A 135,161-nucleotide genomic window follows, 5' to 3' on the forward strand; every position below is an offset into this window, starting at 1 on the left:
ACCCACAGTTCATCATATGGCTCTGATTGTTCGCGACTCGTTTACGCATAAGCGATGTGAGAATACGACGTTGTTGCAGAGGCGGTCTCAAAGGCGGGGATAAGAGGCTGCTAAGGGCAACGTGAATGCGACGGTGTGGTAGCAGCGCAGGACACCAGCACGGCCATGAACCATGTTGTAGCCGGCCGATCGCAGGACGGATACGTCTCAAGCACAGTGAACATCAGTCTTGAAAGTCTTCGATTCTGTCAGCCAAACAGACACCTACATTGAGACACCATAGGGCGGCCGTATGGCAATTACAGCATAGATGATAGACGTTCGCCCAAGGTCGTCAAAGCCGTTATTGTCTGAGCCTTGGGTCGATCGTATAGCTCCAGTTGACTCAAATTCTTCCAATAAATTGGCCAAAGCAATCTGCCCCATCTCCATACAGCAGCGCGATATTGACATCATTTAGAACCCACGATCCCCGTTCTCATAGGAAAACCCACCAAACTCAGATATTGTTCTGCCACCGTTCGGAAAGTGACGAAACCCCTGCATTAATTGCCAGCTGGAGCAATGTGCTCCAGGCAGCCAGTACCGAGACAGTTTGCCAACAGGGGAGCTTCGTTGGGAGGTCAAAACCAGGACCACCCTGGTTGCTGTTAGGAATAGGGGAGCGACTGGGAGCGGAGACGGCAACCTATTCCAGACGTTCTCGCTGCAAGCGCAAGGATGTCGGAGAGAACTGGATAACGGTCCAAAAATGTATAGCAAAGCTTTCACCCCAGGCGAGGAATGTGATTTATCGACTTGCTGGCCCTAGGTTGTGCATGTGACATGTAATGCATTCTGCATTACGGGAGTTTTATCCCTCAAGAAACTAATGTCAGATTGCTTTTCCTGCCGACTTGTGGAACATGGTGAAGAATTGGGACGAAACATTTTGTGGGGGCTTCACGACAACTGATCGAGGGGGTAAGGTATGTTCTGAAAGTGTCGACTTACTATGTAGTCTTTCGCCAACACAGACTTATTGTCCGAAATTCAAACTGAAAGAAGACTGTTCTTGGTAATCAGTGTCCAAGAATGGTTAGACGACTCCAATGGGTAGTACAAATAGCGGCTCTGAGATTACAGCGTTAAGGTAGAAATGACGTGCTGAGAAAAAGCCTAAAGCTCCCCACGGCCAGAAACCCTTACACAGAACGAACGGCTCGATCGATTGATTAATTGATTACGTGCCCAGTATTCGTATCAACGTAGCCATACATGGTAAGTTGGTAGCACGTGGTTCCCGAAACGGGATTGCGGCTGCACGTTCTCGAGTCAAGTTCGACCTCACTTGACTCTTGCATTCTTACGAGACCCATCAGTATTCTCACAGCAGAGATTGATATTGGGGCCACAGCACGAAAGCAGCAGCGTGGGAAGGACGATGATCTTAAGAACAAGGTTACTGATGGGTCTCGGCATGGGGCCCTTGCTCCCCGGGTCAGAATCCGGTAAACGGGCCTCAAACAAGCCCTCCCGGTTCAAAAACAGAGAGCGAAATGGTGTACGGAGTATTGGTGGTCGGGAAACCGATATGAATGACCCTCATGGTCTTTATTTTTTTTTTTCTCGATAGCAGCCGCTCTGCACTAGCGGTGTGATGGAAAAAGAGCAATATCCATGTCAGTCAATCACCGGAACCGAAGTTGCCAACCGGAGTTTGGTGGAGGCCGAAGCGAACAAGTTGAGCACCTCGAAAGCCCGGGCGCTTTGTCCCTCAAGGCGTGGGTATGGCGGAGAGGCCAAGTTGCGCATTGACGCTGCATGGCCGGCTGAAATATCGCTTCGAGTTTGGTGCACTTTGTCTTTCTCTCAAGGGCAGAAGTGCGTATCCCATAAGGGAGTGAAATAGTTGTTATCACAATTATCAGTGTTTTATTGTTATCATAATTTTTTGGCGGTCCAGGTGCATCCTGGGCATGTCAGACGTTGAGACTGCGCCGCTGTTGCTTTGCGTGGCTTTTGCTGATACAACCGACGTCAAGTGCGTGGGGAGGGGAACGTTTTTTTGCTGGGCCTTGGTAGTGGATGATTAGTGCTGGGCCGGAAAGCTTGGCAGCAGGAATTCGGCGGGTGTTCCGAGTGAGATTTGGGAGAAGATTAACCTGAACCAGTTTTTTTGTTCATGGATGATTCAAAGTGCCGAGAGCGCGTAGCCGGCGTTGGAATGGATGAACTTGGTCATATCTTTGCACTGCCGTTGTACCATCAAAAGATGGAGGACTGCGTCGATGCTGAGAAGTCTGAAAATGCGACGGGTGAACTGGTGGCATATAGATAAAATTACATGCTGCTGACAGAAGGCCAACTGATAAGAAATCAAGGCAATCGGCTGGATCTAGAAGGATTTGAAACAAGTTGTCAAAGAGCGCCACATCTGAGCCTGTTCAAACCCTAAACCGCCCGTGCTGAGATGGTCTTCGGGTGGGATGTGAGACTTCGCGCCCGTGTAAAAGCCCATTGCTCCCGACTTTGGTGTCTTGTTAGTGCCATCGGAACCGAAATCTTAGTTTTGACTCGTGTCTTCCCGAGCCTCCGAAGGAACAGACAAGCTTTGCTTGCGTTGGCGTTAGGCGCTATCCCGCTCGTGCAGTCCTTAAAAAAACAACTTGAACACCAGTAACGCCGATCCACCAAGTTGGCAAGGTGCTGGAACCGATGAAGGGCTTTGCTATCAACGACGTGAATATTGTAAGGAACTGCTTGGATGCCACCGTCTCATAAAGCCAAAAGATGTTGTCATATTGACCTGGCTTGTCCAATCCACAGGGACATTGTTCATGCAAGATAATGCGCGGTGTGCGCCTGTGCGAGTCTCTAAGCGTTGAGCCAATAACGCAAAAATTCCCCGGATCGCTGGGCTGCCAGGAAGTTCCCTTCAAATCAAGCGGAAGCGTCTAGAGAGCTTGAGCGCCGAGACGGTCTGGGTCGATCACCACTTCGCGGCCGGAGAACCAATAGGGTGCAAATATTACTGGGGGCTCTTTAAGTGATGCTGTTTGTATTCAATGCTGTGACACACTTGCAGGTGGTCGCCGCCCGTGGGTGAGTCGTGAAGGTGGTATTGGACAACATCAGCGCCTAACATGATAAGATTACCGTGGGATTCCCAAGTGCTGCTATGATCCGATGCCTGCCGCAAAGGTGAGCTTTGCTAGGATCAAGTGATTTATCAAGACTACATGCTTGTGCGGGGTGATTTTGGATTCAACTTCGGGTCGTGTCGCCCCACTTCCAGTGACTGGCGGAGTACGTGATAGCTTATAGGAGGAGAGTGTAAGTTGACAGAACCAGAACGAAATTGATGAGACACTGACTGGAGCTGCATACTGTTGCCAATTGCTGTCCGAGCGGCGAGCGTGGCAACCACCATGTCAAGATGTCTTTGTGTCCGTACGGAGCTGTAGAAGCTGTCGTTTATCAGATATTCCCCCGCAAAGACAACATCTAGATGACACCCAAAATATTATCCGATGTGATGGCGTCCCTTGGCTAGCGGAGTCAGCGAAACAGGATGGCCAGCAGCCTTTTGGGTCTGGCCCGCCTGCTGCAAGTGAGAGGACGTGCGAACCAAAAACTGGTGGTGGTGAGCGAGGGGCTGTGGCGGGATGGCCTGGCTGGTTCGACGGATGGCTGTTTGACAGGGAATATGTGAGGATGTTGGTGTAATAGAGAATGAGGGGTCTGGACATGCAGTTTATCATCCGAGCACCCGTATCTTCGTGCCTTGCATTGATTGCCATCCTTGACTTGAAGTAGACTATAGAGTGGAAATCCCACGCCGTTGTACCAGAATTGAAGGAACTACAGTAGGCGGTTTGGGGGTGACGCCTGTGTTGTAGGCTTGCTGGATGATGAGAAGCCCCTCAATTGTCAGAAATGGATGGCGTCAATCAGGGAAATCAACATGGCGTGGTGGGTTTCACTACAAGCGAATGCTGCTGGAGCGTTGGGGCTCGTGATGGCGATGATCGGCTAGTCACCCACATGGGCGATGGAGAGAGTCATGAATGAGAGTCAGGAGAGCCAATTGCTAACGCATTGAAGCCGATTATGGGAGCAACGAGACAGTTGCAAGGCCGTGAGTCGTTGTTTAGTGCCTTTCTTGCCTCTCGTGTTGAAGTTGGTGCCGCCAGTTGCCCAAAGCAGATGGAGGGGCAAGGAGGTCGACTACAGGGATTGGGAGGGAAGTGAAGAAAATGCCACTTGACCCCTCATTTTTGCGGCCAAGTGAAAGGTAATTAATTGGCAGGCGCAGAGGTAGATAGGCCTCTACCTAACTACGCGTAATCGCAGAGGCAACACAGGGACGAGTCGGGTCTTGCTTTCAGTCTTGGGCAAGTCGCGCCTGCCGTTCACCACCCGTCAGGCACTGGTTCAACCAGGCAAGTGTCAATGGCAAGTGCAAGTGCAAGTGCAAATGCGACTGCAAGTTCAACAAAGAAACACTCTAAGACTTTCCTACCTTGGACTAAGCAGATCTCTCCCTATCTCAATTTTCATTGCTTATTCGGGGGTTCGGAGAAGAATGGAGAAAGACCTTGACCCGCATGACTGAAGGCAAACCTCGTCGAATTCTCATTGGGCTGTTACAACTGGATGTCGACACAAAGTGTCTGTGTGTGCGCTTATTCCGGTAACTCTCAACAACCAAGTACCTAGTAAGGTGGGATAAAGACAACTTGCTTGCCCCCCCATTTCAGTATATTACAGAAACCGTCAGGTTACATTTACGAGTGCAATTCCTTCTGTGGCAAGTGGTGGCTCAAACCCACTGCAGTGGCTACCCTACCTGACTTGGTCTGGAGCCATTCCGTTCCAGTTGCAGCTGTTGATGTTGCAGAGACATACCACCCGACTCATTGAAACAATCATTTTTTATATATATCTATAAAATAAAATAATAAAGAATAGAAAAAAAGCTATCAGGATGTCGATGTCGATCAGCATGATGCTCATCGGTTATTCGGAGAATGAGGGCATGGAAGGAAGGGGAAGCTTGCCATGTGCACTGGTGCATTGTTGCTGAGGTCACCCTGCCGAAGAGAGGGCAACTAAGCGGGCCAGGCCCAACAGACATTGATGTCAGGGGTACTAGATGGATGGGAGCGGGGCTACCTCACATACTACGTAGGGATGTAATGTTATGGCACCGACCCCCTTGCTAAGGGTACGTACCTGCAGTAGACGTTCTCCCAGACGTTGGAATCGACCCGCTGGTTTTTTTTTGTTTTTTACACAGAGCGGACCCCGGAGCCCATGAGTGGGGCTCTGCTTTTAGGGTCCTTTCCTCTCTAGTTCTCTTCCACCCCTGCTTCCTTAAGCCCCAGGCACCCATGACACTTTAGCTCCAGCTCTGGTTCAGTGTGCTCGAGCCGTTTCAACTTGTTCTCCTCCCCATGCAGAGCGACGCAGATATGCATGCACATTTGCACATCTTTCCTCTCCTGCATACCTCATCCACGCCTCGACTATTACGCTTTATACCTAGTCCATTATGAACAGACACGCAATTGTACACCATCTCTCTCTATATTCCTTAGGTTCTTACCAATGCGTAGCCTGCGCCGCCCGTTGCGGCCTCTCCTTCTCACACCCACTTTCTCTTCTTCTCTTTCCCATCCACGCGTGGCCCTTGCCCGCTTCTGGTATACCACCCATTATGCCCTATGCCCGATTCTGATTTTACCTCCGGCAGTCGGACAGTGCATCTCTCGTGTTTCGCCCAGCTTGGCCAGGTATTTCGAAGCAATTTCGGTCCAGGCTTCTCTTGAGAAGCCCAAGGAAGCATGTTGGAAGCAAGACCTTGCGACTCGGATGAAGAGTGAGAACCTCGTCGGTTCGGCCTCCACCGCGAGCATATCGTTTGTCGTTGTCATGACCCGCAGTCCCAACTTGCAGCTATGTACGGATACTCTAAGACGCTGCTGCAACCGCAGTGCAGACATCAAGTCTAACTACGTATTACCTTACCTTAGCTCGCTCGTGGCATACGTGCTAGCTGGCTGCGTGCCATATCTCTGGCCTCTCCCAGAAACCAGAGGTCCCACTGCTTTCTGCTTCGCAAGGGACATCCCCGGCTACCCGATACATGCACCCACTCATCCTTTCCTTTCTGTGGTCACTTGTAGTACCCTTTCTCGTCCCGGCAAGAAACCGACAGACAACCTTCACACTTGGAAACTAAGCTAAAAGGAGTACCTTAGCTTATTCAAACCCAAGTCGTCACTTCTCTTGTTTCTCTCCCCCGTTCGCCCCAACTCGAGCCGTCCCCCCACACCCCCCCAGTCGTCTCTGACCCTCCGTTTCTCCCTTTCCCATGCTGCATGCTTGTCCAGGGCCCATAGCCTCCCGGTCGTGACAGAGTCAAGGCTCCCTGTCAGAAAAACAGACTGGCCTGCATGTAGAAGCGGCCGAGGGGGCCCATGTCAAGCGCAACTCGAGCTTTTCCCTTTTCTCCAGTCTTTCTCCAGTCTGGTTCCTCTCCACTGCATAGACATATATAGCCTCACTGCTCGACGTCTTCATCAGTCAGCGTGTCACCGTTTTACTAGAGCGTGGGACCGGACCTATAGCCTGCCTTTCCTTGGCTATAGCTGTGCCAAATCTTCTCCTGACCTGTACCAGCTTGTCATTTATCTCTCACTTCCCCAACCCTGCAGCCGCATCCTAATCCTTCCTCTCCAATGGCTCACATCGCAAGCTGTATGCTCGACGTCGAAGGCGAGTCTGCGAGCTCTTCGTATATAGCAAAGTCGCCCTCCCTACTCCCTCCCAGCGAAATGGTATGGCATTCACTCTTTTACCTCATCACCCTAAACCCTATATTCTCTACAATCGATTTGCTTCTTTATCTAACCCAATCGTCTCGGTGAATATTAGACACAACCGCCAACAGAACACAAACCTTTCGTCTGGAGGATGCATCATCCGGAGACACGAAAGTATCAGCTTTTCCCCAAAGATCGCCAACAACGACAGGCGGGCAAGAGTCTCGACCCTGAACAAGCCTTTGCACTGGCCATGGGACAGAACGAGAAGACGGAAAAGCCCTGCAGTAGCAGCGGCTCGCTCCGCCTACGTATCAAGGAGCACAACCTCATTAGGCGACGGAAAGTCAGCATCCCCGAGTTGGGCCCAATGACGACGGTACAGGAAGTTCCTATGGATTCGCGTGAGTATACCAGCGTCTATCCTGTGAATTTGTAGTTGACAGCCTTCCAGCCACAATTCCGGGACGGCCGCCTCTCCATGAGAGGTCTATTAGCGCTCCTGGTCACCACGTGAAGCAGCACAAATCATCTGGTTCCACTTCATCCGTGACTGGACCTGACGCCGACGGCAACATCAACGGCAGCGCGGCGCCTGCTCGATCTCCCGAGCGGCATCAAAGATCCGCCTCAGAGAATCAAACTCCTCGACAACCGATCTCGCCGAAGCAACTGGCTCCTCTCGTCATACCAACTCACATCGGTAACGTTCCTCGCCTAGCTAGGCAAATGTCACACAGCCGCATGCGTTCTGGAAGCAACGGTCAGGATGGTGGCCAGCTGTCTGCCCGCGCCGACGACTCGCCCAGATCACTATCCCGAACCCCGTATACACCCCTCACTGCCTCGACGGCGCTCACCACACCCCTGTCCGCCTGCCCAAGCGTTCAATCTGCCACTACCCCTGTCTCGGCTCCCATTATGGAAAACCGCCCTTCGCCCAACATGTGGGACAATAGTACACCGACCGCGACGACGCCCAATTTATCTAAGGATAGTTCGACATCACCAGATGCTGACGGTGGCCAGAGACCCTATCTTCACGGACACAGGAGGGGTCAGTCCGAGTCTGGTAGCATCATGGATCGGGGAAGGCCGAGGAAACGTAGCGATGCGCGCAACAACAACGGTCCAATGCTCAAGCGAAGCTGCTCAACCCAGAACAAGAGTGCCGAACGTAGGGCCTTTGAAGAGCTGCCGACTGGCTGGAAAGTTAGCGAGGCGTCGAAACACATCGAGCAAGATGAGTTGATGGCTCTTCAGATGCAGGCGTTTGGTCAAGCCTCGAGGTTCGAGGTTTTGAGGAAGGAGGATGTTGAGCTTCTCTCAAGGGTAACTACAAATCGTTCCATCTCCAAGTCGCTCATCCCTAACATTATCATGTAGGAGCTTCGTCAGCTTGATGAACGAACTGAATATCTGCGCCGCACATATAATTCGCTTCGTGCTGGTCGCCGTAACCTTCACTCCCGTATCTGCCAATATCTACGCTCGCCGCGCATGGCCAAATTCAGCACCGATTCGATGCTCAAGCAAGAGGAAGCTCTCGCTGAGCTGGACACATCCATCGACGATTGGGTCAGCAAGCTAGAGCAAGCCGAGAACCGCCGCACACGAGTGCGCCAAAAGCTTCTGGAACACGTTGCTGCTGCAGCTACACTCCCTGCCCCAACGACAGCGGCTGCGAGCGAGTCATTGCAGCTTGCCTTGGGCGTCCATCCGACCCCACAAGTGGGTGTTGGAAATATCTCCACTCCTCCCCGGAGCCCCACCAAGAACGGATTTCCTCCGCATACAAGCAGCTCTCCCTCACCTCAGCGCGTTGTTGCCCAGGTGCCCAGTACCATTGTAGAGCAGCCGGTGATGGAAGAGTCTGCTGCCAGCAAGCGCGCCTCTACCTTTAGCCAGAGACGCGCCGATGTTGAAAGCATTCGTATCTACGCCGACAGCGATGTGTACGCCCTGCTGGCCGACGTGGAGAACGAAATCACCAAGATGAGCGCTGCCGCCAATCAGACCGAGACTCCGGCAAATATGTCCGACGACGAGCGCAAGGAAATTCATCGAGCTCGCAGCCACGAGGCCCTAAGCGGACTGTCAGCCGCGGACGCCAAGAGTCCCGTCCCTTCTCCGCAAGCATCTTCTCCTACAATCAAGGATAGCCCGGTGGAGGGCGAGGCCATCTTCCTCACCAGTGCCGTGTTCCGAGGCTAAGAAGCCAACCACGACTGCTCCATATTCATTCCATCCTGTTTCTCTGACACTTCCCCTTCGTCCCAATTTTCATTTTGTTTCCTGTTTACGAAACTGTTGTCCATTTGACGCTTACGTTCCCTACGTCTCAAACGACTTCACGGCTGACCCTCTACCTTCCTTTCCGAGAAGCAACTTTGATTGTTACACCAAACTTGATACCCGTCCGCGACGCTCCCTTCTACCTATATACTTGTTCATTTACCCTACTACTTACATCGCCTTTCCCTTCTTTTCATCGTCGTACTCTGTCTTTCATGTACATCATCCAAGGTGCGGGGTGGCGTTATTGTTTGCACTCTGGGAAACAAAACAGTCTCGGCCCCGGTATGGGCGGGCATAGCCTCGGCGCCCTCATTTTCTTTGTCACAATACCACATGTTTTAAATTCTTCACCCCAGCCTTGCAAAGTCAATGGCTGCAATGTATTATCATAGCATAAAGCACTCTTCCATGAGGGGAACTAGAGGCAACAATCAAAACTTTTAGATGACATCATTCCCGCCACTCGATGGACTTTTACTGTGAAGACGATTTATTCTTATGCCAGTCGCAAGATTAAAACTGACAATCTACAAGCGCCCCGGTGATTGGAGGTTTCTAAATTTTATTTTTATTTTTTCTGTTTCTCCGTCGACCGTTACCATGACCATTGCCTGACATACGTAGGGCCCCTGCCAAAAGCAAAATTGACAATTCATGCATGCTGCTCGTGGAAAGTAAGTACGATGTCTTACATTGCTCCGAAGTCTTGGTAGTTAGTTTAGTAGATGGGAATTCTCCGCGAGGCCCTGACGTGGTGGATGAACATGGGTGTGCATCTACTACTGAGTTTGACTTATTACGCACGACTGACGCACATTGGCGGCCGTGGGGTGGGATGAGAGCGAGAGGGTGCTGGAAAGTGAAATAGAGTTGGGTTTACTAGCCGGTCAGGCCGTGCTCCGAGAGGCGGTGTTCACGACTATCTGAACAGATGATGCAGCAGGCGACATTGTTGGAGGGGAATCCCTTGCTGATCCTGGCATCGGGGATTGAGTCCGACCCGGGTTCATAGCAATATGTCTCGGTTTTGTTTCCCCCCCTTCTCCAATTGCGAAATCCCAACTAATTCGAGGCGTAAGGCGTTTGCCTCCTGTTATGCGCTTCTCCCGGGGAGAAATCCGGATCTGGGCGCCTGGAGCGCGGCTGATACGAGAGGTTGGAGAAGCGGCCAAAGGCCAGGAGCCAGACCCCTAGCGACGCGGTACGGCACGACCTCGACGGTTGACTGTAGCATCCATCATTGGGCGTCATTTAGCGGCCTACCGGTTTCTAGATTTAACGTCGCGCACTTAAAAAAATTGAATCGCGGCTAATGGATCGGTAGCGCTTCGCATGGCAATTAGTTTATTTGTTGGAGGAGGAGGAGGGGGAGTGTGTGAAAATCAAAGCAAATACCGCCAAGAGCGGTAGCCGCATGTAACGATTTAGTTCAGAGCTAACGACAATCTTGGTATAGATGATATATATGAGAATCCGCCAAGCACGCGAGATAACGTGCAGAGTTGCAAAAGGCGACGATCGGTGAGTCCGCTTAGCGCCCCCCAGCATACTGCGACGTTGCCACGAGATTGGATCACGGTCCGTTGGGAAAGGTTGCGAGGTCATCGTATGACAGGGTTGTTGGGGACTGGTGCAGTGCATAGCCGGTAGAGTTTTGGGGCAACGTGGGCGCTACTGCGCGAGGTGGTTTTTTTTTCTTTTCTTTTTTTTTTCTTTTTTTTTTCTTTTCTTTTAAACTTCGTACATTTTTTTTAGGGGACGGGAAGGGACGGACGGGATGGCAGGGTCTGATTATGCTTGGAGGGCATTAAAGTTGACGGTGATCATAATCCTAAGCTTTCGGTTGTATACTAACTATACTATAATTCAGGTTTTTTTCTTCTTCTCTTTCTCTGGTTCCCTTCCCGCCCGCCCCTAATTTGGGTCGTGTTGTGTTGCTTGTGGTTCCCGCCACTCTTTGGCCAATCCCTCTAGACGGGAGGGTAGGTACACTGCTACCACACCAATCCGTAGCGGATATGAAGGTTGGAGGGCAGACGTCATTTCTGACAACGTGGGAGCGGATTCAAGCTAACGGGGATTCTTGCAACACACTACTTCTGCAGGATGGGGGGCATAGTTAGTGGCTCGGGATTTTTCTTATTTTCCCACAAGTTTGACAAGAGCAAGAAGAAAATGGGTGAAGATGGAGCGGCGTCGTTCCCGGATCCGGCACGGGTCAACCGGTCGTTGGGTGTGTTTGAGAAACACCGGGACCCCTGTCGTACTTGAAGAGTACCGTTTGGGGGGCTGCTTACTTGCATCTTATCGGCCAGGATAAGGACGGTCGATCGCCGTTTTGTTTGGTTAGGAGGAAAATCTCGCCGAGAGTATTGGTATGTTTGAGAGATGGTCCTAAATCTCCTAGAACGAGTCCACTCCGGAGGCACGGCACAACGAAACGCTAGCGTATGCGACGGTATACTTGATTTTCTTCCTTTTTCTTTTCTTTCTCTTTTCTTTTCCCTATCCACTATGTTTCTTGTTCAATGGTGACATGTGCACGCGCACCCTCTGACAAAGCGCTGCCAAGGCGATGGGCCTTCGGCGTGTCTACGGAGATGGCTATTCAAGCAGCTGTCAAACCTATTGGCATCCGTTACCTAAGAGCTTGTTTGGAAAAAGGTAACGGGGTTCCGCCCTCCCGCGCAGGGTGCCAGAGGGGATGGGGTCCGTCGCGTTCCAGGCGGGGTGGGACATCCGTGAGCATCGGGGGGTGGTTGGAGGGTCGGATTTCCTGTCGTAGTGGGGGAATATTTCCCGACAAGCTTGTTCTGGAACACTGGAGGCGTTTCTCATGAACGGGACTATAGACGTGCGAACCGCTCAGCGGTCGTGTGCGAGGGCGGACGTGAGCAGAAAGGAGGTTCAAAGAACCAGTTGCTATTGCCATCACGACGTTCCATCCATTGTGGCGGTTGAGTGGCGCCTTCTGAGACGAAGGCGACCCGGACAACGAACAAGCAGGGGTTGTTGATTCCAGAAGGTCTTCGTGAGAAAATTAGTGGAGAAGGGGTTGATTTGCCGTAGGCATTTGGGTACTATGTAGTTGATGTATTATGTTGCAGGCTGGTGGAGGAGGAGACATTCGCAAGACGTCAACGCCCCCGTCACCGAGGGTGACCAACCCAACTAACCCAACGCTGGGCGTCCGATGGCTGGCTTGCAGCTCCCTGCGGTTTGGTGGCCAGCCGGGGCTCCTTGATGACCGCGGATGGTCTTCTTGAATGGTCACCGGGGAACTGTCGCCGTATCTGCAAGTGCAGGCATCGTGTCCCGGGGGGGCCACTTTGAGGGGGCGGAAGACTTGTCGAGAAGGTTATCTTCGGAAGTTTTGTTTGAGACCTGGGGGAAAAGAGACTGCCCCACGGCAAGCGACGTTTGACTGTCGCAGATAAAAACTGAGGGACTTCGCTCAAGGGTGCCAGTGTCAGTAGCCTGCCTAACGTGGGAATGACTTCGTAATGCTCAGCACTGGCAAGTACCAAGTTATGCCAGTTTATGCAAATTAGATGGAGCTTGCATTCCAAAGTCGAGGGATTATTCAACAGCTGGCGTTAGCCATTGGGATTTATAAGACGTAACCGTATAGTCGTAATGATTTGGTGGACCAGGTAGTTCTTTGCAACCTCAACAATGGTTGTTTTCATGCCGATGCAAGGGTTTCGTTAGTTTGAACTTGGTTGCAAATAATTACTCGCGTCGAGCGTTGAGATGGAGCGAGTTACCATCCAGGTTACAAACTGCAATGCAAATATGTCCATTGAGCTTCTGGTCATGTGTTGCTTGCAAAAAGGGGCCTTTTGGGAACCAACGTGATTTCCTATTCAGGGTCAAGGCCTCTCAGATTTACATCAAGAACTTTACCTTCAGCTGTTATGGGTTGAAGCAAGAGAACATAATTGTAAGAGAGAAAGAAAACGGCGCTAATGACGTAGAAACAACTTGACACCAAGAGCGGTTCACAGAAGGTCAGGGTTGAGATAAGTGTTCGCTGGATTACTCAAGACGGCGTTCGTTAGTTAGTGTCTTTTGACATGGGAATTTGAACATCGCAAAAATCTCTGCTGGTGATTGATTGCCTGTCCGTTCAACAGGGGCGGAGGCCTCGGACGATAACAAGCTGCTGGTGAGACAAAGCCATTGGCCAACGTCATGATGGTCGTAATTTTGTGACCAAGGATACCCGCTGCGCTTTTTCTCAGTTCAGTTGACAGGAAGAACTACGAAGCGCCTACACGCGTCCGGTTCGCGACCCGACAGGGATGGACCAAGAAACGATTTGACAAGATTAAGATGAACTCTTTCGAGCCGTATGAAAACAGTTAAAGAGGGACGACGGCAACACTGAAGCGCGATAGGAGATCTGGAATGCAAGCTTTGTAATAGCACATGATTGTGGTCGTTGGCATCTTGAGAAAGAGAGACCTAAATGGAAGCGATGAGTCAATGTTTAAGGCACATACGTTCTTGAGCTGCTTTCAGCAACAGTTTCAGATGGGAGCTTGCAGTAAACCAAGGTTTATGAGAAGAGCATTGGTTCTGATGGTCATTCCAATGGGGCCATATTCGATTGCATCTTGTAATTGAAGTCTTCATTTCGGAGATCATTGGTCTTGTTTTTCCCACTCTCAATTTAGGGTGAAGAGGTAAGAAAACCAGGATAGGTCGTCTTATCAAGTCGAGACCAAGTATTTACAACCGTGGGTTGTTGTGTACCAGCGCTGAGAAAACAATCAACAACGGCGCCAAAACCAGTTGATTCGCGCTGCTTAGTCACACAAACACCAATCAGAGCTGGTGACGACACCCCGCTGAGCGGATTGGCACGTGAAATGACCCTGAGCATAGCTAATTTCCGACCCAATCAAACAACGTACTTTCCCTGCACAGGGCCGTCATGCGGTGCGCGAGCGACCGCGTCCTCCTTCCGAGATTTTGTTGACACCGATGTACTCCGTACCGTAATTTCGCATTCTGCTCAACGACATATCCCCTTTGTGTTACGCGACCACGACCACGACCATACGACCCCGAAACGATATCGATTCTGTGTACGAAGACGCTCTATCAACGACCGAAAGCGTAGTGTGTTCTTCTGCGGGAGCGGCCATATTGTTTGCGGGGCCCGTGCCTGCGTCATTCCAGCAAGCGCCTAGGGAAATACTTGGCCACCGAAATCGACATAATCCCGCCTAACGATCCGCGGCTGCCCACCGAGACAGCCCACTACAATTCCAACCCTTGGATAATGATACCGGCCAGCTGCTGAGAGGGCTGTCGGCATCACAAGTAGACGATACCCGCTCGACTCGAGTCTTGCTGTCATCCAGTCGCAGACGGTGCCCACCTCCTTACCGGACGGTATCAGCGTTGGTCTGCCGAAGAGAACCTGCCATCCGCACAACCGGCACGGTTTGCCGTGAAGTCGGGCGGCAGGTGCCCCCAAAACAATCGCAAAGATGCCTCCGGCCGGCGGTGGAAACATTAAGGTGGTGGTGAGAGTTAGACCGTTCAACAGTCGAGGTATGCCGAGCTCTACTACGTCTCCGCTGCGATATGAGGGGGCAACAAAGTCTGTGGACTGGTACGCTTTACTGACAGATGGGAAAAAGAAATCGACCGGGGTTCAAAATGTATCATTGAAATGAAAGAGAACCAGACGATTCTAACCTCACCACCCGATGCTCACACAAAAGGCCAAAAGGATACTGGTCAGAAAGTGTTTGCATTCGATAGGTCGTACTGGTCTTTCGATCGAAAAGACAGCCATTACGCTGGACAAGATAACCTCTTCGATGATCTTGGTCAACCACTTCTCGACAATGCCTTTGAGGGTTACAACAACTGTATTTTCGCCTATGGACAAACCGGTTCAGGAAAGTCGTACTCCATGATGGGCTACGGCAAGGAAGTTGGTATCATCCCAAACATTTGTCAAGACATGTTTAGGAGAATCTCGGCCTTGCAGGAAGACAAGAACTTGCGCTGTACTGTCGAAGTGTCTTATCTCGAAATCTACAACGAGCGTGTCAGGGATCTGCTCAACCCGTCAACCAAAGGCAACCTCAAAGTGCGCGAACATCCGTCCACCGGTCCTTATGTCGAAGACTTGGCGAAACTGGTGGTCGGTAGCTTTCAGGAGATTGAGCACTTGATGGACGAGGGAAACAAGGCCAGAACAGTTGCTGCAACAAACATGAACGAGACATCCAGTCGAAGTCACGCCGTCTTCACCTTGATGCTCACACAAAAGAAGTTTGACCCAGAAACCAAGATGGAAATGGAGAAAGTTGCAAAGATCAGTCTGGTCGATTTGGCTGGTTCAGAAAGAGCCACATCGACAGGTGCAACGGGTGCCCGTCTGAAGGAAGGTGCAGAGATCAACAGATCATTGTCCTCACTGGGTCGTGTCATTTCAGCCCTAGCAGATATTTCAACCGGAAAGAAAAAGAAGGGAGCAGGTGGACAAGTCCCCTACAGAGACAGTGTCCTAACGTGGCTACTCAAAGATTCGTTAGGTGGAAACAGTATGACGGCTATGATTGCCGCCATCAGTCCAGCCGACATCAACTACGACGAAACCCTCAGTACTCTACGATATGCCGATTCCGCCAAGAGAATCAAGAACCATGCCGTGGTCAACGAGGATGCCAATGCACGCATGATCAGAGAACTGAAAGAAGAGCTGGCGCTGCTACGGACTCAATTAGGTGGTGGCGGCGGATCACCTGGTGCTGTTGGAGGAGCCGGCGCTGGCGGTACCATCACGTCTGAAGAGGTCTACCCTGAAGGTACGCCACTGGAGAAACAATTTGTGTCAATCACATCCAGCGATGGAGCGGTCAAAAAAGTCTCCAAGGCCGAGATTGCCGAGCAGCTTAACCAGAGCGAGAAGCTGCTATCAGATCTAAACCAAACTTGGGAGCAAAAGTTGGCCAAGACCGAAGAAATCCAAAAAGAGCGTGAGGCCGCCCTCGAGGAACTCGGCATCAGCATCGAGAAGGGCTTTATTGGGCTTTCTACGCCGAAGAAGATGCCCCATTTGGTTAATCTTTCAGACGACCCGTTACTTGCAGAATGTTTGGTTTACAATCTCAAGCCCGGATTAACGACGGTTGGCAACATGGACACGAACGCCGACAATCAAGCTAACATTCGCCTTAACGGGACGCGTATCTTGCATGATCACTGCGCCTTCGAGAACCAGTCAGACGGCACCGTCATGGTCATCCCAAGTGAAGGAGCGTCTGTTATGGTCAACGGAAAACGCATCGAAGAGCCTAAGCAGCTGCATTCTGGTTATCGTGTTATCCTAGGCGACTTCCATATCTTCCGTTTCAATCATCCTATGGAGGCACAGAAGGAGCGGGCTGACAAAAGTCTTCTGCGTCAGTCCGTCACAGCTAGCCAACTGCAAAATTTCGAAGGGAAAGTGCCAACTCCGGCTGCTAGCCCTCGTCCGGGACATGAGCGCAGTTGGAGCAAGGCTGGATCGGAATTTGGTGATAGCCGGCCGGACTCACCCATCCCGTTCCGTACCGGTCGTGATAATGATTGGAGTTTTGCACGTCGCGAGGCAGCTGAGGCCATTCTCGGCACTAATCAAAACCTGGCAAGTCTGACTGATGAAGAGCTTAACGCTCTGTTCGAAGGCATTCAACGAGCTCGTGCTGAGCGTGTCAATGGTCGGGACGGAGACGATGACACGGAATCAGTTACTTCCTACCCAATTCGGGAAAAGTACATGTCAACCGGCACCATTGACAACTTCTCATTAGACACTGCCCTTACCATGCCGTCGACCCCAAAGCCAGGTGAAATTGATGACAAGATGAGAGAAGTACGGGAAGAGATGCAATCTCAGCTTGATCGTCAAAAGGAGGAGTATCAAGAACAACTCAAGACTGCGGAAGCCGCAAATGTTGAGGTGGAAGAGATCAAGAAGGAGAAGACTAGAATGGAAGAGACGTTGAAAACTATCAAGGAAGATATGCAGCAGCAGTTGGAGGTTCAACGTCGCCAATTTGAGGAAAAGCTCGAGAAGATGGATCCACTCAAGAGACCGAAAGCGAACCCAAAGCTGTCAGACGAAGAAATCGAAATTGGCCGACAGGTCATCAACCACTGGAAAACCAGACGCTTCGTGCGGATGGCCGAAGCAGTACTCCAGCATGCATCAGCATTAAAGGAGGCACAAATCATGAGTAACGAACTTGATGAGGGAGTTGTATTTCAGTTTACAGTCATCGACGTCGGCCATTCTCTGTGCTCTTCGTACGATATGGTTCTCAACGGCCTGACTGGTGAAGGCGACGACATAGCGCTTGATGAGGCTCAAAAGCCATGTGTTGGCGTGCGCGTTATTGACTACAAGAACAGTGTTGTTCACCTCTGGAGCTTGGAGAAACTCCACGACAGAGTCCGGCAAATGAGACAGATGCATCAGTATCTTGACCAACCAGAGTACGCTCAGCACCTCAGTCTTGACAACCCCTTTGTCGAGACTTGCATGCCGCAGTACACTCTTGTTGGAGAAGTAGACGTGCCATTGAAGGCAGTCTTCCAAAGTAGGGTTCAGGACTTTAACCTCGATGTCCTCTCGCCCCATACTTCCCATGCAATTGGCATGATCAAGCTTTCATTGGAGCCGTCTCATGCTAGAGCACCTTCAAATACGCTCAAGTTTAACGTTGTTATGCATGAGATGGTGGGCTTCGCCGAACGAGAGGGCACTGAGGTACACGCGCAACTGTTCATCCCTGGCGTCTCCGAAGAAGACGGCATTACGACCACTCAGATGATTAAAGACTTCGACGAAGGACCCATCCGATTTGAGAGTGTGCACAGCATGAGCGTTCCACTCTTTAGCTCGCAAACGGTGACTCTCAGAGCAGCTATCTTCGCCAAGGTCTCAGCTATGCATTTAGACAAGCTCTTGAGTTGGGACGATATGAGAGATGCTGTGCCCTTATCTCGAGGTAAAGGTAAAAACGCGCGGATTGCCGAGTCCCAGTTCTATACTGAGGAGAAACATGATATGCTTGCGAGGATACAAATTCTAGAGCTCAATGAAGAAGGAGAATACGCTCCTGTGGAGGTCGCCCAGACAAGTGAGATGGATGGAGGCACTTTCCACCTCCATCAAGGTCTACAACGTCGGATTGCAATTAACATAACTCACAGCTCTGGCGATGCCCTACCCTGGGACGACGCCATGAACCTCAGAGTTGGCAAGATTCGACTGTTGGATCAGGCAGGAAAGTCACCCGACATGGGTTCCTCATCCCCAGCCATCACCCTCAAGCTTGCCAACAAGCCTGCTTTTCGCGACAACGCAAACGGTACCCGTAGCATCACGCTGACTGGGCAGTGGGACTCAAGCTTGCACAACTCGCTACTGCTAGACAGAGTTACAGCGGAGAAGTACCGTGTCCAGATGACGGTGGCCTGGGAGGTCAGTTCCAGCAAATTTGCAGAGCCAATGAAGTTCGCAATGAACATCTGCTGCCAGATCATGTCCAGATCTTACATACGGCAGACATCGATGTTCTCCGCGCTGTGGCAGAGTGTCCGGTTTGTTCATGCAACCAGCGCGATTTTCACACTCTCAATGCGTCCGGCGCCGATCAAGAGGATCGGCGATCTTTGGAGGATGAGTAGCCAGCACGATTACGTCAAGGGGGAGGAACAGCTCACCACTTGGACTCCTCGTGGTGTATCTCTTGTCAGTGACTTCATCCTCTCTCGCAAGAAGAGAAGTCGCATCGCAGAAATAGGAGCTGTGCAGACGCTGTTGAAGAAGATTGGTCTCCCTGAGCCAAAATCGAAGCCAGCGGTAGAAGAACCCCAAGAAGAGGACTTGCCTCCTCAGCCAACCTTCGACCACAACGATGACGACCTTCTGAACGACACACCAGAGAGTTCGCAAATACCAGAGGACGATCTATTGAGCGGTGACGGTCAAGAAACCCCTCAGCAGGGTGAGGAGACTGTACCGCTACAGGGGCCAAACGAAGCGGAAATGCCAGAGCGGGAAAAGCATCTTCTTGAACGATGCCTCAAGCTTTGGAGCAAATATCCTGATCCGCTCCTGCAAATTCTAAGTCCGGCCAATACTGACCCACCAGCGGACGGCTCTGCGCCTGAATCTGCCCCACCGAGTCTGATTCCTACGATCATCCGAGTACCTAAAAACCCAAAGGTACTGAAGGGAGGTTACCTGCTGGTTCCTAATAGCAGCTCAACAAGATGGGTCAAGAGATTTGTGGAGCTCCGACGGCCATACCTTCACATACATTCCGTCACGGATGGCGATGAAGTGGCCATTGTGAGCCTACGGAACTCGCGCGTTGACAGCCAGCCTGGTGTGATCGGCCTCCTATCGGGTGATGACGATGATGTGAGTTCTCAAGCCAACGGTAGCGTCGAGGAGTTCCGTCCAAGCCACCGCCGGACTGCTTCCGGGCGCGTCATCTCAACCATTTGGACAGGCACCGGCACAGGCGGTGCCGCGAACGGGTCCAATGGGGGTCTACAGCGATTGAGCGAAAGACTGCAGGCCGGCGTGTTCGCTATCTACGGGACGGACAACACGTGGCTCTTTGCCGCACGCAGCGAGCGTGACAAGATGGACTGGATTTTCCGTATCGACCAGAGCTACTTCTCGAGCAGCGATAGCGCCAACGGCAGCGGTGCCGGCAGTCCCGACAGATATGACGACTCGCTCCTCAGAGGCTACTGAATAGCCATCATTAAAAACAAAATAATATAAGACAAACGATGAGAGTTTTGACAAACTTTTTTTTTTCCTATTTTGAGTCCAGAATGAGCCATGCCGCCGCTTAATGACGACATCGTATGGGCAGTAGGGGTCCTGCTTACATTGACATTTTCTCTTTGTTCCGTTTGTATAACGCACGAGACGAATTGCATTATACCCTCTATGACTTGGGAAAGGGAGAAAGAAACATACAAGGGGTTGACAATCTATCTTACTGAAGATATTACAGAGAGGGTCGAGGAGGAGGAATTGAGGTCCGATCAATGATTTAAAATCTAGACAGAACTGCCCTGGGAATGGGAAGGCAAACGGGGGCCAGAGAACGCGCGCTTTTGCTTCCAACGAGTTGGATACGCTGCGGCAGGGCTTGCAACATAATATTCTCCAGTCACTGACCCGCAGCGACTGTACATAGTTCACGGGCAAAGACTTATCTAATGATTAAACGTTTTTGAAAAGGTGTCACAGTAGTTAGCTGTTTAATGTATTTGCAAACAATCCCGAAATGCTCTCTTGAGGCCCGAGACTCTTTTGAGGTGTCTCCAGCATCTATCTATTCGGAACTTGGTCCTGGGGAGGGGGCTGTCTAAAATGTATCTACTGTTTCCCACCAAAGCATAACAGTTTTTGATGCATGCAGAACTCGCCAGAACCCCCCAGGTAATTTCTCCTGCCACTCCTCAAAGGGGGAGGGGGTTGCCCACCATAGACCTCACGCCCGACCCCCGGACGCTGGCGCCCGAGAAGACAATGGATTTTCGCACTTTTACCAGAACATGATTCTTCTGAAAAGAAGACAGACCCTGAGCTCGAAGGAGAGCGCCGTTTCTTCCCCATACGCGGCCAACCAAAAGAGGTCGTCCCTAGGAGTTGGCGTCATCTTACGATGCGGATTCTCCCACCCCAGATGTGTATAATAATAAAAAAAAAAAAAAAAGTCGTATATCCCAGTCCGCTAAATCGCAATGCTTAAATCATACAAATAGCTCCAGCACAATAACCATCAAGTACAGCCGCGTCCTAGTTGCGAGGGCACGCAACAGACGCGGGTATCTTTACGGGGCAAAGATAAAGCGAGCAGCCGAGCAGCGAGAGACAGGGGTGTGCCACCTCACAGTTTGGCGCTCTCGCCGACGGTGCCGATCTTGAGCTTGCCGCCGTACTTCTCGAGGACCTTCTCGTTGTGGTACTTCCAGAAGACCTTGGTGGCGTCCTTGCCTCCGAAGCGCTTGAGGATCTTCTCACCACCGGGGTGCTCTGATTGGAAGGCTGAAGGCGGACGGGGTCAGTTTTGGGGCTCTGGAGGGGGGGGGGGGGGGGGGGGGGGGGGGGGGGGAGGACGGAGTTGTGGCTGCAGAGCCCATGGTAAATGGTGATTCAAAACTTACCAGTAATGTCGTAGACACCGTTCTCGACAATGATCCACATGTCCTTCTCGGTCTTGTGCTTGGCGACCTCGGCGGTGGTGAAGGACTTGGACATTTTGGTGGCTGGGGGGATTGATGGCTGAGGGGTACACGTGGTTCGGGAAAAGCAATGTTTGGAGGCTGAGAGCAGTGTCTTGCGATTCGACAACAGCACTTATAACGCGTGAAAATGGCGAAGCCTTGGGGAGGACTGTGTGAGTTTTTCGGTGTTGAATGAGAGGAAGTTGATAAATTTTTGGAAAAAGGGACGCGGCGAATTAGGAAGGGGTCGTCTGGGGGGCATTTGTTGGCGTTGTTCTAGCGCATCAGGCGTGCCTACTGCAACGCACCAGCGTGTGCTGAGGGATTGCACGAGTCAACTTACCTCGGCTCATCTCTGCGCGAGCAGGGATCAGCGGCCGACGTCATTCGTCCGTCGGTTGGGGGTGCTCCGCCTTGGACCTGGAGTAAATGCGGGAGCAAATCACGAGACCCCAATTTCTCAGCTTGTGAGATCCGGGGGTATAGTCTAGATCCGAGGCTCCGCTACCTGCCTTTCACACGCTTATTTATCTTCCTAAGCCGTGGTAGTTTGTTCATTTCCAGTGGTATGTCATCGCCAAGGATCCTGGGGTGCCGCACGAGTTCGCGGCTTAAAAAGGAGGGGATGTTGGGTGAGTAGCCGAGGCGAAACACAGGACCTCCAACAGGTGAAATGATGTCGTTGGTATCTAGTCTAAGAAAGTTTGCTAGGATATATGATATAATGATAAGACTGATAGTGATACATGGGACACCAGTAGATGTTGCCCATATTCGTCGTACCGCAAAACTGAAAAAAAAAAAAACTCCCCCTCCCGGGCGCCAGACACCGGCCATGTTATGCCGCTGTGCTCTGATAATGCAAGTGTGGAAATCATCTAGAACTCCACAATCATGTTTCCCCTGTCCAATGCTCGTCTGAACATGTTTGCGAAGCTTGCAGTTCCCTTACAGTCGCTGGCTTCCCACTTTTCAATAGCTTTTGGCATCCACTCTCTGCATTTCTCAATGCGATGTTCGTTCTGCAAGCTTCAGTGTTAGCAATTTACTCTTCAACAGGGAATACACACCCAGAAGAGACGAGGCTTCTCCAACGTACCGAGGGATGCGTGCTTAGAAACTCTGGAATCTCCTCCGCCTGGCCCCTCTTGGCCGCCCAATCCATCCTTTGCCAAAAAGACACGGCCTCGCGCGGATCGTAGCAGGCCTCGGCCATGAGCATCAGCCCGATGTAATCCGCCTCGCTCTCCTGCAACCGTCCCATCGGGCGCGTGAACAGCAGGTCCATCAGGCCCGAGCCCAGATACTGCACCAGGATGATAGCCGGCGGGAACATTCCCGACAACAGCACCAAGCTTCCCAGCAGGATATTAGGCCCAATGGACGAACTCATACGCTCTCCGACGTGCTCGGCGAGGTTATGCGCAATCTCGTGCCCCAGCACGGCAGCCAAACCGTGCTCGTTCTTCGTCACTCTCAGAATGCCGCTGTGAACGAATACCTTGCCTCCAGGCAGCACAAACGCGTTGAGCGTGTGCGGGTCGTCAATTACCCGGACCTCCCACTCCTGTCCCTCCATGCCAGACACTGGTATCAGCCGGCGCATGACCCGCGCGACCATCTGCGCGCGCGGGTCCCATGACGGCAGGAAACGTCCGCCCTGCGACTCGACCTCGTGGACAATTCGCCGCACTTGCTCGGCCGAGACCTTCTCGACGTAGTGCTCCGGGTAGCAATTGAAGCGCCTGCGGCCGGATACGGGTACGGTTTGCACATTGTAGAAGTAGAACGCAATGGCGGCGATGAAGGCGGCGACGATGACGGAATGAGTGCCTCGAGATTTTGCGAGGCGCCAGAGACCCGCGTTCGTGACGAGGGGCCTCGCTGATTGAAGGCGGTTCTGGTGGTATTGTTGTTGAAGGTAGTGCTGGTCTATTTGGTGACGGGGGTCATGGGAGGGTACAGGACGGTGTGGAGTTTGTGAGAAGAGGCGGCTGTAGGTAGGCGATCGGATCGTCGCATTATGGCCGTAGGCGGTTCGCCGGAGGAGGTCGGGCTGGAAGAAGACGCCGCGAGTGGTCGGTGGGCGGCATATTACTGCCCGGACGGCGGGCTGTCGGAGGAGAGCGCGGAGGGGTAACATGGCCGGGCGCGCGGGCGAGCGCTGGCTGGAACGAGCGGCTGTATTTCGTCTCTGGGAGGCAAGTGAGCTGGCTCGAGTAGCCTGTCGGCAATCGTGGAGCTCACCGGGAGGTTCGGCTAGTAAATTTAAGACGTCTTTGGCAGATGTTGAGCTCCATTGATGCTGTCATTCTTGGAGCTGGTGGCCTGGCTGGCGATAACGATAAGAGATGTGGAGCTTCGGTGTGTGCCAGCCACAATCCAGGGTAAGCTTTGATAGCGTCTGTGGCGCCTGTGGCGGGTGGGGTTCATGTCTTCCATCTTCAACAGCCCCCTGGCTGGGATTCTTCAATCCCACGTCAGATCTCCATTGCTGCATGTCTTCCAGGATCTCCGTCATGTTGACACCACGTCTTGTTCCGATCCAGCCCATTGTTTCTCCACTAGTTTTTGGCATGTTCCTTTCCGGGAGGCCGGAAGCTGGTTTCCCAGGCGTGGTTCTCTTACTCAGATCTTAGCGTTCTCGCTGGACATTGGAGCATTGGAGCTCTTGATTCTCTGCTTTGAAAATTAACCAGGTTACTATGCTCCTAACCAAATAAAGATATCGCCGAACAAATACATCTAACCAATGACTATCACTGGCGGGGTTAAGCTGACCACCCACCACGATATCGTCATTACTCCTAAGGAGCCGGCATAGATGGGAACTTTGTGCCTTTGGAAACGCTATCCCGGCGTCTTATCTCAAGATGATAAATCACACATGGGTCTTGGGGGGGGGCAGTCTTGACAGCTGTGGCCATAAGCCGATGAGGTGACCCATCTGCCTCACATATAGATAGCATTGCACAACGGTAATCCTTCACCAAAAGGATCAGCCGCCATCCTTGAAATCATCAGCGTTCGTCCCAACAATATCCCCTCTCATCGTTAACCAACAACATCTCAGCCTTGAAGCATAACCACGATGGGTTCAATTGCCACACCAGACGAACACATAACCCCTTCCTCCCTTCCCCCACCCCAAGATCCGCAGTCTGTTCAAGAAACCATCACCGCCCTCTCCCTTCTCCAACACTTTGAAGGCGGCTACTTCGCCGAAACAGACCGCGCCGTAACTTCCATCCCCTCCCCCTTCCCCTCGACGCCCGCGAACCCAAAAACTCTCGCCATGATAGGCGGCCACGACCGTCCAGGTTTCGATCCCGGCCGCCGTGATATCTCCTCCAGCATCTTCTACTACCTCGCACCGTCCTCGCCCGTGGGTCATTTCCACCGAAACCGCTGCCGCATCACACACTCCTTGCACAGCGGGCGCGGCCGCTACGTTCTGATCCACGAGGACGGCAGTGTCGAGAGTTTCGTAGTGGGGAAGAACGTGGCCGCGGGCGAGAGGCTGCAGTGGGTCGTCGAAGGAGGCGATTACAAGGCCAGCTTCCTGCTGCCGGACAAGGACGAGAGCAAGGAGGCGAGCGACGGATTGCTAATCACCGAGGTTGCGGTACCAGGGTTCGAGTTCTGCGATCATGATTTCCTGACGAAAGAAAGACTGAGTGAGGTGGTGGGTGGGGAGAAAGCCAAGAGGCTGGAGTGGCTGGTACTCAAAGTATGAACACAGAAGCGATGACAGCGATCAGGGAAGCGGGTGTAGATGATGAAAAGCAGGAATGGTATCTTTTATTGTGAAGCATGTAATCATCATTCATACAAGCCTCTAATATGGCTTTGAATGTTCGTTTGCAAGCAAGCATCTTGCAACCCCGGTACTCCTCCTGATGCCAATGCTGTTCTTCCCGGTCGTATGTATTGTATATGTTGCCGGTAAAAATGCCGAGCCCACAAGCAAGTAGCTGCTATATAAACGTATGCTTTTCTGCTGAAATGAAGCAAGTGAACACCTAGACTCCCGCTGCCCGTGGTCCAAGGACGCCAATGCAAGTAAAAAAAGCCATCATAAGATCGATCATTTCATCATCCTGTCATCTCACTGTTCTCCGACGAAGCCGCAGGAACTGTCTCTCCTGGATATGGTTTGCGACCCCAGACAACCCAGATGTGTTGATATGCGTGAATGTGCACGTTACTAATGTCTTTCCGCACACCTACTAACGAAACCTGCCGAGATTGGTCAGCTCACCACCGGGGAGAGTCAAGGAAGCGGGTACTCACTTCCACCTCCTCTTGTTTGCGATCCAGAACCTGTGTAAATAACGCCAAACTGAAGCCACTGAGACCGTCCAGGAAATTTTGTTCCCAGAGCTTGCCGATGTGCTTATGCCTGGGGTTCTTGGCCCATCCGTTCAGCGGTATCTTGAACACGCGCTCGTGCACGTCTACGAACCCGACCTCCTCATACCACTGTTTCAAATATTGCGCTCTGGACAACGGCCGGCCGATCATTTCGCTTGCGTAGTTCATGTCCCTGACCCAGAGAGATAACGAGCTTTCCGGGGATAAGGTATCGTCGTCAGAGGCCGCCTCAACGTTGAAATCCTGGGACTCGAGCCAGCCGCCAGGGCGTAGGGAGTCGAATGCTTGCTGAATAACTTCGTTCTTGAAGTCGGCGAAGGAACCGAGGAGAACGCGGGTGTGTATATAATCAAAAGGGTCCGGCCATGCCCATGATTGGGAACTATAAGACATGTCAGGTTGAGTTGCAGCATCTGAAAAGTCAAACTCACGCGTCCTCGACGTAGAAATGAACGTTCGGCGGGACAGCATTGCCTTGAATTGGCGACAAGTCAACTCCGATAACGCGGGCTTCCGGATAGCTGTCACCCATGTCCATCGCCCACGCCCCCGTCCCCGTGCCGACATCGAGAATGCGTTTTGGGGGGTGGTCCTCGGTGATAGGGGCGAAATGCAGTCTTTCACTGAAGAGGTGTGTGAGAGCTAGCGATTGGAGGTCTAACCGCTCCTGCTCCGCAGCGTCATTGGGGAAGACGTAAGCTACGCTTCGTGTCAGCAATCCAGCGGTTCGTCGATGCGATGTAGAACTATGACACTTACAACCGGCCTGATACGCGTGATAAGTCCTACCAAAATGTCGAGGAAAACATTCAACGCTATCCGGCAACGATTCCGTTTCTCTGGAATTTTTATGGTGTCAGTTAGCGTTCGCATGTGCACATTGATGCTAGGTGACAGGCATACCCCTCATAGGGATCAGACTAATAGAGTTATTAGTGACATCAGATGAACGGGAGGGCTGGGAGCTCACGCACATCGGGCTCCAAACTGCTGTCGTGCAAGGATGATTTGTCGGGGATGGCCTCAAAGGTGAATTCGAAACCATGAAGGCGGCCGTTGACGGCGCCAGGCGGATAGAAGGACATGACTTTGGTGCGTGACATGGAATGAATTGAGAAATAGCGAGCGCCGACGGGGAGCTTGGTGCGCAAGTGCTGCGACGGGAGCTTTTATGAGCCAAGATGACGGGTTCGGAACGCCAGGACGATTGCGGTCAAATCCAGGGCCGTGGAAGACCTCAGCGAACAAGTGGAGACGCAAACTCAATCGTGGAAGCTCGTGGGTGATTCTTTGAACAAAAGAAAGTTTCTTAAGTGCTAGTCGTGGGGGGGGGGGGGGGGGGGGGGTTGTCTTGCAGTATGTATTATAGTTCGATAGCCGAATCCCTGGGTTTAGTCTCCTTTTGGCTGTAAGACAATTAGATCAAGCCAGGGGAGGGAATTAGATATTGAGAGATGAGGAAATCGAACGACCGAGGGTGTCACGGATCGGATTAAGGGGATGACAGAAGGCTGCGGGTCCCAATTCTTCGTGAGAAAGTAATGCGAGCAAGGACGAGAAGAACAAATGAAACTGGACCGAGACAGAGCTTGAGATGAGAGATTGGGGCGTAGGTGATGGGGGGCGGGAGGGGAGAACCGTGGCCTTTCTGACCCAGAGACCTGGGTCAGACTGAGTCGGTCTGAATCCGCGAAGGCGGGAAAGGCGGGAACGAAAACACGGGGGAGGACCCAATAGGTCGGTTGCTGGTGTTGGTGTTGGAACTTTGCTGTCGACTAATACAATTCCACAACCCTGGGGGACGGACCCTGGACCCTGGGACCTGGTATTTTTTTTATTTTATTCAGGTACCCCCCGGCTCTCCTCTCCTCCCTACCCTCTCCTATCCTCTGTTGTGTGTACGGAGTATGCAAGAGGTAGTTGTTGGAACCAAGCCAGAACTAACGGGATGCCCAAGCTTGTGCGTTTGAGCGGAACTGGTAAATGAAGCCCCCCCTCAAGCCTCAAGCGCCATCTTCCCCGATTTGCTGCCGGAAGTTGGGGCAGGTCGTTATGAGCAAACAACAAGGGGGCATCGGCCGAGGGAACGAACGAGCTGGAGACTGGAAACTGGATTGTATTGGGTGGTTTCCGGCCAGTATTGGACTTAGCTGCAGTCGTTCAGGGTGGGCTTGGGTTGGATGTATCCGATGTGGGTTTCTGCACGAAAAAGAGAAGGAGGCAAAGAAGGTGCATAAAAGCGTATGATATAGAACCAACAAGTCTGTCAATCCTGTGGGCCCCAGAAGCAAACCACAAATGAGGGCGAAAAAACTGCCAAATTGAATTCTGAAAAGCCTGGTGTACAAGTACTGATACTGGTACTGGTATTGATACAGATGTGGTACGGCCCGCGAAACCACAAACACACAGGCACATGCTCCGGACACTTTCTCGCAAAGTTGGATATGGATCGCGATCATTAGGAGAAAAGTTGCCGGAGCTTTGCTGACAAGCTAGGCACTTCAACCAACTCTTCGCTGCTCCAAGTCCACCCAACCGGAACAACAGGAACGAACCATGGTTAACATACAGAAATCTGACATCTGACAAAAGAGAGGGGGGGAAAGCTCCTCCTCAACCCTCGGAAGCGATGAGCTAGGCCCATCTTCAAACCCATTTGCGAAAGACCGGCCATGCGAGCACCCTTGTGGGATGCTGCGTAAGTGGTGCCAGGCCAAAAGCGCTAATAGAATGACAGGGCATGATTTGCAAAGCCAGCTGCAATGGCCTGGTCAGTGGGGAGAGTTGGGGTAACATCCGCTCTGAGAGAGCTGCATTGGCCTGGCGTCAGTGCCATTGCTGATCCTTGCTGGACCAATGTCCGTCTGGCCCAGACTCTCCCCCCCCCCCCCCGGAAGAGTCGAAGGGGAAAAAAAAAAAAAAAAAAAAAAAAAAAAGGTCATGTTTTGGTTCCAACACGAAGGATTCACTGCATCTACTGCGTTGCAAGCTTGCATTCTTTCAAAGACCGTGTTGGAGCTGCCGACCATTGTCGAAAGACGGTGTGACGGCTGAAGGGAAAACGGCGTTATGCATGCAGGAAACGTGACGTCTACGCATAAGAGCTACATGCTGTCCGCCCTTGCAATTCAGATGGTTGCCCGCTGCTTTAGAATTTGATACTGCGCCGCAGAAGAAAATGCTCATCCCAGGTTCTCGGGCCCTTCGCGCCCAGTACCCAGCATGTTGGTGTTGGAAAGACGTACAATAAGTCCCGCTGTTCACAGACAGCCACACATCCCAGGGCTTGCAACCAACATCCCGTCTCGGCCGCAAGATCGGTAGATCTTCTTGTTTGTTTCAAATGCCAAGTTCGTGATTCGTTTAGCGTTCACACACTGCCATTCCCGCAAAACGAGCCGGTCTCAGTGGTCCTCGCTAAGGGGAAAAAAAAAAGAAGGAAAAAAAAAACCAAAAAAAAACCAAAAAAAAACCAAAAAAAAACCATGTCGTCCCAAAGGCCCGGTTCGTGTTGTGCGGCGTGGAATGCGTGGCATGAGAGCTCATGTGTCACAAGCTCGCTTGGTTACACAAACAATAGTAACCCGTCAGCAGCTTGCCCAAACTAGAAATCTCTCACTTTATTTGTCGAGGCGCATGGGCCTTTGTGACACCGTCACATTCATCTTATCGCCGGCGCCGTGAGAACTGGAAAGCCATAGTCTAGCAATCGCAGCGTCTGTTCCATAAACCCCGTACACCCGGCTGTTGGTTACCTGATCGTGGTTCATTGTTCAGAGGCTCTGAAAATCGAAACAAACACCCAACGGCCGAATGCTAGTCCGCGGAAACAACTCTACTCGACTGTCTTAGCTGAGCTACGCTACCCCCTGGTCTTCAACTCCAAACATTCGGCATTCTTCCTTGGGTTATCTGTTGTACCTCAACCAGGAGCGGAATCAGGCCATGCTTGCTCAGCCCTCACAGCCCCAAAACTCGTCTCGAACATATCTTCCAAAGCAGCCCCACGGTAGGAGATGAACAAATATATCGTATGAACGAGCGAGAAATCGACAGATAAAGGAACCGTGTGGAAACAATCCCACGTCGTGTCCCGGGACATTGCTTGAACCTAAGTTCAGTTTTATGAGAAAGTCGCAGACACCTGCCGTGAGATGCCCCTTACACACCGTCAATGAGCGCAACTTGGTACTGCTGCTCCTTTTTACCCTAGGAAGCAACTTCTTTTCGGCCTCTTTGGTGGATGCTTGATCACGATAAGCCTTGAGCTCACCAAGAAAAACTGCATGGCCTCTGACCAAGTTCTTTCAGACAATCTTAACGGCACAGCTTCCGTAGCGACAGTGTCCTCGGGAAAACTGCCAATGGGGTTCTTGGAGAGCCATAATGATCAGGCTTGATATTCACCCGCCCTTACAAAGCCACCACAGCAATTAAAGCACCGCGACGCGAGCCAGCCCAGGAGTCTGTCAGAAGGAGCGATCTCACGGTCTTTTCTGAGTGCTATCGGGTCTTACGCTGAACTCTTCCCAGCTGACCGCCTCGGCGTTCTCCCAAATAGCCTTATCGGCGCGTGTCACCTGGCTCCATCCTCTAATGAGCGCCCGCCAGTAGCACACTTCCGCGGCCGGGCTCAGGTAGCCGCGTCCGACAAATAGCGCCCGTTGCCGCTGCGCAATACCACGAGCAACTTCCTGGTGGTCTTCCAACCAGCTGATCGTAGCATCCAAATCCGACCAGTCTGGATTGACAAAGACCATGTTTGCCTCCTCTGGACGAACCGTTGCCGGCCACGTCTCTTGGGTTCTTGCGGAAGGGTATTGGCTTTGCTTCTTGGTCAAGTCATGTTGGATGGGATGCTCCTTACCCCCACTAAGCAACACGCTCGAGTATACCGGTTTAACGAGGTGTGTCGTGTGCTGTAACCACTCGATCGGTGGGCTTATGATCACGCTTTCGCACAGTTGGTGGAATTGCAGCCGACCCGAGTAAGACACCCCTTCAGTGTGGATGATGTACTTGTGGCGGCAGAAGTCTTCGATCCTGAGGGCATTCGTTGCGTTTTCTCCGTTATTTGTCCATTCTAATGCCTGTACGTCGGCCCATTTCGCATCCTTGGTCATCCTAATGAGATCCTGTCGTGATCTTGGATTTGCACTAGCACCATTGTTGAACCAAGCCGTTCCACGCCATACCGCTCGACGATCCTTCTTGGCAAACGACAAAGCTGCCTCTATATCATCAGTTGCCGCAGCTGCTTGTGGGATGGAGCGAATAAAAGGCTGATCCCAGGCCCAGAAGGCGAAGTGTGGAATAGGGAAGATGTGTCTCGGAGAAGAGGAGATGGCGGGTCGGCTATGAGACCATGAGTTAGATACGGGCGTATCCTGGATATACAGATTGAAGACGGTGTCAGGAAGGCGGGAGGGTGACGTCAAAATGGCTCGGTGGATTTGGTGAAGCGCTGCTCGTTGTCGCTGTCGAAGTATTAGCCGCTCTGGACTGATGGCTGAGATCCTACCCAGTAGCTCATGGGCTTCGAGCAAGGCATACAAACCTCTTTCCATTGGTCGGACATATCTACTGGTCTCGGGGCGCGGATGATCAGTATCTTATTGTCCTTGATCTGTCCCAGCAGGGATACAGAGGCATCGGCAACGCTAAGCTGGAATGAACCTTGAGCCACGGCCGAATCTATCTCCTTGGTCAATCCTGGAAACGCCGCCTGACACTGTTCTACAGTGAGATGAAGATTATCGAAACCTGCTTTGTTGTCCGTCGTCTCGGAAGCAAAGACCATGGGTATTTCAGATGAATGTCCTCCTAGCCGAACCTTCGATGGGCACAGAGCCCCGTAGGCGATCAACCCAAGTGTCGAAGCCACAAGAACGGGCCAGAGGCGGCGCGCAGCATGTTTTTGGCGCATCTTGACCTTTTGCAGCACTCACGGCAGGCTGTTGGTTTTTGGGGATGAGGGAAAGTTGTCATCTTGAAGAGAGTCTAAGCGATGCGGTTTCAAAGAGATATGGGGAGTCAACGGGTAACTCGGAACGGGAAGTGCCCTGTTGCGGTCATGAATGTTGCCGGGCTGGCCCCAGGATGTCTGTACATGCAACAAGCTGTGCGGGGCTTGGGAAAAGAGAGTTTCGTTTAAAAAAAAAAAACGACGTTCTAAGCTGACAGCAAAAATCACCAAAACTACCTCCGGAGATTTCAACGCCGTCTTGACAGCGCCATGCCAAGGATCATTGGCTGCGCCGGGTGGGGCCGGATTCTCGGCACGCTAGGTGATTCGAGGGTCGATTCCGACCTGAGGACTTCCGAATGCTGCACCATGACCAAAAGATCAAGTGATATTTCCGTACGAGGAAGTCAACATCTTAGGGGTGTCCACGACCATGATCTGATTCATCTGATAAGCGGGGTGACGCTTGGCGAAGGATGCCGTTGTAGGGAGTGTGAGACCAGATGGTCGAGCGGGGATTCTCGGTGCGTATTGGCTTGGAGTTAATTACCCCTAAACTGGCCATATCGGTCCACCAATCATCTTATACGTGAGTATTGTATTGTTGCAGCCCGCGGTGTTATATTCAACTGCCGAATGCAGTTGTGGTATGTTTTACCCGTGAGATTTCCTCAGAAAATTGAACCCTATAAGACTATTGTCTTTTAAAGGGTCGGTGTCTTCAAGTGCATTTTTTTTTTAGGGACCGTTAACTGAGCTAGTGTATTTTGTCGTGGGGGTAAGGTGAGCTCGCTGAGGTTTGGTATCGACGACTAAAATCTGAAGTCGTTGAAGGAATAAAAAGAAGTAGAAAAAGTGAGGCAGGGCAAGGATAAACAAGAAAGGAAAAGCCCAACCTGAATGCATGACTTCTTCGGTCCGATGGCAATCTCTAAGAAGATCTTTACACGGATTAACCGGGTTTGAGCCACTTACGCTTCTAGGACAAATGAAGAAAAAGGGTGAAATGGCCAACTGGAGAAACATATCCCGTCCCTACCCTGCCGCCAGCTACCTGCTGTAGGTTGTACTCACAACCAGCGGTGACCATCCTGTTGAAACTTCTCGATAGTGATCGGAAGAGAGGTAGACAGGCTCCTGCTCCGGTCACCACCAAGCTGCGCTGAATCGAATCGGTCGCAAAATTGGAATCGTTGACGATTACTACACGTAGTCACCATTAGCGACCCTACCGCGGGAGAAGGGCTACCCACCATTGCCTGCTGCGATACTACGTTCTGACACTCGTCTACGTCTCTAGAAGAGTGGCTGAAAGACGGTATTGTCGATGAAGTCTACTTCTCGGTTCACAACCACAACTCACAACCCCTATACACAAACTACCTGATACATACACCAGCCCGCCTTTCCGCGCATTGTTGAAGTCCATCTGGTTTAGGGAGACGAGGCTAAGAGTCGAGTACCCGAGAGATTTGCAACGACAAGGGGGCATCGTTGACAGAGAGGACTGCAAGTAGTCTTGAAGGTTGGAATCAGAGAATGCTACGTTCACCGTTTTGACAAGAGTTGGTGTTTCATTCCTTCATCACAACACTTTCGCGTATGCTCAAGGCTCGGTCTATCAGCACGTTCCAATTTCGGGGAGAAGACTCAGACCTGCATATTCTATAACCGTACTCGGAATGGCTTGGGAGACTGGCGTGTCTGTTACATTGGAACATAGACATCAGTAGCCTCCTACTATAGAGTTGAATACCCCTCGTGCGACAAATTGATATAATCTCGAGCCCACAGGCATTGACCGTGGTTCGTAGTCAGACGATCACGTCTCATTCGACATCTCTCCAGCAGTCTCGGTCCAAGGCTGTATATTGAGATATTCCTCAAACATCCCATCCGGGTCTGCGGTCGCACATCTTTTGCTTTGACTTCCGACAATCAGGCACAAGATGCACACACCACATCATCCATGCCTTCACGAATGACTTTCATTGCGGAAGGCTTAAACAGAAGTCTTGAGTCTTCTCCGCCCTTTCACTAGATAGTAGAGTGGTTGACCGTACCCTGCCTGTCACGGATGAGACCGAGACTGCCCAGTAACTTGGCGAGTCAAGCTCATTGCTCGTCGCATCCTTCAAAGCTTACCCCAATCGCACTATACAACGTCACAAGGTACTACACGGCTATGGTGTATGGAGTAACTATTGCCTTGGGAATCATGCGCATTTCACTGCACCGATAAAAATGGTGGAGTAGTCATGATCAAACAAATGAATTACAATCATTGTTGCTTTAGCGCAACATTACATACAAATAAGTGCGCCCGCGTTGAAAAGGATACTTTGTTCCTTTGCGACATAAACATGTTGCTTTGCCATCACCAGGGAGCAACTCCCAAGAAACCGCCTCATGCCATGTTGTTCACTGTGCCAAAGCCGAAGACGCCCGAAACCTGGGTGTCATTGATAAAAACTAATGAAATCACGGCAAAGCCGTCCAAATCTAGTGCTTCATGGGAATAAAAGAGCAGAAGCCCCTTAGAAATCATTTGTACATCCCGCACAACGGCTGGGTTTTTTATGTAGCTACAGTCCTTACAACAGAACGGCACCGAACAGGGTGAACATGACAGTGAGTCCGCTGATGATGAGAGGGGCCTTCTCAATGGGGCCACTGAAGGTCATGCCCGCAGCAGCGTTAGAGGAGCCGGTGGCAGAAGCACCAGAAGCGGCGCCAGAAGCAGTAGGGGAAGCGGTGCCTCCAGTGGTCTCACCGTCAGAAGCGCTGTCGCCAGCATTCTGGGAGCCAGGGCCTTTCAGACCAGGGCCGTCACCAGCACCCTCAGTCATGTACTGTCACGCTGTTAGCACACACCCAGTCATTTGTTTTGCTGCGCTGTTTCAAACTCACCTTCTGGGCCTTCTCGGGCATGGTAGGAATCTTGGTGGGGTCGACCATCCAGTTAGAGTCGGAAGTAGGGCAGGAGGCAGCCTTGGTGGTCTTGGCGGCACCGCCGTCGCCAGTGGGAGCAGGGTACTTGGACATGGCGCTGGCAAGCTTGGCAAACTCGGGCTCCTCCTTGACGGAGCTGCCATCGATGGTGACAATACCGAAGTCGTTGTCCTCGAGAGAGTACTCGTACATGAGACCACCAGAGTAGACTGGGGTCATGTCGTTGCTCATGAGAGCCTGGATTTCGTTGAAGTCACGGCCGTTGGTGATGCAGCCGTACTCAGACAGGCTGTGGTAGTTAGTAGCATATCCAAGGGCACAGGATGACATGGAAAAGCTTACAAAATGGGGAGACCATAGTCGGTGAAGTTCTTAACCTTGATGTCCCAGCCGGCCTCCTTGTAGTTGGTGTTGCACCAGGAGTAGTCGTTGAAAGCGAAGAAGTCGCTACGAGCGTCGTCGCTGCCGCAGTTGAAGTAGGCGGCAGTCTGCATGCGGTTGTCAGCGACATCGGCAGCAGAGTAACCGACGGGGACGTGGCGGAGGCCGCGGGAGGCCATGTAGTTCTTCATGTCACGGGTGACAGCCTTGACGTAAGGAGCCGTCAGGGTGGTCTTTGGGTCGTCGTGAATGACCTCGTTTCCAGAGAAGAAAGCGAGAGTGTTGTCGTACTTGGCGAACTCGTCGATGGTGGCGAAGACGCTCTGGAGGTAGACGGCGTTGTACGAGGGGTGGGGGTCGGCACGGTTGATGGAGTACTGAGGGCTGTTGACATCAGCGACCAGGTAGATACCGGCATCGGCGAGCTGCTTCATGCAGTCATCGTGGTTCTTGGAGTTGTCGAGAGAGTAGACACGAATGGTGTTGACACCGAGCTCCTTGAACTTGGGGATGTCACGACCGCAGATGCTCGTGTCGGCCAGGGGGTCAATGTTCTTGGAAGAACCACCAGGCTGGTAGTCGATACCACGGATGTAGAAACGCTTGCCGTCAGCATAGAAGGCTACAAGGGGACAGAGAATTAGCAATTGGCTCGATCGAGGTGTCAGTCAGTGCAGTATCGTACCATTGCCCTGGACCGAGACAGTAGGGAGGGAGCGAGCCTTGATGTGGTTCTCAGTGGGCTTGGCCGAGACGGCGGAGAGGGCGACAAGGCCGATGATAGTGAAAGACTTCATGTTGACGTGAGTCCCCAAAAGGATTTTTTCTTCTTTTCTGTGATGGTGGACGAGTGCCAAGCGATAGAGGGCCGTGAAAGAGTGACGGACAGTTGGGAGCAGCAAAAAGGTGGCGTTCGGGTTCCAAAAGGGTGGTGATTAGAAAGGCTGGTCGGAGGATGAGAAGTAGATAGAGACAAAAGCGTCAACCAAAGCGAGGGAGTTGACTTTTAGAAGTTATTGAAGGGGAAAATGTGGCACACTCGAGACCCGGGGCAACAACGAGATGTCGGTTCAGTGAGATGGATGACGGGAAAGAGGAATAAATCGAGGCCGGAAGGGAAGGAGGGACTAGGTGAATTAAAAAACGGCGTGGACGACGGTGGTGGTACAACGAACGATTGAATTCCATCCCTCCCTCTATCCAATCCTTGCACCTTCCGTCGTCCACCCCGGACTCTCTTCCACTACGACTGGCACGACTGTACCTTTCTGAGCTTTCCCACTAGTGTCCTTTCCTTGCCAAGAAAAGACCGACAGGAGACGTGGACGGTGGACACACTAAAACGGGGGGCCCTGTTTGCCCTAGGGGATAGGACAGAAGGACGGCGTTGAAGATCCACTAGACGAATGAATTGGTCTGTCAGACAACCAATAACTGGTTTGTGGCAGCAATTGCTTGGGCCTGTTCCTCTGGGAATATTTGTGGATTCAGGGGAACTGGGTAGGGTGTGGCTACATCAGACGAGAAGTTGAGATGGGGCTAGTCAGCGAGCAGAAATAGCACAGAGCGGTTCCTATTGGATGAACGCTGAGATCCACCTTGGAATCCCCAATAAAACCACACCATCCACTGCGCATCATGTAAACACTGGAAGCTTTCACTATTGGTGATGTAATTCCGTTGCGTCGTCCAGCACCCATCTCTGGGCGCGTCACACCTGCGCGCCTGAGCACAGACTACTGCCATTGTCTTCGTGTCTTGCAAACCCACTTGTTCCTGTTGCGCCTCCTGGAACAACGACCTTGACACTCCTCCAATGCTTCACCTGCTTGTCCAATCCTCTGAAACGAAGCTGGGCGACGCCCTACAGAAACTGGTTTTAATGGCTTACTGCATCCAATGCAAAATACAGTCGCAATTCTCTCGCCCTTCAGGCCAAGATCTGAATGTGGTACGCATAAATTTGAGTCACCTCTGCCGAGCCTGGTTTTTTTATCGGTCTGGTAATGGTTGCGCTCGTATTATGATCAAAGTCATGTTTATTGTCTGCGCCTCCGACTGACATGGCTTTCCGACACGCGCTGACGATACAGAAAAACACGAGTTGCTCCACACCTCTTAAGAGACAACCTGTTCGTGGTTTGTGTTCGGTGTTGCAGCCGCTTTCTCCATCCCCCCACCGTAATTCAAAAACAAAAATATGGAAGCAGCAACAGCAAATGGCAAATCTACTACTCTGGAGAAGGCGAGAAGGTCACAGCTGGTATTCCTGCCAGTGCCAGTTCCAGGGCAGCTCAAGCCAGGTGAGTAAGACATCCACCCATCCCCCCTATTTCCCATGCCGAAAGACGCAGAGGATGAAGAGAGACATTGGGAAGGGAACAGTGGAGGTAATTCCCCATGCTTCCCATGGCCCCAGTCAGAAAACGACACTGGCAATGCACTGCCACAGCGATCAATGGGACACGCACGCACGTCCTTCCACATCCCTCACTCTAACCCGCCAGACCTCCACACCACCCCTTCGCCATTCTTGCGAACCGTTAAGAAAAAAGTCAAGTTTGCCGCTTCAATTGGCCGAGAAGGCCTTGTTATCCAGTGAAAAAAGGCCCAGAAAGCTCTAAGAAAAGCACCATGCAGCTAAGAAGTGGCCATATCAAGATTCACCTCGCTTCGCCGGCGATCGCTGGAATGCCGCCGCGAGCCAGCCGACGTCAACATCGCCTGCCACTAACCTCCACTTGCCCTTCAATTACTTCCACGGGCTGGCAGGCAGGTAATTGCTGAATTGCGATCATTGATTTTGATTTTATTCGCCGCTTTCGTCTTTGGTAGCTCGTCGGAGTACCGCCCGCTGGGCGCCCATCGATGGCCTGAAAATCTCCGATCCATGCTGAGCGCCTTAATTCTCGTGGTGGTTCCTCCGTTACTCTTATCATATTCCAAGACTTCCAAGCCCGTCGACGGTTCCACCGCCTAAGTCCTGCCTAATTCGTGCTGTCCATTTCAGAGCCACGACAACGTGCAACTCATTGGAGGCAGACGGCGGATAGACTGTGCTGTGGTCTATCTCGCCTGGGTTCTTGCCTGTTGTCCGTGTGCCTAGAAAAGACCAACCCGCGGGGCCATATTAAACGGATTTGATGCAGATAAATAGTTGAGAAACCTGTTCGGTCCGTTTGCCCCAACTCGCCCTGTCCGCCCTGCGCAATGTCGGGAATCACGATTTAACTCAAACGAAGCATGTTGTGAACAAGCCTGGTGCGACCTTTTTCTTTCTTTTTTCGCCAAGAGATAAACCAGTTCGCCAAAAGGTACTTCTGTATCTTCAACAGGGAAAACACCTCGTAGGTCCAAATGCACATGGCAGGCACAAGAAATTGCATTACCCCAACTCATCCCAATTTCCCAGATTTTACCCCCCTTCACCCCTCCATCTCCCTGCCAAAGTTCCCCGTCACTCTTCATCCAGGGGTTACCCGTACTCTTGCCGTGGTCATCTGATTGGTTCTTGGTCAGTGCTTGGCCAGCATTTGGCCCTGCTTGGGAAACTACAATCGTCTTGTCGCCATGACTGAGTGCTTGTCTGCCAAGTCTCAAGTCGAATGGCAACCACACCAAATAACTCATGTAGCCGTCAAAGAGAAATTCCTTATATTTTTCCCTTATTCTTTCTTTTCTCATCCATTAAAACGTTTTTGAATCCCCCCTCCGTGACAGCTAGCAAGCATCCAAACACCGGCTCCGAGTAAATCTCCAGACATCTAACTTTAAGCCATTGCTCCTTCTTTTTCATGGCTGCAGGTGCAAAACTGAGTGCACCTCTCCACAAAACGTCCGTGGTTTCTGCAAGGAGGGCGGGATGGCTGACAGTGGTGTGTTTTGGGTCTTGTCTTGTGGAAGTAGCAGTGGTGGCGGCGGGAAGATCGGCTGCTCCCCACTACTGCCCTGTAAACCATGCCGAAAAGAGCCATGATCCAATCCGAACACGGGGGGTTAAGCAAAGAAACGGTGCAACTTTGACGCCCAGGTTTTCTTATGGTGAACTCGGTGACAAAAAAAATATCGTGACACTCCAAACGTTTACACTTTTTTTTTTTTTTGTGGATTATCTTTTTTGACATGAACTTCTCCAATAAGCTTTCGTCTGCATCATCGGATCTTTCCTGTTCCCGGTCAAACTCACTTAAGTGGAGGGAGAGAGAGTCAAAGTCAGTCAGCCAAACGGCAAAGTGAGAGACGTTAACATGCAAAATGAGGACGACGGTGCTTCACTTTAAAAATGATTTTGCTCATTTTCAACTACTCCAAAAAAATGAAACTCGCCTTCTCCCCCGAAAACTAACATGTAAGTAAAGCCGCCACTCCTGATGCTCAAACTCAAACTCAACCACCTCCCTTTTTCTCGCCAGAACGTGCTATATGTACCCCCCGTATGAATGCATTCTCAGCCAACACTGCTGCGGTCCCGTCTGGACGCGGTAAGCAAGGACTTCCGTCTCTCTCTCTGACTCTGGTTCCGCCTAACCAGCCGGACGCTTGTCACTTGCTTCTCTGCTGCCTGCGAGTTGAGGTTTCCTTTCCCCCTATCCGCCCCCTTTTCTGGAACCCCACGGGGTCCTCGATGCGCCGAGTCCTTCGATACGGTTGTAGACGATGCTGCGGCCGAAGGTCTCGGCCTCCTGTGTTCCCTCTCTTCTCTGACATGGGGCTCCTAGACCGCCTGGACATAGCTCGCGGGCACGCTCTTTGTCACGCCGCCCTTCTCGACCTCTGCCCATCCGTCGCCTGGGTCCTCCTTGATAAGTACGAATCTCTCACCCTCCGCCATGCTGTGCTCCTGGTCGCTCTGTGCTGTGTACTCGTATAACGCTTCCACGTACTTGAGTTTCTTGGCTCCGCGTCTCGGTGCCACTGCCGGTCCCTTCTTCTTACCGGCAGCTGTTGTCCCTATCGAGGAACCCGAGTTGGAGTACGTCGAAGGCGGTCTTGCAGAAGCCCCCGTGTTTTGGGCAACCATGGGCGACGCCGGTGCCCACTCGACGTAGCTCGCCGGTACGATACCTTCCTTGTAGCCTGCGCGAACCTTGACCCAACCGGAACCGTCTGTACAAAAGTTAGTTAACCCTCTCACTTTGAAATCCGGTAGAACCTACCATCTGGCTCAAGCATGGTGACGTCGCGACCGGCTGGCACAGAAACTTCTCCATCGCCACTAGCTTCGAATGCATACAACATCTTGCCCTTCTGCTGCTCCGAATTGGCTGAACCATTGGTGGGCGCGCTTCCAGGAAGCTCGCTGATGTAGGCCGCCGGTGGTGGGGCCATAACCCTCTTCCGGGCTGTGCTGGAGCTCACGGTTGATGCGGGAGCCGCCGGCCGCGGGCTTGCTGGCTCTGGCGGAGGAGTTTCCTCTATCGGCGACGTCGGGACCCCCGCTATTGACCGCCGGGCGCTCTGCGCATATCCCGAACTCAGAGAGTTCATCGTGTTAGAGCGGGTTAAGGTCGGCGAACCAGATGTGCCAGTAGGCGAGGTTGCCGAGGGTTTCAGGAGTGCGTTGGCAGCTTCCTGACGCTCGGCCTTGAGCTTCTTGCGATCCTCCTTTGACTGTTCGCCAGGGCAGTCCGGCGGCACTTTCATCTCACACTTGTTGTGGCAAGTGTATCCGCAGTCTCTGCAGTCGAATCCCTTTGCTGACAGGCCCCATATTCTCTCTCCACAGAGATCGCAATTCGTCGGAATCTTGAACGTCTGTGCCTTGAAGTTGTGGTTCTTCGCGCCAAGCGTTACGTCGCCGACAGCTGAGGTAATGGTCGAGGTCTCGACCTCAGCGGTCACTCGCTTCCTGTCCACTGCATGAAGATCTTCCTGCAGCGCGAAAATTTGCGTGACAATCAAGACCTCGTCCTTCTTCTCGGTGCCTTCCCTAATGCGTTGCTTTACCCGCTTGATACTTTCCACTTCCCGCCTCTTCTTGTCCACTTCTCTACGTAGGTCTCCCAGCTGCGCCTTGGATTTACTCAGTACATTGCGCAGGTACACCTTGGCCGGTTCATCTGTAACCATGTGATCATCGTCATGCCACACTGGACTAGGCTCAAAGACCTTGTCAGGCGGCTCCTGGAAGGAACCAAGGTTGTGACGGATGTACATCATAGAGTCGAGGTGAGGAAGGTTTCGGGCGATCTCCGTCCCTAGGCCGTCCATCAAACCCTTGCTACTCTGCAGCATGGCGGCTTCCAATTGCGATGCGACTGTCCATAGGCCGTTCAGCTTCATGGTGCGAAACTCGGCGAGATCCTGCAGACTGTCCATGACCTCGGGAACGTATTCGTGGTAGTAACGCTCTTTTTGCTTGTTCGTAACATTAATCGCGATCAAATAAGTGTTCTTGACGTTGTTCATGTCCAGGATTTGCTGCTGATACGAGCTTTGCGCTTTGGCCTTGTCAAAGGCCGACTCTGCCTTCTTGCGCTTGCTTTCCACCTCTTGACAAGCGGCATCGTACTTGGTCTTCGTCTTCCGCAGATCGGCGTATTGCGAGTCTCTTTCGTGCTCAAGTTTGCCAGCATATTCAGCGTGGCGCTTGCGCAATTCCTCGAAGCGAGTGCCCAAGAACTTGAGAGGTTCGGCGACTTGGGAGAGGAGGTTGTTTGCGTATCGGTCGTGCTCATCGGCTCGCGATTCAAGGGTCGTAAGTTGCGTGGACCAGGTCGTCAAAGAGGCACTCTCGAGAGAGCCAGGTGTCATGGCAGGGGTGTCGCCAACGCTTAAAGGTGCCGACTTCTTGTTCTTCTTCTCGAAGTACTTCTTGGCCAGGCCATTGAGCTTCGCGGCGTACTCTTTCTCGATTGCGCTCCTTTCGCGATAAAATTGCTGTATTTCGTCGAGCCATGCTATACCGTGACCGACCCAGGCGTTGGCCGGCTTGAAGCCATCCTAGAGGACATGTCAGCGGGTTGAGAGCCAAGACGAGGGGCACAGCGCGGAATACCGACCTTCAGCTCAGCGCCGAACGTCGGCGCGACGTCTACTTCGGCCATTGTCGAGGAATATACTGTTGAAACCGCATGCAAAGAAGGAAGCTCAGGGGATCAGTCGAAGTCGAGTGTGGTACCCTTCATGGGTTGTCGCGAGAGGGAGAGAGGATTCGTGATGGATTCCTCCGAAGGAGCGAAGGCGGGCGGAAAGAGGACAAACTACAAACGGCGGACGGCGGCCCGAGCAGGTGAGCAGTGGGGGGGCGAGAATCGTATAAGGTGTACCCCGCTGAAACGGTTAAAACTGGATGCAAATTGGGCAGAGATGGTTGATGAATGCTAGCACGAGGCGCAGGGCGCCCGAAGAGTATGTACAATGAATAATTGAGGTAATGTGAACGCCTCGTCTTGTCGGATGGGAAGTCGCAAGGGCCGTGATCATCATCAAAAAGACAAAGAGTAAATAGGTAAAGTTGTCGAGGCTGCGCTGTGCTGCCCACTCTAAAGTACCAAGTACTGTATTAAACCTCGAATGTACCTTTCCTCCAGCCCTTGCATTCTGGATACTTTAAGCCGGGGGGGTCGGGACTCTGGGGCATTGACATCGGACGGAGACGTCGTCAGCTCCCTCCTGGCCCAAACTGGAACCTTCCTATGCTTCACTGGTGTGTTTCTCCGGCTACTCGGTCCACTAAATGAGCGCTGAAGAGGCCTGTGGTGGGGTACCGGTCCGGTCTTCAGCCACTGGAACTCCACCCACTGGTGCCATTGGTGCCATTGAAGCCTGAGTGGCAGGGGTCTCGGCTTCTCCAGAGCCATCTTTCTGAGGGGTAGTTATGCCAGATGCGCCGGAGCTTGTATAACCCCATTCCGGTGTTATTTACACATGAACATAATGCTACCAGTCGCATAAATGACGTCGGGTGGTAATAAATCAGATTGCGCTTGAACAAGGAAGCACCATTTTCAGATGGCTCTTGGGAGACAACAGAGTCAAGTGGCTCACTCAGAGCATCGCTTTGGGTTGCACGAAAAAGGCAAATTAACCTATCACGTGGGATATTCTCGACTGGATAAGGTGACTTGCAGCTCAACTCAGCCCGGTGTGCCTTGCCTGACTGCAGCCAGGCACTCTTGTGAGCTTACATAATACAGGCTTGACCCCTGGCCGGAAAATCTCCGGCCACAAGACGTCACTCGTCCCTGACAGTTGCTTGAAGCACACCGCCTGAATTGTTAGGCCTGAAAAGTGCCCCGCGGTAGCCCCGCCATTGGTTTCTGGATTGCTTTTCGGTCAGGCACAGGCAGGAGCGACTGACGACGTAGCTTCCCAGAATTACGACCTTTTGGAGCTTCCAATTCGCCATCGCAACGCAAACCTAAAAATCTCTCTGGAAACATTTCCCTCCCTCTAATCAGCACACAACGAGTTTGCGCGCAGGTAAGTCACTTGACTCCCCCCTACGCGTCCACCTTGGACTTTTTGTATTGTTACATCGTGACTGGTCACTCGTTGGAGGCTAATCTTTTTTCTGAAGTCGGCACGCAAACGTACGAGCATACCGCTATTTCTCCCCGAACTAACCAGTAAGCTACCAGCGCATCACCACCTATCATCGGCTCTCCATTTGTAACAACTCATTGCAGCTATCACTCGATTCCGCGCGCGTACCCGTCAACATGGCCGATCTTGCGAGTCGCATCACCGAGCCTCCTGCTGAGCCCGCCGCCGAGGGTGCAGGCCAGGTCGATGGCACTGTCGAGGCCCTCGGTGGCTCTGGTCTTATCGAGAATACCTACGATGTTGATGTCAAGCTGGGTGACCTCCAATCAGACCAGAACAGCACCCTCTACTCGGTTTCGACCTTCGCCGACATGAACCTGTATGTCAATGAGTAAGACCGCCCGCAGGCTTAACTAACATTATGCCATGCAGCCCCGATCCGATTCTCCGTGGTCTCCTTGCTCTCAACTACCAGAAGCCCTCCAAGATTCAAGAGAAGGCTCTCCCTCTCATGCTCACGAACCCTCCTCGTAACATGATCGCGCAGTCACAATCCGGAACGGGCAAGACTGCTGCCTTTGTTGTTACGACCCTGTCGCGAGTCGATTATACTCAGCCAGAGCAGCCTCAAGCATTGATTCTCGCACCCAGTCGTGAGCTTGCCCGTCAGATCGAGGGAGTCGTCGGCAGCATCGGCCAATTCTGCGAGGGTCTGAAGGTGGCAGCAGCTCTTCCAGGTGCTTTGGAGCGCAACGCTGTTGTTAAAGCCAATGTTATCGTGGGAACCCCCGGTACCGTCATGGACATCACCCGCAGACGTCAGCTGGATGTATCGAAGCTTAAGCTCCTCGTTATTGACGAGGCCGACAATATGCTCGACCAGCAAGGACTTGGTGACCAATGTGTTCGCGTCAAGAGGTAGAAAACCCTCATCTGTTTCGCCTCTCACCACTGCTAATATTCTTGCAGCATGCTTCCTCGCGACATCCAGATCCTCCTATTTTCCGCTACCTTTCCGGATAAGGTTATGGGTTTTGCCGAGAAGTTTGCGCCCAAGGCTGATCAGATCCGTCTGAAGCACACCGAGCTCACTGTAAAGGGTATTTCTCAGATGTACATTGACTGCCCTACTGAGCAGGACAAGTACGACGTACTTGTCAAGCTTTACGGTCTCATGACGATTGGCTCTTCCGTCATTTTTGTCAGGGTAGGTTGACTAGCATCTGTGTTTAAATAGGCATGAGCTGACTTAATTTTCTTCTAGACTCGTGAGAGCGCCGACGAAATCAAGCGCAGAATGGAGGCAGATGGCCACCGTGTGTCCGCACTTCACGGTGCCAAAGATGGTCCCGAGCGTGACCGCCTGCTTGAGGAGTTTAGAAGCGGCCAGGCCAAGGTTCTCCTTACCACGAACGTTCTGGCCCGTGGTATCGATGTGTCAAGTGTGTCAATGGTCATCAACTATGACATTCCTATGAAGGGACGCGGCGACTCCGAACCCGACCCCGAGACATACCTGCACCGTATTGGCCGTACCGGACGTTTCGGACGCATCGGTGTCAGCATCAGTTTCGTCTATGACAAGAAGAGTTTCTATGCCCTCAAGCACATTGCCGAATTGTACGAAATCGATCTCGTGCAGCTAGATGCCAACGACTGGGATCAGACGGAGGAGGAAGTCCAGAGGGTCATCAAGTCCAACAGAGCCAAGGCTGCGTTCGCTCCGAGCGCCACCGATGCCAAGCAATAGTGTTAGTTTGACAGACTTGTGGTCACCGATGTGAAGGAGGATTTAGGCAAGAAGAGATTGAGAGAGAGAAAGATTTTGGCCGTCAGCATTAGACCACACGTGGTCAATGTACGGAATTGCCACAATTAGGTGCGATATGGATTTGCATGGCCCCAGGGGGACCTTGAGTCTAACATGAGGCAACGAAAACTGAGATACCATCAACGGAAAACAATGGGAAAATCCTGAACACAAACAACTTATGTTGCATCTTTAGCCCCTTGCCTAGTTCGCTGACTCGACTTGACCGCATTCATTTGGTTTGCTTTGTTTGCAGTGTTAGCTGGATTCAGTGCAGAAGACGACCAGCATGTTTCAAGGTATGTGGGCTTGAAACGATTGATATATAATCATGGTTGCATTGGGGGCTTTAGGTTGCAGCTGTTCCCATCACAGCTTTCAGCTTCGATTTAAACCCACGGTAAGAAACGCAAAAAGCTGAGGTTTGGGCACACAAAGCGCCAAAAAGAGATTGGGGTCTATATGTGCTTCACGGGTTGATGTGCAGCATCCTGCGTGGGCGGTTGCCAACGTTGGAGAGGTGTCTCAAGCTTGATGACGCCCGCTAGTCGCTCGCTACAGTACGCGTGAAGGCCCATTTTCGTTTGACACCTGCATATTGAGCAATCAATCACATCCGTCAAATCTCAGAGTCGAGGTGCTCGAAACAAAGGAGTCAGTCACAGATTGAAAAGGGAGTCGAGAAACAACTGGCCGGCGCTACGTCTGATGTCAAAATATGTATTCTCAGCTTGACTTGACTGCTCATTGGCTTGGATTCTTTCTGATCTGCATCACGTGATGCCGTTTCTCTCTTTCCTTCTTCGCGCCGGGCTTTTGGGCGGTTCGCCACGCTCATTTGGTTCGGCCTCCGCGCTTAGCAGTCAACGGCGCCTAAATTTGGGGGGCCAACCTGGAAGACTTTCAGCCACTCATCGTGCATGCATTCGTCCCCAACTGCGTATTCATTGGGTGCTTGACCTTCCTCGCCTGGATTGATGACATGCGGGATGGGTTACACTCTGGCCTGGGCCACCACACAGCCCTCAAGGCTTGGATCTGAGATGCTACCATAAAGGGACCCCGAAAATAGCGCCGTGACCCAACCAACCAGCGTTTATGGCAGACACCCGAAACAGGGACAGATGGCCCCCGGATTGTCTGGCCCGTCGTCATTATTGTCGAGATCTGTGGAGGCGGCTCGCGAACTTGCCCGGACCGTCGTGGGCGCGACTGCAGGAACCGGAACCGACCCTGCAAGATGCAGGCTGGCGGCATGATGAGGCAGGACATTGGGCTCGCTAACCCCATCATCCACTCTGGCAACATCCAGAGTGTTATGGTGTGGTCGAATGAAGTCGATGGAAGAAAAGGAACCGCGACAATGCAAAGGCGGGCTTCTCTCGACCAAGAGAGCATGCGAGCATCCGGATGACGGAAGAGTCACTAGTGTCCACCTTCTCTGTCCCCTTCCTCGCATCTGCTTCTTGTTCTTGTTCTTTCTCTTTCTCTTGGGATGTCTCCATTCATGTATCAAGAGTTGCATTTCCGCCGCTGAGCCCCCAACGGTATCTTTTTCTGGTATTCTAGCTTTTTCCTCACCTTCTTCTTCCACGTCTTGCGCATCTCGGCTGCATTGCAGGGAATAGCTTTCTTCTGTTCTTACTTTCGGGGCTGAAGCTTTCCGCCGCTTGTTTATTTTAGGGAATTTATCGGATCATACACCTTCCAGCGTCGTGTTCTATTCCTTTGCCTAATCTTTAAACCTGGAGATGCAGGTCGTCTCATAATAATCTAATAGGCCCTTTCGCTTTATAGGTTCGTTCTCCCTACACTCTATTCCTTGCCACCCAGGGCGTCTCAATCTGGTTTCTTGGGGTTTCTAAGAACGAAAGCGCTTCTCTCTTTTGTATCTTTACTTACACTCCCAAGACTGAGTCTGTTTGTCGCTGGACCGTATGAAGGATGGGATCTTCAACGAGGTAAATAAACATCCTCAGACGGCACCTCTGACAACACTGACACTCAGCTTTCAGATGTCCTCCAGTATCATGGCCCTTAAGCCTCTGCTTCTCCGGACATTCCTATTCACATTGTCGGTTTCCGTCACTATCGCAACGCCTTTCAATCTATCCAGCGAGGTTACCAGATTCGTGCCCTCATGTGCACGCAAATGTTTCCGCTCTCACCTGAGTGCCAACTATGCCCTTGATATTTGTGGCAGCACACCGACTTTGCAATGCCTCTGCGCCAATGCTGGATCTTCAGGGCTCACGATTGGCGAGGGTGCTGTTCAATGCGTCGTGGCGGAAAAGACAATCGGTTCCTGTCGTGAAAGCGACACGCCGCGTAAGGCTTATGCTTTCCATACTTTGACCTACTAGCACGCGATAGCTGACTTCCGCCAGAAACCGTCATAGATGCGGCGTATCTGATGTGTTCGAATCAACCAGGCGCCGTCATTCCCACACATACGGCTATCATCGCAACCCTGATTTTGCCCACATCTGGCGCTGGCATAATCGTAGTTCCACCACCCACCACCTCATCGGTGATCTACTCGACGTCAACGAGGAGGCCCTTGACGTCGACAGCTTCCATCCCGACAACACTCATTACAGCAACTGGCACACCATCCATACCCAGCACATTCTCTACCTCAACGAGGTCAAGCCTTTCAATTAGCTCCACGACGAGTACCACCAGTACTCCACCGCCATCGCCGCCAACATCCACAACAAGTCCCTCCGCATCAGCAACTTCCATCCCGGGTAGCGAAGAAGCCAATGCGGGCTCATCTGAGCGACTTGGTACAGCCCAGGTGGCAGGCCTTTCGGTCGGCCTTGCGGCTGCCGTTGGCATCGCCATTCTTGCCATCTGCCTCGCCCGTCGTAGACGCCGTAGAAACTATCCAGACCTCAAGACGGGTTTCTTCCCTGTGCGCGAGAAAGACTCGTGGGAGTTTCACCCCCAAGAAGGCCCCGGCAATATCTTTCACATTTCTCCGCCACTTCACCATGCTCAGTCCCCTTCGCCACCACCTCAGCTGCCTCCCGTGGCTCGCAATCGCGCCAGCGGCCGTACTAGTTGGTGGCCAGCAGCCATTGGTCTTGCAGTCTCCCGTCCGGAGAGCACCGGCACTCCATCACGTCCTCCTCCGCAGCAATACAACCGACCTATCTCACGTCTTCTCCCTGCTAAACCGTCTCTTTCATCCCCCAAACCGGTACTTTCTATCAAGATCCCTAAAATCGACCTCTACTCTTCCTCCCCACCCCAGCCGCAGGGGCAAGGCCCTTCCCAGCAGACAAACTCGCAGATATTGAATGAGAGGACTGCCAAACTTACGGCACCGCCTCGCACGCATTACAATTTGCCCCGCGAGAGCACCATGACGGAGTTCGAAGAGGACGGCGCCATCACATCGGCTCGGTCTCAGCGATCCAACAACATTTGGAGGCCGCCATCCGCCACCACAGGCAAGACTCCTCAGTCTGCGGCAACGTACTACGTTGCTGACAAGAATGGCAACTGGGTTCTGGGCGACCCCAAGAGCGCTACCCACATGGCGCAGCTCGCCGAGCTTGACGCTTCTGGTGCAAAAGCTGGAGGAGGAGCAAAGTCGAAGCCTTCCTATGCAGAGTCTGCCATGCTGGCAGCCACAGCTACGAAAGCGGGTATCGGACACGGAGCCGGCAGCCCCATCGCCCCCGCAGCTCCGCGGATGCCAATGCCCCCTGCCCCGGTGCTTCTCCCCGCTGCGGAGATAGTCCCTGCCAATCTTTCCGCACCGCCACAAACCCGGTCTTCCAGTATATACTCCCAGAATACTACTCGGCCCAATACTGCTTTCCAGTCCGGCGCTCCTCCGCCGAATGGCGCACCGCATCCCGTGCCGAGCATGTCCTTCTCTCACCCGGAGCCCCCTCGTCGGAGAAGTAACTCTCTCGGCCGCCGCAGCTCCTCCTCCAAATCCAAACAGCCGTCAGGAGCAACTGCCGCTGTAGCCCCGGTGAGCGCCCCCAAACGCTCTGACAGCCATGACTCCCATGTCTCGCAAGCTTCCGTGACAACAATCGCCTCTTCTGTGGCCTCGGAACCGGAACCGATAGTAGAGCAAAGCAATCTCTCCCCGGTTGTGGAGTCACCTGCATCAAACGCTTCCCCTAGCGGCCGCTCACCAGTTTCCTACCCTGTGATACCGGGCCGGACGTCGTCAAGGCCCAGCAACAACCTCCGCCTTTTGGCGCCTCCAACACGGCAATTCGCAGCTCTCCCGCCAGGCCAGCCAAGTCCTACTCTGGGTATGATGCAGCAGCAGCAGCAGCAACAGTCTCGAGGTCCATACATGGCAAGCTACGACGTCCCTCGTAAACCAGTCGCCCGACCCCGTCCGGCCGCCGACCCGAGCAGGGTGTCAACTGGCTCGCCATCTCTGCGTCTCGTTACACCCTCCCCCCCGTCTGACACAGAAAGACAACAGCCCTCTCGACAACCACCACAAATGAAGCCTCTGTATCCTTCCCCCCTGCAACCTCAGCGACCCCGTCTCGAGCGCGGCGACGCCCATCCACAGGCCCAAACGGCACAGGTACAACAGATGCCTCCCAATGTCGAGCCGCAATCAGCGACTGTGCATAAAATGCTATGGGGAGATATGCCTCGTCGCCCGCAACAGCCTTCTTACCCCCTCCCTCCTCAACAACAAGCCCATCCACAACCTCCACCCCGTAGCCAACGCCGCCGCTCTCAGCAGCAGCAGCAGCAGCAGCAACAACAGCAGCAGCAGCAGCAACAACAGCAAAGACAATCTTTACAACGACAATCATTCCAACAACAACAACTGCCTCAGCAATCACCGCCTCCAAAACAACCTCTCCCCACTCGGCCTCTGTCAACATCAGCCCCCCCACCACCTCGAGACATCACAACCCAGACTCTAAACGCACCCTTTCGCCCAACCTCAGAAGCACCCTCCGTCGCGACCCCATCGACGACATCTTCTCTCCTCTCAAAGCGCCTAGGCACAGAACGCGCCGCGGCCCTCGCACCGCTCAACGGCGGCGTACGTCACAGTCCCAACTGGCGACCTTACCGTCCCAGGACAGGAGGCGGCGACGTCCTCTTCTCACCCGACGAGTTCTTCCCAGCGCCCCCGATCCCGGGTAGTCGTGAGCAAAGAGGTAGCGGGCTCCCCGCTACGCCGACATGGCAGCCCAAGCTGACGCCGACGCGAAGGGGTGACGATTTATTTCTGAACGTGCAATAACGCAGATATAATGATCCGAGGCTGTTGTTTTTTCTTTTCCCCTTTCTCTCTCTCTCTCTCTATTTCATTTTGTAGCGCATCAAGATCGATAAACGTATCTATTTTTTTTTTTCTCCACCTTTACATACATTACGAAGACAAGAATTATTGTTCTTTTTTGTTAGTTTTCTTTCATCTTTCCATTTATACCCACTCTCTCTCGACGAGACTCAGCACGCAATTTTCCTTTGCCTGTCTGTACCAATAACGATATTGTTTCCCTACAACACCCTCTTTAGAACTGTTAATACGAGGCAAGACGAGATGGAAAAGAGTATAGAAGGAATGGGAACGGACGCTGCATTCATGGAGTTGGTTTCGAAAAGGGGTTTGGCATTCTAGCTGTTTCCGTTTATGTCATGTATACTACATCGACCGCAATGTCCAACCGTTCCTTCAACCTAGGTTCTCTATTGCAAGCGCTGGCTCCTTAAAGGCAGCAGGTTAATCCCCAAGTGACTTCAGTGTAGCATGCCAGGTTCTTCGATCAGTCTTCACAATCTGTTTTAATCTCTCTTCGCTTGTTTACTCTGTCTCTTGCCGGCGCGTACCGCCGCCTTGCGATCTGCGTCATCACTCGCCAGCGCGAGCAAGCTCTCCTCACTCTCTTCCTTTACGGTTTGGCCTTGGAGACATTCACGCTCGTTGTAAACGTCGTCAACCTCCCGAGGATGGCGGTTATCAGATCTCAATCTCTCATTAATCACGTCCATCTCGATTTGCGAGTGTCCGCTGCTGCCACTTCCTGCGCTTTGATGGTATCGCCGCGAGCGCGATGTCCAGCTTTGTTGGCTAAGCTGACTGCCTTTTCTGATAATGTCCTTCGCATCGCTTACAATATCGCTTACAATATCACTCAGTTGGTCGTCCAATGCTTCTAGCCCGACATCCAGAGCTGCTCGATTAAGATGAGTGTTGGCGTCTATGAGTTTGTTCCGTTTCCTGATTTCAGTAAAGCGAGACATGCCTCCAAGTTCCAATAGGTTGACTCTCCTTGTCTTGCTGGTTGGATTGCCTACGATGAAAGGGCGCCAGGGCTCCTCTTCTGCAAACAGAGCTTTCTCATCAAGCTCCTCGGCTGGTACTGACTCACGGCGTTTGAGGGATTCCCTGCGAGCGGCTGTCCATTTGTCCATTTCATCAGCCTTGCATTCAGGAATGATGGTCACTTCCTTAAAACGGACGAGGCCCAGAAGTAATAGTAAAGTGAGAACGAATAGAATTCCAGCGACAACTCCAGTTGATACCCTCTGTCCTAGGTTTCTTTGGGCCATGCCACCCAGGGCTGTTGCACCTGCAGCGAAGATGAAGCCGAAGGTGTGGCAGACAGCAAAGCCGGCCGTGACACGGGGATAGGCCGAGTAATTTTTCTTCTTCTGCGTAATGTCCGAGTCGCCTCGTTGCCGACCTGTCATGCCAGGCTGCAGATCTGAAGTATCAAAAGTCTCCATGATTATCCCATTGCATTCTGAGATAGCCAGACATGACAGAAAGCCAATGACAGCAGCCATAATAGCTGGTCCGCTTGGATGAAGAGGTGGCCCGGCCGACACTATTGTGTAAATGATTCCAGCCAAAGGAAGACCGACGGCAAATACAGTTCTGCGAAGCAGATGCGACGTCCATGTTACTTGTTTATCGAATGTCATACGACTGGTGTTTACTTGAGTATGTCTTGCCCTCGAGAAGTAGCTGGCTTTTTGAAATGGAATAGCAGCGACAGCACCGAAGGCCAAAGCGGCGACCATGAATCCGACATAGGGCGATCGCATGTGGTAAAACCTAGACGAAAGTGAGCCTAGCAGAACAATTATTAGGACCACTTGGGCGTAGATCCAGCCAGAGTAAATAGCCATTACGGCAAACCCGGGTTGTCGAAGCATCTCGAAAGAGAGAGCGACGCCGTGATACATCTCCTGGCCCCACCATCTTGGACCGTCTTTGACACGATGCATCATGACTTCGCCCCGCGCAACTCGTCGTGATATGTCAGTGCCGGTTCTGACTTCCACGACAGAACGCCGAAAGGCGGAGCGACGGACTTCCGGGCAGAGAGTGTTTAGCAAAAGAACGACAGCGACGAGAATAACACTTAGATAGAAACCCCATGCAGGGGGGAGCTGGTCGATTACCCATGCGCCGGCCCAGAACCCGAAGCCGAGAGACGCGATGTAGCACCATGTCCAGATGCCTAGCCAAACTCCCATGCCGCCTCCATGCCTTCTGACATCGTAGTCGTCGACAACCTCCTGATGAGGATTACTGCTCATGAGAGATGCACCAAAAAGGTCTGTGAGTATAGAATGGAAGTTCATGCTGGCAAATCCAAGGCATATACCCATGAGACACCGAGGCACAAGCAACACCATTCGCTATTCAGTGAGGTTGTGAAACCTTTGTGCACTTACTGCTAGAGCTTGAGGAAAGAGTAGCGGCATTGATAAAACCAAGCTTGAAGTGATGTATGGTTTTCGGCCATGAAGAAGCGGTAGCGGCCAACAAAAGAAGGTTGGAAGAGCCATGCCTAAGAAGCAACCAACGTTACCATTGATGATTGAGTGACCTGTATCCCAAATGTAATATTGTAGAGACGGCACCAGCCCTGCGTAGATGCCTAGAAGCAAGCCGATGAGTGCGGTACTGATGCAAGCTACAGTTGCAATCGCTCTCTTCCGGATTGGAGACCAGTCCCGAGCGATGGGCTGTCGACGCTTCGATTTCGCCAGACTGAAAGCTTGAACTCCACGCAGACTTACATGGGATTTGCCGTGAAGGCTGATACCACGGGAGTTATGGAACGGACGACCAGCAATATCTCGTTCTGGGAGATTTACTTCGTTCTTGCTGCGTGAAATGAAGGGAACATGTTTGGCACTCGGTCTGGGGCGAGTTGGCCCGCTGCTTCTGTTGCGAGCTCCATATTGCGTGGGTAAATCCACGAAAGATGAATCATCAGAACCATCCATGCTACACACATCCGAGTCTGTAAGAAGTTGTGGCGCAATTCGTTTTGGTCTCCTTCGCTTCGTTTTTTCCATGCTTTTCCTTCGACTTGAAACCCGCTCTGGTATAGATGCGACTTGCCGTGACCTAATTTTACGTAGGCTTTTATGCGTTTGGAGATGAGGAGACACCACCGTCTTGTCTGCGAGAACTTCATAGGGAACGGATGTCTCTGGAGCCAGAGATATGTTTCTGTAGAGGTTGTCCACAGTTAGTAGAGCACGTTTATCAGTATTCGGAAATGTAGCTGCACGCTTCGAGAACGGATGAGAAATTGAGCTATCATCGTTCAGGTCAGCATTTGAATTTTTCTGGCTGTGGTCGGAAAACCTTGTTTGTGGCGTCGTTTTGCCTGAGGGACGGGATCGAGGGGCACGCCGGCCTGGGGTCCTGTCTTCCTCCTGGTCCGCCACCTGAGAGGCTAATGCCATGATTTCTTGTAGAAGACGCTCCAGTTCCCTGAATGTTTTTTGAAAACCGCCTGAATCAACCTCTGAAGGCGGCAAAGTTGACTTCCGCGTTGTCCTCCGAGAAAAAGGGGTCGCTCCCTGTGGATCTTCTAAGGCAACATAGGATGACCGTTTCGGTTTGGGAGGCATGTTTGTCAGCTTAGTAGAGTATTCCGGATTCTTCAAGAGATCTCGAAGCCATTGGGCAGTACGTTTATAGTCGATAGTGCCCGCCCTGGAGCGTCGCACGCCTTGGGAGTGAGGCTTCCCGCTTTTCGCAGACACATCACACGGAGAGACGTCCGAGGCAAGAACAGAATTCATTTCCCACCGATTAATCCGATTGCTGTGGTCAGTCTCATCACTATTTTGTTGAATTTCTGAGTTCTCTGGATTTCTTTCAAGTCGGGGAAACTCTAGCGGTTCGTCATCAAATGGACGAGTTTTCGAAACAGGAATGTTCTTGAAGCCGCCGTAGTTAACCAACAAAGATGACGGAACATTGATGCTATCGTCATGAACCTGGTGCTCTTTGGAAGGATCGAATGGCCGCACTTTGGACACACCCAAGGAAAGCTCCCGGCTGTGAGGATTGGTTGGGTATTGGAAAGTGGATGTGTTGAAAGCTGGCCGAACCTTTACCGCTCGACTGTGACCCTCTTGCTTTGGACGTGTGATTTCAATAGTCGAGAGACACAAGTCATCTCCAGTCATAGCGCGTTTGACAGGTACAAGGACCACTTCCGCCTTCGAAGAAATAGATGATGACGATGAAGAGGAGGAAGACGATGACTCAGGTTCATCTAGCTGGGGTAGTGGTTGACCGGGTACTCCCGTATCGCAGAAATCAGCGCCTTTCAGAAGACCACGATGATGAGTTTTGATGTGTGACTGGGAAGGATGGAGCAGTGGGTCGATACAGACTCTCTCCCGAGGAAAAGGGTGATCAGAGTTTGTTACGGATCCCAGGAGCTGCTGGTTAGGTGGTGGAGGATAGTAACTTTGATGTGAGCTAGGTGAGTAGTTCCTAGAAGGGAGTGCTGCTAGAAACATGTTTTCATAGCCATTGTCCCCGGGCTTCTTTTCTAGAGACTCGTCTTGGTTGATTTGCCGGCTGAGAACAGGGGGTACTGGCAAGTCCCTGTCGAGAACCACTGACTGCCCTGGAGCGGTCTTTAACAGCGCGTGACGGAAAACTCCACTTCTGACTGACGAGACTGAGGTCATCTCCTTTTCTGGCTTCTTAAAAGACATGTTGGCCATGGATGGTTGGAGGCTGGGAACAGGGGTGTCGTCAAAGTCACCGATGTCTCCAGAGGGACGCCGAGGCAAAGAATCGAAACCTTTGGAGGGATGGAAAAAGCTTGATAACATTGCTGTCGGCTTTTGGGGCGGCTGGGGAGTCCGAGCCAACTCCGCCTGGGAGGGACAGCAGAATTTTATGCGAAAAGTGGATGGGTGTGTGCCGGAAGACAGAGACCCTGGAATCTGAGACTTCCTACCTAGTAACTCGGCAGAATTGCAACGTCGTACGACAGAACGTTTGTTAGCCGTTGTATGGAGGTCCGTCAAGCGCTGAACCTCTGTCGGAGGAGTCAGAGACCGAGTCCTGGCGGACTGAGACATGGGTTCTAGAAAGAAAGCCTCATGGAAAAGCCGGCGATGTAGTTCTTACTAGAGATACCAGTGTAAAATACCAGAGGGACATCGAGTGATAGGGAACTAAGGAGCCGAGGAGGATGGAGTGATGTTGCTTTCGGATGAAATGAAGTACAAACCTCAACATGATTCAGGATAGATACAACTACAACAATACCTCACCCGCAAAGAAAACCTTTGCTCTTACCCTGGTAACCACCCCTTAACTTACTCTTGCTGCTGGTGGAAGTTGCACAACGTGACACCTGCCGCACCGTCTGTCTTGCATACCAGCACCTGCACCTAGCTGGTGCTGTAGAAGCATTGACAGAAAGTTTTCAGGTCCAGTGCAGTGCGTAGGCCCACGGAGAAAGGGCCAAAATACCTTCTACAAAATAGGCTTCCTGTGACGAGTTGTCCATGTTTGACGATCTTTCCAATCCCGACGGACCCCCTCCGACATCCGATGCAGCGTACTAATAATGCACCCAACATGAGCTATTCGGGCCAATTCATCGGCCTGTTCGCTTGTATACATTCGGATACATCATTGGAGGGGAGATTCGGCCAAGAGTCATTCGTAGTTACCAATTTCGGCGTGTGAGTCAGATGGTGAGCTTCCCCCGCTGAGGAGAAACGTTGTCAAACTCTTCAATTCTGAGAGAGAAGTACGGCGCCGCAGATGGTATGTTATGAGACCAGAAGATAAATAATATAGTGTAAGATACTCCATCTATTTTGCGACTGAATCAAACATCGATCCCCAGCCTCTCATGGTAGTTTACAAAATAGGACGTTGAAAGCACGTGCCCTGCTTCAGTAAGTACTTCCGCTGTTGTCCATTTGTCGATTATAGCACCATATAAGGATGACTCTGGATTCACTCGCCGGACTGAACATACGTTGAGGATAACTGTCCGTGGCATTGGTTTCGCCCTGTCTGATTTGAAAAACTTGTAAAAAACTTTTAATTCGAATATGAGATGAGGAACCACTCCCTGGGACAACGATGACTAACGGTGATCTTCCCTTACTTGAGGCAGGCAGGTAATGCGCCCTGGAGCAAATATGATGCGTCCACGTGTGTCCACGATGGATAAAGATACGGCGACTAACATCATTCCATTGACAAACCAAAGCTAACGATGGCCGAGAGCAATGTTGAAGAGATAGTGCATTAGTGTGGAGATTTCAGAAGCAAAGAGATGCAGCTTCTTAGCCACACCCGGGTGGCACGCTAAAATTACCCCAGATCAGGCGGGGCCCTTGATTGGGGACACCTGTGACATACCTCGGCAACTCGGTCAGCTTCGACAATCATCGCACTCGCAAAAGCTGCCATCCGGTAATCAGAAATTCAAAAAAAGACAAAACTCACTTTACGCTTATCTGCCTGAGCTTCAGATTCCCAGTCTCTGCGAAAGTCAAACTACTACCACGTCAACGTCTCAAACCCTTTTTTGTTCTTCTTTTTCGTTTCACCCTCAACTACGACCCATCGTTCCCATTGTCACAGGGGAGGCCAGATTTCATCGTCCAAAATGGCTACTTTCAAAGATTACAACTACGAGCACTTCATCGTCACCACACCTGGACAATTTGTCGTCCACGTCGAGATCAACCGCCCAAAGAAGCTCAACGCATTCTCAGAGCCCGTGTGGCGCGAGTTCGGCGCCCTCTTCAACCGCCTCAGTCACGATGCCGACGTCCGCGCCATAGTTCTCTCCGGTGCCGGAGACCGCGCCTTTTCGGCCGGCCTCGACGTTCAGTCTGCCAGCGAGGGCGTTCTCGGGAGCAGTATCGGCGGAGATGTGGATCCTTCACGCTTCGCGACCACCATGCGCCGTCACATCGTTGAGTTTCAGGAAGCTATTGCTGCGGTAGAAAAGTGTGAGAAGCGTATGTGAACCCCCTCTTCCGGATTCGCATTCCACATGTGTCCGCTGTTCTGAATGTACCTCGGTCCAATTCGTTTCGTTCTATATGGAGGGAAAAAAAAAAAAAAAAAAGAGCACGAGCGGAAATGGCGGAACACTTGGCTTACTCTCACCGCAGCCGTAATCTGTGTTCTGCACGGAATCTCCATCGGAATCGCAATCGACATTTCGTGCTGCGCAGACGTCCGCATTTGTGCACGGAACACGCGCTTCGCCGTCAAGGAGGTGGACATTGGCCTGGCAGCCGACATTGGCACCCTGAGCCGGCTGCCCAAGCTCGTGGGCAGCACGTCGTGGGTCAAGGACGTCTGCCTGTCGGCGCGGGACTTTTCGGGCGAGGAGGCGCTGGCCGTAGGCTTCGTCAGCCAGATTCACGAGAACAAGGCGGCGGCACTCGACGCCGGTTTGCGGCTTGCGGGCTTCATTGCGAGCAAGAGCCCCGTGGCGGTGCAGGGCACAAAGGAGCTGTTGAACCACGCGAGGGATCACTCGGTTGCAGAGAGTAAGCAATTTCTTTCAAATTCTATTTCCTCGTCGGTGGCCTTGCCGTTTTCCGACGAAACAAAGCACCATGCTTTCTAGACGGCCGTTGCTAACAAGGGGTTCTAAAGATTTGCGTTACACCAGTGTATGGAACGCAGCCATGTTGCAGTCGAGTGATTTCAAGGCTGCGATGACGTCCGGGTTGACCAAGACAAAGCCAACGTTTGCGAAACTTTAAGGCACATTTACAAGTGCTCTTTTCAGCAAACATACTACCAGCACACACTTCCTTGGAGGCGTCCTGCTTCTACATAACTCCTCATGGCCTGTGGTTAGAATGCCTAGCGAACCTCCTAGCCCTTGTTTGACTCTTGTAAAGTAGGGCCAATACGTCAAGAAGTTTACGTCTCGCCCTAGCATAGCGCAGAGCATCATCGTACTTCTGTGCCAAGCTGGGCGTAGTCATGTAAGCATCATGGCGGTGGTTGGCACCGCCACGGGCACGAGGCAGTGAGGCGAGAGACTAAGGGAGATGTAGATAGTAGCCGGGAGTTCCGGAAAGAATGATGAACCTGTCGTGCGAATCGATTGGCTTTATCGGTAGTCAATCAATCAGAGTCTGAACTCTCGTCTGGCTGCTGCGTCTCCTTCAATCTCTGTATAGATGATTCATCAGTGATCCATTCCTTCGAGCCATTGTGCAAATGCATTATAGAATGCAACATAAACGAGAGGCGTGCACCTGGAAAGAACCAACCTCGTCCAGCTGTCTCTTGAGGGCAGCAACCATGTTCTCCTTGACAACAACATGCTGATCGTCGAGGTCCTCGATGATGTAGTCGTGGTTCGCCGAGTCGATGTTGACGATGATGGACTTGATGGAGGGGTCGCACTCGATGAGCACTCCTGGGGAAGACCGGGGTGTGAGCAGGCCTCAAGTTCCAAGCGAAGGTTGCGGTTCAACGAAGCAATGCTTACCTCTGATTGCGCGTGGCATGATGGGTGGATGTGAAGTGGAGGAAAGGGACTAGAGTGAGATGGGTGAATGGATAGAGTTAGAGTTGCAAACGGGTGCGGCTTCTCGCAAGGAATGAAAAACAGGATTCGACAAGGAGGCTAGGGTACTGCGGTCGGCGTCGCGTATGGCGGCGGTCATGTGCGGTTTGCTGAGCCACCGATGAGCTTGTGTCGCGAACTGTAACTGCGTGTCTGGCGGTTGACGTGGGTGGGAAACGGATCGTCGAAGAGATTTGGAAGCTTCAAGGCCAGGGTGTGGGGCCTCAGGCAGGGAAGCTGACCTCAGCCAGGGATTGAGTGCAGAAGCGCCTCACTTGGGGGTAAGTTTGGGCTCTGCAAAGGCCGGGCTCCACCGTTTTCACAGTTGACCCTGGCACGGGGGCCAATTTGCAAATAACGCCAGCCGAGGGCGAGCAGCCAGTGGAAGGGCGGATTCTCGACCCCTTGACCCCCACCTACCACTGAAGCACCAGGGGTACTGGACCCTCTCTAGCCCCTCCATTCTCAACTCCACTTAATCTGAATGCCACCTTTTAGTGATTGATTAATCGCCGTGTCCTTCTGCAGGTGCCCATTTGCTAATTTCAGCATTGGCTTACCAGCGAGACTGGAGCTGGTGTTGTCAGTTTGATGAAGAAGGTCGTGAGCAGCTGACATTGACGCGCTTGAAGCTGGACAAGTTCGCCCACCGGGAAGATATATTTCCCTTGTATGATGTGCGCTGATGACTACCCCAGAAAGTGGAAACGTAAGTCATCACCTGCAGCCTATATGGAGAAATATGGCTGCTGTAATTTGCGTCTACTCAGGTGATGAAAGATCCCTCGCATTCGGTTTCCACGCAGGTTTATGTGTATTGAATGCCGAGAAAGGAGGTTATGAAGCTTCTCGTTATGCGTGGACAAAGCATCGTGAGTGGGTTCTCTGAGTTGCAGCGTCTGAAAACGAGCCACAATTACTTGGAGAGCCAAGGAAACTGCGGAATGCTCCTTGGTAGAAAAAGGTGCTTGGAGGGATTTTCTCTCACACCCTCTCTCTCTCCTTCCTTCTTTTCCCTCTGTTTCCGTATGCTTGTTTGGCAATCTGTAGCCTTGGAACGAAGCGAGGGCTTTCTGAAACAGCCGCGGTGTGCTCCGTACAGTCGGCGATTGTTGATTTTGATGCTCAGGCCGGGGTTTGGTAAGAGGCCCTACCTAGGCACGTAGAGTATTACTTGTGAAGGGAAGGTGGGTACTTCACAGAGCCGCTATGCAAGGCTGCACATGCAAGTACCCTTCCTTCCCCGTCCCTTCATTACGCAGCGCAAGCAGCATCAACCTTGTTGGTGGTATTTGATATCTTCCCAGTAAAAAAAAAAAGAAAAAAAAGGTGATGTGGATGCTCGTTGTTTAGTGGACCAGTTCATCCCTCCAGAGGACGTTGCTGCTAAACACGACACGGCTAGTGCAACTCATGACGTGCGAACCCCGAAAAAGCCAAGCCCTTCTTCCCTGAAGGAATTGGCACCTGGTCGACCGTCTCATTTGATTGTCTAGAGTTTCTTCTGGGCCCCCCAGAGCAGATGCGACAGTGGCTCACTGAACAAATCACCTCAGTCCTAATCGGGGTGGCCCCTTGCTGGCATTCTGGCACACAACCTCATATCTGATGGCCCTGGCATGCAAGTCGGGACAAATCGCCAAACCCATCGACGAGAGCATCCCATCCATCGCATCGTCTTCGTCCCATTCTTCAAATCCGTCGTCCACTTCATCCTGGTTCCTCTCATCTCATGCCTTAGAGGAGAGCACGTTCTTATTTTCTTGTTTTGCTTGAGCTCACGGTTGCTTTCGTTTACCTCGGGAGCCGTTTACTGCGCCTTCTTCTTCTGTCTTCATCCGAATTTTGTTATCCCTCGGCTCTCTTTTTTCTGCATTACAGATACATCTTCTGTGATATTGTCGCAATCGCATACGGAAGCTGTCCGCATTCGCACTTGCGCACGTTCACACGCAAACCCCAGAACCTAGCAAGCTGTCGACGCTTTCCTATCGTTGCTAGCCCTTGGTTCCCGGACACTAGTAATTAATAGTGGCTTCCTCGTGCCCGGAGTCTTGGAATACGAACTCGTCAATTCATTCTTCAAACTCTACGATATCTGGCCTAGCCTGTCCGTCTCAAGATAACTAGCCCGGCACTTTACAGTTTGTTCAGTATCCCGTAACAACCTAGTTCGCTTCTCGGGTGCTTCCTTCCAATCCCTGCCGTTGGAATTCACATCCACTTTCGCCCTCTTCGCCCTCCGCTCTTGTTTGGCATTTGCAGCCAAATATCCAATATCTCCCCCGCCACTACTTCTCCTCCCCAAACTTTTCTAACTCCTTCCTTTTTTATTTTTTTTTTGCTCCCTCTCTTTTCTTTTTCTCCTTTTCCTTGGCTCCATTCCCCTCCCTTGTACGTCAAACAACAACTCGGCCGGCCCTCGAGATCTGCAACAAGTCGACCTGTAATTCAAGAAAACAATTGGGGCCTGACTTACCCACCGCACGCGAGTGGCAACTACCAGACCGACTCCAGGAGATACATCATAGGAAGCAAGCTTCCCCTTGCTCTGCCAACCACCAACCACAAAACACCCGCACTCTCCGAACAGCCTCTCCCATCCACCGGTTTTCACCAAAAGACCGACGTCCGCCCCTGCTGCGCATCTCCCTCGCCTCCCGTTCACTCCATATCGCTACAGCTACCGGAGCTACTGGACCCCTAGAAGACACTAGTGAAGTCGAGAAACCGAGCCACGCTATGATGACGTGAGAGACCAACAGTCCGGTTCTTTGCATCACCAACACTGTCACTATCCGTTCCCTGCCTCGCTCCGCATCTCTGTGATTCGATCCAAATCAATACGACCACCAGGGGTCTTTCCTTTTCGCCCCAAGAATTAAACACCAACCGCAGTCCAGCAAACAAGACAAAAAGGCTTCTTTTGGAACAAACCAGGCAAACACCCCCTGATAATCACCCATTGTTGCCATTTGCCACGCCTACTTCAATCCATCGCCGCGGATCCCCGATTTCGTCAACTTCATTCATTCTCTCTTTTTTACCAGTCGTCTCCCTCTCCTTACGACATACTACCAGCACATCATGTCTTCAGTGGATAGCAGTTCCCTGGGTAGCAGTGGAGATGGGCATAGCTTATCTTCGACGCCGTATACATGGATTCTTACGCCGCTCATCGTTTTCCTCGCCATTGGCATCCTCGCTACACTCGTCCAGTTCCAGCGCCGCCGCCGTCTCCGCAAGCTCGGTCTGCAGCGCCCATGGCCTCGTCGCGATCTAGAGGCGAATCGCCAAAGGCAAGGAGGCCAACGCTCATCTCGTAATGGTCGTTGGGCGTGGACTACCCGCAGCGATGAGGGTTTGAACGAGTTCGGCGAGGCCCCGCCCGCCTACGAACCGAAAGCGAAGCCCGGTCAGACTCTTCCCCGAGACGGCAGCTTCGAGATGGCTCATGTTGAGCACACCGCGGCCGGCGCCATCCCCCCGCCGCCACCCATCGGTGCCGCGGCAGGAACTGCCCGGGGTTCCCTGCCACCAGATTATGGCACAGCAACTGGCTCTACGTCTTCGACACCACCAGCCGTCGCGAGCCCACCTCCAGCTGTGACGAGAAGCTAAATTTCTCAAGGTCATTCTCAGAATGAGCGAACTATTATTCACTGTCTACAAATCCACATCACAATCTTTCACGGCGTTACATCGAGTTACCAAAAGGGGCGTTCAGGGAAACACAGCAATTGATACCATGATTGAGCCGGGATTGCATTTTTTTATCGCAGGCATTAGCGAAGGGGGAAATTGCACGCAGCACGCATCAATACATGAGGACCAGAAATGGCGGGATATGGAGGGGAGGATAGAACGGATGGTAACGGATAGGCTTGTTGTGGCAGGCCAACGGAAGACGCCCGCATGGGCTTACGTGTGAGAACCACACGGATTCACCCTTACAACAGAGGCACATCGCCGCATTTCGTATCTATTATAGCCAATACAGTATCCGTAATTAAGGCAGAATCATTCTTCAGGTCGCCATGACGTCAGGAATGTGCCAAGTGAGCCCTCGTGGGACGCTTCCAAGAGCGGTCGCCCGGGTGAGTGGTCTCGCTCAAAATGTGAACATCCAGACGAATGCCAGTCGTCGCTTGGTGGGCGACTTACACAGGAGCCGAGACCGCCCCGTGCCAAGACCCGTCAACCTGCCACGGGGCATTTCTCCTTGTGGTCGTCAACCGTCTGGGTTGATCGCCGTTTGAACTATCCGGTTCCGGCCAGCTTTGGCGCACTGACCAGGAGCGTAAATGTAGACTACTAGTAACCTGAAAATGTTCTGACATCAAGATTCTTCAACAGGTGGAGCAGTCATTGCATCGTCAGACGTCCGTGGAGATCTCGATTCCAATAGGACAGGAAGCTCCGGCTTTGGATGGTCGTTACTCGAGACAGCCGGCCTCGTGGGAGGTAGATTATTGGAAGCAAACTAGGTCGGCGACTGATGATGTTTTCCTGTGCCGCTCAGAGGGGCCAGCTGGCCTTGGTCCTTGGGTATGGACGAGTGGCTTCGTGTGCCAAGAGCATGTGGTCGGTAGTTTGCGTAGCGGTCTTCTTCTCCGACGGAAAATTCCACTGCTCCAAGTCGGCGTTGTGAGGAATTGACTCTCCTAGGTTTCTACCCCACGGAGGCTTGAGTCGGTTTGGAGATATACTGAGGAAATGGCGTGACGTTTGGCGACTAACCAGCCAACGTCAGGATCAATAGCGTCTGGGTTGTTGACGTTTATGGTAATGGCTTGAGCATATCAATGACTAGATTGGCTGATTTCTTAGACGCCATGCTGTTTTTGTTCGGTCAATATTGGGTTAGACTTCTGAATCTTGTGAAAGTACATTAGCACTAGCCCAACTCGACTGTGTCAAGGGAAAGAACGGTAAGCAGATAGATATGGAATTCTGAGGGAGATGCAGACGTTGTTACGTTTATCTTTGTAGAAAGTTTCATGATATTAATGAAAGGTCTGCAATTGAAGTAGTGAGGTGTAGAAGGAATAACTGAGATGTGAATATTTGTAGAAAATTTGCGTGATGTGCCGAGTGTGACGGTCTTGACATGTTCTTTGTCCATGGAATCTTTCTTCCCAAATGGAAGCGCATAAATGTAAACTTGGGGAGAGAGGAATCCTTTTACCCGTTCGTATGAAGGGTATGTGGTGGTGAAGCAGTGCCTGGAAAAGCTGGTGAGATCTAGGTAATCTACAAAGCCAAAGTAGTCGCCAACCGGATGCCGGACATCAACTTGTTGAAAACCTCCTTTCACTCCAGCGCTCTCGCTACCTTGATTTTCCAACATCACGACAAAAAGCTATCTAGATCTCTGGTTCAAACTCAGATGCTAAAAATAGTTTCGTAGACCGAGGCACACTTCATGGGACATGATCTTGATACCCGGGTAGTCGCCGAATAACCACATGTTGCCGTCAACTTAATCACCTCGTCAGCCAGCCAAGAAACAACTCACAGTAGTCTATCGATGTAGTCAGCACGAACGACACCCGAAACACAATTAGCCCACCGCATCTCCAGACAATATTGCAACCCTAAACTGACGTCCGTCAATTCAAAAGCGGACACAAATGTGTCAGCAAAAAACCGGTCAACCTGCAGCAAGACAACCGATAACGCCAAGCGGTATCGAGATGACAGGTCCCGTGGACGGTCATCTGTTTTCTTTCTCTCTCTCTTTTTTTTCTTACTCTCTAAACAGCCAGCCCCTCCAAGATTACCCCGACAACACCCTATCAGACTCAAGCCATGACAGCCGACCGCAACTTCACCCTTCACGATGACTGGGAATAAAAAACGCACTCACGTGGATAGCATGACACTCTAAACTAGCACTCTTTATAAAAATAGCCATTTTCGATTTTGCACCCTTGCCAAACTAGGGAGGTGCAGATCCGGTCCAGGTCCAGCCAAGAAACCGGGTCCCCGCAATGAACAAAAACACGCACCACCCCAGTATGCCTTCTGCCTAAAAAAATAAATAAAAAAAATAATAAACTGTACCAAACGCGGTCAGTTGATGAAGAAAAAGAGAAGATATCGCGAATCGGCTGATACTCCTTCCATAGCCCTTCGTCAATTGGGTTCCACTCGATTTTGGCTACTGAACAACGAATAGAATTGGCCTTTCAGAGGAACGGCAGGTGCAGTCTACGATCCTCTCACATCAGCTCCGAGACGAGGACCCGGTCGTTCGGTGGTTGTGGAGCCCGGGCCGCGATCTATGGGTCAATTTTATCACTGGTACTTGCGGCGGTAGCTGGAAAAGAAGCGGAAACTCAGGGGTGTACTAGTGTAGACTGGCGATTATTCAGACACATGCAGAAGGGCCAATATCCCGAACAGGGGGGGACCGCAACGCTTTTTTTTTTTTTTTCTTTCTTCTTTCTTTTCATGTTCCCCCTCGACGTAGGGCTAGCTGTAACTGGCTGGCTAGGCTAGAATAGGCTATCGATAACCCGCTGGTGTCCATGGGCTGGAAATGAAGGCCGTCCTTCATCCATGGGGGGGGACAATGTTAATATAAATAATGTTGATCCTCCCTTGAGCTGGTTTGTAATGTTAAGGCAGTTTGCTCTCTGATAAGGACTATCCATCCGTCATGAAGCTGCTTCCTCTCCTTGCGACCCTCGGTATCGGGGCCGTCGCCGCACACCCGCATATGCAAGATGTCGAACGGACCATAGAGTCCCGGCAGACATGCAACGGGCCAGTGGAGAGCAACCCGCAGACGTGGTGGCGCGCGGCCATCGGGCACAACGGCACGGCACCGACGAGCACGGATTCCACGTTTCAGTACTACCGGACAGTCGTGCAATACCAGGCCGACAACACCGGCGTCAAGGACTCGTCGGATGCGTTCAACTGGGCCATTGAGGGTGCGTTGTATATTCACATCAAGTCGGATAGTGGGAATCAAACATCTCGGAGAACTAACTCTTCATGCTTTAACAGCTTGGACCCGGACAGGCAACACCGTGACCACCCGTCCGGCATACGTATATATCCCTCCCGGCCGCTACCGCATCAAGAAGCCGATCCAGATGCTCGTCTCGACATACCTCATCGGTGACCCTCTCAAACCCCCCGTGCTTATTGCCGATCCGGCGCTGGGCGCTCAACCCGTCATCAACGGCTACGATGCCCACCAAGGCGACGGGTCTGCGACCAAGAACTTTTACATGGCTGTGCGTAACGTCATTATCGACACCAACGAGATTGGCACGGGCGTGCAGGCGGTTGGCATCGACTGGTCTGTCTCTCAGGGCTGTTCCCTAACCAACGTCAAAATCCGCATGCCCAACTACTCGAGCCATATCGGTGTCACCATGAAGGCGGGCGGCTCCGGCATCTTGATTAGCGACAGTGTAAGTCTGACTACGTCATCCTCGGGCGTAACACAGCTGACGAGACCCAGCAATTCGAGGGAGGCGCCATTGGAATCAAAATGAACGGTCAGCAGTACCAGTTCAAGAACTTGAGTTTCAATGGCTGTAACGTCGGCATCTCGGTGGACAGCGTCTACGTCCTCGTCGTCCAAGGCGCCAGCTTCGCCAATTGCCAGTACGGCATTGACATGAGCCGCAGCACAGCCGGTTCTGTATCTCTGGTCGACTCCAAGGTGCAGACCTGCCAAGCCGGCGTCAACACTGTCGTGACCGGCTACGGCCAAAACTCACTCGTCATCGACAACTTCCAGGCCACCGGCACCACAGCGGTCCGATCGACGGATGGCTCGACTTTGCGCTCGGGTTCTGTCCCGGCGGGCCAGACGTGGGTTCTGGGGTACGTGAACTCGAACAACCTGCAGCGCGGCACAACATACCCTATTGAAAGACCGGCTGCGCTCCTGTCCGGCGACAGGTACTTCACCGCGCCGCTACCTCAGTACGAGAAGTATGCACTGGATCAGTTCGTCAGCTTGAAGGGTGATCCTCAGTATCCCGTCTACGGCGACAACTCGCACAATGACGGACCCAACATCAACGCGATCCTCCAAAAGTACAAGAACTGCAAGATTATCTTCGTTCCTCAGGGTATTTATCTTACGCAAGAGACCATCTATGTTCCTCCTGGAACACGGCTGGTTGGTGAGACGCTCAGTACTTTCAACGGCATCGGCTCGCGGTGGTGGAACCCTGACGACCCCCAACCTGTTCTCAAAGTCGGTAACCCCGGCGAAACCGGCGTGGCTCAGATCAGCGATATCACAGTAGAAGTTGCCGATGTCCTTCAGGGCGCCACCCTTGTCCAGGTGAACATGGCCGGATCAAAGCCCGGTGACGTTGGTATCTGGAGCAGTGTATTCCGTGTCGGCGGCACCAAGCACTCTCTCACCAACACCAACTGCGGCGGCTTGAACCCCGCCTCCTGCAAGGCTGCTTTTGCACTTTTGCATGTGACATCAACGGCATCTGCGTACCTCGAGAACGTTTGGGGCTGGGTGGCAGACCACTCGCTCGACGGTGGGGCCGCGCAGAACATTGCAGTGGGCAGAGGCGCACTCATCGAGAGCACTAAGCCCACGTGGCTGGTGGCAGCCAGCTTTGAGCACTGCGTCCTGTATCAGTACAACCTCCACAATGCCCAGAATGTTTACATTTCGTTGCAGCACAGCGAATCGAGTTATTGGCAAGGCGAGGGCACACCCCAGCGCGCGCCAGCTCCATGGTCGTAAGTAGCCCCAACCCCGCCGGCGGTCCGGTGTATATCCCGTCTGAGACCGGCGCGAGTGCTAACACAACCGAGCAGTGTCAAATCGGCATACGGCGACCCGGACTTCAGCAATTGCGCGGCTCAGGGTGAGGGCAATAACGACCGATGCTACCGGGGCTGGGGACATTACATGACTGGCAGCTCAAAGGTGGTGATTCACGGATCGGCGTTGTGGGCGTTCTTTAACAAGATGAACGACAACGCTTGGCAGAACCCCCAGTGTGAGAACACAGGTGGCATCTGCATGACGAACCAAGCCTTTGCCAATGGCGCAAAATCAACATACTGGTTTGGCTTGAACTCCAAGAGTTCCACGAACCTCTTGTACGACCAGACGGGCGGTGAGGTTTGGAAGGTTGTGGCCCGGGACAATGGCGGCTCTTGGGGAGGCGTGCTGGCGGCGTATCTCCGAGATACGGGCGCTTGAAAAGCCGCGGCCTAGACCGTGCGCCGTCGTAAAGGATCTGCATTCGAGGCAGGTGCTCGTCCTAGAGTTAAGACAGGGGTTGCATGTCATGGCGAGTGGAATCAGATAGCAGAAGCCGTGCCTCATCGAATTGGAGTTGGTCACCCAGAGTTTTGTGTCAGACGAACCGCCAGAATGGAACGACGGTTAACTCGTGCCAACTTCAATGTTCTTTAGTCCTCTGCCGAGGCATTCTTTGCTGCCTTTGTCTTAATTTGGCTTTCTTGTTCTGAGTCTTTGTGTGACGCATTACCGCACTCGGACTCGTTCTCGTCGCGGCTGCCCAATTTGGTCGATCGAACGAATCTGGATGTTCACTTCCATCCAGCCTCATGTTTTATCCCTCGGCTGCCGTCAGTCTTGTGTGTTAGGCATTGAGTCGACTTCTGGTGTGTAGTAGCGCATCTGGGCGTCATCGGTGGAAAGAGATGGTAAGATTGTGGCGTGCCTTCTGTGCAAGCATGAATCAGGCGCATGCGGATACGATTCGTTCAAATGACGGCCGTCTGAAGCTTGTTTCTGAGGGGAAATGGAATGTCAAAACCGTCGCAGTGTCCTGTTTCTTGGTTGTTTGCTGTCCTGCCAAAGACGGGTTGGTTAGTGTCTCTGTGGCTTTCCACCTTCTCTCGCGTGTTTCTTTAGGGGACTCGGTGTTTACGAGACACCTTTGAAGTCAAAAAAACGAGGGCTAAAGGCCTAGAGCCTTTCCAAGTGGCTTTGCAGGCGGCCCTGAAAAGTGTGAACGCCAATTGAGATTCCATGAATAAGGGTAGTGGTTCATGATTATCGTTATTATCGGATACTGCCGGTTAGGGACACCTCCAATGTCAAAAACGGAGGCGTGGAAAATTTAAACTAGAGGGCCGCTGCGGTATACACTGGAGACTTCCCTCTTTACCTCTTTTGGCGTCTGTCATTCGTGGATGGAAATGGCAGAAGGTTTCCAGAATCCAGAAATGGATGGTTGCGCCGCGCCTCGTTCCAGTGCCTGCCTGTCTTTGCCTACTCCGTACTTTATACCTAGGGTAGGTACTTGCCCATGCTTGGTTCGGTTACTGAGAGCCAAGCCACCTTTAGCACTGGCTACCGGATGGCGGAACCCGCTGACGATATACACTAGCGTTTTTCTTGCGGTTCTGCCAATGCACATGGTAATGGTCAAGCGGTGGTCGGTCCCCCCCCAGGTCCGCAGTCGAGGTTGATCGGGGCAGTTTCCATGGCCGGGGTCCTATTACTACTGGGTTTGGATGTGGGGTACCCACTTCTGCTTCTGGCGCACATGACGCCGTGCTAAATCGCCGAGGTTCACATGCGACACTGAGCGTCATCCAGCAATTATTCCTCCCCCAACCTCCGGCGCACGGCTTTAACCGTCACCAATCTTCCAGTATTTAAAGTATTCGGTCGTCCCCCGCGTTTCGGTAATCTTTCGCGATCTGTCAACATATTCAGTGCATCTCTAATACCCAACCAACCAGCCCAAATCACCACCACTTGGTATCTATTATCCACACCTTCATAATGGGTCTCGCCAACGGTAAGCGCACATGAGCGACTCCCTTTCTACCTCGGTTGTTGCTGACAGTCTTTTTTGCTTCTTGTCAGACAAATTCCCCTCCTCGGCCGCTTTCGATGCCATCAACGAGGCTTTGAACTCCAGCGAGGCCGACCGCAAGGACGCTATTAAGCAGGGCAACGCCATCTTCGCTTTCACCCTGAAGAACAAGGCTGGTGAGACCGACAGCTGGCACATCGACCTCAAGAACAAGGGCCAGGTTGCCAAGGGCCTCGGTGATAAGCCTACCGGTATGTCTAGATGGGATAACTAATTGGGTACTATTGTCTAACATGTCAATTATAGTTACCCTGTCCTTGTCCGACCAGGACTTCGGCCAACTTGTCCTCGGCAAGGCTAATGCTCAGAAGATGTTCATGTCCGGCAAGCTTAAGATCAAGGGCGATGTCATGAAGGCCACCAAGATGGAGCCCATTCTGAAGAAGGCCCAGACCAAGGCCAAGTTGTAAGCGAACTATGGTGGACGTTGAGTGTTGTCGGTAATACCCTGTACCATAACCTACTGGTTGGAATACCAAAGGGCGCTACTATGTAGGCCCGGAAAGGCGTCAATTTTGCGCTCATAGGAAACGAGAATATGACAAAGTAACTACCATTTTTCATGATGCGAGGCGAGACAAACTGCTATTCGTGCTTCGATTGCTGCAAAATAGCCGGTGACGCATGGCTAAATTCAAAAACTGAGCATCTCTGCCAAAACTTAATTGAATGAGGTCACATCGCTTCACAGGTCTTGAAGACCAGATAAATACCGAAACCGTCGAGAAACGCGGGAATGCAGTCCGTCGTAGTCAGCCAATGCGAACTGGGTACCGGATACTCGTGTTTAGAGACACGTGCTTCCGTCGACACTCGGGGGGACGACGATGGAGATGAGTTAGTTGCATTCCCGACTATTGCCGGTCCGAGTCAGCAGACACAACGCCTAGAGGGCCGACAACGCCGCCGACCTCATCAGCACGTCGACGGCCGGAAAGCACTTTGTGTGAATCATACACACGCTTCGATTGTTCATTCATAATACCTCAAGAAATCTGTCAGAAGCATGGCTTTCTGGTATTCGCTTATTGGCCTACCGCTCTCCGCCAAGATCCAGGGAATGTTTGGGGTTGTCTGTCAAATGGCTGTTACCAAGAACTGAGAAGAACCCCTTTTGGTAGGCGCAAGACTCGTTATGGCGGCCACGGCGCGTCCCCCTCCTCCCCTGGTTTCAGCGCCGCATTTGCATCAGCCATCATGACTACAACTGTCTCGAGGCACATGCAACAGAGTCAGGAGTGCAGCTGACTAGGAGGGTGTGTTTGGTGTGTTACACTGTTGCAGTGTGACGGCCATGGAAATGGAGGTGGTAGCTTCCTTACTAAGCAGGCCAGAAAAGACGCGCGGGCCAACAGACACTCCGGATAGGCAGGACACGAGGTGAACTGGACTCTGGTTGGAAAGTACAAGCTACGTACCTGCAGAACACCTCCCCCTGGCTTGGAGGACGACCAGCCATGACCATCCACTGAGCAGAGCTTCTGGGAAAAATCGAAGCGCCGAAAATTAACCAGTCGCGTCCAGTCCTCGTCTCTCATCGTCACAACCAATTGAAAGGCGGTTGCCTTAGGACTGAGGCTGGTGACGGCAGAAAGGTGGGCCCACCTTGCTAGTTCTGCTTTACACCCCCCCTGCGGCCTGCTTTTTTCATAGCTGGCCCCGTTACCCGTCACCAGGACGTGCCACACCAAAAATCACCCAGCCAAAATCTTCCTGAGGTCTCTTCAGCCAGACACCGGCCGTCTTCGATGCGCCATCCAGGATCAGCTTTCTGATCGCTGCGTTATTGTCTTCCATTGCTGTTAACCTCTATCACCCCTTTGAGGTGACTTTATCGACTTTTTCCCCCCGCCATTCGCCGTCGCTTCTCGCTGTTGCGCCTGATTTCTATTACGCACCCGTCGCTTTGTCCGCGAATCCTGCGTGAATCGAGACGCGACTGCCCATCTAGGACCGACCCGACTGGCACCAATTTCATCATCAACGACTAATTATAATCCTATCTCCGAGTTCCTTGCCAGTCCTCATCATTATGGATCACAGAAATAGCACCCCGCGGGCGCGCCCGTCGCTCAAGTTCGCAAACCGTAGCTACCAAGCTTCGCCTTTGAACCCCAACAAGCGACTCGGCACTCCCCAGACTGCTCCTCATAAGGTTTTGAATCGCGACCCCTTGCCTTCGAGCAACCTCAACACGAGCACAATCTCTACCGCTCATAACCTTTTCCGCTCATCCTCCATTGCCGCCAGTCCGGCCGCTACCTCCTTCACCCCGAGCCTGCCCGCGAGCACCATGAAAAAGGTTTTCGCGCCTGGCGCAACACCGGCTTCGCAAAAAGTCTACCGCGAGAACATTGCGCAGGCCACCCCTCGAGGCCTTTCTTCCAAATCGAACTCCACCGACCTGTTCCAGATGCGCATTCCCTCTCCTCCTCCTGAGCTTTCGGGCGAAGCTCTCGCGCGAGACATCCCTCCAGAGCTTGAAGCGAAGGGTACTGTATACGCTGACCAGTACCTCGGCCATCTCGTCCCCGCCGAATACGATGACCTTCAGCGACGTCAGCTCTTTTGCGTTCTGGACCTCCGCCGTCTCAAATACGCTGCTAACGAAATTTTCGCCAAGAAGGATTGGAAGCTCAACATTATGAACTTCGCAAAGGAGTTTGAAAAGAGCCGGAGCTTGATCATGCTCAGATACGGCTTGTACGAATTCAAGAACGTTAAGCCTTCAGACGAGGTTCTGAAGAAGTGGAGGGCCGCCCATGGTCTCCCCGAGCCCGAGGAGGAAACTGCCGATGCCAGCCCCTCAAGGCAAACTACTCGCTCTAAGCGTAAGGCTGAAGAGCAGCTCACTCCGAAGGACACAGCCCTTTCCACCGCATCCCCCAACAAGAACAACAAAAGACGTGCCTTCGACCGAGAGGATGAAGAGCCTGCTGCCACACCGGCTGCTAAGAACAAGAGAAAGGCAACCGTGGCTGATGAGTCGGACGAAAACCAGCCATCCAAGCTTCAAAAGCCAACATCAACTCCTTCGAGCACCAAGAGCATGTTTGAGCGCATCGCCAACAACCAAGGCCCCGCCTCGACTCCTAAAGCCGCACCCAAGGCTCAAGAGGCCAAGCCTAACCCGTTTGCCGCTGCATCGCAGGCCGCCAATGGCGGGCCGGCGAAGTCCGTGTTTGAAAGTCTCAAGCCGCCTCAAGGAGGCAACATCTTTGGCTACCTCTCGGACAATAGTTCTGCGAAGAACAGCGGTGTGGAGGCTGACGGCGAAAGTGAGACCGATTCCGAGGAGGAGGCAGAGCCCAGCGTTGCCGCTAGTGGTGGCGCCGAGACGCCGTTAGCTCAACCTGCCTCTAACCTCTTTGCTGCTAAGAAGCCACTCTTCTCCAGCGGCGTTACTACCGGCCCTTCCAGCGTCTCGTCCGCCGATGCTAGAGAGACCACACCTAAGAGCCTCTTCGACCGCGTCACCAAGGGAAATGACGGCCAGCCTCTCCGCTCCGACTCTGCCGAGCCGGCACCTGCTGCCGTCAATCCGTCATCCACTTCGGACAAGGAGTCTGCACCGGCTCCCGTCAATGCCACCTGGAACCCAAATACACCCATCAAGTTCAACGCCGCCGCCCCTGCCCCCGCTAGCAACAATCTTTTTGGAGCTTCCACCAACAGTGGCTCGAGCTCCTTGTTCGGTGCTAAGCCCGCCGCACCTGCATCCAATCTGTTTGGCGCCCCCAAGCAGGACAAACCGGCCGAGGACCAATCCAAGCCCGCGAAGCGCTCCGCTCCTGATACGGATGCTGAATCCGACAAGGAGAACAGCTCGAAGCCCCCTGCTAAATCTCCCTTCGCTGGATTTTCCGCTGGATTCCAGCCAAAGGCTTCTGAAGAGCCCAAGAAAGACGAGTCTGCGCCTAAGCCGGCTGCCCCAACCTTCGCGTTTGGTGCCTCCGCTCCTAAGACCGATGATGCCAAGGCTTCGACCACTCCTTCCAGCCTATTCGGCAACCAGGACAAGCCTGCCGTTATGCAGTCATCGACTCTCTTCGGCGGGAACAAGCCCCAAGAAGCGTCGACGACTCCCGTCGCTGAGCCAGCCAAGCCACTTTTCGGCGCCAGCACTTCGGGAACTGCCAGTCCCTTCCAGTCCACTTCGCTCTTCGGCAACAATGCGCCTGCGTCAGGCACCTCGAACCTTTTCGGCGCAAAGCCTGCCGAGGCTGCTGCCCCCAAGGCTCCAGAGCCCGCTCCCGCCGCCTCTGCGGCACCCATGTTCAGCTTCGGAGGCAATAAACCAGCGGAACCCAACCCTCTCTTTGGCGCCCAGAAGTCGGATGCTGCCAACCCTCCCTTCGGTGGTAGTCCTATGAAGCAGGACGGTCCCCCGGCCAAGAAGCAATTCAACGCGCCGGCTCCCTCCACCTCCTCCTTCACTTTTGGAGCATCCCAGAGCGCAGCCCCTTCCAACCCGTTCGGAGGCTCGTCTGCACCTCAAACCAATGGTGGCGCCAGCGGCCCCCCGAGCTTCGGCTCTGGAGGCGGATCGTCCTTCACCTTTAGTGCAGGTGGTGGCCAGTCGTTCAATAACCCTTTTGCGTCCAATGGTGAAACATCCAGCTCTGCGCCTCCATCATTCAATTTTGGCGGCGGATCTTCTGCGCCATCTGGCGGATCTACATCCTTCCAGTTTGGAGGCGGTGGTTCGTCGTCCAGTGCTCAGCCAAGCAGCTCTCCCTTCCAGTTCGGAGGCGCCCCTGCTGCTCCTGCTGCTCCTGCTGCTCCTGCTGCTTCGGCTCCCACCTTTAACTTCGGTGCATCCAACGCCACGAGCAGCACTGCTCCCCCTGCCGGCCAAAAGCCGCTTTTTGGAGCATCTACCCCATCGGCCACAAGCAACATGTTTGGCGCCAAGCCCGCGCAGCCCTCTGGTATGTTTGGTGGTTTGCAACCTCCGGCCGGTGCTTCGACCACCGGAACCAACTCACCCTTCAACTTTGGCGGTGCCTCTAGCCTAGCAACGACACCCGCAACTGGAACCCCTGAACCTACAGCAGAGCCTGAGAAGGCGGCCGCAGCCAATGGCGGCGAGGGCGATGACACCGAGGGCAAGCCCCATGAGCAGATCAAGCTGACTGAGGGCGGCCCCGGCGAGGAAGATGAGACCGTTGTACATGAGGTGCGGGCCAAGGTTATGAAATTTGTCCCGCCTGGAACTGAGGACGACAGTGGCGATGACCAGCCCAAAAACAAAAGCCCCTGGTCTACCAAGGGTATCGGTCCGTTCCGTCTGCTCAAGCACAAGACCACGGGTGCCGTTCGTATGCTTCTGCGTGCTGAACCTCGTGGCCATGTTGTTTTGAACAGGACTGTCCTTCCGGGCAAGGACTACAAGTCTGACAAGAAGTATGTCAAGTTGACAACTTCGAATGAGACAGGCAGCGGCTTCGAGACCTGGATGGTGCAGGTCAAGACGGAAGATTTGGCCAAGGCTCTCGCTGGCGCTCTGGAGTCTAACAAGTCTGCCAACGCCAAATGAGGGATGATCAAAAGATGGCATGAAGGATGATGCAAAGAATGGGCCTAGCGTTTTTTCTTTCTTCGATTTATTCCTCCTTTGATTTTTTCTTGGTCGGGTTATACTAGATGAAGAGACAGCGGGCTCGTTAGCGAAGAAAGGTAAGGCATAGCATTGCTCTTTTTGGGAGAGGGTACGGAGTTAGGATCCTGCATTTTGTTTTAGTATTCATTTTCCCTAGCCAACAGCAACGTCTGGGCTTGGGCAGGGCGCCTGTGTAGAGGGCGTCCTTTGCGGCGGAGGATTATGGGGGAATTGAGGTGGACCTAAAATCACAGATGTAGAGAGAATGTCTGAGTTTATCAAAGAATAGGCACTTATAGTACATGGACAAGAGGATGTGTACTCTGGAACTTGGTTCTTAACGCTACTTTGTGATATACCCTCTTTATCTTGTGAGCATGGTCTATGGAGTACCAGTACCGGTGCTGACCGCCAATCTTGCCGTTCGCAGTCTATGGATGCTTCAACACATCATCACACCAGTAGCAGTTGCATTCTCCCGTAGAGCTACTTTAGAGGTTAACATGAATAAAGACCTCAAGACGATAGTACTCACCGCCGAGATGAAGGTCGTTCCCCTCAACCATACGCCAATATGTCACTTACCTGGGTAATTCAAGTGTCAGGTGAGATTGGGTGTTTACACATGCATGCCTTGGCAAGAGGCATTTTTCTCTTTCCTACTATCATGGAGCGTGGATAGCTAGCTGCTTGCTTTTTTTTTTTGCGGTGACGGAGATGCGGTTCTTATGTAGAACGCCTACTTCTATGAGTTGGCAGGCGGTTGGTTTTATGAGTGCCTTATCCCACACTTGCCATATGTGCTCTGCTATTTCATGTTCTAGTTAAATTTTCACCCATGTACACGGCGACATCTTTCATAATGCCCATGCGAACAATCCCCCCAATACAATGGTTGTCCCACACTTGTGGCTGCTACTCCATATACTCACATTAGAGAGCATATTCAGCTGCTACAAGCACCCGGCAACCTCACGCATGAATCAATACTTACCAGCATGAATCATTAAGCCTTCGCACACATATTCTGGAACAAGAAACTGCGCTCGAGAGTACAAAAGGGAGGATCTTGGCTTTGATGTATGCTGTCTGTCCGGAACGGAGTTTGTTCTATATGCGACCGAACCCATTCTCTGTAATTCCTTTTCCAAAACCCTGCCGTATACTGTGTTTTTTTTATTGGCGCCCACCCTTTCTACTCATGCCGCGATGAAAATATAAATAGTGTACAGACCCGGCAACCGCACTCGCCATGATACGAGTGTCTAAAAAGGGACTGCCGTAAGTCGTTGCAATTCACACACACACACACAAGATAAATGTATCATACATGCTGAAAAAGACCCCAAGACACTCAGAGATGCCACTCAGGGAGGGTGAAGTTTCTGTTTTTGGGCCAGTTCTCGGTCCTGTAAAAAAGATTAGCAATTGGGTATGCCACAGGGATGGGAACATCTTACCTTGTCGTCAACATGACTGTCATACGCTTCCTCCTCTCGGCAGTCTCCTCTGCGTCGGTGAGGCGAAGCCACTTGTCCAACAGACTCCTCAGCTCCGCGTCATCGCGACCAATGCAGTCAATGCCACGCTCAGTGCACGCAATCCGCACCTCCTGCTCCTCAAGCCCGGCAACACCGCCGTCGCGCAGCAGCAACTTGTCGTCGCCCTCCAGGAACGCCATTCTCAGGCGGCCCTTGGTCGCCCACATGCCCGGCGGGAAGAAGCCAACCTTTTCCCACATCATGCCGGGAAGGTGCAAGCTACGCAGGACATGCTTGCGCGCTGCCGCCCTAGCAGTGCCAGGGATTGCACCCTGAGGCGCGGCCCTCTCAAAATCCGCAAACGACTTGTGCCGACGCTCCTCAGCCTGCACAAAGCTTGCGTTGAGCTGGCGAGGGAGACGACAGGTGTAGGGCACGACGCCGTCGACAAAGATGACGATGAGGGGGGTAAATTCCCCACAGATAAGCAAGACGACGCCGAAGAGCGGGACGCGAAGGATATCGTGACGCACACGCCAGAGGAGGACCCAGTCTGCGCGGCTGAAACCCTTAGGGACCAGGCCCGGCGTGAAGACGGAGGGGGAGCGGAAGCCTTCGACGGTCTTGCTCTTGGTGGCGATGACGCCTTGTATGTGCCGCCTGTTGGCGAAGACGGCGGAGAGGCCGCTCTTGTAGAACTTGATGTACGTCTTGGCTTGCGCGAACAGGTGAGAGAACTTGGACTGATCAGGCTGGCGCTCGGGTAGTTCGAGGGGTGCAGGACGGGAGGAGGCCACAGGGTTGACCTTGGGGTTCAGGACGGGTGCCGAGGGTGACTTTTCGGATGTGAGGGAACTTGTGAGGCGGCGGTAGGGGGTCGTCGTCGTTGTTGTTGTCGCGCTGAAGAGGAACGGCGAATGAACTGAACCGCCGCAAAGGAGTGTCGAAGCCGACGGAGCGCGCATTACGCGCAGCGTCGTTCTGTGATTCATTGCATGGGCGGAGGGCGGATTGTTCGGTAGGGAGAGAGGAAGGGGGGGTTCTTGTTCTGGGTCAGGTCGTGAAAGTGAACAGCAGGGGCCAAAAAGATGACCAGGTATATCGAAATTTAGGTAATCAATATGGAGAAAAAAAAAAAAAGTACTTAGAGTTTCGTCACTGACTTAATTGCCTACGTAGTGCATCGTGTCTTATCGCTTATCGCTTATCGAGTGTGCCGTCCCTGCGTCGGCCCCACTTTGAACCCTCCACCCGCAGCATCGGGTCCGGGGCGCTCCCGTTGTCACCGAATCAAGCTTTGCTATTCCCCTTGGCGTTTTATGAGTCGTTCCTGGAATGCCGCAATGGTTTAATGATCATCAGGGTAAATTGAAGTATAATTCCGTCTTCGAGTCTTCTTGACAACTGTCAATTTTCTGTCCTTGTTGATGCCGAGAGAATCAAGCTGTAGAGCAAGAGTCCCCGCTAAAGTCAACATATCCATGTACTGAATATTCGCCGAAAGAGCTCATATCCATGGTTACATAAATAAACAGTTGTGTTAAGAACCGGGAGATGACCACGGTAAGCAACCACGCCAGGGCAAACCCAGTAATGGACAAAGATTTCCATGCCACATCTCACTGTCGCCGACCGATCGACAATTGGCCGTCAGATCTGGCAAGAGCTAACAGGGTATCCTTCTTTGATAGAAAGAATCATTCACGGGTTGATCGCCGCTACGTCGATCTTAGGATTACCAATCGATCTGCAACTGAACAAGGAACCAAGATGACCGATGAAGTTGACTCTCAGTGGGTCAAAAACTGAGCCATTTCATGCAGCTTTGCGCTTGAGCTGTCATCCACCAAGCGGGGCTCAGCCCCGTTACTCCCCTTGGTGTAGTTGGTTCATCACGTTCGACTGTAATGGTTCTTACCAAGATTATCGAAAGGTCTCTAGTTCGAATCTGGAAGGGGAGAACGTCTTTTTTTGATTTTCTTTTTTAGCATTTTGACACGATACTACACTTCATTCCTCCTATTTTATTACGTTTTATTTCTTGCCCGTGCAAGCCACTTCATCTTGTACCTCAGAATAATCTCTACGCTTGGCCTCAGTTCCCCACGAGAATGATTGCAAGATTAAAGAACTTGGCTGAACTATTGTACTATTGTCGCATTAATACTTTCTTACATGCGATCTCACCTGGCCAATCATAAATGACTTCGATCAAACAAGCCCATTATCGTGATCCTCGGTATCAGAAACCTCGCCCATACCGAAGCCCCCAAAGGAATCACATCTTACGCCACAGCACCCTGACCAAACCACCTCCTAAACCAACCAACAGCTTGATCCTCTGCACGCATCCCAAACTCCCCCTGCCTCTCATCTTTCGGGTCTCCACGGACCGCAAACCCGTGAACGGCACCGGGATACTCGACAACCTCACAGTTCTCCTTCGCGCCCAAAACCTCCTTCGTCTGCACCATACGTGCCCTGCCCATCATGGAGTCGTTATCCCCGTTTGCAACGCTCAGCGGTAAAACAACCTTCTCAAAGTCCGAAGGAACGTTCACCATACTCGGGTGCGCGGTGAACCCTACATCCACCAACTGTTCGCCAAACGGACCACCCGCACCCTGTGTCAGCAGAACGGTGTACTTCCCGCCCCAACAGAACCCTGCAACGCCGATCTTGAGCTCTTTCACGTCCGCAGAGGAAGAGTCCGATGTAGACGGTGGGGGGAGAGGGCTTGGAGGGTTAACGCGAAGAGCGCGCAGGTAGTTTGCGATGCGCGGCACAACGACGCTGGACCGCGTGCCTACAAAGAGCGGGATGACATATCGAAGCAGAGTGAAGGCGGCAACAGGGAAAAGATAGAAAATCTTGTACCACCACGACTTCTCAACGCCGATGCGGTCGCTGAGGGTGAGGATGGAGTCGGGTAGTGCGTTGCCTAAGTCCCGTTGTCAGCGTTGCGTCATACGTCAACACCATGTTTGATCGCAACTCCGACCACCAGCATTCATTCTGAAGCATGGCCAGCGGACGACGCAGTGAATCAACTCACCGTTCATAAACTCGGGGACCAACACCACGGCCGGGATCCGCTTGGCGTATGCATCGGCCAAACCTCGCGTATTCCGCAGCGTCCATCCCAAAGCGTCCGGCAGGATGACGACGACTCCCGCTGGCTCGCGGCCGGCGTCCGGGCGCGCGACATATGTCGGAAGGCCGTTTATCGTCTCCTCATTCCCCTGCGGCACGACGTCGCCGCGGAGGGTTCCCTTGAAACAGTCGGCGCAGAAGCGGGGTGATTGCGACGATGCCATTTTTACTATGTCGTATCGCTTCTTAACCGTCTGGTATTTAGTATCAGTGTGCTTGCCAAATGGTTTGGGTTATGGAGAAAGATGACGCTGTGTGTCTGGTCGACCTGTAATTGAAGGAGAGTGCGGCTGAGCGCTGGAACGGCAGCAGAAGGCACTTGATTCGGAGTAGCGCGGGAAATGTAGCATGACATTGCGGGAAAATAGGATGGGTTGAAGTACCCAAACATTTATTTGGCTTGTCAGCTTTCACTTTCCCCTCAGCAAGCCACCGGGCCGCCGCCTGCATGGCCACAGCCCAGGGATTGGACTTGCTGGCGGACTGCCGACAGAGCAAGCCAAACTACCATGCTGAATCTGACCTTCTGGAAAAAGCATGATTTTATCATGTTAGTGAGTCTGGCTGCCTTCCAGGCCCATTTCAGCTCCGGCGCGTGGTTGAGGCATGGCTGGCACGATGTGTCTTGCGGAATTGGGTATCAAAGAGGCGGAGATTACTCCGGTCTAAACCTCAGACACGCATTACCATGGCGCATTCCCAGCCATCTTCCGACACAACCTACCCAAGGGAGTCCCGGACGGAAACGCAGAAGCTTCCCCACTTGGGTCCCGTCCGTGCCGAGCACCACAATCGCCGTCCCAAAGTTTAGGGCCGGGTCTGAACTGGCCTGCTTACAAACGGGATGCGAAGAGGGCTCCGCTTCACCACGGTGAGTGGCTCACCGAGGTCTGACGTGATTGGACGCTGGGATTTCAACACACATTTTCCCACGCCGCTACTATTTGGGCATGAGATCAAACGACAACTCATTGAAATCTCACTGAACAAGGGCCGTCTCTTAATTGATTTTCACTACTCGCTGTCTCAATCCCATCTCTCCCGTCTCAGGAACCCCTAAAGGAAACTGACAACTCCAACCGACATCATGGCAAGTCTCTCCAAAAGTCAAAAAGGAAAACAAAAAATCTCACAAGCTCTCGTTCACTGACACCAAGTGACTCAGGTCCACGCCGACGCATCCAACTTCGCCAGCGGCGTCACCAAGGATCAGGCCTACGAACAGGTCCTTCTCCAAGCCGAGGGTCTTTTCTACGAGCAAAGGAACTGGGTGAGTCACTCACCAACCACCTTTCATCAATAATCCTCTCTCAGTCGAACTTGCACTAACACCTCCTCCCGCAGATCTGGTACGTCCAATCTCTACATTACCATTCAGTAAAATTTTCCACACTGAAGCTCTTGATTACTAAAACTCTGAAGCAACCTTTCCAACACGGCCTCACTCCTCTGGCACGCCTACCACTCCCTCCCTACCCCCTCAGCAAGCGTAAACTGGGCCGGATTCTACGTCCTCGATCCCACAGCCAAGCCCGAGAAGCCCTCTCTCATCCTGGGTCCCTTCCAGGGCAAGGTCGCGTGCCAGACCATCCCCTTTGGCCGGGGCGTATGCGGCGCCGCTGCCTCGACGCGCGAGACGCAGCTCGTTCCCGACGTTGACGCCTTCCCTGGACACATCGCCTGCGACGGCGACAGCAAGAGCGAGATTGTCGTGCCCATCGTGGTCGACGGCAAGCTCGTTGCTATCATCGACATCGACTGCGCCGAGGTCAACGGTTTCGACGAGGTTGACAAGGCGTGGTTGGAGAAGCTTGCTGCGTTGCTGGCCAAGAGCAGTGATTGGTAAGGGAGGGCTATATGAATGCTGCAAAACGGCAAGAAGCTACGGGTCAGAGAAAAAAAAAAAGGGGGGGGGGGGGGGGGGGGGGATGAGGATAACCCTCATATACGGCGCGGAAATATATCATTTCAGTTTTAGACGAAACATGGTTTATAGATAGGCACAGACATAGAGCATAGAATGAGGCCACGTGGTAGTGGATGATTCAACATAATTGATTGAATACGCCGGAGTCAACCTCCGGGGAGAGAAATAACTTTTTTTTCTTCTTTCGATTTGTCCATCCCACTGGTAGATCTGTTCAACCTGCCAAAGCAAAACAAAAAAGAAAGTCCCGGTTCTACCGACCAAGTAATCATGATCATTGGTTCCTTAAACCTGCATCCATAGCCACCCTTTGTAGGCCGTCACCACCTCTAGAATCTAACCCAGTTTCATAAAAAGAAAATTGTTTTTTTCGTCATGGCCAGAGAGACTCTAAGCCGAGCCGCTTACTGCAGAGTCTTCTTGACCCAGGTGGGCAGGACAAAAGAGGCCCTGTGGATGTCGGCGTTGTAGTACTTGCACAGCTTCTCCTCCTCCTCAGTGGACCACTTGCGGAGGGGCTCCTTGACGTTGCGGGTGGCGTCCTTGCAGCAGACCATGAAACCGATCTGGCCGGAGGGGTAGGTGGGGATGGTGGTGTAGGCGTACTCGGCAACGGGGAAGATCTCGCCGCAGTCCTTCTTGAGCTTGGCGATAAGGGGCAGGTGAAGCCACTGGCTCTCGGCTGTGCGGATTGTTAGCTAATTCTGTTCTCGATCTGTTTACGGAGCCTATGCACGCCACGCATGAAATGGGAGAGATGCAGGAAACCCGACATATAGTCGAAGAAAATCTGGAGACGCTCGGAAGGTACAACCAGACACAGAGGATTGTAGAAATCAGCGTATCCGGGATTCACACAACTCAGAGCTCGCCAGTCGCCACTGGGCGCTGGAAGTTTCATGGGACGAATCGAGGATAGGCTGGAGAAGAAAGCAGGCAACTCGGGTGCCTGCTGTTACATTCCCCAAGCCTGATACTTCCTTGATCCCCATGATTATCTTTGACAAATGGAAACGTACAACCTTGGGTAGTAATGACACCGCCCTCACGCAGGGCGTCGTGGAGGAGCTGGAAGTAAGGCTTCTGGAAAAGGGCCTCGGCGGGACCCTCGGGGTCAGAGGAGTCGGTGATGATGACGTCGAAGGAGTTCTTGTAGTCAGCGAGGAACTTGAAGCCGTCACCGACGTGGGTCTTGGACTTGGGGTGGTCGAAGCCAACGGCCATGCCGGGGAGGTACTGCTTAGAGAGACGGATGACAGCCTGAGATCCGTATTAGTGGGGCCGAGCCGGCCACGGGGCAAACTGGAGTTGATTCACCTCGTCAATGTCGCAGAGGATGGCCTCCTCGACGCACTCGTGCTTGACGACCTCACGGAGGACACCGCCGTCACCACCGCCGATGACGAGAACCTTCTTGGGGTTGGGGTGGGAGTTCAAGGCCAGGTGAGTAATCATCTCCTGGTAGGAGAACTCATCACGCTCGGTGGCCTGGACGGCGTTGTCCAAGACCAGGACCATGCCGTAGTCGGTGGACTCGAAGATGAGAACATCCTGGTACTTGCTCTTCTCGTGGTGGACGACCTTCTTGACCTTGAGGGTCATGGCCTGGCCTAGGATAGGTCATTAACACGGGGTGGTCCTCTCGCAATGTCGGGTTATGTTCAACTCACCAGGCCACATGTCTGAGATCTCACGGAACCAGCCATCTGTAATTACCCGTCAAGATTAGCGCAGTCCTAACTCATCTATTTTTCATAATGAATGAGTCGTTGTCATGTCTCCGGAAGCCAAAACCCCCCACTGCAGATCGCAAGAAGTGCCGTGCTCGGAGGAAACAAACACCGACGCGGCAGATTCTTAGATGACACCCTCATTAAGAGGTTTATACGACAGTCGATCAGTATCCATAGCTGATGGTTCCTCCTGAGCGATAGTTTAACCGAGAGTGGGATCCAAAATAGCGAACAGGCGCTCAGACGGTGGAGGAAGCCAGGGCCGGGGAAAAAGGTCGTTTGCGACACTCGGGAACGGGCGGATAAGCCACCCGTCAATAGTCTCGGGAGCATGCTGGATGTCGACCAGGAGGGGTGATAGGGCCAAGTGAGTCCGTTTGCCAATAGGCCAAATGGTTGAAACAACACATGAGGTCATTGGGGCCAACATGCTGTGAAAAAATATTTCCGGTCGCCTGTCCGGAGGCCCAAGGAGGCGAACGGCGGGGAGATCACAACATGGACTTGCTGGGGCCCCATGAAAGACCGGAAGGCCGGCGAAGGGCCTCGGCCTGGGCTCGGTAGGGGGGCCAGCAGTGGCAAGACGACTGAAGGATGACTGACAAGACACAGGAGAAGGGAAGGAAAGGAAGGTGGACCGCACGAACCTTGGATGGTAGGATGGGTAATTTCGCTCATTTTGGTAGAGGACGGGGGTTTGGCAGGGTTACTGTGTAGATATCGACAGGTCAATGAAGGCGCAGGCAGACGAGGCAGTTGTCTCTGTTGCAAACGCAGTGACCGAGCAGGACGGGGTAATATATGGCGGAGGAGGGAAGCCAGGACGGGCGATTCTTACAGTTGTGTTTTTGTTTTTAATGGGTGTCAAAATGTGCGTTGACGTCGTGTGGTTTGTGGTGCCGATGCGGTGTACCAATCGAGGTGCGAATGCGGCACTGGTGCGGGTGCAGATGCGGGCAAGGACGAAAAAATTAGGATGAAAAATTTTGTGGTTCCGGGGTGGCCTCGTTTTGAGATATGAGCCCCAGAATTGCAACACCAGTGACTGGCCCGTTCGAAAGGAGTGAGGGATTCCCCCACAGGCGGGTTCCTCTCCTCATCGGTGGCATCAGTGCTTTTTTTTTTTTTTTTTCTTCTTCTTTTATTTGTTTCCTCTTATCGTTGCATTCGAACGGCATATCCGGCCTTACTTACCTCATCTCATTTCGCATTCTTTACCTCACAGAAACCACAAACAACGGGAGCAAAAACTACATGGATGGAGACGCGCCTGCATATCGCATAACACTGGCATCTTACCCAGGCGGCTGTGACCAAGGGGTCAACTAGCCGCTATCTAAAACATTGACAGCAGAAACCCCACTGAATGGTCCCATAGTACACTCGCCAAACGTTTGCGCCCAGCGAGCCAGTGAAATGCACAGGTTCTATGAGAGAGGACGCTCAGTGGTCGATGCTCCAAAAGCCGACGGTCATGGTCAACCCTGAGGGAATTACCTACCAATAAGCAAGGAGGAAGCACCTCTTCAGAAAAACGTGGCGAGCCGGGATTACCAACCCAAGGTCATCCTTTTTTTTTTTTCTTCCTATTTTTCATCCCCTTTCATTCGCCCTGCCCCCTCCCCCTCCCTTCGCCTTCTTTGCTTCTTCCTCTTCTCGCCGCCTCTTCGCCATCTCTTGCATAGCTCAAGGGCTCCATAACGTCCCGGCTCCACCATCACCGGTAACCAACGGCGTCTGCTCTACTCATACCTACTTTGTACTTGACAGGGAGGGATGACAAAAAAGATCATCCCCTCTTCTGTTGTCTAACTTGAAGACGAGATGAGACGATGATCAGCGGCATCGGCTCAACCTATTGGTCTCCTGGCGCAGATATCCAGACTAGACTGCACCCTGCCAGAACATGACCATGAATGCAGTCAAATTCAGTTTCAAATTCTCATCATCAGAGTCGACCTCCAAAATGACGATAAACGGCGCGTCCCCTGAGAGGGAGAGGTATCGTTCATGATCTAGGAATGGGGCACTCCCCGCTATGCGTGTCTCTTTCTTCTGCAGCCGGCTGAGACAAACCGGGAGAGCCGGGCACTACCGGCCGAGCCCGTCCGCAGAGCTTCGAATTGAGGCCCGACACGGCTTTATCCCTGTTATCCCTGTCTTCACTCCCGTTTTCTCTCAGCCTCTATTACCCACAACCAAAGTTTGCAACGGTTGCGCCAGTAGAACCGTGTGTTCAGCAGCTCTGTAGGATGTTTCCAATCATATACTCTTCCTGGCCAGCCGCGACTGAACTTTAGCTTTGCCTGTCGTATGCGCCCAAGTTTTCTTGACAAGCAGGCACTCTCAGTGGCTTTGGTCTGAATCGCAGGGCGAAACTCTGGCCACTCACAAGCAGTTGGATGAAGCTATGCCACTTCCCACCTGTTGCGACGCTGTCTACCATCACTTTAAACTGTCTACTACGTAGTAAACTTGCACGGCGACCAGAAACGACCGCAACGTCGTCCACGGACCGGATGATCGGGGATGCCACCCCAGATCTAGCCGGATTCAGTTATCAAAATCGGAGTTGCTTTGGTCCCGCATGAACTGAGATGGTGTCTCACAGGCCCCAGCCCCCTGGGAACAGACGTGAGGGGCGGAGCTTTGCCTACCTGATGTCCTACCATCGCTTGTCAGTAGCCACCAATACGATGGATGCCATGTGCCGAGGCAAAAAACCTTGAATCCGTCTCGCAGCAACAGACACTAGAAAACTGTCTTGTATTTGGGCAGGATGGCCAGTCCATGCGGTACGTCGATAGCCAGAGTCCCAAAGTTTACTGCACTTGCCAAAAAGGCAACCCTTAGAATCTGAACGTTCTTTTTATCTTTTATTCTTCTTGGCACTCGGATCCCTCTGCTCCGCGCAGCCATACCATCTGACGGTTGGTCGTGGCTCATCATACCATCCCTCTGGATCCAAGCCTGATAACGGACGAAGCTGAAGACCATTTCCACTATTTTCCGTGCCATCTGCGTTTTGCCGCTCCGCTTGGATGGGTCCTTTGTTAGCTCTTGTGTTTTCTTTTCTTATTTTCGTGTGTTTTTCTTCTTCTGTCTGTCTCCCCTTGACCGTTTCGGTTCATGCATCTTGTATGGCTGCATCCGGAAGCATCTCACAGGGAGTGACGATGCTCTTTCTTCAGCAGAGCCGCCCCAACAAGTGCGGTGGGTTTGATAAACAATTTCGGGCGCCACGGGTTGCAGTCTTGTCGGGGGGGGGGGGGGGGCAGCCAAATTTCCTCGTGACGCTGGAATACACGAGACCTTGTCTCTTTCTACAACCCAGCGGTTGGCTGGGACCTGGCCACACGGACCAGGCAACCCTCCAAAAGTTTCTGCAGGACGACCGGTCTCGAATGTCCAATGTCTACTATTGCGGCCATCATTGAAATGAGGCTCGGGCGCAAGCATTTGCTTTAAAAAAGAATCACTGGCCTATTGGTGGTGGTTACTTACACCTTTCCATCATGTTGAGTGGGGCATTCCGACTCTCTTGGTGAAAATGGATACTTGCTGATGCCTTGTCTGACTTGAGGCGTTGAGAAAGCTGTCATGCGTCTGGGAAACAGGCGCTGATCTGACTTGTCGATGCCCCCCAAATGCCACGAGTTGTGCAATCCATTCACAACCAGGATCCCTGTCGGCCAGGCAAGCCACGATTCTTTATCCCTACTACGGGCGCCATGCCCCAGCGGACAGCATGTATGGGGTGACCCCTGCTCGTCAAAGCTCTGGTTTCTGCGGGACTTATCCGTAGATGCTGCAGGCGCCCCTTGGAGGCCCGCAAATGCAACATTTAGTTTCCTCTGCGCGATGCTGATCGGAATGAATTTTAAGAAGAATCATTACCGGGGATGTTACAATTCAGCGACAGAGTCGTGCTTCGCTGTTGTCGTTGTATTTGCATGAATCAGGGGAGCCTATCTCCCTCAGGAGCAGACGCGTTCGGCAAGGGACCCCGCTGGTGGAAACGCAGACCAGCATCATGGTTGCGCATTGCATATGGGACGGATGACTTTTGCACTGCACAGGTCAAACAGCGAGAAACGAAAGCGGAAACAACCTCAGAAGCCTTTGGTGGGCGTAAGGCAGATCAACGGGCCTGATGCCCGATGGCTTCTTGGCGTTCGACACTACGTTGGAAGCGTCGTGAAATGATATGGACTTCCGCAAGCGATTTGGCGCACAGCGGCTTGTGAAGCTAGGCTTGCGGTTTTAGTATTTGCTAGAAAAGGGCACGAGGCGTTTTCGGCGTAGAGGCCCGATTGGGGCTATCTAGCAGCGATCTTGTCTCACGCAGGGTCCATCGGAGTGGCTCCCGCACTTGTGATAATAACTGTAAAGGGTGTCGCCAAAAATGGTAGAGGGCTGCAATATGTTGCTGTGCCGCGGCCAAGCAGTACTACGTAGTCATTGTTCAGGAGGAGGGGGAATGCCGTGGTTGAGCGCGTGTGTTCTGTGCGGAGGGTCCAATCTTTTTTTGAGTTTGAAGCATATCAAAGTAGGTTGAAGTCCATGAGACAGCGCTTATGGCGGATTGGATGGGCTGGATTTCACTGAGTCGACTCCAGTCCCCGCTCAATGCGTCCTTGTTTCGCTTTGCTTTTGCGCTGTCTGGATGATTTGTTTGTTCGCCATGCCTTGCCATATCAACGGTTCTCCATGTGGCATGGCAGTGTGCAGGTCGCAACCCTCTTGCTGGGACACTCGGACCCAGCATTGTGCATCCGGGAGGATGTGCGTCGAACGATGATGGAGGGGCTTCCTGCAAAGCACGTTTCCACCGCGGGTTCCGGAGAGTATGCTTGGTAGCGAGGGGGGAGAGTTGCCCCTTTTCTTTTCTTCCCAGCTGGACAGACCCATCGGCTGAGGCGGTAGACAGGTCAACAAGGCCTGCGTTACACAAGTAGGTATTGGTATCTGGAATGTTTGCCTTTGTCACCAGAAGTTGAATTGGAAGACGGACCCGGCAGAATGACTTGATGTGTTGGCCAGCATAACATAGGTTTGAGACGCCCCAATGGGGATGGAGTATGCCAGATACCCAAAGAGCCCGCATCAAATGGAAGGAATTGATTGTTCGAAGCTAGAAGAATGCAAAGCAAACACCCTACCCTCTGGCGGAAGGGTGTGGTGGGCGGTCATGATGAAGGGGAAGCTCAAGCTGAGGAAGGGTCACTTGCTTATGCAAGTGCAAGGAAGTTGCAGGAAACCTTGGTAGTACAGCACGGAAGTACCTGCCAAGTCTTTGATGGAGTGTTTTCTGCGGCATCTGCAGGCTGAGGCAGCGCGTCGAATCAAGCGACGGTACCGCTCGGGTACGTCAGGGGCCGCCCCACCATGGTGCCGTTGTTCTTTCTGCTCTAGAGCCCTGGGCATTTGTACGTACCTCGATTTAGTGCTGCATTTTGTGCTGAGGCAAGAACTACGTACTGTGTCCTGCTAGTCACCCCGGTCGCGAAAGTTCCTCAGGTTCATCAGGTTCCTGCTCCTCCTCTCTGTGGTGTCCACCGACGCTGTTATGTGTCCAGCATAGTGGAGTGCCTTGTCCACCATGGTGGATTCCCACTTCCCACTCCCCCCGTCCCTCACTGGAATCTCTCTCAGAACGGCAGTGTCGTGTGTGGTGAGAACCCATACCAAGTCCATCCTTACCTTTTATTCATTTCATTTCATGACTACCCTGTTCGGAGAGTCAAGCTACTTCCAGGCAGCTAGGGTGGGCAAGGTAGGAAAGGCACCTCGTTTCCTCCCATCGCATACAGTATTACCCATACTCTGTCTGTAGTAGTAAGTGATCCAACCTGGGACATATTCGCCCGTGTGCGCATTTTCCCTCATGTCTTTCGTGCTTTCGTGCATCCTCCTCGCATCCAGCCCGTCCTCTTCTTTCATAGTCTCCATTCTGAGCGTCCACTCCGACTTGTTCGCTCTTCTCGCTCCACGTACATTCCTTACATACTCGCCACCATCTTCTTTTCTCAGATACCTGTGCTAGCACATTTAGTCTTTCCTCTGACACGCCATTGGCCTCGTTACCCAACACAGAAAAGTGAGAGAAGGAAAGGAAAGGAAAAAAAAAAGGAGCTACTACTCCTCTGCTGCAGGATTACATTAGCCAACCCCCAACCCACAGGGCGTCCACTACGAACGCCCCGAAGGTTTTTAGCGCCTTTTTCTAAACTGGCCGTGGGTCTTCTAAAACCTCCAAAAGCTTCGCCCACCCATTCCTCAATCGCTGACGTTCCTTACGCCGTCACGTCAACCTTGGTATCGACTTCAACCCAGGTGACTTCCGCCGCCGCAACCGCTGCTTAGGATTCGACTCGACCCGAAATAACCGTCCTACCTTCTTCAGCGCCTGGACTGGCCAGTCTTGGGGTTTTGCTTTCTTCTGGTCTGATCTTCCTGACATTAAACGCCCTCAGACAATAACAAGAACTCTTCTCGTCTCTGAAGCAAATATTCCCAAACCGTCCTTCTCAGGTCGCCACCCCCAACCCTTCTCGACTTTCGCTATCTACTTCGACAACTCCTGCCTTACCGTCCGACACGCCCGATTCGCGTTCTCTTTCCAACACGTTTCTTTCACTGCAGGGCCAGCATTCCCTCTTCCCCCTCGCCTTACGATCTTCGGCTGTTTGTTAATATTGTTATTATTATTATTATTGTTATCATCATCATAAATCGATTCCAGAATCAATTCGAATTGGTACACGATGTGTTTCGGGAGTCGACAGAAGGACGATGGGAGCGCCGCTCGCTCGCGGGATCTGGATCGCATGATCCGCCAAGATGAGAAGCGCTTGTCCAAAGAAGTCAAGCTCCTGCTCCTGGGTATGTCTTCGCCTCTTCTGGTTTCGTGATACCCTCCATTCGCTGACTCGTGTGTTTTGCCAGGTGCCGGAGAATCTGGAAAGTCGACCGTGCTCAAACAGATGAAGTTGATCTACGCCCAAGGCTTCAGCAAGAACGAAAAGCTCGAATGGAAGCCCGTCGTCTTCAACAATATTGTTCAATCCTTTCGCCTGATTCAAGATGCCATGGCTGAGATGGGCATCGAGTTCAGCAACCCCGAAAACGAGGTAAGCAACACTAGACAGGGTCAACTGCACACCATAAGCTTGCGATATGCGGCGGTCCGCCTGATATAAGAACGACTGGGCTGACACATCTTGTCTCTCACAGAAACACATGGCACACATCTTGGTGGAACACGAGATCAATGCTTCAGATCCCCTCCCGCGCGACTATCTGCAACCCATAAAAGAACTTTGGGTCGATGGTGGCGTCAAGCAGGCCACTGCCAAGGGTAACGAGTTTGCCCTGCATGACAACCTGGCATAGTAGGAACCCTTTGCGTAAATTATATCGGACCCCGAGCCTTCTGCTAACCGTACTAGCTTTTGTGACGATTTGGACCGCATTTGGAGTGAAAACTACGTGCCAACAGACCAGGATTTGCTGCGCTCGAGACTACGAACAACAGGTATCACCGAAACAGTTTTCGACTTGGGTCAGCTGACGTACCGTATGTTCGACGTCGGTGGCCAACGTTCAGAACGGAAAAAGTGGATTCACTGCTTCGAGAATGTGAATTGCTTGCTTTTTCTTGTCGCCATTAGTGGATACGATCAGTGTTTGGTTGAAGATAAGGATGGCGTAGGTGCTCCCATGCGCGATCTTGAGGCGTGGCTAACCTTGATGCTGTAGAATCAAATGAACGAGGCTCTAATGCTGTGGGAGTCTATCGCCAATTCCCACTGGTTCACAAAGTCCGCCCTGATTTTGTTCCTCAACAAGATGGATCTCTTCAAGGAGAAGCTGCCCAACAATCCCATCACATCACACGGTTTCACGGATTACCATGGACCTCCCGACGACTGGAAGGCTGCCAGCAAATACTTTTTGGACAAATTTCGCGCATTGAACCGAAACACCGAGAAGGAGATCTACGGTCATTTTACAAACGCCACCGACACGAATTTGCTCAAGATTACTATGGGCTCAGTCCAGGACATGATCATCCAGCGTAACTTGAAGCAGCTGATACTATAAGGCCGGCATTGCAATGTTATGGTCACATCGTGGCCTCAAACTATACCAACCTTCACCAATTGGCGCCCATTAAACACGCCAATCTTAATCGATACCCGCGGCCTTTCGGCCTCAAACCCGCCTTGGCTCCGTACGGCGGCGCCATCCATTTACGACATTTGTTCTTTTCGCTCGAACGATGACGAGCGTATAGCCCAGCCGCAGCATCGGCTCTAAGCGAGCCTTGAACGAGAAGTCGAATGTCGAGTTGGATGTACATTACTTCCGCTTCCTTTGTGTCTATTTCTACGGTTATCTATTGTCCATATGCAGGCGTTTATTCGAACAGAGTTTTGCAAAATGAGGCAAGGGGATTTTCAGCTTTTTGCATATCATTGCCACCATGCGACGGCCGATGGCGGGCAGCGCCAAACCGAAGCTGATCTGAGAGTAGGGTGCCGAGGATGGCCCTTGCTTGGAGATTTAACGGCAGATGAGGCGCGGGGGAAAGACGGATCAGGTTGCGAAGGGTGGTTCATATGAGACGAAACGAAAGCATGGGAGAGGCCGAGCTGACTCTGTTATGCGTGCGATGGATTGATACCTAATGCTCTGTTTCAAGCTTTTTCCCCACGTTTGGAACAGGAAAGAAAATAAGAGGGGTGGTGTGTGCGTGTGGACGATGCTGCTTGAAAGAACGAGCACAAGATGAAGCAAGCACGCAACTCAAACTTGAAAGATATTTTGACAAAACATTTCAAAAAAATATTTACAAACCAGCTGTCAAGGCAACAGTGATCTTTTTCGCGCATGTCTCTTTGTTGTGTCTTATGCATCATGGCTTTGTGACGACACCATCAGGCGAAGTGGGATATCATGTTTCCCGCGACCTGTTTGGCCTTTCCCAGAGCCAACACTGTCCCGACTTGTGCTCTTGGGCGACTAAAGCAACATTTGAGCTGGCAGGTATCATTTGACTTGTGGCGGGCTCAAGGCAAGACTTGCAAGGATTGTTTGTTTGATTGGTTCCTGGGAGAAGAAATGAGAAGCTACTGAAAATTAACATTTGGTCGAGACCACGCTCCCAGCATGGGTCTAAAGACGAGCCTGACTTGCCTAAATGAGATGAATTAGGTACCTTTAAGTTTTTACCACCACCCTGACGTCCCATTATGTGACTGCGAGTGTGTTGGTGATTGAGTACACTGCCAAATAAGTGTGAGTACTTCAAGCTGACTTGCAGGAAGATGAAGCGGTTGTCGTCATTGTTTGCGTGACTCAGGCGCGCTTGTCCTGACTCTAGATTTGGCCTACAACGGCCCCTTCCGTTTCGCCTGTACCAACATGGTCTTTGGCCATCTGCATAGAAGCATGAGGAGGATAAATCAAAGCGATTCAAATACTGGGTAGTAAAGACAGGCCGCTTGAGAGTGATGAATTTGTGAAGTCACTATCATCGTGAACGACTGCTGTCAGTTACGAAACGTTTGAGTGACAGGTCACAAGACAGATGCCGAGGCGACGCAACATGAGTACTCGCGGTGATTAATGTTGAATGTCCAATTGAGGCAGATGACGATATGTAGTCCACGCCCTATGGCATCCAGCACTCGGGTTTTCCAACCCATCCGGGGCCAACGCCGATGTCGCGAAACGGTCCCGATCACATCATTTCCCGATGCATCGGACAATTGCACGGTGCATATAAATATTACACTGTCTATAGACACCAGATCTGCCTGTGAACGTACAGTGCTTACACAGTAACGCAACGGCCCGTCGGCAAGGATGAGCTCCGATGGCGATGCCGTACCGTTGCTACCCCGCCGTGATCGCCCCCACTAAGCTCCTCGCAACTCCAACCCCCCCACCATCCCCAATTACCCGCCGTAGCCTCCTAACGTCACTCCCATCCATCGGCAACTGTAAAAAACAATGCGTCTTGCCTTCCAAACCCTCTGCACTCTAACCAGCATTGCTTTTAAACCGTCCTCGCAACGTTTCATTCCCTTCCGCAAGATGTCCACAGCAGCAACCGCCGCCTCTCCGGTGCTGAAGCAGCCTGTCAAGCTGGCCTGCATCCAACTTGCATCCGGCGCCGATAAGTCCGTCAACCTCGCCAATGCACGGTCTAAGGTTCTTGAGGCCGCGTCGCAGGGCGCAAAAATCGTCGTGCTGCCCGAGTGCTTCAACTCGCCCTACGGTTGTGACTACTTCCCCAAGTACGCCGAGACGCTACTCCCTTCGCATCCCACCAAAGAACAGTCTCCAAGCTTCCACGCCCTGTCAGCCATGGCCTCTGAGAGCGGTGCGTACCTCATCGGCGGCTCTATCCCGGAGTTGGACGAGAATACGGGCAAGTTTTACAACACGAGCCTTATCTTCTCGCCCAAGGGAGAGCTACTGGGGTCCCACCGCAAGGTGCACCTCTTTGATATCGATATCCCGGGTAAGATCACGTTCAAGGAGTCCGAGGTGCTGAGCCCTGGCGACAGCGTGACTGTTGTAGACCTACCCGAGTACGGGCGCATCTCGGTGGCCATCTGCTACGACATCCGCTTCCCCGAATTGGCCATGATTGCGGCGCGAAAGGGGTGCTTCGCGCTGGTGTACCCCGGCGCGTTTAACCTTACCACAGGGCCGATGCACTGGCGCCTGCTAGGTCAGGGCAGGGCGGTGGACAACCAGATTTATGTCGCCATGTGCAGCCCCGCGAGGGACTTGAACGCAACGTACCACGCCTGGGGCCACAGCTTGATCATTGACCCAATGGCGAATGTTCTGGTTGAGGCGGAGGAGAAGGAGACTACGGTTACGTGGGAGCTTGACAACATCAAGATCGAGGAGGCGAGGAGGAATATTCCTATCAACACACAGAGGCGGTTTGACGTCTATCCCGATGTTAGCAAGGCTAAGGTCGATGGGAAGCCGTGAATAGACGGAGAATCATGGAATATCAACTTTGAGCCGTATATATGAGGCAATTCTTATGTATACTTATGCAATCTGGACGGTAAATCCAGATAGATTAATGGAGGTCACAGTTGTTGTGTGATTCTGACTGCGACGCCCATGACTTGCTTCTCTGAACAAGGAATGGGCAACTGTATGACATTTGTATGTTTACTAGAGACTTCTCAATGTACACCTCTTGGCTCTCGCATTGTGTGTATATCGTACGCCAATTGGGCGAGCCGCACAATCTGATCTATAGTTGCCGCCACATTCAGGTCATTATAACAGCGCACCTACCAAGCATGAATGTTGGAACGAGCTGGCACCTACACAACGCGGCATTCCGATGTCCACCCGCCAAGCGCTTTGACTTCCTACTTGAGTCTCAAAAATATTGCACTTGAAATACGTAAACATGGTTCTTTATCTATCACGCCAATACCCTTAGTATGGATCTCAACATTCGCAAGACAATTCTGTCTCAATCGTTCCAACTTGGACGGACTTCCGTTGTTGGTTTCAAAATACCAGCCTCTTTGTAAATATAAGTATCATGCGACCCTGCAGCAAAGCCTTATGGTCCCTTCTTTGTTCACATTTTGTCGTCTTACTGCCGTTGTCAGGGAAAGGTTGCCGCTTAATCCTTAGGGACATCCATCTGTCATTACCTCTCATTGTTATCCTACTCCTGCAGATTCGAGCGATGCTAGCGTTCATTTTTCTTCTATTAGCAGTTTTTCTGCTATTGTTGTGGTACCACAATTCAGTGACAATACCGGGTCACGAAAAACATGGTTTTCACTCCTTTCTTAGCAACACTCGCGAGGATACATTCAAACCCGCATACTTCACCAGCAAACTTCAAAGATGCAGCAATGACCTCCCCCTCCGGTCCCCAACAGCACGCGATGTTTTGATTCGAGATAGTGGGCTCAAAAAGGCCTCATTAAACGTGTCCGAGACAATACTGTCGTTCGGGCAGGGAATGGTGAGTTACCCCGAGGGTGTGGTCAAGGCGACCATTGGGGGGGGGGGATAACCTGACCAATTACCCACTTATTTAAATGAATTATGGGTCTATCTGACCAATTTTATGATTGGCTGTATTGAGGTGAAGTGGGTCCACCTGACCATGGAATTTTTAATCGGTCAGGTGCACGGACCAGTTACTGATTGCGTCCCACTACTGATTAGGGTGCATACCCCATATTAATATTTAAATCCCTATTCTATTCTGATTCGCTTCCTTTTCCCTCCGTAACCCTTTCAAATCGTATGCGCCCCCCCCCCCCCCCCTGGCGCACCGATTCCTAATTACTTCCGAATCAGTTCAGAAATCCGACATCATGCCTTCATACAAGGATTCTGTAAGTACAATGGAATCGGTTTAGGATCGATTCAGAACTGATTCAGAATCAGGACGATTACAAGACCTACAAAGAAGGTCTTCTCCAGGGCGGCAAGAACCACCGCATGGAGGATCTTCCTCCCTTCGAGTTCAACGAGGTAAGTGATTCAGAAGCGATTCCACAACGATTCAGAAACAGTTCTGAATCGATTCAGGCTGGCGAAGTCAAGCTCGCCCCTGGCGAACTCTACTGCCGCTGGGGTGGTAGATCCAGCAGCATCACGTGCACCAAGGTAATTCAGAATCAGTTCCGGATCAGTTCAGAACTAATTTCGAATCGATTAGACGGAGCGGTTCTCGAGCGAGTCGAACCTCAAGAACCACATCAAGAAGCACAAGCTCGACGGGGTCCCGGCCAAGGTTAAGAGCCGCAAGTCCGGCGCGAACTCCGTCGAGGAGAACGATGATGCAGCTGGTAAGTGATTCTGAACTGATTCTGTACCGATTCTGAACTAGTTCTAAACTGATTATGAATAGAATTCTACGACCGCATCCACGGCATCGCCATCGGCGCTCGCGATGACAGCGAGCTGCAGACTCCTTCCAAGAAACGGAAGGCGCAGACCCCTCCCCCCCTTCTTGCCGTGCCCACGCGCAAGCGGGGCAACCAAACTGTGGTAAGTGATTCTCAATCGATCCGGAATCCTTTTGGAACCCATTCTGAATCGATTCTGCAACAGATCAACTTCGCCGAAATGCGTCGCGCCGCCGGCTTCCCTGCCAAGGGCAAGTGCACCCACTGCACCACTGCCCGCAATGCCAGTAAGTTTAGAATCAGTCTTGAAGCAGTTCAGAACTAATTACGAATCGATTCAGAATGTCCTCCCGCCCTTCGCGATCAGGAATGTGAGGTCTGGGCCCGCTTTGAGGATGATGAAGAAGATGAGGCCTGAATCAATTCAGGATCGGTTTGGAACCAGTTTGGGACTTCTTTCGGGACCGATTTGGAACCGCTTTAGAATCAATTCTTTATAGATACCCGGGGCGTTCGGTTTTTAAGCTTTTTTTAAAAAAAAGCATTTCTAAATCAATACAGAAATGATTTAGAATCGATTCTCTACCTATCCTATATGCTATCAAAGTCCTAACCTTCTCCGCCGCTCTGCTAACTCTAGTTCCTTTTCTTGTAGTTCAAGCTTCTGTTTTTCAACTAGAAGTTTTCTTGCTTCTAATTCTAATCGCTTTTCTTCTAATTCTAGACTTTGCTTCTGTAAGTCAAAGTCATCTTGTTGTCCCTGTCTGATTTCGTTTCTTAAGTTAGAAATAGATGTTCTTTGGAGAGTATTTGACCTAATAACCCCAGAAGATGAAGCATGGGAAAGACGAGGGGATCGATTCCGAATCGCTTCTGAAAGACTTCGGGATCGATTCGGAATTGAGGATGGACTTCTTGAATTAGTACCCCTTGAGGGACTAGACGTAAAGAGTCGGGTTGATAAAAGCCTTTCAACACGTTCATTATCTAGTTGCTCACGGGATTCCCTCTGGCGTTGGCGTTTAAGTTCTAAAATAATTTAGAAATAATTATTAATAAATATTAAAGTATTTTTAACTTACGTAAACGGCTTGCAGCTGTATTATAACGGCCAATAATAGAAACATCTTTCCAGGAAAGCCGGATTCCTAGTGTTGTAAACACTGTATCCTGCTCTAAAAGATGGCGATCGTATTCTGCACATCTAAGTACTTTTGAATTAGTTCTCAACGCATTCCAAACCAATTCCGAATCAATTCAGAAGGGATTCCAAACTTACTTCTGGATACATGTAAGTAATGGTAAATACCGATTACTCCAAGTATATGAGGCTTCATGTAAAACCTCAACAGTATTTGTATTAGGTATGAATTGACTCCAATCTGATAAGGGGATTTTAGAGCAGTTCTGATTAAGTCCAGCTGCAATTGTTTTTCGGGCTTTATGTTGAGCCCATGCTTTTATTTGAGGTTCAGCTAAGTAAATTAGTTCCCAAGTGATTCTGAAGCGATTCGGAAGCGATATAGAATTGATCCTTACTCTCAAATGCCTGACATAAAGCGAAGTAGTCTTCTGAGGAACGGCAGAATAGTAGGCTGCGCATTTGATTCCATAGAGAGTCAGGGCTACGGTCTTCTGTACAGTATGCCTCAATCCCTCGTTGGAAATGAATTAAACAGAAGCGTACAGAGCGTTCAACCTGCCATGCCCATGGTCTATGCTCTGGGTCACATTCCAGAGATAGATATTTCCCAAACCCTAGATAATTAGTTATAAATCGGTTCTGAATCGGTTTAGAAACTATTAAGAACCCATACCAATAAGGTTTTTATGGTCTTGATCAACTGTAATACCTAGTAGACCCCTACCATGAAGGTGTTTCCACTTGACTTTATATCCAAATTTCTTATAAAGTAGTTTAAACACAATTGTATACATCTGCTGATACATTTCTGTACTTTCAGAATTGGTAAAAACTCGGATAAGTGGAATTGCTAAAATAGTTAGGAATCTGTTAAGAATCCGTTCTAAATCGATTTAGAAGCGATTACGCACCTTTCGAAGATATCGAATTATACCATCCCCAAATAACCTCAACTTCCTCCTTTCCAGCTAGATGTTTATAGTTTGTATCTACCTGGAAAGTATTAAAAGCCTCTTTCTTCCATAATTCAGCTTGCTCTGCATGAAATACAATACATAGGTATGTATTGCCGTCATCATTAAAGTACTGAATATACTATAAGTAAATTAGTATTGAACCCGCTCAGAACCGATTCAGAATCACTTCATACCCGAATTTGACGCCTAGTTTGAGCATACTGGTATTCATACCAAATCGCTAGACGTGAACAGCCTGCTGGAAAGCTAATTGCTTCTTGTTTACGGATAATTGAGCGTAAGAAGTCTGTATTTGCTAGACTTTGATGAACGCTTGTAATAGTCTGGCTATTATAAGTATCACAGAATTCCTGAAGTTCGCGAGATTGTAGGAATGCATCTAGAATCAGTACTGGATTAGTTCTGAATCGGTTCGGAAACGATTCTAAAAGGATTCTCACTTAACCCCGTTCTAGGTTGATTGATCTTCTGGACTACCTGTTGCAGCCCAGATATAATACCAGCTGGGGCTCTAACTGGTGGTGGTGGTGGATGTAAATGGACCCCATGAGAAGTTAGAAGAATAACTGGGGTAGCTTCTAGATCAAGCGGGACCCAGAAGTTCCATTTTACTGAACACGTAATTTGAAGAATTGTTTCAGGAACGATATGATTAGCGTCTAGATTGATTCAGAATCAGTTGGGAACCCATTTGGATTCGATTCGATACTAATTTACTTACCGCATCGTGTAATTCTCCTCTTATTGCTAGCAAAAAGATAACAGCTATCAGTAGGGGAGCTTTCTTCTATACTTCCCCCTTGAAGTATAGTTTTGATTAGAGGTAAATATAGCTGGAATTCGATTGGAGGAAAGCCAATATAATGGTTTTCTCCTTGGAGACTTTGTGACCAGCAGATGCAGCGGGCTGTGATCTGGGAAGTTCCTGGAATATACTAAAGTGATTCCGAATCAGTTCCAAATTGATTCCCAATCCATTCAGAAAGGCTTCTTACCCCATACTCTGTATTAACTACTTCAAGACTACATCTTTCTGTAAACGGTCGGCAGGCGGTATGTTGTTGGAAACGTTTTATCTGTGCTTGTGCCCATCTATTTATAAGTATTAGTATATTATTTCTAAAAGGGTTCCGAACCCGTTCGGAATCGATTCTGAATGCTTACGAAACTGCTTTCCGTTTGAGATCATACTGTAGTACCTCTGTTCGTAATGCTTCAATACTTTGCAAGATTTCTGGGGTAACTTTCTGATGCTTCCAGCATGGAAGATTCTGATCGAAATAAGAGCATGCCTTTCCACCTGTACAAGTGTAAGTTGAACGTAAACAAATAGCATTTTGAAGGAATGCTGAAGTCGTCCGTTTTGGTGGGAATTGCCGGGCATGGTTGTACTGAATCTGTGATGTAATTAGTTCTGAAGTAGTTCGGGATCGATCCCGGATCGATTCAAAAGTAGTTCGTTTACCATTCTCCAAGGCGATTTAATATCCTCCTTATTTAAAGTCTTTATATTAATAACATAAAGGACTCCATTCTTACTTGTTTCTGGATATTCTATAAATGTAGGTAGAAAGATTACTTTTTGAGCAAGTACATGAACATCCCTGAGGCTATTATGCCCAGAACGGGTTGCCTCTGATGAAACAAGTGTTGGAGGTATTTCTGAATCGGTTTCGAGTTGATCCTGAATCGATTTAGAACTAATTCCAAAGTCGTTCTTATATATCCCTACCTCCTCATTTACTGGTAAGCCAGACTGGGCCTGGGCTGGTAGTTGATAGTAAAGATTTAAGTCTTCTTCAGCTTCTGCATCAAGACTAGTAGGTTCTAATAGAGGACTTATTCCCTCTAGGCGAGGGAAGAGATTTTCAATCGATTGAAGAGCCATTGTAAATCGATTCGGAACGGATTTGGAAGCGTTTAAATGTCGTATGTTCTTACAAAAAGTATGTCAAGGGTGAGGTTTCAAACCGCGCTAAGGAATTTCAACCTGACCATAGCTAACTAGCTGACCATGGTCAGCTGATCTCAGGGTAGCCCCACAAATCACAAAATAAGTGGGTAATTGGTCAGGTTATCCCCCCCCCCCAATGGTCGCCTTGACCACACCCTCGTTACCCCTGAAGCCGCCTCACCTAGTTTGAGACAGCTCCTGGAATGGGGGATCACTGACTCAAATCTACACCAGGGAGTCTTCCTCAACAAGATTATTGATCAGAGTTACATGGAAAACATTGAAACAATGGTCGGGTCTCTGGGTCAGTTCATTAATCGAACCGCGGCGCACGAACATACGGCCAAATGTACCGTGGAAGAAACCCACCGGTGCGCGCTAGAATGGACGACCCGGGACAAAATCCAACTCTCCAGAGGCGTGGCTGAGTTGACGCAAAAGACTGTTGTGAGGACTTTGATGGGCGATGACTTTTACAATTCCAGTGACGAACTGCTTGCAATTTTGCATGAGCTAAGCTCCGACATGAAAAAATCCGGTTCCTCCATACTACGCAAATGGTTGCCTCACTCGGCGGATTGGCGGGCTCAACGGGCAGTAGAACGCATAAGAGACATATTTACGGAGAAACTCATGCGCAGAGATGCTACAGCAGTCGCCGGTGGCCCTATCGAGAGTGACCTGCAAGACTACGTTACTTACATGCTGAACGGAAAGAACACGGCACAATTGAAGCATCTTTACCACCATCACCACGCAGCTATCATGTTTGCTGCCCAAAGCTCCACGGCTTCTGCCATAACTTTGGTCATCACTTGCGTAAGTGACGTTCTAATATGTCAACGTCCCTGAAGCTGACGATGTCCGGTAGCTCTTGCGCCACCCTGATATGATGAACGCGGTTAAGAGAGATGCTCGGAGCGGAGACAACCACCCAGTTCTCCTACAGGCATGCATTAAAGAGACGATACGGTACTATAAGGACATGGCGTGCTCGCGACAAGCTCAGCGAGACACCGCTTCAAAGGAGTCAGTGGCTACCCTTTCAGCCAGCCTTCCGTATCATAGCCCAGCCGGTTTCCATCACTCGGATTCCTGGATGCCGGGCAGATGGCTCAATGCAGAAAACAAGCTCGTCGACGTCGAGGAGAAGGGCACAAAAGAAGGTTTGGGAGGTGAAAGCAAGCAGTGCCCGGGAGAAAATGTGTCGATGATCATCATAACCCAGGCGCTGACAACCTTGCTGCGATGCTACGACATTTCTTGGGCGTCGCCCACTCAACCTCGAATCGTGGACTTTGAAGCACCCGATCTCAGACATGGCAGAGAACCATGGCATAAAGTAAGCAGAAATGCCACTCCTACTTTTCTCCGTCCCTAACCGAATAAAATAAATAAATAGGGTGGATTGGAAGTGAGAGTTTCAAGACGGGTGTGGCCAGAGTTGATTGCAGGATGTTGAGAAGCGACCGAGGCATATTTGGAAGTCCTGCATGGACACCTTGCGACCAGCCCTTAATTTTTAATTGGTATTGCAGCGCCTAAATGTCTAAGCTTCCAGCATTCCTTGCAGTGCTGTTGCCCGACACTTTGGAGCACTTATGATGTGAAGCCTTTCGAAGTCATGGCAAGAAACGCGAAGCATGAATCTACAGCCATCAGATGTAACCGAATGCTAGAGCCTACTATCAAAAGATTGCTTCAAGATCTCAACTTGGGTGTGAACTACACAGCATGATCATTCAAATAAGGTGTCATGCGACGCACACAGATGCTCGTCAGTGCAAGGCAGCTTGAATCTGCATTGCAACGAGGAAAAAGGGTGTTGGCAACTCCAAGACGAGCGACATAATGTTTTTAGCGCCTTCCGAGTCATCTAAGTGTAATTCCTATGTCCGGATAGTATATTTTCAAGAACTTAGAATGGGCCAGTATAATTTCGTGCTTACACTAGGGTAGAGCCTCTCGGCGAAAAGCCATGGCGCTACCCTTACTGAAGGTGCGAAAGATGTTAGGTTCCGTCATATTAAAAGATTTGGTTGCCAGAAGCGGCTGGAGGAAACCAACCCTAGAAGCTTGTAGTCTGGTTTTGGCGTCGAGCGGACAAGGTGGCGAGTGATAGGAGAGCAAGCCACTGAAATCACACGCACAGTTTAGATGGTACGCCACCAGCACCACTGGACAAGTCTTGAGTGGTAGCGTACAACTGCAAGGCTAAACGGCTTTCTAGAAGTCGAAATTTACGGGAGCTAATACAAAACCCCTGTCTTGCTGTTGTGCGGAGGTCTCCCCCCTCCGCTCCGGAATCTCGAAAACGATCGCTAGTCAAAACGCCGATCAGTTGCCAGATAGCCGTGCGAAATTAGCCTCAGGAACCAGTCGGTCGTTGAATATCGCGCCTTATGAAAAGTCTGCTTGGTGCACGATGTGATGCATTCGGCCATTCAACTGAGTGACTCGTTCATTACCTGAGCGGCTATTCAAGCCAATCTTAAATGAGGGCCTTCCTCATAACGCTTAATTGTTTCTAATCCTGCCTCATTTTACCTGTCGATATTCAACGGTCTGACGCTTACCAACAAAGGATGTTTGCATGATTTGCTCTTCGCCGAGTCTCTTGGGTAGGATAATAGCGCTCCTGAGTATGATCAGTAGGGGCTTGAGCGTGTTGCAACATTTGGCCCCCTCCATTTGCGACTGCTTCTGCGCATGCTAAGTCACTGCGCGCCTCCAAGGTTGAGGTAAATTGCCCACAACATTGTCATACCAATTATAGGACCGTAAAAGAAGCGATGGGGTGCTTCATAGGATTTCAGTCAATTCAAACTCCTGTTGATTGTATGCAAGAAACATCAATTACAGGTAGGCTGGGTGACGATGTGGTTATACCTCGCGGCTAACCAAGTCACCGCTTGAGAACGGACGTAGACAATGTTAGCACTCTGAAGGCCAATAGAGCGCTGAGAGTATAGTTTATTAACGCTTTTCTCAAGATAATTCGTCTAGGCGCTCTACAAAATCCAACAATCGCATCGTACACAACCAGCGGATGTCAATCCAACCTCCTCGAAAGCATCTCCCCAAGCTTCTAGTCCCTCGATCAGTCTCTTGTCATGGACCTGTGACAAGAATCACTCCCGTCATGTTACCTAAAATCCCATGTTGGTACAGCCAACAACCGAGGTTATCTCTGCTGATTGTATATCCTAGAGGGGGTATATTCCGAGTACCAACGCGAATTGAGTTGAGCCCAAATGGTGCGTTGTTGGTGAGAAACCCAGGACGCACGATCAGAGTGTTTCTGAATAGGCCCTGGAAGTCTCTATGAGATATAATTTCCTCCATCAAGATCTTGTCTTCATATGCCCCCGATTCGATGAACCAGTCGTAACTTGGCTTGAGCGCTTCAATTTGTGCGCTGGAGGTGTTCCTAAATGCTGCCCCAATCCCAAGTGTTCCGATGGCGACAAAGCGAGGGTAGTGATAAGGAATACCGTAGTGGTATGATTCATATCCTTTGAGCGTGGCTTCCTCGATAATATCGACACCATACGTACAGATCTCGGCATCAGTTATGGAGTTTCCTTCAGTGTTGATGTCAAGTTTGAATCCGCTGACACCATAGACAATGACATCAACGGGGTCCCAGGTCCGTCGCGCTGGAAACAAAGTACTGACTACAACGTCTATGTCCACGATGTCGCCCTTAACGACTAAAAGCCGGTGCGAGAAAGCGTACGGAGGGTCTCCCATTGAATTGCGAAGCAAATTCTTCAACTTGTCTGTGTCTCGAACAACTATACCAGTGAAACGTCAGTCATAATCCACATACCTGCCTCTATGTTGTAACGTACGGACGTAGCAATGGATGCTTTCATCTAGAAGGGCTTGCTTTAGGCAGTTGAAAACTGCGCCCCCGGTGACGCCAAAGAAAGCGACGTGCGTTAAAGATTCGGCCATGACTATGAACACAACAGCCTAAGCCGAAAGCGTTGAAATGAATGCCCAAGGGGTACGGAATTTGTTCTACTAAGTAACGAATTCAAACGAGATGGATGTCGTGGAGCTAATGACTGAAAGAGTGCTGGCAGTGTGTTGTTCTAATCGTGGAGGCCATCTTGGGACCCAGGGTCCAAAGTTCCGGGATGGGTTTGGATTACGAGGGTAAGAACAGAATACGGAAAGAATACACCAGTATAATATATCTGAAAGTAGGTACTGGGGGATAACCTCAATGGTCTAGACAGGCGACGGGTTTGAAGGAGCCAAACTGGCAGCAACGCAATTTGTTTTTGCAATTGGAATCCACGCTTCAAGAGAAGGCTGGTATGTCTTTCCCATTACTCTTCCACGTGATATATTATATTGGACCGGAGGAAGGACTCAGGATAGCCATACTCCGGTACAACACATGTAGCAGGAGTCGCCGCAGTGGGCCAGGCTGATGCTGAGCATTTCTTGAGTAACATGACCTGGAGGTTCCAAACGGCTTCGCCTTCATTATGGACACAAATATAAAATTTTCAGCAACTTAAAAACTTTCCGCACAGGTACAACCTAATAGCAAGTGATGTTTCTCAAGTGATGATTAATCACAGGAGAAACCTCGAAAGTAGTTAGTGGATGCGTGAATCAGCTCTGAGGGGGAAATCGTTAACTCAAGGGTTGGTTGGATTTTCAAGTCACTAGCATTAAAAAAAACATCATCACTTTTTAAAGAAACTAACTTCTCGAGCAATATGTTGTCAAGAAAAAAACATTATCCCAAATAGAATCACGGATGAGTTGTGAATTCTAGGCTCGTACAGGGATTGGAGTACGTATGGATCATAGAGGTGGGGTTAGTGTTGGTTATCGGCGGCCAAGATAAGCTCAGCCCCACTAAAATTTTCTCTGATATGTGCCGCCCCCCCAGCCGGCGCCCTTCTTCCAAACTTTCCAGCGACAGTGAACGTCTAGACGTCTTTGCTCAACCGTCTAAAGAGCGCCAACACAACCCTTAGCTCGCGATACGACTGTAAAAGGCGGAGAAATCGAGCAGTCGCTTGCTTGATTCCATCAGTCGACCTTACGGCCCGGTCGATTGCCGAACGCCGCCCAGCACCACAAGCGACAGTCTCTTGAACACGCCCCTCATAGGAAACCAAAGGCACGACCACCTTTCCTACCCACAAACCTACGAAAGAGATAATTCAAACGAAATGGCCCAAGGAGGTCTGAAGTCTTCGGCCCGCCCTGCGCCGACGGGCAAGCCGAAGCAACAGAAGCAGAAGAATACCCAGCGAGTGGCGAAGCCTCAGAAGGCCAAGAAGGGCATGGCGGCAGACAAGATGCAAAAGAAGTTTGCGGCCGGCCTGGTCACGCAGACGGAGAAGCTTCTTGGCGAGCGCGCTGGCCACCTTGAACTCATCGGCAAGGGCAAGAAGGCGAAGAAGGAGGAGAAGGGATTTAAGGGTGGCAGCCGCAAGTACGGCTAAGACTGGCTGTTTTGGCTTGAGGACAACTTCGCACGTACGCTGGAGGTTGCTCTTTGGGTTAAGAGGAACCAAAGGTAGATGGGAATTAACGCCGAGCGTCTCATGCTGAGGAGGGGCAACTACTAAAAGGTTGAGGGGCACGAAGACGAGCAAGGTGGACGAAGCACTGAAAAAAAAGTGCTATTTGGCAAAACAACTTAGAGACCACACTGCCTTGGCGACGGATGGGTGGTTAGCAATGAGATACCCTAATACATGAGCAAAAACGTTTCTGCTTCTTCAAAGAGTCAGATTTCACCTCCGCCTGGATTGGTGGTTTTCCCTTCGCGCCAGCACTTTGTTACCTTTCTACGTTTCGGGGCGACACATCAAAAGTAGATTAATGACTGTCAGCAGGTGCATCGTCGCTATTTCTCTCCGTCGCGAGTATCCGTCATTCCTAGAGCCCAACAGCGAATTAGTCACACGGTGACTTGTCATTAGCTACAAAGAACACCCACTTGACAAGGCAACAGCAATTTGATCATCGGCAATCACCTGGACTCTTGCATCGGGCCGAACACACGAAGAAATGTCAAAATGAATGTATGGTTGGCCTGTATCATGCAGTGCCGAAAGGCGCCGAATACTTGTCATAACATCCTCACCGCTTACCATGCTAAGGGAGACTTGAAACCAGCAAAATGACGTCGTAAATGTATAATATGTAGTGTCTGTCGTTAAAATTTACCGGCGACTAGCATTCTGATGTCTGTATGACTTACGAAAAAGGGTAGATGTTGCTGCTCCTACCCATGTAGCTAGTGGTGGTGAGGCTGGCTCAACTACCGCTTTAGGAAATCCGTAAATGTGCGAGGGTGGTCCAGCACAAGGGCGATGTCGGCTGAAATGCTGTGATTGACAAATAAAGGTTCATCCCACGACGTTGGGGGGCAGGGGTGGCAAGATATCGGAACCTGTCAGCATCTGCAAGCCTTTGTGTGGCGCAGCTTGTGACGGGGGATGGATGGGTTCCTGGGACTTGGGTCCAGCTGGATCAGCAAGATTGCACTAACATATGTAATCGAAGCCTTAAAGAAGCCTGTTCGCGGCAGCCTAGACGTTCGTTTCAAGGCTGGGATGCAGGTTTGGAGTTTGGCTGTCTGAACTCCAGAGGATTTGGGAGCTTGCAGGACACTCCTTCTACTAGTTGTCTGCAACTGTTTCAAGCATCTTGACTCTCCCCTCCAAGAGGCCTCCTCTTTTGGGAAAAATATCTTGTAGGATGATTAAGAACACATAAAGGATCTTGAAGTTTCTCAGCCGAGGCGTATTCAATTAAAAATGCGAACTTAGTAGAATGCAACGCCGAGTCTTGCGATTCAGCTGGTGCTCCAGGCACAACCCAGTACAAACGATGAAGTCTAAGATAACTTAATATAGGAAAGAGAGACCATGGACTGCCCAAAAATGACCCACGCTATATAGATTGCGTCATACATACCCCTGCTGCCGCTTGTGACATGATGATATCCTGATGTAGCCAAGTAAGGGGAGGATGTAAGTGCGGTGTCAAATGCAAGCGAAGGAGTGGAGAAAAAGTGAACTGAAATAGAAACCGCCATGCTCATACACACTTCGAAGCTATCGCGGTCACGTGAATATAATCAACCTGGGCCCCATTGGGACTCGAGCCATGTCCTAAAGTTAACAGGTTGTATGTTGATAGCCTCATTAAGATTTGCTTGACGGAAGTCGTAGCGGCCGTCAGCGGTGGTAATGAGACGCTGTATGTTCCACCACTGATTCCAGTTCTGTTTTTGTTCATAGTGAGAGAGTTCGTTCTGAAGCTTGGAGTACTTGCGAGTCCGAAGAGAAAAGGCGACTGGCAAGATTCAAGTTAGTAGTTACTTCTAGGCGAAGATGTATGAGTTTGAGTGGAAGTAAAAATTTCCGGAACTGACCTCCTCGAACATTACTACACTTAGCAAATATGTCTCGAACAGACATCCTGTCTCCACGCATCTTGAATTCCCGGGGCCAGGTGCCCGGGCCTAATTCTATGGCGGCCGCAACGAAGCGGGCGACATCGTTGACAGAGGTCATGGAGACCTGAACTGGCCGCCCGGATGAGTTCGTCTCAACAATATCTGCAGTGCCGTTTCCGACGTCGACTAGATAGCTGCCCTGGTCTTGTATATGTTCACGAGATCCCATACCATATTCTCCAAGGCCGCCAGGAGCAAAGCGCTCGTACAGTATCCCGCAAGAGAAGACTGTGTAGTCCATCTTCCGAGACTTGGAATTTGAGTAGTGCTTCAACAGCTCGATAGCTTCGCGTGAACCATAGTCTAGGGGATGGTTTGATGTTGATGGCCGGTGGGAAAGGCAACCTTCGAACTCGGCAGGAACGAAGAGACGCACGCGAGCGTGACGAGAGGCCTTGATAAGGCTGATCTGTTCGGGGCCTCGGACTGTTGAAATGACGAGGTCAATACCTTGAAGTGCAAACTTCAAGCTCTCCTCATCATCATAATTGACGACAGCAACCTGACAATCAAAGCGTTGTTCAAAGTCCGGATTCGACTGATGAAGATCTTAGTCAAGGACCATACGCCGGATCTGAAGGGCCATACCTCTCTTGAAAGAATAACAATTGGGTTTGCTGTTTGAGAGATGTGATGGGTGAGGATGGCTGCGAAGCCTCCAGCACCAGCAATCGCTATTCTCATCATCGCTGCGGTATTATGTGTGTGTATAGTATTAATGCTGATAGTGTTAGGAAACAAAATCTTGAGGATGTCCCGGAGAATCGATTTATATATTTTATCATTGAGGGACATTGTGACTTCTCAGAAATAGTTACCTTGTATACGCCATCATTGCAACTGTAGGAACGAGAAGCTGGATGTAAGTGCCGTTGTGAAGTCCACACCATTAGACAAGACGCAGCGAAGTCACCGTGTTTGAAGATACGACTGCTTCTTTTGATACGAGGCAGCAGAATAAAAAAAGCCCTTCCGGTAGAGCTTGGGAACCAATACAAAACCAATGTGAGGCTTTGGAGAACCCGAAGTTGCATGTCAGAACAAGAGAGATGGCTTAGCGAGCTCCCTGAGGGAATGTTACAGTTTGCCATTGTAATCCAAGTACGTACGGAGCCGCCTCGCAACAGGTATGGGGGGGGCTTTGTGGGGTTGCACACTTCAAGGCACTATCAATCCAGTTATGCTTGATGAGGCAGTTGCTGATCTGCATGCAATCAATGACCAGGGAGCCAGCTGTGGGTTCCGGACCGCTCGAAATACGGGTGAAGTCTTTCCATACAACGGCCGTCGTAATAGGTGCCTGATCACAGGACGGATCGAAAAACTGCATTGGCCACAGGGAATCCGCAGGGATGCTTGGCTCGGAGAGCTGGCAACACCCTCCTGCAAGCAACCGCTTCCCAGACAACTGGGTCGCGGCACAGTTAACCCTGTCTCGCGGCGGGAGTGTAGCGGCCTTGAGGTATCCATCTAATGGCCATCATAGTGTTACTTGCGGCATTCCTCGAAGCTTTCCATCCACCATCACCCGCTAATGCGCCATTGAGCCACTGAGCCAACCTTGTCCAAGATCATGCGGACTACGATTAGCAGAATAAGGCAAAGTACCTTGTCATACATGAACGACTATGACCAGAAGACCTCGAAAATAGCCAGGTTGAATGGTGGCGAACACGTACTGAAGATGAGGAACATATCAAAGGGCGCCTTGGATGGCTAATTCAAGCCAAGCATGTGGGCAGGCGAGACTACCTATCCGGATTTGTGTTTGCATCTACGACAAACAAATGAATGAGCCTGCATTGTCTGATACGATACCTGAGTGGAGGATGGTCAGGCAGGTTGAAGATGGTGTGGTGGGAGAGATTCCGGATCCTTGCTGGCGATCAAATCAAACTAGTGCAGCTCGGCGGTCGACGGCCAAGTACCCCTCAGTTGACCGATGCTCGCCCCAGGAAGGATTCAAATATGGGCATGACGAGGTTTGAATCTTCGTAAATGTAACAGCGTTGGAAGGTCGCAATCCGGTTGCCGATTGGAAGCACTTGACGTTGAATCAATAGCGATCTGTGTCAAAGTGGATGATGCGGCATGCGGAGCTCCAATTGGCGCAAAACCCTGGCTTGGAAATAGGCTCCCTGAAAGGCAATTTGGCCATGAGACTGGGTGCCTAAATTCGTAGGAATTACGCCGGGAACGCCAATTCAAGCAGTCCGCGCTGGAAAGGGGCATTGCTGGCTATGACGATAGTCTTGGGAGGGTCCAAAGTTAGGGTCTCTTTGGGTACGTAGGTACCTTACCCACCATCCTCAGCCCTATTTGATTCAGCCTCAGGCCGCAAGAGTAGATGGTGGACGCACGAGCCATGAACACCACAATCATGCGTGGATCAACCAGGGGATGGATCACGTGCATCATGGAGGAGGTAGCACTGCATTGGTCAGGAAGCTCAACCGCTTCTCATCCAATCCTTTCCCGAGACAATGGTCGTTGATCAGGGACATTCCCCAATATGCCCCGAATTCGATAAAAATTACCTCGCCTCACTCGTCGAGACCCAATCCGCGACAGCCTAATGGCCCATTTGGGTTTTTGATTCCCACATGCCACAGAGAGGGAGCCCACAATGATGACCACCAGCAACGGCAGAGACGCAGACAAGCCTTCATCGCAATTGCGCATTTTAAAAACCGGCATCACACGACCGCCGCTACTTGCTATTACTCATGACGGGGTTTCATCACTGGTCAGAGCTCAGACTCACTTTACGAGTCCGGGCTGACTGACGCTTCTACATAGTTGTTTCGCTGCGTAACAGGCCGTGTATGCTTACTCTGTCTATAGACGATCATTTTTTCTTACAGTGTTCTATTAAGTACAGCAATGAGAAGTTGGCACCTCAAAGGCCAAAATTCTCATCGTCCGACAGACTAGGAGCGACAACCACTGATGCCTATCACTTAAGCTCCCCATCGCCATGCCATCCCGGTCGTTGACAAGCGTCATTACTTATAACCTAAAAATATACCTATAAAAACACGACTGATCTCATCGCGATCTGCTAATCCCGGCTCATGCATGGGCTTACTCGGACGACGACTGGTGTCTTTTCCTAGCTTCATTGGCAATGAAATGGCCTATCCGATAGATTTTGATTTCAGTTTCAGTCACGGCCCCTGAAAACTCCTAAATCTACTTGGTCGCATTCGGCCGCATGAATATTAAGAGACTGCTGACGGTCGTTGGAGGCAGTAGGGAAAAGACGTGGACGCAAAGCATAGCCCCATAAATCTTCGCACGCAGAAACGATGCATATCAGGAAACTGGTCGTATTTAAACTGCCAAACGCATTCCACTTTCAACCAGGTCCTAAGAAATGCAATTTATGGTGTTTGATCTTATTCTAGACCGGACGTGCCTTCGCCAGCGAGCGACCTTGCCCTCAGAGATTGCTAGATGATTGCTTTAGTACCCCAAGTGCCCTCTCGATTGGTGACTACGTCAGTCATGAGATGTTTCACCAGCTCAGGAGTTGCTCTGTCTCTTGAAGCCCGAAGTCGCGGCCGGCACCATCTAACCAAGATATTATTATCCTGAGCCCTTCGTATCCAATGAGTCAGCATGCCTGTACGCGTAACTGACGTCAAATTAACTGCCGACTCTGCAGTTGCCTTGGGTACGAGGTTTGCACGCTGTTTCAAACTTGCTCATGGCCAATCTTCATATCTCGAGTTGACACTAGAAATATCTAAATCCTAATTTCAGTAACTGGTGACGCGCCAACAGGGGACGACTGAAGGCTTGCCGTGCCACGAGGAGCCGCAACGTTGGGTCAAAAGGAATGTAATTTGGCTCATTAAAGGCCATTAAGGGGTATTCAACGACCCAAACCTTACTGGCTGCTCACTGCAGACATGCACAGGCGAAGGAGACGGAGCCACGTATGGTATGAACCAATGATAGGGGCTCTACCGTTCCCATGGGATTACCCCGGTGATTTATACCAAGGCATGCCAGGTAAGTCTGATGAAGACGCCCTGGAGGACATAAAGTTGAGCGGACCATGGCGGACCGTAACACATGTGGGCAGTAGAAGTGAAGCCAGGAATGGGCATATCGTCATGGCCGTATGGCCGAGAAGGGTCATTTGAACAACGCTCATGAACAGATGAGCTTCAGAGCTTCGAACGAGCAAGGGACCCACTTACCTTCCAAATTAGGACAATGCCCTAAACCTTGGTGGTGGAGCCGGTTCGAACCTCACCCAGGTCAGAATTGAGACGGGAAAACTGATAATCCGTTGCCCTAACTTTTTTTTGGCGGGCATTTTCCTAAACCCACAACGAAAATCCACTTGCGAAAAGTTCGTGAAGACCAGGCTCAGCGATCTCAATTGACAACCTCCCTTCCCTCACCACACACAACCAACACACGCAGGATAACACCTCTTTGCGTTTTCACATCCGTCCAAAATGGCTCCTCAAGCAGTATGTACATGACACCGCTTTGCTGTTGGCCCAGCCTTAAAAGGCCGCGGCGTGAAACAGTAGGCTAAGGTCATTTTTCAACAGGCGATCAAGCGCACCGGCAAGGGCAAGGCCCAGAAGGTCACCAAGAAGGTGAGATACTTCCCATGAACCTCGCACATTGTGTTAATTGATGCTAACCGAATACCCCGACAGTTCATCATCAACGCTTCTCAGCCCGCCTCCGACAAGATCTTCGACGTCGCTGCCTTCGAGAAGTTCCTCCAGGACAAGATCAAGGTTGAGGGTCGCGTCGGCAACCTCGGCGAGACCGTCCAGATCTCCCAGCAGGGTGAGGGCAAGATTGAGATCATCGCCCACAACGAGCTCTCTGGCCGCTACCTCAAGTACCTGTGAGTTTTCTCATCAGTCTCATTTTCTTTGAATAGATTACTGACCTGTCTCGGCGTCTCAGTACCAAGAAGTTCCTCAAGAAGCAGCAGCTCCGTGACTGGCTTCGCGTCGTCTCCACCTCCAAGGGTGTCTACGAGCTCAAGTTCTTCAACGTCGTCAACGACGAGGCTGAGGATGATGACGAGTAAACGGTTTTCGTGCATGGAACAGGTTTAGGTTACTTGGGTCGGCATGGCACAGGTTTTGGCAAGGTTAATGGGAAATACCAAAAGTCAGCACCCTCGTGTGCTTTTTGATCTGCCACCTTGTCTTTTTATCGATGTATCTGTGAAAAGTGATTCCGGGTATCCTTTACAGTCTATGTTGTGTCCAGCCACCTTATTCCCTTATTTAAAAGCCCACCCCACTTGTACATGTACATGATGCTCTTTCATGGAAGTGCGCGCATCACGCCCTCGAAAGCCACTAGAGCCATCGCGTTTGCTGGGAAAGCCCTCAGGAAACACGGCAGGAACCCGCGCCAGTAACCCTTCCATCCGCTCTCTCTATACACCGCAGCTGCGGCATCTTTCCACCTCCGAAACTTCGGCGTGCCGTCGTTGAGACCTCCACCCAGCGGATCCGTCATAATGCGCTGCTTGACAACGTCTGATGGGTAGCTCGTAAGCCAGAATACCTGCGCACTCAGGCCACCTGCCCAGAAGTTTACTGCCGGCGCGCTGAGCTTTGTGTTCTCTCTCATCCATCTCGAGAAGACATCGTAGCTGCCCCACCAACAGAAAAAGAAACCTCTGAAAAGGAGCGTCGCACTGAGACCATGATAGATGCCGCGAACGCCGTGGTGAGTGTAGATTTTGCGCAGGCAGTCAACAGGTCCGCTGTACAGTCGCTCGGCCTTGTTGGCGGCATACTGGATCTGCAAGCGCGCCTTGACGTGCTCCACGGGAGCCGCGATAAAACTGACTGTGCTGCCAGCCATGATACCAGCGATGCCGTGGCCATACGATGGCAAGTTCTCGGGCCCGGGGAGCTTGAAGAGACGCTCAGCAACTAGGCGGCGATAGACAGTCAATGAGCCCAGCATGACCGAGTCCATGAACATCCAACCCACGAGAGGCGGAGTGGCGCCCTTATAGAGGCCCGCGACACCTTCATTGCGGAGTGTCTGGGTCACGCATTGGAGCGGACCGTTGAAGCGCGAGGTATCTGTGGTCTGGAGGCGGACCTTGACCGTGTCGAAGGGGTGGCCGACTTCGCAGCGTCAGTCAATTGAGGCACTTCAGCGTTGAAAGCCAAGGCAATATTACGAACCTGTGAGTTTGGCTATACCGGAAAACACTCCAGCGACGAAACCTTTGTAGTTCTTGACTACAGGTTTGTGCTCCTCCCTCACGTCTGCCGCCATTTCGTCTCTTAGAAAGTGAGAGGGAAAAAAAAAAAACGTTGAGGCTTTGGAGCGAGAATGTGAGCAGCAGGCAGCAAATCCAATTTAATCTCTCACTTTGTCAAGCCGACGGATAATTCCGAGGGCGATTACAGAAGAGATATATCCCCCGTTGTAAATAACCCTTCTCACACAAACTCCATTGCCTGTTGTTTGGTGAGACGTGGTGTCCAGTCTGACAGTCTTAATGAATCATGAAGCTAGCTCTCTGATTCTCGCTTAGGAAAAAGGAGCCGACTCCGGGGTCGGATCAGCCTGTGTCGGACCGACATTACGGATAAACGAATACGGATGGTTTAACCGCATACACAATCTTTCTCATTGACCTAACAACGCTCAGTGGACTATCTCCTATTAAGCTTGATCGCATCCATCAAAGTCGCAATGCCACGCTTTAAATCAATCCTTAGAATCACGCCTCATCAAGTCGTTCCACTGAGTTCAAACTTGATACTTTCGTATCCCAACCTGATACCCCAAAATTGGGATCAAGCTTTTTGTTTTTGGATGGTTGTGGTTGGTAGATCAACACCCGCTCAGACCTGGGATGAACCACCGATGTAAGCATCAGTTCAACCTTGACTTCTGGGATACATGCGGCGATAGGATTCAGTCCCTCAATTATAGAAGCATGGACGTTTCCCGGCACCGAATTTCGTTGCGAAAGAGGGACTTCAAGTCTGAGATGAAAGCACTGTATGCTTTTCAATGCTGAGAGCTTCTTGCATGCTGTGGTCCAGCTAGCAAGAATCTTCTTCCTAGATGATGGCTTGAAGGCGTTGGCGTTGCTGAACTTAACGTCCAGAGAGACCTTGTTCAGACGGTCTAAGAGACCATCGATCGAGCTGTCTCCCGACAATGTTGCAAAGAAGCATTCGAGGGTTAGGAAATCTTGGAATGCAAGGGACTGATCGCAGTGAGGTGCGACATCCTCATACATCCGGCGACATGCTAACAGGAGAGGGAGCGGGTAAAGTAGTTCTTCTGAACGACGAAGATACTGAGCTTGAACTCGCTTGTTGTCTGCATGTGAAGCCCTGCGTTTGGCTTGGATTTCGATGCCATCATCTTCAAACACCCCATTGCATACTATCCGGCTTAGATGATGATCTGAAGAAGGGACCTCCCCAATTTCGTGAAATGCAAGCTTGTTATCTACGGCCGTGTAGACAAGCTGTGGAGAATTAATCCGGGGAAATGCAATCTTGTAGATGTCGATACGAAGTTCCAGAGGAAGACGGAAGAAGGGCGACTCGTCTTGAGGGTCTGAAGGGCAAGCATGCTTAGCAGGTGCTAGAGGCATTGTTTTAGCAGGCAGACGCATCTTTTTGGTCTTTCTGAAAAAGAGAAGAAAAAACAGTGAATAGTAGACGGCAGCAGTCAAAGAGCTGCCCAAGAATGAAAATTCTCAACAGCATCTTTGATCAACCAGACGTTTATATAGTGCCATTGCACCGCAAAAGGGACATATTTTTCTGGTAATAGCAAGTGTCTAAACCTATTCCTCTGATTGTACCTACCAACATATTGGCAGAAACTTGAGTTTCATTGGCTGAAGATGGTCTGTATCAAGAGCTACAAATTGGCCTCAGTCCCAAAAACCGTAGCAAGTAGAAAAGCGAATATGTTCTAAACGAGTCTTTCGGTGGTTTAAATGATCGTCTGGAGAAGAGCTGGGAAGGTGCACGGACGCTATCTGAAATGGGATTTGGGGTGGGTGTGGGGGTTCGAAGCTCACTCCCACATTTTGGAGCTTCAGGGACTGACGTCACGTGGAGCTTGCACTCGTTCGAGGCACCTGCCCGTCCCGCCTGACAGGATTGGAACGTTGATCTCTTATTCAATCTCGACTCCCCAAGGACACTCAACTGTCCACAAACACCGTGATTGCCGAGAAACGCTACGATGAAAGCAATCTACGCCGTTCCGGCGACTTTGGCCCTCGTCTACCGAGCCTGGTCGCACCAGTCCCTTACCCCAGCAGGCATTGTCGCTGCTGTCATCACTGCTATAGCCCATGCTTACCACCCGTGGAACCTTCCTTTCGCGCTGCTTTGCGTATTCTTTCTCGCTGGAACAAGAGCTACGAAGGTAGGGAGGTTGTCCCATCAAGAAAACCTTTTTCTTATTCTCTTTAGGTCAAGAAGGATGTCAAGGCCACTTTGACGGTTGCCTCCCAGGGCACGCCAGGAGGTGAAGGTGCTCGAACTCACGTTCAAGGTTAGTTGAGTCGCTTTACGAAAAATAGTTCTGGAGGTTCTTTCATTAACCACTGTATGGTGCAGTCTTCGCGAACTCGCTAATGGCCTCTTGCCTGTCCCTTCTCCACGCCTACCAGTTGAACAAGCGAAAAGAGGCGATTGTCGACACCACAACCCCGAACCCCTCCGGCACCCTTTGTTACTCTTGGGGAGGTGACCTCCTCGTCATTGGTATTATCGCCAACTACGCCGCCGTCGCCGCCGATACGTTCAGTTCCGAGTTGGGAATACTTGCTAAGGGTGAGCCTCGTCTCATCACATCACCCACCTTCCGCAAGGTTCCACGGGGCACAAACGGAGGTGTAACCCCACTAGGTATTGCTGCTGGAGCGCTTGGATCGATGATCATTGTCACGGCATCGATGGTGTTTCTCCCATTTTGCGGCGATACAACGGCCGGTAAGGTAGGAGGCGGGCTTGGTGCTTGGACGACTCAGCAGCGATCGACTTTTATGTTAGGAATGACTCTGTGGGGTGTCCTTGGGAGCCTTTTGGACAGTGTGTTGGGGGCTGTCTTCCAGCGCTCTGTCCGAGATGTAAGATCCGGCAAGATCGTCGAGGGCGAGGGTGGAACCAAGGTCCTGGTCTCTACCGACTCAGCTGATCATGCCGATAAGAACCAGAAGCGCGCCGCTATCAAGGCCGCTGCACTTCATGGAGAGGGAAAACACGCTGTTGCGCAGGTTGATAGCAGCGCTGTAGACGATGGTGATGCCTCTGACGGTAAAGCTGGAGTCAAGAGGTACGACCCCGGAGACAAGCATCGCAAGTCTAGCTTTGGTGATGCGCAGCCTTCTCGTGTTATTGAGACTGGGTGGGATCTGCTGGACAATAATGATGTAAACTTTCTTATGGCTTTCACGATGAGCCTTGGCGCAATGGGTGTGGCTAGCTGGTACTGGGGAGTGCCGCTCGAGTCGATACTGGATCTATAGATTATAGTCCTAGGAAGTAAATCAATTATAGATCGCCGTATGTATTATAGATCGCTCGTTATGCCTCAAAGGCTATCCGTGGAGGTATAAAGCAGCCCTTTTCCCTTGATCCTCGGGTCTGATATGCCCAGAATAGCTAACGTCTAGTACATGGCTCTTAAGAGCTGGGTGAACGAGTGCACACAGTGGAGGCCAATACTAATATAAACGTTGTACAAATGCAATGTTTCTAGGTAAACCTCATGAAGTAAGAATACTGGCCAGTATAAAGTATAAGAGAAATGATATGTATTGTGGAACAAGGGTCAAAAGAGTTCGATCCCTCAGTGTTGGAATGGGATCTACATCTCTTGGTGCGCGTGCTGGGGCTTCTCGGACTCGGTTCCTTTTTTCATTTCGGTATTGAGGGCGAATCGAACGTAGGACCTTGGCGTGTACCGCACACAACAGTTTGACCAGATCCCGTTACGCCTACGGGACGCCCCTGTTGCCGGTGACAATTTCAAGAAGATTGGAATGAGAAGTAGGTTGGATTGTTTTTTGTTCGTTCTTAGTTCTGTGTTTGGAAGGAACGTGTTGTGGTGTTGGTTTCCTTGGGGAAGGAGCTCCAGGGTGTGGGTGCCCGACGAGGAAAGAACGACCTCAAGGGGACCCTTCCTACTGGGAGCCACATCTGGGAAAACGAACCTAACCTTTTCTCATTCGGAGGTGCTCTCACTTTCATTGAGATCTTTCAGTAAAGCTGCGAATCGTCTATAATTACGCCTTCACCTCCTCCAGAACTTTCGTGAGAACCTCGAAGTCTTTCTCAATATCAACTCTCCAGCTTCCTACCGCAACCCGCACAGCTTTTTGTCCCTTCCAGCTCGTACCACTTACATACATACGCCTAGTGTCGTTGATCCTTCCCACAAGCTCTTCATTAAGCTTGTCATCCTTTGCACGAAACAAGACAATCATATGAGTCTCCTCCAAACTCCAATCACCTTCGGGAAGAAGCTCATACGAATCCGACTCCCGAATCCACAGCGCAATGTTGCGAGCAAGTAGAACCATGTTGCCGAGGATGGCGGCAAGACCGGAGCGTCCTTCGGAGCGCAGAACGGCGTATGCAGGCAGAGCACGGAAGCGGCGTGAGTTTTCAAGCCCAATGTTCAGGGGGCTCGGGATCGAGGAGGGGCCCGAGGAGAGATATGCGGCGTTGGGGTTGGTGAAGACGGAAGTCAGAGTTTCTAGAGAGCGAGTGAAGAACATGCCGCAGTCGTAAGGCTAGTACACAATGGTTAGCACGTAAGTCTAAGGAGACGTGGGATGTCATCCCGGGTAGCACCCACCACGTTCAATAGCTTGTGCCCGTCCACCGTGATGCTGTCTGCGAGCTCCAGTCCAGAAGCCATGGCTCTGACTTTCTCGAATTCAGGGGTAGAATCTAAAACCCGCGCGAAGATTCCAAACGCTGTATGACCAAGTCAGGATCCCCGAACAATCCCAGTAGACAGACGCTTCAACAACTTACCGCCGTCAACATGGACCCATGCTCCGAATCGATCAGCGAGCTCCCTCAACTTCCTCATCTCCTCCAAGCCACCCATCGCGAACCTCCCAGTGTTCACCTCGCCCGCACTAACAGCAATAATACTCGCCACGCCCTCCCTCGCCAATTCCCTCTCAACAGCCTCCAAATCCAATCTCCACGGCTCATCAGCGCTGGTTCTGAGCTCCTTGACACTCGCCCTCCCCAAACCGACAACGCTCGCCGCCTTGGACAACGAACTGTGACCCATGCTCGTAAGAACCTGGATCTCCCTAATACCAGCCGCAGCACACGCCCCCAGGATGCCGTGCTCACCCACTCTCCCGCCTCTCCTCTCCACGACGGCCTCCCGGCCACACGCCAGGCCCAGGACGTTACTCGCCGTCGCGCCCGTCGTAAACGTCCGGCCTTTCCAGACCTCCGCCTCGCCCTTCCCAGTCTCCAACCCAAGGAGATCCGCCAGCATCCTCAACGCAACGCTCTCCAGTTCCGTGGCGACAGTCTGCGACGGCAGATGCACCTGCACATTCTGATCGAACGCCGAGACGACGTTGTCCGCTGCCTCGGCCACAGGGAGCGTCCCGCCTGTGACGAAGCCGTAGTACCGGCCGCTCCTAGCCTGACCGTTGAGCGCCGGGACGATGTCGTCCAGGATATGCGACAGCGTCGCTTCAGTGCCGAGCGGCGAGAGGTAATTGTCCGACGAGGGCCGCGGAAGAGACGCGGAGGCGTTTGCAAGAGCCGATGCGGCGGGGAGGGTTGTCGCTTCGTCTCCGTCCGGAAGAGCGGCGCGGAGCCGGGCGTGGAATTCGGGGGATGCCATTATATGTAGGTGCTGACGGGTGAGAGTAAAGGCAAAGATGATGCAAGGTGTGCCGTGTTTTGGGTAATATAGTGTGGGAGAAGTACAGAGTTAGGTGGTATTGTGAGTCTTGAAGTCGGGGTCTGGGACGCTCAATCCCGGGATTTGAATAGGGTCTACGGACATACCGCGGGACAGTCGTATTCGTCGGCTACATGTATGTGGGGGGTGGCATTTCAGGCACCGATCCGATCCGGGTCTAGTGTGACCTGGTTCGGCCGGGGCTTCCGACTTCGGTACGATGTCGGGGGCCCGCATGTGCGGGGACTGTTTCCCCGCGGTCTTGTGTGTAAACAGTCTGACTTTGTGAAGTGAGGCATCGGGCTCTCTGCAAAAGTTGTATGTCACGGTATCAGCTACAGGTAGGAAGGCACGTCAAGACAGACGCATGGGTGTAGACGCGGGAAAATCATGTGAGCCCCGACAATCAGAGCATGCGGGTCGGGCCTCCAGCGTCCCAAAGAGACGGTATTTTACAAAACAAAAAAGTGGTTATGTACAAGAAGAATCCACCTGCATGACACCACACGCTACATGTGCCTCGCGCTTAGACTTGCAAACGCATCAGGACTGTGCCGGCCATTTGTCCACTGCATGTCTGTGAATGCCATGCTTTCTCGACTTACCCCAGCCCGTCGCGGACCGGTCCCTCCCTGGCCCGCTGCGGGTGATGTCGGTCCGTTTGGCAAGAAAGGATTCTTCGTCCCAGCAGCTGGCACCTGACCGTTAACTTCTTGGCCCGGCTGTTGAGATACTTGGTTCTCTGCTTGCACAGGGTCCTGCGCCTGTCCTTGGGTTGCGAACGGTTGAGGGGCCAGTTGCGGGTAATTGTACAACGCCAGAATCGAAGCCTTATCCGGCCGCTGGGGCTGCTGAGGCTGCTGATACATGGGCTGCTGTACAGGTGCCTGCATTTGTTGCGAGAAATCATGCTGCTGAGGCCACTGTTGCTGTTGCTGTGGTTGCTGCTGCTGCTGCTGCTGCTGCTGCTGTGGCACCTCCTGGTGTGGGAAGGGAGACTGCTGAAGAGGCTGCTGGAACGACTGTTGGAGCGGCGCAGACACTTGTTGCTGTGCTGGAGGCTGTGAGTTCATCTGTGCGAAGAACGGATTGGTATTTTGTGGCGACAGAGGCTGCGGCGAGGTGGTATAAAAGTTTGACTGCGCCTGCTCGGGGATTTGGCCTAGCGAAGGTGACTGGATTCTCGTCGGCGAGCGCGCAAACGGGTTGTTAGCGAATGCGCCGGACATTGGGTTCGTGTTCACCCCCAAGTTCTGCTGCAGCTGCGGAATGAGCTGCGTCTGATTGGCGAAGAACGGGTTGTAACCTGTTGCTTGCGGCAGGATAGGCTGGGGTTGAGGATACGTCATATTACTATTAAAGTTGATGGGGTTATAACCTTGCTGCGCTTGTGATGCCGGTACCATAGGCTGCTGATACGATTGCTGCTGTGGTTGTGCAAACGGATGGGATGATGGAAGGCCGCCCGTATGGTGAGGGAAAAGGGGTTGGGCGGGCGCCAAGGACATGTTGCTAAAGGCTTGGTTAAAGTCCTGCGTCGCCTGCGACTGGCCTGGCACACCAAAGGGGTTGTTTGCGTAGGGGTTCTTGTTCTGCAAGGTCCCGGTTGACTGTGAAGACTGTGGTTGAGCAGACAACAAATCGAACGGGTTGTTACTCGAAGCTGTCGAGGGCGACTGTGGGTGATCACTGAAGGTGGGCTGTGGTGCAGATAAGCCAACGGATGACGAAAGGTTCGCATGAGAGCGAGTTGCGCGCAAAGAACTCTCGCGAGGGCCTGTCAAAGATGGCGACCTCCTGTCGGTCTCGCCCAGCCGTACCAAGGTCTCAATGGCCCGCTCCAAGTTCCCGTTGACACCTTTCAGAACCGCGGCATTACGCTGAGTGTCGGAAAATCCCATGTCCCTCAAATTGGCCAGTTTTCTCTCCGTGTCTTCTTGCTCGTATTGGACGCTGGCGCCAAATACCTTGGACGGTTTGTTCGGCAATTCACTTGGCGAAGGGCTTCGGGGCATGTCTCTGGGGTTCGAGACGTGGCGCATCGCAGTATCCTTCTTCGAACGCGAGGACAGGGGAAAGATGGACGAGGCAGACCTAAACCCAAACTTGCCTCCTGCCTTTGGCGGCAAAGGAGGTGGAATGCCCTCGTCTGAGAGACCCGAGTGGTGTTTTCTCGCAGGGGCAGGATTGTTATTCATATACTTGGAGCGAATGAAACGTTCCATCGCGGAATCGGCCTCGTCAGCGTCGACTGGAACAGGTGGTTTCTTATTGTCTGGGTTGTAGATCTGGTTGGATCTGACGTTGCCGACTTTTTTCATGTTCTATGGACATGTGTTAGAGGGCGACAGTGACAGGACTGCAGGCATAATTCAACTGACCTCGACTTGCTCGTTAGACCAGCTGTCCATGCTCAAGGATTTCACCTTGGAGATGTGCGTACCCAACTTTCGATGGATAGCGGCGCATCTCATGCAAAGGAACACACCCAGCTGCGCTTCCGTCAGTACTCTCTCATTATATCCAGCAAAGCCACTACTCAATTCGGGGTCGTATCGATAGGTTGCGGAAAGGGTTCATAGTGCTTACACTCCAAGAGGCCCATGCTGCGAACTACTGTCAATATCGACGAACGGGTCTGAGCGGGAGGGCACCGTTGCACATACCTGGGTTCCGTGCTTGACAGTCGGCGCAGAAGTTGTTTCCTGGAACAGTCTGGACCAGGTCGTGCAGGACTTTTTCGTTGCGCGCCTGCTGGCGCTTGCTGAGGACACCCGTCATACTTGACAACGATGTGCAGCGGCCGAAGTTGAGGACAGTGGTGGTAGGCGGTGATTCGGTGCGGTTCGTGGTCGTGGGACACAGGACTGGATCGAGCAAAGGCGCGGTTCCTTGAGATTTGGAGGAGGATTGAGGGGTTCTCGACCGGGCCAAGAACAGACTCCGATAACTGGGCCGGAAGACGGGATTAGGAAGCGGGTTTTAAGAAACAGGGTGCACCATGAAAAAAGCACTGAAGAAGAGGGAGCCCGATGTCGAAGGAGGAAAGGGAAGCACGACGACAAACATGGCCTCCGTCATGCGTCGGAAAGGCTGAGAGATGCGATGTCGGTTTCCAGACAAGACGAGCCGTGGCTGAGACCGAGATTGATCAACGAGACTGAGATGGATGGCGGCGGATCAATATGACGCTCGAGTGACCGGTAAAGCAAAAAGGGGGCAGGAGGCAGAGGATGTTTTTAACAGCTGCTCTCTCGCTCTTCCGAATATTTGACAACTGGGACTCGGCAGGAATGCAGCGAACAAAAGAATGCCTCAGCAGTAGTATCCGTAATGAAGACGGACTGACACTCCACAGCGGGTTGCCAGGTATGTATTTTGGTGGGTTTGGGCAGTGGTGGGCGGGTGGTAATAGTGCGCGACTCAGGCAGAAAGGGGACGATCGATTGGAGAGAGGGCCCTGGGAAGGGGAAAGACAGACAGACAAACAATAAACAGTGCAGCTCCCAATGTGACTGCTGCGATTGTGAAGAGGGGAAAATCAAAAGTGGGACCGGCTCTGTAGCCGAAAAAGGATAGTGGTCATGGCCTTGGGACTGGACTGGGGGATTTACTAGTAAGTAGAGGCGCAAGCGATGGAGGGTCATGAACAAAGGGGTCCGTCTGTGGGTGTCAAAAACAATCGATAAAATAAATAAAAATAAATAAAAACCCCTCTCCAAGCGCAACTTTGTGAAGATATCCGTAGGACGGAGTAGATGGCCCCTAAATTTGGACTGAACTGGCATCATGGAAGGAACGCGTGGAAGTGGATTCGATGAGGTCTCCACTTTAGCCTTCCAACCAATTGGATATCAGGTGGCCCCTGCCCTGAGCCCATAACCTTGTGGGTGGTCGGGTGGTTGGAGCGTTATCCCCACAAGGGTAGAGGCCCGACATTTATCCGCTGGTGCTGCGGGTACTGCCGAGAACTGCTGGAGACAAGGATACTGTTGTGATGAATTTCACTCCACCAAATCTGACGGGCTTGGTGTTTTTTTTTTTTTTCCCACCTCGCATGAATTGCTTTTTATTTCTTCTTTTATTTACCCACCCCCCCTAGCGCTGTCACTGTTTTGAGATGCCACTCAGTTGACGTTCAACCAACCATGCTCGATTGTTTCTTCGTGTTTCCAGTCTAACGGTATTGTCTGCCGGGCTAAGTCATCGTTTCAGTTGCCGCAACTACCCTTGTGTGACACGGCCAAACACACAACTAGCAGACTATAAGGCGGAATGACATAAGACACCGTCTGACCTCATCATTGCCTTGACCTACCGCCAGGATCCGTTTATCATCAAGCTAAACTATACGGTTTTGATCCGCTACGATAATCCCACCATGTATTGATTTATCATACAAGCAGAAAACTCCGGCGTCCCCGAGTAGGCCAGGCTGGGTCAGGGGCGTCTCTAGTTGGACGTGAAGCGGCTCTCTCGGTCTTTGCCCATGAAGAAAACAGGAAATGTACATCCGCCAATCCCGATGTTTATAGCATATCGCTTCTGCTCTCATGGCCTCGGGCCCGTCTGCATCTGTTTCAACGCTTTGTCCACCGAGCCCTGCCAACACTAATTCGCAGCAAACCTTGACGAGATAGATCCTTATGACGAATGGACATGGAAATGACTACTAATCCATTCAGATGGCCTTGAATCGAAAGCCCAAAGAATCCTTGATCGATGTTGATAGTGATGAATAGTTTATCTTTCAATGTGTTAATCCCGGCCGGCCACGAACAAGAGTATTCTCGGCGCCGTGGACGGGGCTTTGTATCCCGGTCGGTTCAAACGGGATGTCGGCACACGCGTGATCAAAATGAAACCAGGTTCCCAGCGGACGCGAGTACGCGGATATCGCGCCTGCGCCTGCGTCCGTCAGCAGCTTGACATGGCGGGCGATCGGATACTGCGTAGCGCAAACGTCACACACGATCGGGAGGGGAGGAGGTTGAGATTCAGGCCTCCAGCGTGTTCAGGGTTCCACAGTGTCATTGCCTATCTCAGGGGTATCTCCCAGGGGTCTGGTCTGCCTTGAAGTGCCCAGAGATGCCCTGAAATGACTGCCTAAAAGGCAATCCGACCTGACCACAACCGAAAGTCCCATCTGTCAGCGGGATAGAAAACCCACTACAGGGCAAACACACTGGGTCCCGCTGCACCTGTTAGCGCCAAACACTTGCCCAGCTAACCAGCCACACACCAGTCGCATCCACCTCACCGGGCACCTGCCACCGCAACCACTGGCTGCTACCCTGCCCGCGCCCTCCCGCGGCTTACCGCACTCGCACAGCCCGTTTGCCGTTTTGTCGCACTCCCCCCCCCCCCCTCTCCGCTTATTTTCGCCAAATGACAGCCAGTCACCTGCTGAGGACCTGAACCGAATGACGTTCTGCCCCCAACCAACTGCCCAGGGTGCGCCTGTACTGTGGCTGGGCTGAGTGAGGTGAGGTGTCCAGAAAAAGACCTCCCACGCACAAGTCCGCGTACCTGACCGACGCCGCCTTGTTGGTACTGGTGCAAGCTCCAGACAAGGGTGTCACATCCCCAACCCGTCTGCTCGTCTTTCTCCGCTACCTTCGACCTCTACTCCCTCCCTCAGCAATTGAACCCCATATCTATACTCTCCACCCTCCACAGCATGTCCCTTCAATAGTTTTTGGGACCTCCACCATATTCACTCGGACCAAATACTGCACCTTCAGTCCGTCCCTGAATCTTAGATCCAGTTCCAGCTTCAGCTCCAGCTCCGGCCTCATCCCGCAAAGATGGCGGGCATTGAGCAGTTGGAGATTCATAGCAAGGTACGTGAGCCGTTATAGCCTGACCCTCTCTCCCTTCCGCCCAACCTCCATTTTAACACCGATGAGACGTCATCATGCTAACATTTATTTTCTGGGAATAGTCCTACATTGTGCGCTGGGTCAAAGTCGACGAAGGTCATACCATTTCTTGGAGCGTCCAACCACACAAGAAGTCCATGTGCGTATTTGTCTTCCCCTCCTTCTCCCCCTCTTGTCGCACAACTTTGCCGTCTCAACTCGACATGTGCTAACCGCTCGCCTCGGCAGAAACTTTGGTATCGTCAAGCACCCTGGCACCGGCGCAACTGGCCTTATTTCAAACCAGACCGACGATGCCGCTACCGCCGGCGCACTTACCTCTGGCGTGGCCGAACCGAAGGGCAGATTCGGCAAGCGGGATACGAGCACTGCCCAAGAGCAGCTCGCCAACAAGGGATTCATACCGGTGAAATGGCACGGAAAATGCGATGCCGATAAGGTGTCAACTGGTACCTGGGATGTGCCCAAGGGCCAAGGCGGAATGTTCGGCTTGGTTTTTGACAATACTTTTTCCAAGCAGATTTCCAAGACAGCCACATTCGTGCTGCTGACCTACCCAACCGGCGCACCACCGCAGACCACCGCCCACGCTTTCCCGAACCTGCAGGCCGGCTCGAATGCGACTGCCAGCCGAACGAGTCTACCCCAGGTGAGCGCTGTTACCTCCGCCTCGCAAGACAGTCTCCACAGCCATATGGGTGGGGTTCGCCCGACTTCTGCTTCAGGCCGTAGTGACGGCAACGCCAACTATCATACTGGTATCCTTCACAAGAGAAGGAGGAAGAAGGGTCAGGGATACGCGCGCAGGTTCTTCTCCCTCGACTACTCGTCTTGTACGCTCTCGTACTATTACAACCGTAACTCATCAGCACTCCGCGGTGCTATCCCCCTCAGTCTTGCGGCAATCGCAGCCGATGAGCGCCGCAGAGAAATTAACATCGACTCTGGCGCTGAGATCTGGCATCTGCGCGCCTCGAACGCCAAGGACTTCAACGACTGGGCCCGAGCTCTTGAGAAAGCCAGCCGGGCAGCGAGAGGATTTGAGGCCGGTGAGGAACAACCAAACAACACTAGGACGGCCCCCCTACGAGTGAACACCACCCATCTGAAGCCGACTGCGTACAACTTGGAGGATGAGCGCGAATGGCAGCAGGTTGAGACTCTGGTTAGTCGAATCGTTGGAACCAGAGACGCATTACGTCGCTTGGTCAAGGATATGTCGAACCAGAGACCTGTAAGCATGGCTGCCTCAACCTTCCTGTCTCCCGGCAGCTCCATAGGCGAAGAGCCCGATAACTACTTCCCAACTCCTGCTGCAGCCGAGCAGCAGACCCAGAGGCGGCCATTCTGGAGGCGCAAATCAAGCGCCGCCACCCCTACAGCCACCACTCCTCAACTGAATCAATCATCCGGTGCGAATGCCCTCGCTGTTCCCGCACCAGGTGGCATCACGACTACTATCAGCTCCAATGGCCCCCGCCAACACGCAAGAACAAAATCCAAGGCCTCTATCCACGAGGAGAAGAGCACGCAAGAGCACTGTGCCGCGCTTCTCAACGACCTGGACTCTGTCGTGTCGGAGTTTACCACACTCATCGCCAACAGCAAGCGGCGACGGACCCCCGCTCCTCTATCAGCCGCGCCCTCCCGGAGAAGTATGGAAACCGCATCGACAGATGAGTTCTTCGATGCTGAGGCTGGTGAAACAAATTCGCAAATTGTCAAAATCACCCAAAGTGAGGATGAAAGCCCAGACTCTGAACCAGACGAGGGTAACCTCACTGATTCATCATCCATCTCTTCGGCGCCCGAAGAGGATGCGGGCATTGGTGAGGATGAGACCAGCTGCTATCCGGCCAAGCCCAAGAGTTTGTCGCCATTGCCTGTGGATATTTCTGTGACCAGACGAACCAAGATACCACCGGCTCTGGTTCAACCTCCCAGTTTGATTGCGTTCGTGCGGAAAAATGTAGGCAAGGATCTTAGCACCATCAGTATGCCTGTTTCCGCAAATGAACCGATTTCCCTACTGCAGCGCGTAGCCGAACAGTTGGAATACGCCCAGCTTCTCGATCAGGCAGTTGGACAGAAAGAACCGAAGGAGCGTCTCCTCTATGTCACAGCGTTCGCTGTATCACAATTCAGCACTGGAAGAGCAAAGGAGCGTGCCATTCGCAAGCCTTTTAACCCCTTACTCGGTGAGACCTATGAATTGCTCCGGACAGAGCAGGAAGTTCCAGGAGGGTTCCGTCTTCTTGTCGAGAAGGTTTGTCACCGCCCGGTCAGGCTTGCCATGCAGGCTGATTCAGCCAACTGGTCTTTCAGTCAATCACCAGCCCCCTCGCAAAAGTTCTGGGGTAAGAGTGCCGAGATTACAACAGAAGGTCGTGTCCGCATCGCTCTCCGTCTCCCCGATGGATCTGACGAACTGTACTCATGGACACACGCTACCATGTTCTTGCGCAACGTGGTGATGGGTGAGAAATACGTTGAGCCTGTTGGAGTGATGCAAGTCTGCAACGACTCGACGGGACACAAGGCCTCAATCGAGTTCAGGAGTAAGGGAATGTTTGGTGGGCGAGGTGAAGACGTTCAGGTAGAAACGTATGGGCCAGATGGCGTCCATACGGGAAGCAGCCTCTCCGGAACGTGGACCAGCGGCCTTCGGGTTGTTGAAGCTGGGAAGGCAGCTGGTCACGAAATCTGGCACGTTGGCAAGCTTGTCGATAACGCCGCGAACACGTACGGCATGACCACATTTGCGGCATCCCTGAACGAAATGACGGAAATCGAAAAGGGTAGACTACCTCCCACGGATAGCAGACTCAGACCCGACCAGCGGCTGGCGGAGCAGGGCGATTTGGACCAAGCTGAAGAGTGGAAGGTCAACCTCGAGGAGGCACAGCGGGCCCGACGTCGCGTGCTGGAGGAGAATGGCGAGGAATACAGACCCAAGTGGTTTGTCAAGGTCGGACAAGGCCCAGAGGGCGAAGAAGTGTGGAAGCTGAGGACCGGCAAGGAATCGTACTGGGAGGAGAGGTCCAAGGGGACGTGGAGCGGCGTGGAGAATATCTTTTCTGTTTAGAGAGGCTCATGTGCCTACGAAGAAGCCAGCTGTGGCGTTTAGGGTTTCCCATTTCAGTCCCTTTCCTCGGTATACTGTTTGTACTTGAGACGTGTTGCCATCAGCGGTCTGACGAGTTAGGCCAGATAAAAGAAAAGTCAAGACTTGGTTAAACAAGGCATAGATGGAATGAGTGAAGCGGTTCTACCTTGAACGATCTGCAACGTATCATGTGAAGAGCTCCTGTCTTCTGAAAGCTAAATGCACAAGCAATTGCCTGGGTTTCGCGTCCGCTTGAATTAGTTAGTTGGTTGACAAGAATCCCTGATGTGCGTGGTTCCTCAGTAATGGACATGTTTATCAAACGCCTAAATGAGGCGTCCTCACTCTCCAGCGAAAAACCAAGCGCCAGGAGATTAGCCAAGTGACATGGTAGATACCTAATTTACGTATACGCCATTTTTTACGCGTGAGTCTTTCCTTTGCTTACCCTGGGACTCTCCTCCTTGGATGGATTTTACTAGTATTCATCGGTAGCTAGCTCGTTTAAACCCAATGGCTCGATGCACACTCCTTTCATCCTCTAAGCTTGGATGATTCCTGCTATTGACGGATGATATTTTGATCGAATTTACCTGACAATATCGTTACTTGAGTGTGCATGAACCTTCGTGACTAGTGCTTAGTTGGAAGAGCAAGAAGGGGAAAGCGGTTAGTGATCTGGCTGCTGGCATTGAATGCAAGCGAGACGTCTTGCACTCTCAAAGCCTCCTGGGAAATTCATTGCTTCTAGCCGAAACAAGTGCCTTATGAGGAGAAGCCTGGACGGTGGTGCCAGTAAGTGGCATTGCAGCACTGCGTCATGACTCCTTTTAACTGCTTCCAACGTGGCAACTCTGAGTTTTTTTTTTTTTTTTTTTTTTTTTTTTTTTTTTTTTTTTTGGGAATTGGAAGTATGGCTTCGGATACGTAGGTCGGTCGACCGCCATGCCAGGGTAAGTAATCCCGCTTCAAAGACTAACAATGTGTCTTATTGGCAGAAAAGGGGCGAAAGTCACCATTTTTACGATTGAAGGGCCTTCTTAGTAAAGTTTTGAGAATATTTACGCTGAAGAGGTCAACGTCCAGATGGCCACTAGCAGAACGGTTACCACACTCATATGTATCTTACACCTATATCTTCAGACAGCCCACGCGTCACCTTTGATTGCTCTGACGGAGGACATGCGATATTGAAAATTTGATCAAGTTCAATGTTTCTCGCAGGTCCAACTCCAGTGGTTTACTTTTCAACTCCATGTAAACCACCGGAGTTTCTGAGGGGTGAAGAACGACTTTGGTTGGGTGATGCAAAGGACGGGAAATCGACTGAAGGGTGCCGGTGGTCGTTATACAAGTGGTGATCGATCTGAAGCCTTAGCCATCGGACTCCGAGGCGTCAACAAAATGATCATAGTCTCAAAAACACCTAGTATAGACGAAATACAGGATGAACAGACCATGGTGAAGTTAATTGCGAGACATGCAAACGCGGAATTGTTAGGAGCCCGAACAGAAACCTATGGTATCAATCTGAAAGACAGTTACTGCCAGAGTGGGAAACAATCAAATCCATTCAAAACGATCTTTAAGACCCGAGCGACTAATTTCAGCAAGCGTCATTTCGACCTAGTATTGATACCACTCTTGAAGTTCTCTATTCGGAGTCAAGATTGATTCCGACTCACTAGCAGGTGACCATCATCCCCACCAGTCCCCTGCTTTTTGAGTTAACCTCGGACACTAACCCTCAACCCGGCTAGCCCAGATCCATGGTGAGTATGCCATATGAAGAGTACTATACGACAGAACATTTCGTTAATTACATAAGCTCTCAGAAAATGGCAAGGAACTGAAGCAAGAGTTGCCGTGATTAAGCTCCCGCGGGTAATTGGAAACCTATCAAAAAAAGACACCTGCTAAATTTGACGCAGAAATACCTTCAGGGCCGGAGTTGTGACGTTAGGGTCCGCAAGTCTAATGGCAAGTGCGGGAGAAACCTAATTCTATTGCCTCTTTCGAACAGCTTCATCAAAGGAGTCAGCAACCACGGGAAAAGCACCAATGCCGAAGCACTCTATATCTGCGAGCTAGCCTAATCTCCTAAATACTCTCCGTGGTCCTACTCACTGAAGCTGATCAGCTCACAACTTCCTACCTGGCCTGGAGCTTCCGCAACCCCAGCCTGATCCGGCGGAACCGTGCACCACGTATGATCACAAAATTAAGAGGTTTGTCATTAGAACGCATAATAACGTTGAACTATAATAGTTTTCAAATGGCAATTACCCCTTAATGCTCCAAGACCTCGTTTAAAGACGTGGGCGGCTCAATTATAGTACTTGATAATGTTAGTCTCGAGTTTAATATATTAAGTTGCGAGTCAGTCGGCCGATTTTAACCTTAACAACTCACAATCAGCAACTCTCCCCAGTGTTTAATATGGTTGCTTCAGGCCGGCGGGTTCATGTTCAAGTATCAAGTCTTGGCAACCATGTATAAACCCCCATTTGCGCCCAAGTTGTTGTCGCTTTCTCAACTCAACTGCTCATCCCAACTGCCAGTCTCTTAGTCTTTACAACTCCCAACCCAACTGCGAAAATGCGTTTCGATATTGTCATCCTCCTCGCTGCGCTGCAGCTCGCCTCTGCCGAGTTGATCCTCAAGCGATGCGGTCAGACGTGGCCCGGCAACGTAAGTATTAAACACCTAGCCACGGCAGCCCTTATCCTTTTCGTGCCGCGGCGAGAAATGGCAACGCGCTAACCACATGGCTTTCTTCAGTGGGTATCCAACTGCAACCAGAAAGATCGGGATGGTTGCTTCGCACTGTGCTCTGGCAAGGTGAGTCCTAGTATGACCCAGAACCAGGCCTCTGCTACAGTAATATTGGATGTCTTTGTAAAGAACCGAATCGCTGACTAGTTTTATCAGTGCCGCACTGGAAACTACAGGGCCATGGCCAAGCCCAATCAGGACTGTGACTGCTACTGCGCCTAACTTGCAAACAATTAATATCGTAACTGGATCCAGGCGGAAGCGTAGAGCGTGGCTTTCTCGTTATACCCAGCGTCCCTGGGTTTTGCATTTACGAGACTAGTCTGTACATGGCTTCTATGAATATATCGTACTTCAGAAATCTGCCGTGTTTATGACAAGTGTAGGCCGTCTTTAGAAGTACCTAGACTCGTTTGCCCTGGGGATTTGTACGGCTACCAACCTGAGGTACGAGGGTTAGTGTGGCTCTTGATCTTGTGAAGCTGGGTTGGTCAGTAGTGGACGTCAGAGATCACCAAGTAACTTGCCGAAATGGGGATTTGTGAACAACTCTAAGCAATCGTAGAGGTAAAGATGCGGGTATAGTCTGACTGATTTGGAAGGCGTCGTTGATCAGTGCGTTAGTAACTCTTCAGAGATAGTCAACTGTAGAGAATGGCAGGGATGGGGCAATATAGCTAAACTACTCGCAAATTCGGCATGCTTCAACGTCATAGGAACGCCCGCACAGCTACCAGTACTTTTGGATATAAAATACACGGTCATTTAATGTAGCTGTTCGGCAAGTTGCTTTGAAGAACGACGCTGACACTCAAATGAGTTTGTTCTCATCATGCATGACTCCAAGTCTTCAGAAATGCTCCTTTGGTCTAGTCGATACAAAACAGCTGATCACGACTCAGCACGCTTCAAGACTGCTCGCGCCAGTAAGGCCAATGGTTACTTCGGTATGAAGACAAACTCGTTCTGATGTGACTACCTCTGCAAATAGGATATAGAAGTCACCCACGGCTCTGACCAAGATATGCTCTGTATTAGAAAAACTTATACGTCCAAAGTTCACAGCCAAGATTAGCCGTGCTGATATCGACGTCGGAAGGGTGAGTAGACATCTTGGTGGTTTTTGCTAGCCCTACATCAGAATGTAATGGAAATCCAGGGATCTAGTGTTCTAGGATGATAAAGTTCGCAAAGTCCACATCGGTTAATGTCGCTCACGGAACTCATATCAGGCAGTAATATTGATCCCTCACTTTCATCGTCGCGAAGGCACCGCAGCGCGCAAAAAATGGTGCCTCAAGCTCGAAATATGCGATAGTTCTCTGGGTGGTGATACTGTTTCCAAAGTCTGTCGAGACTTTCAACCATCGCATACTATTCCCGAGTATCTGCGCCCGTTTCAACCAGTCGATAGCGCATTATAAGAGCCGAAAGCTAGGCCACCACCACCCTTGGAATCCGAAACCTGTAGTCCCGTCTCTTCTCAATGAGGTCCCACCTGCCCGGCCCGCGATGTAAAGTCTGCGTATAACGTCCAGAATGGATAAGCCATCCTCAGATATCAGACAGATGAGAAAACTCAATGGCAGCGGTGAAAAATCAGCGGCTCAACCATCTCGTGCAGCCACAGTCGACTGCTTCCTCTGGATGTCGACTCACAGTGCGCGATATACAGAAGGTTATGAGGAATGGCAAACAAACTTCATTTTGTCCGTAGGAGAAGTCCGGTTCTACTTGTAAGCCATGGCAGTAACTTAAGCTTATAATAGGGGCTAGTAAGAGATCAGCTTGATTCCTCCCCGGGGACAAGGGATATAAGGCGGCTACAGGTGCCTGTCTTGTGTAATGTCAAAAAAAATCATCGTTTCGTTCGGGCCCAAAAAGCTTTTTGCTGAAAAGGATGGCATGAAAAGTTTGGGTTCGAGATGCCCAGGTTGCAAGCCTCGCCAAGGATAAAGGTCTATCAAACACCTAGGCAGAGGGCCGATAGCTGGGGCTTATACGTTCTGCCGACTGGTTCGGGGCATGATCCCGAAATGATGTGTGCCAGAGAAACTTTGAAGTCTGTCATGTACAAACCTGTGGAATGATCGTCTCATGACGCCAGAAAGTGTTTAGATGGATGGGTGAACAAAGCCCTTCCCTTCGAACTGTATATACATTCAAGAGATTTCATTGGATAATGGAAGTAGCAGGATAGAGTTATCATTTAGACAACCTAGTCACATTCTCTCTACTATACCTTGGGTTGAGGTTCGAACCCTCGACATCAATTTGGGCCACAAACAGCCCATGTTAATGAAAGCTTGCCATACACCACTCTGTCTCTCAAGGGGGAGGCGATAGGTTCGTCTACAAAGTTCCAGGCCCTCCAAAGCCACAATCGCAGGCCGCGCACACCTAGGTTCCAACTTAACTGATGTGATGTGGCTGGTGAGCTTGCCAACCCGCTGGTAATAGCACATTTCTGCCACATCTCCTCAGTTTGCTCGGAGAAAAACCATCACCATCTAAGACGCGGACAAAGAGACGGATCGACAAATCTCGTATCAAGATGTGAGCCTGCCAGTCGCCCGGCGACCCTCCCGACCACCGGATCCCCGCCATGATGCCACGGCGGGACGTGTGCACTCAATGGCCGGATCCACGAACTTGGGCCGTTGTCTAGACAAAAGTTGCCGTAACATGGAATTCAACCTGCAGAATAACGGTCGGCCAAGACGGATGCAGGTACCAAGCGATGGTTGGTGGGCGTCAGTGCCCATCTCGTGTTCACGCAGGCGAAAACAAACCGAGCACTCCCCTAGAAATACGTTTCAACCACCGTAGAATACTCCAATCTGTGGGGTTACCCACAGTGGTTGAGTAGCAACAGGACACGCCGCGTGGGTGTGCGTTGCGATCAAAGCGCAGACAAAGCTACAGGCTGGTGTCACCTAGAGCCCCAAGCAATCCTCGGCCTAGGGGACTTTGACAGGAACCGACGGAGCCTTTGGAAGGAA

General features: G+C 51.6%; 39 protein-coding genes across 39 annotated transcripts; 20 read left to right on the forward strand and 19 right to left on the reverse strand.

Moving 5' to 3' along the window:
- Positions 1–6,725: 6,725 nt before the first annotated feature.
- Positions 6,726–9,023, forward strand: CTRU02_200451 (uncharacterized protein; the record flags this gene model as incomplete). Its single annotated transcript, XM_070203693.1, has 4 exons — positions 6,726–6,824; positions 7,021–7,213; positions 7,264–8,141; positions 8,196–9,023. The coding sequence occupies 4 exons, from the start codon at positions 6,726–6,728 to the stop codon at positions 9,021–9,023; spliced, it is 1,998 nt and encodes a 665-aa protein (XP_070062275.1).
- A 5,585-nt stretch (positions 9,024–14,608) lies between these two features.
- On the forward strand, positions 14,609–19,890 carry CTRU02_200452 (kinesin motor domain-containing protein; the record flags this gene model as incomplete). The annotated part of the gene is made up of 2 exons (XM_036718458.1): positions 14,609–14,672; positions 14,762–19,890. 2 exons carry the CDS (start codon positions 14,609–14,611, stop codon positions 19,888–19,890), a joined length of 5,193 nt encoding a protein of 1,730 aa, XP_036589458.1.
- Positions 19,891–21,040: 1,150 nt separating this feature from the next.
- On the reverse strand, positions 21,041–21,411 carry CTRU02_200453 (cytochrome b5-like Heme/Steroid binding domain-containing protein; the record flags this gene model as incomplete). Its single annotated transcript, XM_036718459.1, has 2 exons — positions 21,041–21,198; positions 21,318–21,411. 2 exons carry the CDS (start codon positions 21,409–21,411, stop codon positions 21,041–21,043), a joined length of 252 nt encoding a protein of 83 aa, XP_036589459.1.
- Positions 21,412–22,255: 844 nt separating this feature from the next.
- Positions 22,256–23,520, reverse strand: CTRU02_200454 (mitochondrial metalloendopeptidase; the record flags this gene model as incomplete). Its single annotated transcript, XM_036718460.1, has 2 exons — positions 22,256–22,399; positions 22,477–23,520. The coding sequence occupies 2 exons, from the start codon at positions 23,518–23,520 to the stop codon at positions 22,256–22,258; spliced, it is 1,188 nt and encodes a 395-aa protein (XP_036589460.1).
- A 948-nt stretch (positions 23,521–24,468) lies between these two features.
- On the forward strand, positions 24,469–25,113 carry CTRU02_200455 (DUF985 domain protein; the record flags this gene model as incomplete). Its single annotated transcript, XM_036718462.1, has 1 exon — positions 24,469–25,113. One exon carries the CDS (start codon positions 24,469–24,471, stop codon positions 25,111–25,113), a length of 645 nt encoding a protein of 214 aa, XP_036589461.1.
- Positions 25,114–25,472: 359 nt separating this feature from the next.
- On the reverse strand, positions 25,473–26,854 carry CTRU02_200456 (methyltransferase domain-containing protein; the record flags this gene model as incomplete). The annotated part of the gene is made up of 5 exons (XM_070203694.1): positions 25,473–25,616; positions 25,671–26,133; positions 26,183–26,450; positions 26,511–26,597; positions 26,722–26,854. 5 exons carry the CDS (start codon positions 26,852–26,854, stop codon positions 25,473–25,475), a joined length of 1,095 nt encoding a protein of 364 aa, XP_070062276.1.
- Positions 26,855–30,238: 3,384 nt separating this feature from the next.
- On the reverse strand, positions 30,239–31,680 carry CTRU02_200457 (DUF821 domain-containing protein; the record flags this gene model as incomplete). Its single annotated transcript, XM_036718463.1, has 2 exons — positions 30,239–31,231; positions 31,312–31,680. 2 exons carry the CDS (start codon positions 31,678–31,680, stop codon positions 30,239–30,241), a joined length of 1,362 nt encoding a protein of 453 aa, XP_036589463.1.
- A 2,633-nt stretch (positions 31,681–34,313) lies between these two features.
- On the reverse strand, positions 34,314–35,849 carry CTRU02_200458 (1,3-beta-glucanosyltransferase gel1; the record flags this gene model as incomplete). The annotated part of the gene is made up of 4 exons (XM_036718464.2): positions 34,314–34,571; positions 34,630–34,960; positions 35,014–35,674; positions 35,738–35,849. 4 exons carry the CDS (start codon positions 35,847–35,849, stop codon positions 34,314–34,316), a joined length of 1,362 nt encoding a protein of 453 aa, XP_036589464.2.
- Positions 35,850–39,766: 3,917 nt separating this feature from the next.
- CTRU02_200459 (actin polymerization protein) lies at positions 39,767–42,098 on the reverse strand (the record flags this gene model as incomplete). Its single annotated transcript, XM_036718465.1, has 3 exons — positions 39,767–40,158; positions 40,209–41,994; positions 42,054–42,098. 3 exons carry the CDS (start codon positions 42,096–42,098, stop codon positions 39,767–39,769), a joined length of 2,223 nt encoding a protein of 740 aa, XP_036589465.1.
- A 1,130-nt stretch (positions 42,099–43,228) lies between these two features.
- On the reverse strand, positions 43,229–43,402 carry CTRU02_200460 (uncharacterized protein; the record flags this gene model as incomplete). Its single annotated transcript, XM_036718467.1, has 1 exon — positions 43,229–43,402. One exon carries the CDS (start codon positions 43,400–43,402, stop codon positions 43,229–43,231), a length of 174 nt encoding a protein of 57 aa, XP_036589466.1.
- A 313-nt stretch (positions 43,403–43,715) lies between these two features.
- CTRU02_200461 (ATP-dependent RNA helicase dbp5) lies at positions 43,716–45,289 on the forward strand (the record flags this gene model as incomplete). Its single annotated transcript, XM_070203695.1, has 4 exons — positions 43,716–43,930; positions 43,963–44,457; positions 44,509–44,746; positions 44,804–45,289. 4 exons carry the CDS (start codon positions 43,716–43,718, stop codon positions 45,287–45,289), a joined length of 1,434 nt encoding a protein of 477 aa, XP_070062277.1.
- Positions 45,290–47,286: 1,997 nt separating this feature from the next.
- Positions 47,287–50,597, forward strand: CTRU02_200462 (Def1-like protein; the record flags this gene model as incomplete). Its single annotated transcript, XM_036718468.1, has 3 exons — positions 47,287–47,310; positions 47,365–47,677; positions 47,737–50,597. 3 exons carry the CDS (start codon positions 47,287–47,289, stop codon positions 50,595–50,597), a joined length of 3,198 nt encoding a protein of 1,065 aa, XP_036589468.1.
- Positions 50,598–51,142: 545 nt separating this feature from the next.
- Positions 51,143–55,462, reverse strand: CTRU02_200463 (polyamine transport protein; the record flags this gene model as incomplete). Its single annotated transcript, XM_036718469.1, has 2 exons — positions 51,143–53,008; positions 53,045–55,462. 2 exons carry the CDS (start codon positions 55,460–55,462, stop codon positions 51,143–51,145), a joined length of 4,284 nt encoding a protein of 1,427 aa, XP_036589469.1.
- Positions 55,463–57,267: 1,805 nt separating this feature from the next.
- On the forward strand, positions 57,268–58,384 carry CTRU02_200464 (enoyl-hydratase isomerase family protein; the record flags this gene model as incomplete). Its single annotated transcript, XM_070203696.1, has 3 exons — positions 57,268–57,625; positions 57,782–58,178; positions 58,264–58,384. 3 exons carry the CDS (start codon positions 57,268–57,270, stop codon positions 58,382–58,384), a joined length of 876 nt encoding a protein of 291 aa, XP_070062278.1.
- A 370-nt stretch (positions 58,385–58,754) lies between these two features.
- Positions 58,755–59,143, reverse strand: CTRU02_200465 (RNA polymerase II transcription factor b subunit 5; the record flags this gene model as incomplete). Its single annotated transcript, XM_036718471.1, has 3 exons — positions 58,755–58,802; positions 58,904–59,052; positions 59,125–59,143. The coding sequence occupies 3 exons, from the start codon at positions 59,141–59,143 to the stop codon at positions 58,755–58,757; spliced, it is 216 nt and encodes a 71-aa protein (XP_036589471.1).
- A 30-nt stretch (positions 59,144–59,173) lies between these two features.
- CTRU02_200466 (uncharacterized protein) lies at positions 59,174–59,302 on the reverse strand (the record flags this gene model as incomplete). Its single annotated transcript, XM_036718472.1, has 1 exon — positions 59,174–59,302. The coding sequence occupies one exon, from the start codon at positions 59,300–59,302 to the stop codon at positions 59,174–59,176; it is 129 nt and encodes a 42-aa protein (XP_036589472.1).
- Positions 59,303–62,289: 2,987 nt separating this feature from the next.
- Positions 62,290–62,823, forward strand: CTRU02_200467 (uncharacterized protein; the record flags this gene model as incomplete). The annotated part of the gene is made up of 1 exon (XM_036718473.1): positions 62,290–62,823. The coding sequence occupies one exon, from the start codon at positions 62,290–62,292 to the stop codon at positions 62,821–62,823; it is 534 nt and encodes a 177-aa protein (XP_036589473.1).
- Positions 62,824–65,866: 3,043 nt separating this feature from the next.
- CTRU02_200468 (exo-beta-1,4-gluconase) lies at positions 65,867–68,407 on the forward strand (the record flags this gene model as incomplete). The annotated part of the gene is made up of 4 exons (XM_036718474.1): positions 65,867–66,143; positions 66,220–66,632; positions 66,683–67,938; positions 68,017–68,407. The coding sequence occupies 4 exons, from the start codon at positions 65,867–65,869 to the stop codon at positions 68,405–68,407; spliced, it is 2,337 nt and encodes a 778-aa protein (XP_036589474.1).
- A 1,560-nt stretch (positions 68,408–69,967) lies between these two features.
- CTRU02_200469 (Fatty acid-binding protein) lies at positions 69,968–70,471 on the forward strand (the record flags this gene model as incomplete). Its single annotated transcript, XM_036718475.1, has 3 exons — positions 69,968–69,983; positions 70,052–70,252; positions 70,308–70,471. 3 exons carry the CDS (start codon positions 69,968–69,970, stop codon positions 70,469–70,471), a joined length of 381 nt encoding a protein of 126 aa, XP_036589475.1.
- A 1,622-nt stretch (positions 70,472–72,093) lies between these two features.
- On the forward strand, positions 72,094–75,600 carry CTRU02_200470 (RanBP1 domain-containing protein; the record flags this gene model as incomplete). Its single annotated transcript, XM_036718476.1, has 1 exon — positions 72,094–75,600. One exon carries the CDS (start codon positions 72,094–72,096, stop codon positions 75,598–75,600), a length of 3,507 nt encoding a protein of 1,168 aa, XP_036589476.1.
- Positions 75,601–77,017: 1,417 nt separating this feature from the next.
- Positions 77,018–78,136, reverse strand: CTRU02_200471 (letm1-like protein; the record flags this gene model as incomplete). Its single annotated transcript, XM_036718477.1, has 2 exons — positions 77,018–77,072; positions 77,124–78,136. The coding sequence occupies 2 exons, from the start codon at positions 78,134–78,136 to the stop codon at positions 77,018–77,020; spliced, it is 1,068 nt and encodes a 355-aa protein (XP_036589477.1).
- Positions 78,137–79,429: 1,293 nt separating this feature from the next.
- CTRU02_200472 (dienelactone hydrolase family protein) lies at positions 79,430–80,461 on the reverse strand (the record flags this gene model as incomplete). Its single annotated transcript, XM_036718478.1, has 2 exons — positions 79,430–80,085; positions 80,200–80,461. 2 exons carry the CDS (start codon positions 80,459–80,461, stop codon positions 79,430–79,432), a joined length of 918 nt encoding a protein of 305 aa, XP_036589478.1.
- A 680-nt stretch (positions 80,462–81,141) lies between these two features.
- Positions 81,142–82,143, forward strand: CTRU02_200473 (gaf domain nucleotide-binding protein; the record flags this gene model as incomplete). The annotated part of the gene is made up of 4 exons (XM_070203697.1): positions 81,142–81,168; positions 81,463–81,567; positions 81,642–81,646; positions 81,720–82,143. The coding sequence occupies 4 exons, from the start codon at positions 81,142–81,144 to the stop codon at positions 82,141–82,143; spliced, it is 561 nt and encodes a 186-aa protein (XP_070062279.1).
- Positions 82,144–82,628: 485 nt separating this feature from the next.
- Positions 82,629–83,904, reverse strand: CTRU02_200474 (spermidine synthase; the record flags this gene model as incomplete). Its single annotated transcript, XM_036718480.2, has 4 exons — positions 82,629–82,906; positions 83,202–83,484; positions 83,542–83,834; positions 83,895–83,904. 4 exons carry the CDS (start codon positions 83,902–83,904, stop codon positions 82,629–82,631), a joined length of 864 nt encoding a protein of 287 aa, XP_036589480.2.
- Positions 83,905–90,724: 6,820 nt separating this feature from the next.
- Positions 90,725–92,063, forward strand: CTRU02_200475 (g protein alpha subunit; the record flags this gene model as incomplete). The annotated part of the gene is made up of 5 exons (XM_036718481.1): positions 90,725–90,842; positions 90,906–91,144; positions 91,194–91,351; positions 91,409–91,667; positions 91,719–92,063. The coding sequence occupies 5 exons, from the start codon at positions 90,725–90,727 to the stop codon at positions 92,061–92,063; spliced, it is 1,119 nt and encodes a 372-aa protein (XP_036589481.1).
- A 1,914-nt stretch (positions 92,064–93,977) lies between these two features.
- On the forward strand, positions 93,978–94,976 carry CTRU02_200476 (nitrilase family protein; the record flags this gene model as incomplete). The annotated part of the gene is made up of 1 exon (XM_036718482.1): positions 93,978–94,976. One exon carries the CDS (start codon positions 93,978–93,980, stop codon positions 94,974–94,976), a length of 999 nt encoding a protein of 332 aa, XP_036589482.1.
- Positions 94,977–96,343: 1,367 nt separating this feature from the next.
- Positions 96,344–97,298, forward strand: CTRU02_200477 (uncharacterized protein; the record flags this gene model as incomplete). The annotated part of the gene is made up of 7 exons (XM_070203698.1): positions 96,344–96,364; positions 96,417–96,503; positions 96,561–96,638; positions 96,691–96,820; positions 96,883–97,022; positions 97,086–97,167; positions 97,222–97,298. 7 exons carry the CDS (start codon positions 96,344–96,346, stop codon positions 97,296–97,298), a joined length of 615 nt encoding a protein of 204 aa, XP_070062280.1.
- Positions 97,299–101,225: 3,927 nt separating this feature from the next.
- On the forward strand, positions 101,226–102,417 carry CTRU02_200478 (uncharacterized protein; the record flags this gene model as incomplete). The annotated part of the gene is made up of 3 exons (XM_036718485.2): positions 101,226–101,774; positions 101,827–102,297; positions 102,358–102,417. 3 exons carry the CDS (start codon positions 101,226–101,228, stop codon positions 102,415–102,417), a joined length of 1,080 nt encoding a protein of 359 aa, XP_036589485.2.
- A 1,649-nt stretch (positions 102,418–104,066) lies between these two features.
- CTRU02_200479 (uncharacterized protein) lies at positions 104,067–104,915 on the reverse strand (the record flags this gene model as incomplete). Its single annotated transcript, XM_036718486.1, has 2 exons — positions 104,067–104,752; positions 104,810–104,915. The coding sequence occupies 2 exons, from the start codon at positions 104,913–104,915 to the stop codon at positions 104,067–104,069; spliced, it is 792 nt and encodes a 263-aa protein (XP_036589486.1).
- Positions 104,916–106,156: 1,241 nt separating this feature from the next.
- Positions 106,157–106,432, forward strand: CTRU02_200480 (kinetochore protein; the record flags this gene model as incomplete). Its single annotated transcript, XM_036718487.1, has 1 exon — positions 106,157–106,432. One exon carries the CDS (start codon positions 106,157–106,159, stop codon positions 106,430–106,432), a length of 276 nt encoding a protein of 91 aa, XP_036589487.1.
- A 1,646-nt stretch (positions 106,433–108,078) lies between these two features.
- Positions 108,079–109,254, reverse strand: CTRU02_200481 (isoflavone reductase; the record flags this gene model as incomplete). The annotated part of the gene is made up of 3 exons (XM_036718488.1): positions 108,079–108,296; positions 108,376–108,997; positions 109,048–109,254. 3 exons carry the CDS (start codon positions 109,252–109,254, stop codon positions 108,079–108,081), a joined length of 1,047 nt encoding a protein of 348 aa, XP_036589488.1.
- A 3,677-nt stretch (positions 109,255–112,931) lies between these two features.
- On the forward strand, positions 112,932–113,527 carry CTRU02_200482 (60S ribosomal protein eL22; the record flags this gene model as incomplete). Its single annotated transcript, XM_036718489.1, has 4 exons — positions 112,932–112,946; positions 113,031–113,078; positions 113,142–113,338; positions 113,401–113,527. The coding sequence occupies 4 exons, from the start codon at positions 112,932–112,934 to the stop codon at positions 113,525–113,527; spliced, it is 387 nt and encodes a 128-aa protein (XP_036589489.1).
- A 242-nt stretch (positions 113,528–113,769) lies between these two features.
- CTRU02_200483 (mitochondrial carrier) lies at positions 113,770–114,744 on the reverse strand (the record flags this gene model as incomplete). Its single annotated transcript, XM_036718490.1, has 2 exons — positions 113,770–114,586; positions 114,647–114,744. The coding sequence occupies 2 exons, from the start codon at positions 114,742–114,744 to the stop codon at positions 113,770–113,772; spliced, it is 915 nt and encodes a 304-aa protein (XP_036589490.1).
- Positions 114,745–115,195: 451 nt separating this feature from the next.
- On the reverse strand, positions 115,196–116,107 carry CTRU02_200484 (uncharacterized protein; the record flags this gene model as incomplete). The annotated part of the gene is made up of 1 exon (XM_036718491.1): positions 115,196–116,107. One exon carries the CDS (start codon positions 116,105–116,107, stop codon positions 115,196–115,198), a length of 912 nt encoding a protein of 303 aa, XP_036589491.1.
- A 581-nt stretch (positions 116,108–116,688) lies between these two features.
- Positions 116,689–117,979, forward strand: CTRU02_200485 (duf92 domain protein; the record flags this gene model as incomplete). The annotated part of the gene is made up of 3 exons (XM_036718492.1): positions 116,689–116,874; positions 116,922–117,003; positions 117,069–117,979. 3 exons carry the CDS (start codon positions 116,689–116,691, stop codon positions 117,977–117,979), a joined length of 1,179 nt encoding a protein of 392 aa, XP_036589492.1.
- Positions 117,980–118,738: 759 nt separating this feature from the next.
- CTRU02_200486 (pyridoxal-dependent decarboxylase) lies at positions 118,739–120,336 on the reverse strand (the record flags this gene model as incomplete). The annotated part of the gene is made up of 3 exons (XM_070203699.1): positions 118,739–119,248; positions 119,314–119,444; positions 119,496–120,336. 3 exons carry the CDS (start codon positions 120,334–120,336, stop codon positions 118,739–118,741), a joined length of 1,482 nt encoding a protein of 493 aa, XP_070062281.1.
- A 569-nt stretch (positions 120,337–120,905) lies between these two features.
- CTRU02_200487 (UBA/TS-N domain-containing protein) lies at positions 120,906–123,177 on the reverse strand (the record flags this gene model as incomplete). The annotated part of the gene is made up of 4 exons (XM_036718494.1): positions 120,906–122,720; positions 122,778–122,888; positions 122,986–123,002; positions 123,063–123,177. The coding sequence occupies 4 exons, from the start codon at positions 123,175–123,177 to the stop codon at positions 120,906–120,908; spliced, it is 2,058 nt and encodes a 685-aa protein (XP_036589494.1).
- Positions 123,178–126,203: 3,026 nt separating this feature from the next.
- Positions 126,204–129,363, forward strand: CTRU02_200488 (oxysterol binding protein; the record flags this gene model as incomplete). Its single annotated transcript, XM_036718495.1, has 3 exons — positions 126,204–126,239; positions 126,341–126,417; positions 126,507–129,363. The coding sequence occupies 3 exons, from the start codon at positions 126,204–126,206 to the stop codon at positions 129,361–129,363; spliced, it is 2,970 nt and encodes a 989-aa protein (XP_036589495.1).
- A 2,619-nt stretch (positions 129,364–131,982) lies between these two features.
- Positions 131,983–132,381, forward strand: CTRU02_200489 (uncharacterized protein; the record flags this gene model as incomplete). Its single annotated transcript, XM_036718496.1, has 3 exons — positions 131,983–132,075; positions 132,166–132,225; positions 132,316–132,381. 3 exons carry the CDS (start codon positions 131,983–131,985, stop codon positions 132,379–132,381), a joined length of 219 nt encoding a protein of 72 aa, XP_036589496.1.
- Between the last annotated feature and the right edge of the window lie 2,780 nt (positions 132,382–135,161).

The sequence above is a fragment of the Colletotrichum truncatum genome (genome assembly GCF_014235925.2).
Source record: "Colletotrichum truncatum strain CMES1059 chromosome Unknown Contig_0001, whole genome shotgun sequence".
Classification (NCBI taxonomy): Eukaryota; Fungi; Ascomycota; class Sordariomycetes; order Glomerellales; family Glomerellaceae; genus Colletotrichum; species Colletotrichum truncatum.